The 112570-nt window shown below is 43.2% G+C and overlaps 3 protein-coding genes and 1 pseudogene across 4 annotated transcripts; 1 reads left to right on the forward strand and 3 right to left on the reverse strand.

The window, feature by feature from the left end:
* Window positions 1–2431: 2431 nt before the first annotated feature.
* On the reverse strand, window positions 2432–27300 carry LOC311102913 (homeobox-containing protein 1-like; the record flags this gene model as incomplete). The annotated part of the gene is made up of 10 exons (XM_084144398.1): window positions 27115–27300; window positions 12550–13122; window positions 10503–10588; window positions 10158–10268; window positions 5060–5216; window positions 4777–4859; window positions 4564–4659; window positions 4316–4410; window positions 3280–3363; window positions 2432–2791 (listed from the first exon to the last, which is right to left on the reverse strand). The coding sequence occupies exons 2-10, from the start codon at window positions 13119–13121 to the stop codon at window positions 2432–2434; spliced, it is 1644 nt and encodes a 547-aa protein (XP_084000524.1). The 5' UTR covers window position 13122; window positions 27115–27300.
* Window positions 27301–34359: 7059 nt separating this feature from the next.
* On the forward strand, window positions 34360–36020 carry LOC311102725 (left-right determination factor 2-like; the record flags this gene model as incomplete). Its single annotated transcript, XM_084144100.1, has 4 exons — window positions 34360–34627; window positions 34843–35086; window positions 35211–35450; window positions 35699–36020. The coding sequence occupies 4 exons, from the start codon at window positions 34360–34362 to the stop codon at window positions 36018–36020; spliced, it is 1074 nt and encodes a 357-aa protein (XP_084000226.1).
* A 13308-nt stretch (window positions 36021–49328) lies between these two features.
* Window positions 49329–68985, reverse strand: adpgk2 (ADP-dependent glucokinase 2). Its single transcript, XM_084144042.1, has 6 exons — window positions 68649–68985; window positions 54112–54271; window positions 53286–53476; window positions 53092–53188; window positions 52305–52441; window positions 49329–51835 (listed from the first exon to the last, which is right to left on the reverse strand). Exons 1-6 carry the CDS (start codon window positions 68839–68841, stop codon window positions 51129–51131), a joined length of 1485 nt encoding a protein of 494 aa, XP_084000168.1. The 5' UTR covers window positions 68842–68985; the 3' UTR covers window positions 49329–51128.
* Window positions 68986–79295: 10310 nt separating this feature from the next.
* Window positions 79296–93961, reverse strand: LOC311102339 (heterogeneous nuclear ribonucleoprotein U-like; annotated as a pseudogene). The gene is made up of 14 exons: window positions 93523–93961; window positions 93018–93132; window positions 86648–86727; window positions 86421–86560; window positions 84579–84678; window positions 81885–81997; window positions 81469–81731; window positions 81167–81286; window positions 80936–81064; window positions 80543–80711; window positions 80146–80392; window positions 79808–80036; window positions 79495–79593; window positions 79296–79346 (listed from the first exon to the last, which is right to left on the reverse strand). The product of its transcript is annotated as a heterogeneous nuclear ribonucleoprotein U-like (transcript).
* Window positions 93962–112570: the final 18609 nt, after the last annotated feature.

The following is a 112570-nucleotide window of genomic DNA, read 5'->3' on the forward strand; positions in this document are numbered from 1 at the left end:
GGCGGTTTGTTGCATTTTTTGTGGGACAGGAGAAGAAAAAACTGAACGTAAAATAACGTTATTAGCCGGTTCCCATGGTTTTAAAATAACAGTTCTGTTCCGGAACAGTATAGATCACTTTCGTTACCGGTTCGGATTCTGTTCCTTGAAAATGTTTGTTGTTTTCGTTTGTTCCCTGAACCGGTTCCAAGCCCTGCTCAGAAGTGGTCTAACGATAAGCTGGGACCATATCCCACCATGACTGTTGTGTAGATCTGGCAAGGAGACAGTTTCCAGCAGTTTGGGATTGAGGTCTGCTGATTTCATCATAATACAGTAACCTACACAACAAAACCACTTTTGAGTCTGGTCAACTTGAATTCGAAGGTGAACTACCCCTTTAAGGTTAGAAAAACAAGGTTATTCATCTACATAACTTATTTCACATTAAAAGCAGCGACCTGGGAGTTGAGGGAAAATAGCTTATAGGGAAGAGGAGGTGAGGGGGAAGGTGTTTGTGGAAACACCAAACAACCCCTAACCCTTGACCTCTTACCTTTGAACCTGTGTCAGCCAGCAGATCAGTCTCTCTTCCTCCTATTGCTTGCCTGGTCTGTCAATCACTCAGGATGACCAATAAGCTACGAGGGCAGGAAACTCAAGCCCCATGGTAGCTACACCCATAAAGTGACTGTATTTTCTCTTTTAAAAATAAATCTAAAAGCAAGTATCTTGGATTACAGCTTGTGTTTAGAAGACGTCATGGCATATAAAGCATGATATATAAAGGATAGAAAAAGAAGTGTTTGCATTACTTCCGGTACTAAGAATAGTAGGGACGACAGGCAGCCGGTGGCACCTTAATTGGAGAGGATGGGCTCAAAGTAATAGCTGGAACGGAATGAATGGTATCAAACACATGGTTTCCATGGTTTCCATGTGTTTGATACCTTTCCATTCACTCCATTCCAGACATTATTATGAGCCTTCCTCCCCTCAGCAGCCTCCTGTGATAGGGACATTTTCAATGCACCCTTGATTGGCAATCTTAAAATAGTAACTAATTTCTTCCCAACTGAAAAACATGATTATAACACCTCAGTATGTTGCCTTAAATGAAGGTTAAAAGCTACAAACAAATGATTTGGGTACAGCTTCAATATGCTTATAGTTACCCCATAACAACCACATAAGGCCCCTTTCACTAGCTAGCATGATTATCCCTCCTCTCCCCATCCAATCTACTCTCTCTCTCTCTAATTCGTAAGCAATAATATAATGAATGTCTGATTTCACTTGCTTTAAACCTATCCAGTTTAGGTAGTGCTACAACAAGGGGACATATTTATACATTTGAGGGATTATATAGGCTTCTACAGAGGCCTGTTGAAAACCCTCACCACTCCCTCCCTCTCTCCCTTATACTGCGAAGTTGGAGGTGGAGACAAGTAAAAAGGGACAGACAGATGAGAGTGAGAAGGGAGGGGTGAACAGACAGTGTAATAGATCATGCGAGAGAGTTAGGAAGGAATATGTCTGGGTGAGGTGGAAAAGAAAGATGGAGTGAGAGTGGAGTCAAGGGAGTAAGAGAATCAAATAGCGTATGGTGCACGTTGGGGAGAAGGTGCCAAAATCAGAATGCAGAGGGAGGTGTGCAGGGTTCCATAATAACCTATTCTGATTCTTTAGACTCACACAGACAAGAGTATAATATACCTCACATACACTGTATGACTGTTTCATAGACACACAACTTTAGGGCCAGGCCTCCCAACACAATACCCCTAGAACAGTCTAAAGGGGTTACTAGGGGCTAGGAAATAGGGAGGTAGAGGTAAGGGGATGCCTGTTACTTTAGCTTTGACAGTCTCTAAGCATATGCATTACTTTTGGTCATCGTTTACAGTGTAACATTCCAACAAGCTCTACTTGCTCCCAACAAATGTTTTCCTAATCTACGATAGCCACTCCCTCTTGTATTCTCGCACGCATGCTCGCGCACACACAAACACATACTGCGTTCATAACCAAGTGGGAAGGTGGTATTTACCACATACGACTGAGTGGTAGTTGCTAGTGGGAAACTCGTCTATCATTCCTGAGCTCCGACTTCTCCCACATGCTGAACTCTGACGTCACCTACTAAGGGAATGACTTTGATAACAGCATTTTCGGCAGTTAAATGCAACAACAAAACATAACTTTAAAAAGCTATCTATTAATATGTTTTTTGAACACTATAATTTGTTGACAAGCATTATAGTTGTACGTATAGTTTATGGTTGACGCAGCCTGTTTACCATTAGGCAATCAGCGTTTCTCAATGAGTTCAAAGCAAGTGAATGTATCCAAAACGTTTTTACGACTTCACAACTGGTAATTACAACCTTCCCACTTGATTATGAACGCAGAATTAGACACCTTTCCCTCTCCTTCCAACCCCCCCCCCCCCCTAGTCGTTGTCCAGCACCTCTGTTTTGATGTCACTTTCTGTCCCACCCAGGGCCAATCCTCCCCCTGCCTGTGTTGCCAGGGCGAGGATGCTGTGATTGACGGCCGCCATCTCCACGGCGAGGGCGATGGGATCCTGGTGCTCCAGGGCATTGCTGTGATTGGTGGAGTCGTCATCCTGGAGGGAGGGGGGAGACCAGGACACACCCGTCAGTCTGGAACCTTCCATCCCTGCCCCCTGAGCAAGACCCACCCCAGAGAGCAAGGAGCGGCCAATCAGAGAGCTAGCCCTCTGGGCGGCTAAGCCCCCCCTACCCGAGCCGGGCCAAGCCGCCAGCCAGCTGGGCAGCAGGGTGGGCACCTGCAACCGCAAGAGGGGGAGGAGTCAGGGGTCATGTTTACACGTAATAGTCTAAAGCTGTAGTCTTCAACTCTGAGACAACTGCAGGGCTCATTTACTAAGCAAAACCACGGGCTGCATTAAATCTGTTCACGTACCATATTTGGCCCACCCCCGAGTTTGAGACCCCTGACCTACACACTGACCTGAAAGAAATGGATAGGTAAAGCAAAGTCTACGATGTTGCTTTCCACTATCCTGTGTTTTCAGATCGAGAATCCGCTTTAGACTATTGAGATGCACCCTTGTTCGGTTACGGAAGTCAACTGGTTAGCATGGACAAATGCATGCACATTATAAGGATTTCTTTCCCCCCACTTCCTGGTTAGCTACCCATCTCACAGATTTGGTATAGAGAAAAGGTTCTGTACCAAATATGGAGTACAGTATGGATATGTAACCCATAATACAATAGAATGCAGTACGACTTCTCATAGCAGTATACATACCTGTGTGGGAGAGGACAGGTCTAGTCGGCTGAGACTGAAGGGTCTGGTAACCGCTCTCTTCTCAAACAGAGGGACTTCACAGCCCTGTAGGAAAACAAGAGGCAATGTGTCAAACCACCCCTATGAAGGCAGAATGGTCTTGACTACAAGATACAAAGAAACTGGGAGAGACTAGGGCCTAGATTCAATCAGATCAAGCATTAACCAGTGATAGCTGACACCCACATTGGGCTCCCGAGTGGCGCAGTGGTCTAAGGCACTGCATCTCAGTGCTTGAGGCGTCACTACAGACCCCCTGGTTCGATTCCAGGCTGTATCACAACCGGCCGTGATTGGGAGTCCCATAGGGCAGCGCACAATTGGCCCAGCGTCGTCCGGGTTTGGCCGGTGTAGGCCGTCATTGTAAATAAGAATTTGTTCTTAACTGACTTGCCTAGTTAACGTAAAGGTAAAATATATTTTGTTTTTAAATAGCTGATGTTTTTGCGATGTCAGAGGTGTAAGTGCTTTGGAACTGGCAAATCGGTGCGCAGCTGCTCTTGATCATTGTCATGAAGCCACTCACGTTAGAAGTTCAGAACGACAAAGTCTAGCCTATATAGAAATAATGACGCTCAAATTGAAAATCATTCAACAAAATAACGAGGATTTCTATCAGCCTAATCTCGGTGTAGATTACATCTCACATCATAGTGTTTCCAACTGGGATTTCTCTTAATGCGACTCCGTGCAGCCAATGACAATGTCCGCTTTAGGTATAATGCCAGGAGCCGCTAGTGGATATGACAGCTCTAACTCAGTTCCACCTCCGACACCACAAAAACAACCTCTGTGGATGTCGGCTAAAGGAGTTCTTATTTTTTATTTTATGTCGGCTATCTGATTAAATAGAGCCCTAAACCATATCACATTCTCAGGGATGATCTCTCTCATGTGTATCATAGAGCACCCCTATAAAAAGGTAGGATGTCTTGGCTGCCAGATACTACACAATTTGCAAAGGACTGGCCCATTCCACCTTCTTAGGGGTGGTTACCTGGTCAGGGAAGTCATTCCCGTCAATGTCATCGCTGTTGGAGTGTCCTCCAGGACTCTGGACGTCGATCCCATGGCTCTCCAGGATTGCTGCTTCTTCGAAAAAAACAAACTTCTCCATAACACATCTGAGCTCTATGCACACACACTCACATACAGACTCTTTCTCTCGCATACACTCAACTCTCTCTCGCACTCACTCTCTCATACACACTCACTCGACACCCCCAGAGGGGGCGTAAACGTTACCTATGTTGGCGCGTCTCTTGATCTCCTTGCGGCGGTTGGCGAACCAGTTGTAGACCTTCAGAGACGTGACTTTCTCCAGATCAGACAGCTTCTTCCCTGCACACACAGACACAGAGCATACTCAGTGTTAAATGTGTTCTTACTCCATAATTAATATTCAATATAAGTATGTACCTCTTTCGTTTCTCCATGTTTCCTCCTGCTGGTTCTCACCTGGTTTCTGGATGACAGCGTTGCAGGCGTTAGCGATCTCCTCTCTTTTAGCTTCATCAGGGTACTGGTTGTCATTGAAGTAACTGGAAAATAACACATAACCACAACATAATTTATTACGCAACATTCACTTTCCTCCAAGTGTAATGGCAAGTTTGCTGCTTTCCCCAATCTCTCAGCCTTTATCTAGATTACAACAATAACTCACCAAATCTGCCTCCCTCCCTCCCTCCTCCTCAACTCTCTCCCCATCACTACTCTTTCTCTCTCTCCTCCTCCTCACCTCTCCATCACAGCCAGACATTCTTTCCTCCAGGTGAAGCGACTGCCTCGGCGCAGACGGAAGCTCCCGGGGGTGGAGCTTATAGGGGGCAGAGTCTGCCGCCACTCAACCACATCCTCCAGAGACATGGGGGCGGGCCGCATCGTCAGAGTGGCACCTGTAGACACAACCGTGATGTCACCATGGAGACACAACCATGATGTAACCATGGAGACACAACCATGATGTAACCCTCATGTAACAAAGGTTGTATTGAGTGAACATCAGAGATCTACTATTTGGAGAGTGCTGTCCTTTAGTTGTTGATTGAGTGCATTTATAAAGGATTCAGCACCTTATTTTATAGAAGAATTAAGAGTGTTATATTGCGACTGTGGTGTGCGTGTATGGAAATATGGACTCATTTATACAAAGAGCGGTAGTGTTTTTGGCATAGATCCACAGCAACAGAGCACTAACCTAATGAACAATGAATGCTGATGGATGGCTGTAATCCTTATATACAGCCTATAATTGTAACACACACACAGCATTCTGATTATGAATGTAGAGATGTAGGGAGAGGTGGATTGGGACTGTGTCTATATAAAGATGTTGAAACTCATAACAGTCAATGGATGTTCCTGCTTAGCATGTTTTAAAAAGACAAACATCCTGAATGCTACTTGTGCTTCCTGGGACTAGAACCTACGTATTTTTCTGACTCTATTCTATATGACTCACATTTATACATGCCTTTGATTGTAACTAACGTAATGTTGAAATATGCTGTCTAGATCAGGGATGGGCAACTTTGATGGGGGGGCCACAAAAAAAACAGAACAATGAGCAGTTTTACAGCTAATTTCCTGCAATTCTACACATTTTGCCATAGGGTGGAGGCAAATGTTTGCAGTTTTTAATATGATAACTGATGATCAATGGGCCCCAACCCGGTCTGTAATTTGACCATGCTTACTACAAGTTTAGATAGCTGGCCGCTAGACTAATTTACCAATCTAAAAGCATTTAGCTGACATGGGCTAATTGAGTGACTGCTGATGCTCAACCACATTTTGAAATTGCACCTTGTGTATTCTATTATTCTAATTCTCAGTAAGTTGAGACCCCGACTGAGTTCCTCAAATAAATAACAAATTACATTTTTGTTGCGTGAAATTGGTCCCCGATCGAGATAGATGTATTCAACATAGATCAACTGTTTTCAAATCTGGGCCTAGAGTTCCACACCACTGCTGGTTTTCAGTCTTCCCCTTTAACCAGGGACTGATTCAGACCTTCGAGTGGACTCTTGGGACAATCAAATCAATCAATTAATTAACGACTAAAAAGAAAGAAGAACAACCTGCAGTACTGCAGAGCTGGAGGCCCGGATGTGAATAGCCATGCAGTATGTAGCTAGTACAGTGGTAGTCTATAGGTGCTGTAACATACACAGTCCACCAGGGCGCGTCACTCCACCCTCCCCTCCACACAGACAGAGGTGAGGCCGGTGTGATTTCACAAGTTTGCTTTTTATTAAAAATCCGTTTTTCACCATAGTTATACAGTCAGACACCAGTACTCTTTAAGGCCTAGGTATAGTCATCATAATAACGTATTAATGAGGTTTATACAGTGCTTAAAGCACTTTACATTTCTACTCAATTGTCTTAGCGACACCTTAGCGATACAACTACAAGTTCTACTACTACTCATTATACACCAGCCAATAATGAGTATTTTAATAATCGTGGCTGTGATAGCTTATTGGCTGCTGTGCCCAGAGGGTAGGGAGGAACACGGGAAATGGGACGTGACACATCTGGACACAGGATGGAGTCAGACAGACAATGGGGTTGTGGGGGCAGAAACAGGTTGTAGGGGGGTTCGAAATGTGACGTAACAGCTCAGGGAGTTGGGCGGGACAAGTACTGAATGGAACATTTTGGGGGAGAGGCTTCAATACTGCATGGGGCGTGTCTGCAGAGTAGCTACAGTGCCTTGAAAAAGTATTCATACCCTTTGGATTTCTTCAAATTTTTATTGTGTTACAAAGTGGGATTAAAATAGATTTAATTGCAATTTTTGTCAACAATCACACAAAATACTCTAATGTCAATTACATTTTAAAGATTGATCGAAATTAAATAACTAAAATATAGTCGTTGCATAAGTATTCAGCACCCTGAGTCAATACATGTTAGAAACACCTTTGGCAGCGATTACAGCCCTCAGTCTTCTTGGGTAATTCTCAAAGAGCTTTACACACCTGGATTGGGCCATTTTAGCCCATTATTCTTTTCATAATTCTTCAAGCTCTGTCAAGATGTTGGGGATCATGGATAGACAGCAATTTAAGTCTTGCCATACATTTTCAAGCAGATTTCGGTCAAAACTGTAACTTGGCCACTCAGGAACATTCCCTGTCTTCTTGGTAAGCAACTCCAGTGTAGATTTGACCTTGTGTTGAAGGTTATTGTCCTGCTGAAATGGGAATTACCTCTCCCTGACTGAAGCAGGTTCTCCTCTAGGATTTTGCCTGTACTTAGCTCCATCCCGTTTCTTTTTACCCTGAAAAACTCCAGTATTTGCCGATGTCAAGCTTATCCATACCATGATGCCGCCACCAACCACCATGTTTGAAAATAAGGAGGGAGTTACTCAGTAATGTGGTGTTGGATTTGCCCCAAACATAAGGCTTTGCATTTAGGCCAACAAGTGTATTCTTTTGCCATGCTTTTTTGCAGTATTACTTTAGTGCCTTGTTGCATACAAGATGCATGTTTTGGAATCTTTTTTTATTCTGTATATTTCCATTCTTCTTTTCACTCTGTCATTTAAGTCATTAATTTAGGCTTGTCCAAACAAAGGGACTGAATACTTATGCAACAACTATATTGTAGTTCTCATTTTTTATTAATGTTAAACAAAAACTTTGAGTAGATTGTTGACATAAATTGACAATTAAATAAATGTTAATCCCACTTTGTAACACAATAAAAGGCGAAGAAATCCAAGGGGTCTGATTACTTTTGCAAGGCACTGTATGCCCATTGAAAATGAGGGGGCACAAGAGGGCATGTGGGTAGTGTAGTCACATGTAGTGACTACAAACAAACACTCCGATTTGGCATGAGTGCCCCCTAGAAAAGTGCATTATATTGGGCCAAAATAACAGTTCAGGGATACATACAGTGGCTTGCGAAAGTATTCACCCCCCATGGCATTTTTTCTATTTTGTTGCCTTACAACCTGGAATTAATATGGATTTGTTGGGGGGTTTGTATCATTTGATTTACACAACATGCCTAGCACTTTGAAGATGCAAAATACAAAAATGTGAAACAAATAAGAAATAAGACCAAAAAAAAGAACTTGAGCATGCATAACTATTCACCCCCCCAAAGTCAATACTTTGTAGAGCCACCTTCTGCAGCTGCAAGTCCCTTGGGGTATGTCTCTATAAGCTTGGCACATCTAGCCACTGGGATTTTTGCCCATTCTTCAAGGCAAAACTGCTCCAGCTCCATCAAGTTGGATGGGTTCCGCTGGTGTACAGCAATCTTTAAGTCATACCACAGATTCTCAATTGGATTGAGGTCTGGGCTTTGACTAGGCCATTCCAAGACATTTCAATGTTTTCCCTTAAACCACTCGAGTGTTGCTTTAGCAGTATGCTTAGGGTCATTGTCCTGCTGGAAGGTGAACCTCCGTCCTAGTCTCAAATCTCTGGAAGACAAACAGGTTTCCCTCAAGAATTTCCCTGTATTTAGCGCCATCCATCATTCCTTCAATTCTGACCAGTTTCCCAGTCCCTGCCGATGAAAAACATCTCCACATGCTGCCACCACCATGCTTCACTGTGGGGATAGTGTTCTCGGGGTGATGAGAGATGTTGGGTTCGCGCCAGACATAGCGTTTTCCTTGATGGCCAAAAAGCTCAATTTTAGTCTCATTTGACCAGAGCACCTTCTTTCATATGTTTGGGGAGTCTCCCACATGCCTTTTGGTGAACACCAAACATGTTTGCTTATTTTTCTTCTTTAAGCAAAGGCTTTTTTTCTGGCCACTCTTCCGTAAAGCCCAGCTCTGTGGAGTGTACGGCTTAAAGTGGTCCTACGGACAGATACTCCAATCTCTGCTGTGGAGCTTTGCAGCTCCTTCAGGGTTATCTTTGGTCTCTTTGTTGCCTCTCTGATTAATGCCCTCCTTGCCTGGTCTGTGATTTTTGGTGGGCGGCCCTCTCTTGGCAGGTTTGTTGTGGTGCCATATTCTTTCAATTTTTTTATAATGGATTTAAAATGGTGCTCCGTGGGATGTTCAACATTTCAGATATTTTTTTTTATATCCCAACCCTGATCTGTACTTCTCCACAACTTTGTCCCTGACCTGTTTGGAGAGCTCCTTGGTCTTCATGGTGCCGCTTGCTTGGTGTTGCCCCTTGCTTAGTTGTGTTGCAGACTCTGGGGCCTTTCAGAACAGGTGTATATATACTGAGATCTTGTGACACTTAGATTGCACACAGGTGGACTTTATTCAACTAATTATGTGACTTTTGAAGGTAATTGGTTGCACAAGATCTTATTTAGTGGCTTCATAGCGAAGGGGGTGAATACATATGCACGCACCACTTTTCCGTTATTAATTGTTTATAATAAAGTTGTATTTTTTCATTTCACCAATTTGGACTATTGTGTGTATGTCCATTACATGAAATCCAAATAAAAATCAATTTAAATTACAGGTTGTAATGCAACAAAATAGGAAAAACGCCAAGGGGGATGAATACTTTTGCAAGGCACTGTAGGGTGGATTTGGAAGGGCCATCACAATTTTCTAGCCCTAGAATGTCAACAAATAGTTCATAGAATATCAGCTCTCATCATATAACCCCTTCTGCCCTCTCTAGTTTGGGCAGGGTCTGAGAGAGTCCTCTAATAGTGGATGGAACGAGTGGAACAACTGAAGAGGGACTGGACAGATGGGTAGAGGCTGACAGTGGGGGGGTCAGGGGGGCTCAGGAGGGGGTCTGCCAGGGGGTGGAGGAGGTGGAGGTGGGGGGCATGGTGGGACTGGGCGGGGGGCTGGGCATGGGGGTGGTGGTGGTGGGCATTACCGGGGGTGGTCTTCTCCAACTGATACCAGCGGTAGAAGGCCCTCTTCTTCTGTTCACTGAGGTCCGAGCCCTGCTGGAGCAGCCAGTGGGAGATACGACTCTGACTGATACCTGGAGAGAGAGGGAGAGCAAGGGAGTGAAAATGGAGAGAGAGGAAGTGAGATAGAAAGACAGACAGACAACGAGAGAGCGAGATTCATTACCTTGCCAGTGCATATATACAGTGGATGAAGTACTTGCGGTTTCTCATTACATCCACACGAACAATAAAGTGACCACAGTTCCACTCCAACAGTCAAGTGCCATATGTAGTGTGCTGTATTAGCCACAAGGGGGCATACTGACCTGTGACCTGAGCCACCACGGCCTGAGAGATGCGCCTGTTCCCCAGGAACACCTTGATCTCCTCCTTGATTATGGCACTGTCCCTTCTAGAGAGAGAGAGAGAGAGAGAGGTGGTGAGTGTAAGGGAGGAAAGAGAGAAAAGAAAGAGCATTGTTCCTTTTGCTAGGAAGATGGAAAGAGGGACGAGTGAGGAAGTGTGAGATGTCTGTGGAAAGAGCGAGAGAAATGGAGAGAAAGAGGATAAGCCATGGATAGAGGGAGATATGATCGGCAAGTACAATGGAGTTGGAGAGGAAGCAAAGAGCCAATCAAAAGGGAAATATGAGGGTTGAGGAAAAGCAAGGAGAATAGGGGTGTGTCTATATGTGTGTGTGTGTCTGTGTGTGTGTGTGTGTGTGTCTGTGTGTACCAGCCAGTGTGACCAAGTGCCGCTGTATGTGATTGTCAGACGGAAAGAGTGAATGTGACAAAAGCAGACAGAGAGCAAGACAAAGTGAGAGGGAGAGAGAGCTAGTGAGACGGAGAGGGAGAGAGAGCGAGACGGAGAAGGAGAGAGCTAGTGAGAGCGAGAGAGAGCGAGACGGAGAGGGCGAGAGAGCGAGACGGAGAAGGAGAGAGAGCGAGACGGAGAGGGAGAGAGAGCGAGACGGAGAGGGAGAGAGAGAGACGGAGAGAGAGAGCGAGACGGAGAGGGAGAGAGAGTGAGACGGAGAGAGAGCGAGACGGAGAGGGAGAGAGAGCGCGAGACGGAGAAGGAGAGAGCGAGACGGAGAGAGAGAGTGAGATGGAGAGGGAGAGAGCGAGATGGAGAGGGAGAGAGCGAGACGGAGAAGGAGAGAGCGAGACAGAGAGAGAGTGAGACGGAGAAGGAGAGAGCGAGACGGAGAGGGAGAGAGAGCGAGACGGAGAGGGAGAGAGAGCGGAGTGCAGTTTTTCTTCTTTCTGTCGATACACTGCCTTCTCATTTACATTTATATTGATTCCCCTTCATGGAGAACGTGAGGGAGAATCAGTCAGCACTGAGCTGCCAGAAATCCACCACTACTTTTCTCTCCTTCCATTTCATTTTCATCACTCCATCTAATCAATACTGCCTTTACCACTGCTCACTGGGCACACACACTACAAAAGAGCAGCTGCATGGTTGACAGGACGTGTGTGTGGATGAGATCCCATATTTTAATTGTATTTGTGAATGTTTATTCATATTATGTAGTGAACCAGATAACGTTACCTGCTTCTATTCCATTATTCATATTCAATGTATTGTTGATATCTTTCCAACCACTTCAACCCAAAAAGTCAATTGAATAATGTATTGTGTGTTCATGTGTTTTTGGACAGGCATTGGTTAATTGATAACTGACTGCCCTCCCACTAATTTGGCCTGCTAATTATGGGCAGGTGGTTAAAGGTGTGGGAGAGGCACATGGTTTTCAGTTTAGGCAAAGATAATGTGAGGAGTGTTTGCATCTTTTACACCTCCTCTCCATTTGACTTTTATATTTGTTTATAGCAATTTTAACTCTGCCTGTTTCAAGTCTGTGTAGTTATTATAGTTATGGAAAATAAAAGTCATATTTTTAAGTAAATCCCATTCCAGTCATATTTTCAACTTTTTTCATGTGAAAAGCATTGGCTTTGTCAGTGTGTGATATGGTGTCTGTGTTTAGACAGGGGTCACCTAACTCATTCAACTCGGCCTGGGGGTCTAGCTCAGAACAAACAAACATTTTCAAAACCGAAAACAAAAATTATTAGACACGTTCAGGTAGTGCAAAAGGTTGTTAGTTTGGTTCCCATTTTGTGCCTATTGACTACCATCTAGATCTGTTCAGATAATGCTGTGTTCACGTGCTATAGGAAACTCGGAACCTCCAAGTTAAAATGAACACAAGTTATTTGCGTAGAGCTTCCTATTGGTTGATTCTGGTACTTTCAAGAGGGAAACTCTGAGCTCAAAGAGTTTCCTAATCGGAAATGTCAGAGTTTCCTATTTCCGACTAGCACGTGAACTCGGCATAAGACTCAGGTTACTCCTCCTCACCTCATGAGTTCCTCCACTTTGTCGTCCACGTCTAGTTCCTCCTCGCTGGCCTCAAACCCGTAGCCTCTCCCCGTCACACCACCACTAACCGCACTGACAGGAAACCGTGGTGGAGACAGCTTTCCGTTCGTCATGGGAACCATCTCGCCACCAACCCCACACCCGTTCTGAGCCACAGCTGCCATAGCAACAGGGGCAGATACAACCGCCAGAGGGGGCGGTGACATATCATAGTTGTTGCTAGGTGACGGCGACAGACCACTCTCACCACTCCCATTCCCCCGGTAACCAGTCTGTGTGGCGGTCGTAGACGTCGATGAGGACGCCACAACGTTATTGGACGAGGAAGAAGACATCGTATTAGCATTGCTGTTGGACGTCGGTCCCTGATCGGCAGGCTGGGGCTGCGTCTGGGGACGGCGTCCAAACTTGTGTCCGTGCTGGCGGTCCAGTCTGTCCAGGGTGTCCAGGGCGTGGAGGATCTCTGGCTTGGTCATGCCCGTCCTCCTCAGCCGCTGGAGCAGGTCAATCTGCTCGATGGTGAAGCGAGGCTCATCTGTGAACTGAGACATCCTGGACAGAGAGAAGAGGAGAGAGGAGTTGAAATGGAGTGAGAGAGAGGGGAAAGGATAGAAGGGATGGATGGAGAGAGGAGGGAGAGGAGTTTAGATGAGACATACAGGGATGGATGGAGATGGGGGGCTGTCGCTGTATTGTATATGACCCTGTCCAGAGAACAACTGCTAGCCCCTTCCCCTTGGGCACTGGTACAGATCAAATCGAATTGCATAACATTGCTTATGTCTTTGACCTAACCCATTAGTATGAGGGAGACCATGGCAGCTCTTACAAAAGATTACGCTGAGACACGAATGCACTCAGAAACACACAAACACATCATACAGCTTACAAAGAAGTACACACAAATGGAAATTCCAGAAGAAACACACTGTGCCGCACACACACGCACTTTATCTCCTCATCAGCTGCATGCTTAGAGAAGACTGGCTCAGCAGCTGCAGCCCAGATATGAAATGGATTATTCTATCAACCTCTTAGAGGGCTTTTAGAGAGAGAGAGAGAGAGAGAGAGAGAGAGAGAGAGAGAGAGGGGGGGGGGGGGGGGAGGGGGGGGGGGAATGAGGAAAAGGACATTAGAGAGGAAGAAGAGAGAGAGAGGAAGAGAGAGAGAAGAGAGGGAGAGATGTGGAAAGGGATGGGACATATGGATAGACTTAGATAGATGGTGCGAATGGGGGGAGGGTGAGAGAGATAGAAATAGAGAGAGAGACCAGACCGCCTGTGTGCGAGAGAGAAAGAGCTGACAGAACACATGCATGAGAGAGGGAGAGAATAAAGATTGAGAGGAGAAAGGGAGGGAGGGAGGAGGGGTTAAGAGAGAGTGCGACTTGGGAAAAATGCCAAGAAAATTTTCCATCCTAAGCGGCCAACCTCCATATTTTCCCTTTGAAGAGGGCGGGGATGAGTCATAGGACAGTGTATAGGATATCACACAGACAGACATCAGCCCTCAGGCAACCTTACATACAGTACTGTACATACACACACAGCCAGGACATACACACACAGAAATGAGACACACACGCTGCATGCTTAAAGAGAGCAGTACAGTACAAACAGCAGACAGCGACAGACAGGGTCAAAAAGAGTAGAGGGCACACACAAAGCCCTATGGGCCCTGGTCAAAAGTAGTGTACTATATACCAAATAGGGTGCCATTTGGGACGCTTCCTTTGAGACAGTGGCTAAATCAGAGTCGGAGGAAGGATACATTAACAGCTCGTGATCTTCATTTCACACTACATTCTCCTCTACAATGTCCTGATGTGGTCACATGATGGCTGCTGCACACATTCCACAATATGATTCTAAATCTACCGTCCTTAAAAAAAAAACTCTGGAATATATAAGAGCCATACCTCCCCCTCTCTTCATCTCCCCCTCAAACTTTACAGTGCATTCTGAAAGTATTCAGACCCCTTGACTTTTTCCACATTGTGTTACAGCCTTATTCTAAAATGGATTAATATGTTTTGTTTCTCCACTTCAAATATACACACAATACCCAATAATGACAAAGCGAAAACAGGTTTTTAGACATTTTAGAAAAATGTATTAAAAATAAAACAATTCCAATATCACATTTACATAAGTATTCAGACACTTTACTCAGTACTTTGTTGAAGAACCCTTGGCAGCGATTACAGCCTCGAGACTTCATGGGTATGACGCTACAAGCTTGGCACACTTGTATTTGGGGAGTTTCTCCCATTCTTCTCTGCAGATCCTCTCAAGCTCTGTCAGGTTGGATGGGGAGCGTCGCTGCACAACTATTTTCAAGTCTATCCATAGATGTTCGAACAGGTTCAGGTCCGGGCTCTGGCTGGGCCACTCAAGGACATTCAGAGACTTGTCCCGAAGCCACTCCTGCATTGTCTTGGCAGTGTGCTTAGGGTCGTTGTCCTGTTGGAAGGTGAACCTTCGCCCCAGTCTGAGGTTCTGAGCGCTCTGGAGCAGGTTTTCATAAAGGATCTCTCTGTACTTTGCTCCGTTCATCTTTCCCTCTATCCTGACTAGTCTCCCAGTCCCTGCCGCTGAAAAACATCCCCACAGCATGATGCTGCCACCACCATGCTTCACCGTAGGGATGGTCCTATGTTTCCTCCAGACGTGACGCTTGGCATTCAGGCCAAAAAGTTCAATCTTGGTTTCATCAGACCAGAGAATCTTGTTTCTCATGGTCTGAAAGTCTTTAGGTGCATTTTGGCAAAATCCAAGCGGGCTGTCATGTGCCTTTTACTGAGGAGTGGCTTCCGTCTTGCCACTCTACCATAAAGGCCTGATTGGTGGAGTGCTGCAGAGATGGTTGTCCTTCTGGAAGGTTCTCCCATCTCCACAGAAGAACTCTGGAGCTCTCTCAGAGTGACCATCAGGTTCTTGGCCACCTCCATGACCAAGGCCCTTCTCCCCTGATTGCTCAGTTTGGCCGGGCGGCCAGCTCTAGGAAGAGTCTTGGTGGTTCCAAACTTCTTCCATTTAAGAATGATGGAGGTCACTGTGTTCTTGGGGACCTTCAATGCTGCAGAAATGTTTTGGTACCCTTCCCCAGATCTGTGCCTCAACACAATCCTGTCTCGGAGCGCTACAGACAATTCCTTCAACCTCAAGGCTTGGTTTTTGCACTGACACGCACTGTCAACTGTGGGACCTTATATAGACAGGTGTGTGCCTTTCCAAATCATGTCCAATCAATTGAATTTACCACAAGTGTACTCCAATGAAGTAGAAACATCAAGGATGATCAATGGAAACAGGATGCACCTGAGCTCAATTTCATAGTAAAGGGTCTGAATACTTCTGTAAATAAGGTATTTCTGTTTTTAATACATTTGCAAAATTTTCTATAAACCTGTTTTAACTTTGTCATTATGGAGTTGTGTGTGTAGATTGATGAGGACATTTTTATTTATTTAATCCATTTCAGAATAAGGCTGTAACGTAACAAAATGTGGAAAAGGGGAAGGGGTCTGAATACTTTCCGAATGCACTGTAGGCTTAGGCTAGGTCCCAAAGCTAAAGTCTAGGGAAAACTAGTCCATTTTTGCTCTAGCCCAGCGCAAACACGCCTGATTTGACTAATAATCAACTAGGCTAATCAAGGGCTTGACTAGTTGAATCAGGTGTGCCAGCTAGGTGTGGGCAGGAACAAAAAGGTACCCAGGACCTTGACTTAGAGAAGCCATGTCATATAGTCAGTCTGTAATACAAGTCAACGTGCTGCTCCTTTAGTTCAGTAAAACAAGTTTCTCCACAAATCCTCCTCCTCCTTAACCTTGTTGTCTTCCTCTGGTGCAGAGGCTCTGAGCCTGGCCCAAGCCCCAGGGAGGACAGAGGTTTAATACTGCTGACTTAAATAGCACTGGTCAATTCTCTTTATACAGTAGATCACTGCTCAGCAGAAAGGCTGGAGGGGAAAAGGGATGAAGGGAGGGAAGGACTGGGTGGATGGATGGAGGGATAGAAAGAGAGAGAGAAAGACACATCTATGCCCTGAGAGCCTCATGGCTTTTAACGTTTCTGAGTGTCAGATCTGACTCAGCAGAAAAAACATTAACTCTCACACATACACTGAGTGTGTTTGGGTCTGAGTGACTTATTAAACAAGTGGACGCAACTATTAGCATATTACAATTGTGAAACGACTGTACAATATTTGTTCTGTAAACTGCAACGCCAAGGAAATGATCGTCCTTAGGAGCAAAATAACTTAGCCTGCAGCTACACATTTTTCCATGCCTAATCAACCATTCCAAGCTTGTAACATGTGTAGTTGAATCCTTAGGGCCCCTAAAAAAGGTTAGGAGCCAGGAAGTAATATATTTACCCAGGTGCAGAAGGAAGCAGCCAGCTAGCAGCTTCACAGCAAACTTTCCCTGACTCCCTTTGCCTAGAAACCTTTTGGGTTACTAGGTGTCTGATGAAAAGTGGATACTGGTCAATTTGGGTGTCTGCGCTGCTGGTTTTGTATTGGGAAACGAGTCTTGCAACACAGAGCCTACACAGGGAAATCAAATGGGTAACCTGTATAATGATCTACAAATTAGGACAAGAGGAAACATTTGCATGCGAGCAATTCCATGATAACGGAATTACCCTTTGACTCAGATTATTCACTTTAAAATGTGTGCCAAACAAAAAACATTGATTTAAAAGTTTAACAAACCATGCAGTGGTGTAGTGGTGCCTGGAGAAGTGGGTATAATCTACGGCCCGCCCGGTGATGGCACCCTGTCTGCAGAATTCTATGAGAAACAGTGACACTCTGAACAACCTAAAATGATCAATCCCATATTGGTCTTTCACAGTCAGGCCAACCCAAGCTGTACTGTGCAAGTGGGCTAATAGTAGGCCTACTATTGAAACAGATAAATGAGGCTGTCAACTGAGTCAGAAATGTACAGGTTTCTCAAAGTCAGACTTGAATAGAAAAACAACAAAATTGGATGTTCTAAGTCGATAACAATGCTTAAACCACATCAAGAGACCACTTTTGAGGTCTGGGAAAAATCTAAGAAAATTAGATGTTTTGTGTAGTTACCCTTTAATTCAAGTGTGCAGGCACCAAGCACTGTTGTTTGGTTAGCTGTGTTTCTGTAGTGCATGAGATGGAGTTTAACAGGTAGGCATTGGCTACTTTGTAGCTAATTAACATTTAATTGAATAGGTTTTTGGGAAAGCCTTTCCATCTAACAGAAGATGGTTAGGCCTATCATTAGCGTCGCTATATTTTTTCTGTTCCTTAATTGTGTGAAACCTGGATGTTTTACTTCATATCTGAGGCATGTCTTGCCTGGCTTCACAGTAGTCTATCGCCAAAATCCCACCATAGAAACGTGGAGGCAATTATTTTATAAAGACTTCCTCATATGCATTCTCCTGTTCTATTGGTTTTCTTTCCACTTTCTATAATTGTCTAGCAGCCAACGGCATTATCCTAATCATATTAGCAACCATGATAGTTTTATCTTTAGAGCTCCGCTCTTTCTAAATTTCGAACGGATATTTCCATCTCTGTCCATGAAACCGCTCGAATGTGCTGTGCGCATTTTATAATGCTTTTTCCCGCAAATTGCATTTTTGGAACATTCGCGCGTAGGTCTTCTGCTGTGTGCACATTGCTGAATAAATAATAGTTCAACATTTTAAGCTAAACATTCTGATCTGTTCCATCAGCCCTATTCATTGATACGGCGTATACCTCCACTACACTACTTTGATACGTATCAGTGGGGATTAACAAGTGAGTATACGCAATGCCCACTGAAAAATAAGTGGGTATACGGCATATACCCTCCATTATACCACTGACTATGCACAAGGACTACTTTGAAGAATTCACACAGAAAATTTCACAAAAACACATTTACTGGAAGAACTGTGCAGATGCAAAGTTCAGTAACAGAATTACGGTAAAATGTCACGTTTTTTTTAATAGATGCAACTTCACAAAAACGATGCGCACTCTTCAATGGGGTGGAAGTTGTTGTGATTCTGGATGGCCAGATAGCTACCAACAATGACAAGAAACTGACATGTGGGGAATCGTAAGTGATTTGTTTCAGCTAGTTTCATCTTGTTCTTGATACCATGTCTCGATTTGAGGTGTTTTGACTGATTTCATGTCAACGCTTATATGGCTCAAATTCGCTAGCTAACCAACAACTGTAATGATGCATTTCAAATCAAATCTTATTGGCCACATGCGCCGAATACAACAGGTGCAGACATTACAGTGAAATGCTTACTTACAGCCCTTAACCAACAGTGCATTTATTTTAAATAAAAAAGTAAAATAAAACAAAAAAGTGTTGAGAAAGAAAAGAGCAGAAGTAAAATATAATAACAGTAGGGAGGCTATATATACAGGGGGATACCAGTGCAGAGTCGATGTGCGAGGGCACCGGCTAGTTGAGGTAGTTGAAGTAATATGTACATGTGGGTAGAGTTAAAGTGACTATGCATAAATAATTAACAGAGTAGCAGCAGCGTAAAAAGATGGGGTGGGGGTTGGGGGGGCAGTGCAAATAGTCCGGGTAGCCATGATTAGCTGTTCAGGAGTCTTATGGCTTGGGGGTAGAAGCTGTTGAGAAGTCTTTTGGACCTAGACTTGGCACTCCGGTACCGCTTGCCGTGCGGTAGCAGAGAGAACAGTCTATGACTAGGGTGGCTGGAGTCTGACAATTTTGAGGGCCTTCCTCTGACACCACCTAGTATAGAGGTCCCGGATGGCAGGAAGCTTGGCCCCAGTGTTGTACTGGGCCGTACGCACTACCCTCTGTAGTGCCTTGCGGTCGGAGGCCAAGCAGTTGCCATACCAGGCGGTGATGCAACCAGTCAGGATGCTCTCGATGGTGCAGCTGTAGAATATTTTGAGGATCTGAGGACCCATGCCAAATCTTTTCAGTCTCCTGAGGGGGAATAGGCTTTGTCGTGCCCTCTTCACGACTGTCTTGGTGTGTTTGGACCATGATAGTTCGTTGGTGATGTGGACACCAAGGAACTTGAAGCTCTCAACCTGTTCCACTACAGCCCCGTCGATGAGAATGGGGGCGTGCTCAGTCCTCTTTTTTTTTCCTGTAGTCCACAATCATCTCCTTTGTCTTGGTCACGTTGAGGGAGAGGTTGTTATCCTGTCACTACACGGCCATTTCTCTGACCTCCTCCCTATAGGCTGTCTCATCGTTGTCGGTAATCAGGCCTTGAAACATGTTGGTATTACAGACTCAGTAAGAGACATGTTGAAAATGTCAGTGAAGACACTTGCCATTTGGTCAGCACATGCTCGGAGTACACGTCCTGGTAATCCGTCTAGCCCTGCAGCCTTGTGAATGTTGACCTGCTTAAAAGTCTTACTCACATCGGCTACGGAGAGCGTGATCACATAGTCATCCAGAACAGCTGGTGCTCTCATGCATGCTTCAGTGTTGCTTGCCTCGAAGCGAGCATAGAAGTGGTTTAGCTCGTCTGGAAGTCTTGTGTCACTGGGCAGCTCGCGGCTGTGCTTCCCTTTGTAGTCTGTATTTGAGAGACAAGTGCTCATTGTGCAAATGTATTTATGTTTTCAATAAAGAGACTAAATATAGTTTACATATTGTCAACAATCTAAGCCAACCCTGTCTGTTTTGCCCCATAGTTGCGCACATGTCGGTTTTGTTGCTAAACAACCAACCAGTCTATGCGAACACGTTTTCCAAAAACTCTGTTAATGCTGCAATATGTAACTTTATGGGCGACCTGACCAAATTCACGTAGAAACTTGAGTTATAGAATTGTCACTCTCATTGACAGCAAGTCTAAGAAGCGGTAGATATGTCCTATGTGCACTATTTCTATGCTTCCGTTCTTACGTTTTTTTAAACTTTTGTACACCAGCTTCAAACAGCTGAAAATACATGTACATTTTACATTTTAGTTATTTAGCAGACGCTCTTATCCAGAGCAATACAATATTGTTGGTTATTGAAAATATATTTCACAGCGGGTTAGATTGGTACAATGATTCTCTACACTATACATAGCTTTTTTTGTCACAAACTGAAATTAGGAGAAATATTAGAATTTAAGCAACCAGGAAATGGCGGAGCGATTTTTGCATATTTCACCTTTAAATATCTCCTTCCGAATTAAGTTTAAAAGATGTCTGCAGAAAGAGTAGGGTGTCAGCTATGACATGACACCTTGAGTTTGATATATATTTTGGTTATTGAACTACAGTAGGTGAATTGGATTTACATCTGTTAACATAATTATGGTAATGTATTTACATAATGGGTCCCTGATCTGTACTATACAGAAAAGCATAATTATGGATAAGAATTTAAATTCTCTTCATGGTGATGTATCCTGAATAGGTAAACAAAAGAAATATACAATATCCATCTTTTGGATATTTGGGTATTATTTTACACATGGGCTATTATTCTAATGAGCTCCGCCCCCAAGAAAGACCACATTTGGTTGGTCCGGACCAAACCAAATCTGAACCTAATCATAGACATCTATGTTTCACAAGTTTGGACATCACAGCACAGTAGAGTACAGTATGGTAGAATGATGTACAGTACAGGGGAGAACAGTACAATACAGTACATTATACTGTACTGAGTACTCTACTCGTGTGCTCTACTTTTCTTTACTGTAATGTTCTCTAATGTACTGTGCTGTCCAAACTCAGATTTGGTCCAGCCAGGGCGGACTGACCAAATTTCAACTACTTTTCAAATGCTCATGGACGTCCGGTGTCGGTCGGTGCTCAGTGGGTGAGGATGCTTGTTACAGTAAAGAGGGTATGTAGTAGGTGTCAGTAAGAGCCGGGAGAGGTGACATTAACTGGAGAGAGAGAAGAGAGAGGGAGCGTAAGAGGGAGGGGTTGTCCAGACGGTTTTCAGTCTTGCTTTGACCACCAGATGACAGAAAGAGAAAAAAAATAGTTATGAGTTGAACATAACAGTATGCTAGTGGAAAGGAGGACAATAGCAGGTGACTCAACTGTGGTTTGTGACGACTATGATTTCCCATTGTAACCAATTCAATTGCAGTAATTCCGTTACCGATTTGGTAACAGAATTACGAGTTTTAATCACTTAATACATAAACAAACTTGATATCAGTAAAAACACTAGCTTATTGGTAGGTCTACCTTTACTTGTTACTTCTGTGAACTTTATCCTACCTCCTCATGAGGGAGAGAAATTAGAAAATATCTTAAACATATGTGGGGTTTTGGTAACGAAAGGCACATTTTTAGGATGGAAAATGGTTGAAAAATGTATATATGCCTTAATTTCTAAAAGAAATATACTCTTAGCTTTCATTTGACACCCAATTTGACATGCTCCTATGAACTTCACATTGATGCTCATGGGCCCTTTTAGATGGAAATGCCCATGCTTAACTAGGGAGTCTTAGTGAAAGTGGCTTATTAAACATTGACCAGAGTTGGTGCAGTTTACTGTCATCGAAAGCCAAGTGATTGTTTCAATCAATAGCTAGGTTTCCATACAATTGGCGACAGACGTTCATGCGAATATTCTAAAATCTGCATAAAACAATATGCAAATGTTTCCACCAGAGATGTTTCCATCAAACTGACATTGCGGACAAAAGGCTGTGCGTGATGACGTAGTGCACAAAAAAAGAACGTTTGCAGTTAAAATTCCCATGTACTGAATAAAAAATACAAGTTAAATGGGTTTCCATCGCATTTTCAACTCTACTGATGGTTTTGTCACAAAAACTGTTGCGTTATATAGCAAAATGTGCACACACTGGCCTTGGCACGTGTGCTTTAGCCAACAGCTTGCAGATAGTGCGGGTAAGCTACCTACATGATGAGATTATTATAGATAAGACAGAGCTAGATTATTTTTATTTGTCAAACGCAGTGGAGGCTGGTGGGAGGAGCTATAGGAGGACAGGCTCATTGTAATAGCTTGAATGGAATAAATGGAACGGTATCAAACATATGGAAACCACGTTTGACTCTGTTCCATTTTTTCCAGTCCAGTCATTACAATGAGCCCGTCCTCCTATAGCTCCTCCCACCAGCCTCCACTGGTCAAATGGCAGCCAAGCATCGATGATCATATCACCAGAATAAGACCCTCGATATTTATTGGAAAGGAGCATCAGGCTCATCACCGTGCACTTTCACCACCCTGTGAAGTTCATCCAGTGCAGGCTGCTGAGAGGAGGACGGCTCATAATAATGGCTGGAACAGAACGAATGGAATCAAACACATGGAAACCATGTGTTTGATACCATTCCACTCATTCCTCCCCTGGCATTTCCACGAGCTCGTTCTCCCCAATTAAAGGTGCCACCAACCTCCTGTGAGTTCATCATAATTTATTTCATCTGTAGCCTAATAAACTGCATGCTTTCCCGAGTCGTAGTGGCCTGAATGCCAAGCGTCACATCTGGAGAAGACCAGGCACCGCTCATCACCTGGCCAATACCATCCCTACAGTGGAAGCATGGTTGTGGCACTATCATGCTGTGGGGATGTTTTTCAGCAGCAGGGACGGGGAGACTAGTCAGGATCGAGGGAAAGATGAACAGAGCAAAGTACAGAGATCCTTAATGAAAATCTGCTCCAGGACCTCAGACTGGGGCAAAGGTTCACCTTCCAACAGGACAACGACACTAAGCACACAGGCAAGACAACGCAGGAGTGGCTTTGGGACAAGTCTCTGAATGTTCTTGAGTGGCCCAGCCAGAGCACGGACTTGAACTCGATCTAACATCTCTGGAGAGACCTGAAAATAGCTGTGCAGCGACGCTCCCCATCCAACCTGACAGCGCTTGAGAGGATCTGCAGAGAAGAATGGGAGAAACTCCCCAAATACAAGTGTGCCAAGATTGTAGCGTCATACACAAGAAGAGTTGAGGCTGTAATCGCTGCTAAAGGTGCTTCAACAAAGTACTGAGTAAAGGGTCGGAATACTTATGTAAATATGATATCCATTTTTTATTTGTTATACATTTGCAAAAATGTCTAAAAACCTGTTTTTGCTTTGTAATTATGGGGTATTGTGTGTAGATTGATGAATAAGGCTGTAATGTAACAACATGTGGGAAAAGTGAAGGGGTCTGAATACTTTCCAAATGCACTGTATATCCGACCCAGCTCCTATGTCACAGAGAGGGAGAGAAAGAGATTCACCATACAGTCATGGAAGCCAACAGTAAATACACAGTTGAACATAGCCAATCAGAGATCCTGATTCACAGCTAAATCACAAGGGACACATGCCAGCATGGCACTGACTGGTTGGCATTACTCACTCTGGCCCAGGAGTAGTCCATTGGCACAGTGTGGAAGGGGGCACCTCCTTACAACATACATATACACACAGCACTGATTACATTATCAATGGTGGTTAGGTGAATTCCAGGACAGATCGTATTTTGATTATTGACCAGATCAATGTGACCAACCTGATTCAAGTGTCCTCCATTACTCTGAAGCGGGACTGGTGTCTGTAACAGCTCCTGATATGGTAGGGGGATTCCTAGACGCTCCTGAACAACAAATCCACCAGGTTTTGTAAGTAGCCTGTGAATGAAATCAAATATAATCACTCAATAAACATTGCGAGAAAAATAACTCTCTCATTTGGAAGTCATTTATATGCTAATAGAGGGACTGTAACTACAGAATAGATTCAGGCCGGTGACGCTGACACCGTTACTATGCAACCAGCTGTGTACGTTGCTGAATGCTTGCTGATACGTTTTGCTATTCGCTGCCAGAGCCATAGCTATATTTGTAGTAGACTATTAACATCATTTATTTTTGCCTTAGAAAATACACGATAAACTTTTATGAGAACAGTCATGTTGTTTTGGGTTAGCAGGCGAAGCCCCCGTATGCTAGCTGGGTACCTAACTTGTAAATCCAAATTAGTTATCATATCTTTGTCCGAGTTGAAATTAGTTGGCTTTCTAGCTAACATTAGTTAGCCAGTTCGAGTTGAAAGAGAAAGCAAGCTGGCTACATCTTATTATTAGCTAGAAAGCTAGTATCTAAGTGCCTGCCCTGTATTGACCTAATGCCAATGGGCTACAGCTAGCTAACGTCAGCTATGCACATTGTCCTCTGAGATGCTACATCACATTACACGTTAGCTTGATGTATTTAGCTAGCTACAGTATCATTCCCCTTTAATCTGTGGCATCATAGCTAGCCTGGCTCGCTAGCATTATCAAATAATGTTGTATAACCAAAAGTAGCTGCTAGCTAGTACCAGCTATATACTTAGCTAAAGTACTCACCAACACCAGTGGTTTGACGGTTGACAGGCAGCAGAAGTGACCGTGTCGAATGTAATCCATTCCTGGCCATCTGGCAATATTGTTGAAATGCATTGGAAGTTTGCACCAACTTTATGGAAGCCCATTTTCACTCCTATTTGCAAGCAAAATGTGCTTGCGTTGCACCCATATGCAGACTTGACAACAAATGTCCACATGGCACCTGGGGGCAGAGCACAACGTGTTGTCTCTGGGCAATTGGGCATCTTTGGCAAAAGTGGGTGAGTAAGTGATCCACCATACCCAACCGTCCAGTAAGTCGTGAAGAACGAGACTGCCCAAAATGATCTTATTTACACTTTGTAGTCAATTTTTACACTATAATTAATAATTGACTCATATCGATGCCACATAGGCAGTTTAAAACCAGAAAAGTTGGTTCTAAGGGGCAGTTGACCTTTAATGTTGAATAGATTAATGTGAAAATGTGTATTTCATAATCTAAACATTCTCCATATGTTAGAGGACACTAAGTATAATGACACCAAGATGTTGTCCGACCATGATTGTGTTCTGACCCCAGTGCAGCTCAATGTAAACAAGGGTAACCTGTGTAGGCTTACCCTGGCATGACATTTTGATAACCATGTAAATCTCTCTCGGACAAGGTGACTTTTATCAATATATTCGGCTCTATTTACTTTCAGATTCGAAAATACTAATAAGCATCAAAGTAGACATCATGCAAAACTACAAATCCCTGCATGTCACTCTAGCTGACACCTTTGCTGACAGGTATTGTGTCAATTTAAAACTTGCACAAGACAGATCACTGAATTGTAAATTTAAAGAAATGTAGCCAATTTATTTCTTACTACACTTAGCTAACATTAAATAGTTAATCCAGATATTCTTACCTTTGCCTCGATTCGGCAGTCTCGTCCAGATCATCATGGCATTTGTAGTTCTTTATGATAGCCACATTAGCAGCTAATTAGCGTTTAATTTTTGGGGGGTAAATACAGGCGAATATATTTATAAAAGTAACTTTGTCCTAGAGAGATTTACACAGCTATTAAAACATCACGCCAGGGTAAGCCTACACGAAACACAGCCCTTATTTTAAGTGTTTCTAAAATCCCCTATGGTAAAAATGAATGGTGGAAAAACGATTGGAACCATTTCCCTGTTTGACCGCTAGGTTTATGGGTATTATGAATCATACTGTGGTACTCTAATGCTGCATTCAAAACAACAACAAAAATACGAGGTCAAATCATGAAATCAGTGATCTTCAGGTTGGAGCTCTAGAAAGAGGCCCAAGTTCCCGATTTCCCAGTTGTTTTGAACGTACTGAAGTCATAGATTTCTGAGTTCCCAGTTCTTTTGAATGCGGCATATTTGAGTTATTTTGAACGCGGCATAATTTTATGACGTGGTGACTCAAATGACGTCACCGCCGTAACAATCGCATTGGAATCAAAACAGTCGAAAGCTTATGCATCAAACGGTGCGGTCGTTCCATTTAAAATAAAATCATCTCTCACGCGCACAATCAAATAATCCAAACCCAGTCCAGACAACTACGCAAAAACTATCCGTCTGTGTGTATAACCTGTAGCTAACAGCAAGCAAACGCCTCTGGCTTCTGATTTGAGAACTGTTTGCAAAGTGTTTGGTGACAGGAGGGGTGGTGTTCAATTACCGTCCAGCTCTAGATCTTAGCCTACTTAGCTCATCCTTTGCAAATAACTCTGCATGATCTAACCAGTTGAGTATGACATTGGCTGTGTTGTTACTTTATGATAATGATCAAGTTACAGTATAGCCAGGAAATAGATACATGGCAGGGTAAAGGCACCCACAAACGTAATGTTGCTAGCTAGTGATCTAAGCAGTTGAGTATGGCAGCACTGGTTGTTCAATGACAATAGCTACAGTACAGGGTAGCTAGTTAGCGTGACAAATATATAAGCTAACGTTATAGTTATGACATGACATCTGGCTAGTTAGCTAACTATCTTTACAACCTGTATAGAGCAAGCAGACTTTTCCAACGACTTCATAAAAACTGATCTGGCATTAGCTATAAATCCTGTAAGTGACCAGCTATAGCTCAGCTAGCTAATAAAGTTAGCTTGCTGACAAGCATTGGGACCAGTGCCAAGGAGTGCGGGCGAGTCTGCAGAAATGTAAGCTATGCTAACTACTTAGCAATGTAAGTCTTACCTTGATCTTAGTATCTAGGTCCCCCGTCCTCCACAGCATTTAATAAACCGGTGTTTAGTTGGGCCTCGTGACAAGTCCTCTTCTATATACCCGACACGGAACATGCACCAGCCGCTTTTCACAATGCCATCCGTCCTCCTCTAGCTTGCTAATTTGATTTCATTTCGTGGCGAGACTGATTCGCCTTTGTCTGACTGACAGTGGCCATATTGACATTAATAGCGAGCGCACTGAGGTTCCCTGGGATTCGTAGTTTTGGAAATGTCTATTGCATGAACGTCTCAGAAACATACGATCTTGAATGCACCCTTGATAAAACTCTTTGTTTGGATTTGACCGCCACCTGGCGGATTTGTTGTCTAACGATCCAATCAAACTTTTTCAGTGATAAGAGATGTTGCTTTCCACAACGTTTGTAAAGTTACTCACTTCAGTTTTTTTCACAGACCCAAATTAGACCACAATCAACTGCTTTTGGACATTAATAATGTGTTCTCTTCTAAGGTGTGTGTGGACGTGTTTAACTATACTTGTGGGGTCCAGAAGTCCCCACAAGAATAGTAAACTAACAAAACACTGTTCAGGAGTCTTATGGCTTGGGGGTAGAAGCTGTTAAGAAGCCTTTTGGACCTAGACTTGGCGCTCTGGTACCGCTTGTCGTGCCAGACAAGGTTAGAAATAATGATTTTTCATAGAAATAATAATTGTGTCCTTCAAACTTTGCTTTCGTCAAAGAATCCTCCATTTGCAGCAATTACAGCCTTGCAGACCTTTGGCATTCTAGTTGTCAATTTGTTGAAGTAATCTGAAGAGATTTCACCCCATGCTTCCTGAAGCACCTCCCACAAGTTGGATTGGCTTGATGGGCACTTCTTATTTACCATACTGTCAAGCTGCTCCCACAACAGCTCAATAGGGTTGAGATCCGGTGACTGTGCTGGCCACTCCATTATAGACAGAAAACCAGCTGACTGCTTCTTCCCTAAATAGTTTTTGCATAGTTTGGAGCTGTGCTTTGGGTCATTGTCCTGTTGTAGAGGAAATTGGCTCCAATCAAGCACCGTCCACAGGGTATGGCATGGCAAAATGGAGTGATAGCCTTCCTTCTTCAAGATCTCTTTTACCCTGTACAAATCTCCCACTTTACCACCACCAAAGCACCCCCAGACCATCACATTGCCTCCACCGTGCTTGACAGATGGCATCAAGCACTCCTCCAGCATCAGATACATTCTTCAAATTCATTATTTTATTTCTATCTTATCACAGAACTGGCAAACCATGGTTTAGCAACTCCCTAACCAAAATGGCTGACCTTTATCCCATCATAAGGGTCCCATCACAAGAAGGTTAATGTCCATTCTAGTATTCTTATTCCTAATTATATGGCCTTACCAAGGCAACTACTGTCTCTATCTCGTAGACTTGCTAGCTACTTCAGTGGATATTGAATACATTTCTACCTGTAAATGAATTTGTTTTTAGCTGTAAATGCTAAATTATAGAGCCCCACAGTGGAGGTGTCATAATACCCATAAAACCTAGAGGTCAAACAGGGAAATGGTTCCAATCGTTTTTCTACCATTCATTTTTCCCATAGGGGATTTTAGACCACTTAAAAAAAGGGCTGTGTTTCTTGTAGGCTTACCCTGCGTGAAGTTTTGATAACCATGTAAATCTCTCTCGGACAAGGTGACTTTTATCAATATATTCGGCTCTATTTACTCTCAGATTTGAACATGCTGATTAACATCAAAGTAGACATAATGAAAGACTACAAATCCCTGCAAGCTCCTGCACGTCATCTCTAGCTGGCACCTTTACTAACAGGTACATTTTAAGAAATGTAGCCAATTTATTAATTACTACATTTAGCTAACATTAGATAGTTAATCCAGAGATTCTTACCTTTGCCTCGATTCAGCAGTCTCGTCCACATCATCATGGCATTTGTAGTTCTTTATGATAGCCCCATTAGCAGCTAATTAGTATTTCATTTGTTGTGGGTAAATACAGGTGAAGATATTGATAAAAGTCACCTTGTCCGAGAGAGATTTACACAGTTATCAAAACGTCACGCCAGGGTAAGCAAAAAAATAATAATCCCCTATGGGAAAAATGAATGGAGGAAAAACGATTGGAACCATTTCCCTGTTTGACCACTAGGTTTTATGGGTATTATGACTCATACTGTGGTACTCTATAGCCATGGTATAAAAAGGGATAATCAACTCGGGGTCTATGCATTCTCTGGAAAATAATGCAATTCCGCTAGCGCGTCGTGGAATACACCTTCCAAGTCGTTCATTATTTTCCAGAGAAGGCATAGTCCCTTGTTGATTATCCCTTACATAACATATTGGAGGGGGAGAATCCATCAGAGAGGATTTCTGTGAGAAACTGAACGGTTGGATCTCGTAGAACTGTTGGGCTAAGAATATGAGCAGTTTAGAAATAATAAAATAACATATATGAGCAGTTTAGAAATAACAAAATAACATATTTCACTAGATTTAATTAATTTAAATAAATTCACACAAGGTTTTTGGTGGAAATCAAAGGTTGTAAAAGTAGGCCAGACATTTGTAGAATAATTTACACTTGGTTTGTGGTGTCTCTGACAAGCTATGAAAAGGTTATTGCGATAAGAAGAATGACATATTTTACTATATTTAAGTAATTTTAAATTAGGCTACTTATCTAAAAACTGTAATTTAATTTGTTTAATAGGATATTGATTTATGCTTCTTTTTTTTTCTTAATCCACTTAGAACTCATTATAAGCACTGTCATATTTTGATCAGCTAAGGCTACAATACCTTTATTACAACACATGTAGGCCTACTATAACTTTGATTACAGAAAATGGGAGGGGGGGGGGGGGGGGGCATTGCCCCTGTACGTAAATTTGAGAACTTTTTGCATTTTTCAAACACCTAAAACAGCTTTTTCCTGCAATCTAGAGCCAAAATAATTACGCTTAATTCGATGTAAAAAATATGTAGATTTTTCTGCATATCTAAGTATACCTCTTGAGGTGTCTGTAAAATAAGAAACTAAATATGCTTCTCTGCATCTCTGCTGAAATTTGGGGCAAAGATTAAAAGGAATGTGAGTCTTATTCAGTACATTTAGTTATTGCTTGCTTTTCTCAAGTCTACCAACCTTGTCAGCAGGCATGCCAGCTAAGATAGTTAGACAAGCTAGCTACTCTAACTTGATTGATAGCCTGAAATGGCTTCTTGGTAGCTACAGTACCAGTCAAAAGTTTGGACACACCTACTCACTCCAGGGTTGATCTATATTTTAAATTTTTTTTACATTGTAGAATAATAGTGAAGACATCAAAACTATGAAATAACACATATGGAATCATGTAATTTTACATTTACATTTTAGTCATTTAGCAGACGCTCTTATCCAGAGCGACTTACAGTTTTAGTGAGTGCATACATTTTTCATACTGGCCCCCCGTGGGAATCGAACCCACAACCCTGGCGTTGCAAGGGCCATGCTCTACCATGTAGCTCAGGCAATAACCAAAAAAGTGTTAAACAAATCAAAATATATTTTATATTTGAGAATCTTCAAATGGCCACCCTTTGCCTTGATGACAGCTTTGCACACTCTTGGCATTCTCTCAACCAGTTTCAATTAACAGGTGTGCCATCATAAAAGTTAATTTGTGGAATTTATTTCCTTCTTAATGCGTTTGAGCCAATCAGTTGTGTTGTGACAAGGTGGGGGTGGTATATAGAAGATAGCCCTATTTGGTAAAAGACCAAGTCCATATTATGGCAAGAACAGCTCAAATAAGTTAAGAGAAACGATAGTCCATCATTACTTTAAGGCATGAAGGTCAGTCAATACGGAACATTTCAAGAACTTTGAAAGTTTCTTCAAGTGCAGTGGCAAAAACCATCAAGCGCTATGATGAGACGAAGCCTGCCCGAACAAGGAGGGGAGGCAGCCTCCGCGGAAGTCGTGACAAGCCCAAATAAATGCTTCACAGAGTTCAAGTAACAGACACATCTCAACATCAACTGTTCAGAGGAGACTGTGTGAATCAGGCATTCATGGTCAAATTGCTGCAAAGAAACCACTACTAAAGGACACCAATAAGAAGAAGAGACTTGCTTGGGCCAAGAAACACGAGCAATGGACATTAGACCGGTGGAGATTTGTCCAAATTTGAGATTTTTGGTTCCAACCGCTGCGTCTTTGTGAGACGCGGTGTGGGTAAACGGATGATCTCCACATGTGTTTTTCCCACCGTAAAGCATGGAGGAGGAGGTGTTATGGTGTGGCGGTGCTTTGCTGGTGACACTGTCTGTGATTTATTTAGAATTCAAGGCACACTTAACCAGCATTGCTACCACAGCCTTCTGTAGCGATACGCCATCCCATCTGGTTTGGGCTTAGTGAGACTATCATTTGTTTCTCAACAGGACAATGACCCAACACACCTCCAAGCTGTGTAAGGGCTATTTTACCAAGAAGGAGAGTGATGGAGCGCTGCATCAGATGACCTGGCCTCCACAATCCCCGACCTCAACCCAATTGAGATGTTTTGGGATGAGTCGGACCGCAGAGTGAAGGAAAAGCATCCAACAAGTGCTCAGCATATGTGGGAACTCCTTCAAGACGGTTGGAAAAGCATTCCAGGTGAAGCTGGTTGAGAGAATGCCAAGAGTGTGCAAAGCTGTCATCAAGGCAAAGGGTGGCTTTTTGAAGAATCTCAAATATTAAATATATTTTGATTTGTTTAACACTGTTTTGGTTACTACATGATTCCATATGTGTTATTTCATAGTTTTGATGTCTTCACTATTATTCTACAATGTAAAACATAGTCAAAATAAAGAAAAACCCTTGAATGAGTAGGTGTGTCCAACCTTTTCACTATTAGTGTAGTTATGATGTTGGGAGATTGGGAACCTATTTGTGCTAGCTAAAGCCAACGTCATAAAAGTGACTAGTGGTATTACAGAGAAAAATACAATAAAAAATAGGACAAATGTGATGGGGCACGTGCCCCTGTGCCCCTTATGGGCATGACAGCTCTGGCGTCACCCCTTACAAACGGCACTATCTAATAAAGTTAGAAATACCGCCACATTTTACATTTAGGTTAGGCATAACCAGAGCAAAAATACGGGCATTTTGTCTTGGCACAATGGGCGACAAATGTGTCTCTAACTTTGTAGGGCTACTTTTATTTGTTACAATTAAATAGGCAACCAATTCATATTTGAAGTTTTGCACAAATGTCATTTTTGCTGCTCTATTCCCAACTCTGATGTGGTGAATTAAAAAATGTTTGGCTTGACAATGACAGCAATGGAGTTGGCAAGAGCACAAACAGATCTGGGACCAGGCTACTACTCCCCCTCATCAGGAAACAACTGAAAAATAAGACATTAATTTGTCTGAATCTTTAATCTCATTTGTTGAATGTGTTGGTTTAGTGTAGTCTGTCTACTACATCTGTTAAAATGGGGACAACACCCCTGCCCACCCACCCAGCAGGCCCGCTCTGCCAAACAGACACCGCTAATAACATGATGATTAACACACACAGCACAGGGAGCACATCTGTTTAGCTGTCTGACTACTGTTGATCTGGCATCACTTTTTGTGTTTGTGTATGTGTCTGTCCTCTGCCTGACCAGCCATTCCTGTGTGTGTGTGTGTGTGTGTGTGTGTGTGTGTGTGTGTGTGTTGTCTGTGTATATGCTGTCTGCAGGCACACTGTCTGTCATCCCAAGACCACCTGCCACACCCCAGCTCCAATACACACCCCAGACTGGGACCCTATGGAGGAGCAGAGGAACCAGTTGCCTCAGCCACTATAGTGTTTGTGTGTGTATGTGACAGAAAAAGACCCAGCCAGCTCCTGCAATAGAAACACATAATCAGGTCCATGTGAAGAGCCCTTTACAATCCACATCCCAGAGCAGAGCACACACTGGATTACTCATCTGTCCCCTGTGGGAGCTCTGCTCCCAATACACACCAGTCTGTTTGACCTGACAAACACACACACACTATACACACACACACACACACACACAGGGGGACCACCATAGACTCAGGCAGAGAAGGATAGACATACCTCCACACCACACTAATAATGTTATACACATTCTTGACAAACTTAATTACACTAATACGATAATCTGGCCATGGGGTGCCCTTCTAAAGTTACAGAGGGGTTGAGGAGACAGTTGTTAATGAGTGAGAGGAAAATATCTGTCTGTCTGTCAGTGATGTCCGTCAATTTATGCCTTTAGATCAAACAAGACTAGTGCTCCAATTAGAACAATATTAGATAATGAAAACTAGATCATCATCCCAGACATAGCTTTACATTTAAGTCATTTAGCAGACGCTCTTATCCAGAGCGACTTACAGTTAGTGAATACATATTTTTTTATACTGGCCCCCCGTGGGAATCGAACCCACAACCTTGGCGTTGCAAACGCCATGCTCTATCAACTGAGCTACATCCCTGCCGGCCATTCCCTCCCCTACCCTGGACGACGCTGGGCCAATTGTGCGCCGCCCATGAGTCTCAACGGTCGCGGCCGGCTGCAACAGAGCCTGGATTCGAACCAGGATCTAGTGGCACAGTTAGCACTGCGATGCAGTGCCTTAGACCACTGCGCCACTCAGTAGCTTTATTTGATAAATAATGCAAAGTTTAGGCTCAAACTGTTTAGATTTTTAATTAAATAATTCAAGAATTGACATAGCCTACTGGAAGCCTATCAAAGACGTTTGGACTGAATGACACTGAGGGTGATACCGCTTAGATGTCCATTAGAGAGAGATTATCACGTCATGAATTACCTTTATAAGGCACCTCTATCTGCTAATCTATTGGCGTCTAATCCACCCATGTTTCAGATGAAAATGGGGACATTAAAAACGAAATGTGTGTTTTCCTTTCATGTACGAGGGTCATCTTTACTGGTCGATGTGGTGGTGATGGGTGTGATAGGTGAGTGAGTGGAGGTGGGGGTTGAGACCAGGTATCAGGCAGAGGCTATTAGTCCTTAAATGGGGCGTTACTTTGTAGCGTCTCCCGCGCATCCACTGTCTTTGATGTTGGTCACCACCCCTTTGGACACGTGAAGTGTCCGTCGGGATGTCACAGCGGGGCTACTATATATAAAGGTGGTCAGTCCTTGTCCTCCTCCATCGTAACAACGCTACAGGATTTTACTCTCATCTCTTTCAGAAATGGCATATTTCCCAATTTGGCTGCTGTGCGCCTGTGCGATACTTTCTCTGACGCATGGCTTCAATCAGGAGAACCTGAAAGAGGCTATGCTTCAGAGGCTTGGACAGAAGGAACTCCCAAGGATCCATAAAAGGGACTTGGAGAACCTGGTCGTTCCTGGCCACATCAGAAACAAGTACCTGTCCCTGCTGAAGCTGCACCACGAAAGGAGACGCCGCTCTCTGCCCAGCCTAGCAGGTATCCTCAGGAGGATATCCGGAAACGCAGGTAAACAACAATGGCAACTATGACAGTTTCTAAGACTGGGAATATGACAGTTTCAAAGACTGACTCATTTTCTATTTTATTTTCCATGATGTTTAGCAATACTATTGTTAACACCAATGCGTAATTCTCAGTTTGGTTCTGTTTGGATTCCAAATTACGCACTGATGTCCAATTGTCCACATGCTGACAGTGTCCTGTTATATTCTACATAACAGATATATCTGGGGAGATTCTTTACTCTGACGCCACCAGAGAGCGGTTGGTTTTCGACATGGAGGCCAGGGTCCCGGCCAACAGCGAGGTGACCATGGCGGAGCTCAGACTCTACCAGAACGCCCCTCATAAACTGCCCCTGGCCGCGATGAAGAGCCAAAAGCCGGACAACAACGCCCGGGTCAGCATCTACTGGGTGGAGGTTCTAGAGAACGGCGCCAACCGCTCCTCACTGGTAGACTCAAGGTCAGTACCGTTACTGCACATCATTCAACAGCTTACTTTTAATTAGCCTAATACTAATTAATTGGCATGCTAGTTAATTAAAGTACTATTGTGATTAATTTGTATGGATGTCCTTTTTCAATAGGTTGGTGCCAATCTACGAGACTGGGTGGAAGGGTTTTGATGTGACGCAGGCGGTACACTACTGGTCGAAGGGACGTCGCGAGGTGCCACTGCGCCTGGAGCTGCGGGTCGAGGGCGAGAGACCAGGAAGCTACGCAGCCGAGATGGCCAAGAGTGTGCGCTTTACCGCGCAGGACCCCTCTGACCAGACCACGGGAAAGCCTGAGCTTCTTCTCTACACCTTGAACCTGGAGGAATATGGGTAGGTGACATTTAATAGTTAGGCTAATGGCAATGTTTAGAACCTTGGTTGGACAGTGGACACATTTTAAGCATCTAGGCTACACACACACAAGGACCTGGCTGCTATGTCACAGTATGACATTTGCTTATAGATTTTTTGAGAATACTCTATAGGTGTGTCAAATGTTGTACTTTCTCCGGAATAACCTCCAAGCCATTCCTGGGCAGAGCGCGTAATAACCTGACTGACCATTTCTCTCCGTCCAGTTCCCGCGGTGACTGCCAGTCCAGCAAGCCGAACGGCATGTGCTGCAGAGAAGACCACTTCATCAACTTCCGGGAGCTAACTTGGACCCAATACTGGGTAATCGAACCTGCGGGCTACCAGGCCTTCCGATGCACAGGAGGGTGCAAGCAGCCAAAGCGTCATTATGGCTACGGAGAACGGCGGTGCGCGGCCACGGAGAACGCGCCGCTACCTATAATGTACCTGGTGAAAAAAGGAGACTACACGGAGATAGAAGTGGCCGAGTTTCCCAACATGATAGTGGAGAAGTGCAGATGTACAATGGACAATGTATCTGTTTGAGAATGAGGAATGGGTGCTCTATCCCTCAATACAGAGACACCGAGAGATGCGAGTGCGACTCGGTGACGCACAGTACTTTTTTTCTTCAAACTTCAATTATTATAGGCTAAAAAGGAGATCTCTTGTTGGTGTGAATATTTGAGACAACGGGTATATTAGCCGATCACTTGTTTTTTGAGCACTTAAATGTAAATACGTAGCCTAATTTATATTGCCCATGCATGCATTTATAGGCCTACTCCTCACATGACAAAACAAGATAAAGGCATAATATGAATTAATTGCACATTTTCAAAGTATATTAATACATGTATTTTTCTTCCACAAATCCTTTACACATTGTCACTTCATTGGTTCATCTGTTGTCTATGGGTTTGTCTATTGAGGGAGAGCGAGCCAGTGTGAATAAACAAAAACACAGTCAAGTTGAGATCATTACAGATGTGGTTGTGACACCAATTTCCTATATCATTAGAGCCTCGCCACTAGCCCAGTCCTTTGTTATGGTAACACATCCTCACCACGGGGCTTCCGATCAGTGTTTGATTTGGGAATGTATTTACTTAGATTCAGGTCTCAGAATCTACAGCACTGCATCCATTGACGGCCAGTGTGGCCAAACTAAACGTCGCCAATTACGCACGAATGGCGAGCCTTTGGAGATTCACCATGACCCGCGGACGGGAGCAAGACTCAATAGGGTTGATTCTTATGCAAATACACGGAAGGAGTTTTGAGCTGTGTCAAATTAGTTTCATTTAAACATGGCATGACTGATTTGAAAGACATCCAGTCCACTCTACCATTTATGACCACAAGTTGACAAAACCAATGTCAGATCCCTGTCCTCACCTCATCCCCCAGTAGAGCCCCAGTCAGTGTAAAGTGTGAGGTGTTTTACTCTAATCTATTCTCCGAGGTGTTCAGCGTTTGCCTGGCTACCCAAACTCCTTGCTCCGGACAAACGCTACGCCACGCCCACGGACATGAGTTTCTTCTCAGCAATGAAGATAGCGAACATAGAGCAAGGGGAAAATTCCGTTTCAGTCGTCACGCAAGTTCAGCATAACAGGGTGAAATCATACAGTAGGCTCAGGCAGGTTGGTGTTGGAGGAAGTCTTTCTGGTTCTCCCACCTCCCCATGTGTTCTGATAGTTAGAGCTCCCTGTCAGCTCCGGCACATTAGTAGAGCGCTGCAGATTTGACCACACCGGGTACAGCCAACACAGTCAATCAGTCCAGCCTGGTGTCATTGACTAGTCATAACATAGTAAATGTAAATCCTGGACACTCAAATTAGTATGATCTGTTAGGTTTGGAATGGTTACATAAGACAGAAGGTTACTTAAGGCAAAACTTAAAAGGAGAGTGGTTGGTCAGGGTGGATGTATAACGCTAATGTCTTGCAAACAAATGGGTGGTCCTCTGTAGCTCAGCTGGTAGAGCACGGCGCTTGTAACGCCAAGGTAGTGGGTTCGATCCCCGGGACCACCCATACACAAAAAATAAAATAAAAAATGTATGCACGCATGACTGTAATTCGCTTTGGATAAAAGCGTCTGCTAAATATTATATTATAAAAGGTTGAGTGTTCAAATCTCATCATGGACAATTTTAGCTAATTAGCAACTACTTACTACTTTTGATCAACTTTGCATGTTAGCTAACCCTAACTGTAACCCTTTTAGCTAACCCTAACCTTAACCCTTTAACCTAACTCCTAACCTTAACCCCTAGCCTAGCTAACATTAGCCCACAAGCTAACGTTAGCGTTAGCTACCTAGCTAACAGTTGCAACAACAAATTGGAAATAGTTGTCACAGGTGTAGAGAGGAGTAGGCAGAAGGCAGTCGCAGGTTTAGAACTACTGAATTTATTAAAGCACCATAGCTTAAAGCGGGACGAAACCCACAGTGCAAAATATAATGTACTCAGCAAATAGTAGGAGAGATTCCTCTCAGGAAAACAAGCAACATATACAAAGACAAAACGGTAGAGGGAGTATATACAGTCGTGGTCAAAAGTTTTGAGAATGACACAAGTATTGCTCTTCACAAAGTTCGCTGCTTCAGTGTTATGAGATATTTTTGTCAGATGTTACTATGGTATACTGAAGTATAATTACAAGCATTCTATAAGTGTCAAAGGCTTTTATTGACAATTACATTACATTTATTCAAAGAGTCAATATTTGCAGTGTTGACCCTTCTTTTTCAAGACCTCTGCAATCTGCCCTGGCATGCTGTCAATTCACTTCTGGGCCACATCCTGACTGATGGCAGCCCATTCTTGCATAATCAATGCTTGGAGTTTGTGGGTTTTTGTTTGTGCACCCGCCTCTTGAGGATCGACCACAAGTCTCAATGGGATTAAGGTCTGGGGAGTTTCTTGGCCATGGACCCAAAATGTTGATGTTTTGTTCCCCGAGCCACTTAGTTATCACTTTTGCCTTATGGCAAGGTGCTCCATCATGCTGGAAAAGGCATTGTTCGTAACCAAACTGTTCTTGGATGGTTGGGAGAAGTTGCTCTCTGAGGATGTGTTGTTACCATTCTTTATTCATGGCTGTGTTCTTAGGCACAATTTTGAGTGAGCCCTCTCCCTTGGCTGAGAAGCAACCCCACACATGAATGGTCTCAGGATGCTTTACTGTTGGCATGACACAGGACTGATGGTAGCGCTCACCTTTTCTTCTCCGGACAAGGTGTTTTCCGGATGCCCCAAATAATTGGAAAGGGGATTCATCAGAGAAAATGACTTTACCCCAGTCCTCAGCAGTCCAATCCCTGTACCTTTTGCAGAATATATGTCCCTGATGTTTTTCCTGGAGAGAAGTGGCTTCTTTGCTGCCCTTCTTGACACCAGGCCATCCTCCAAAAGTCTTCGCTTCACTGTGCGTGCAGATGCACTCACACCTGCCTGCTGCCATTCCTGAGCAAGCTCTGCACTGGTGGTGCCCCGATCCCGCAGCTGAATCAACTTTAGTAGACAGTCCTGGCGCTTGCTGGACTTTCTTGGGCGCCCTGATGCCTTCTTCACAACAATTGAACCTCTCTCCTTGAAGTTCTTGATGATCCGATTAATGGTTGATTTAGGTGCAATCTTACTAGCAGCAATATCCTTGCCTGTGAAGCCCTTTTTGTGCAAAGCAATGATGACGGCACGTGTTTCCTTGCAGGTAACCATGGTTAACAGAGGAAGAACAATGATTTCAAGCACCACCCTCCTTTTAAAGCTTCCAGTCTGTTATTCTAACTCAATCAGCATGACAGAGTGATCTCCAGCATTGTCCTCGTCAACACTCTCACCTGTGTTAACAAGAGAATCACTGACATGATGGCAGCTGGTCCTTTTGTGGCAGGGCTGAAATGCAGTGGAAATGTTTTTTTGGGATTAAGTTCATTTTCATGGCAAAGAGGGACTTTGCAATTAATTGCAATTCATCTGATCACTCTTCATGACATTCTGGAGTATATGTAAATTGCCATCATCAAAACTGAGGCAGCAGACTTTGTGAAAATTAGTATTTGTGTCATTCTCAAAACTTTTGACCACGACTGTATACAGTGATAGAGTGGGGATTGGAACAAGGTGTGTGTAATAATGAAGAGACAAGAGGGGGAGCCAAAGCAAAGGCTGGTGTGACAATCAAATCAAATGTTATTTGTCACATATGCCGAATACAACAGGTACAACCTTACAATGCAGTTTTAAGAAAGAATACCCCCAAAAAATCACTAAAAAATACAATATAAAATAATACAAAATAAAAGTAACAAATAATTAAAGAGCAGCAGTAAAAATAACAATAGTGAGGCTATATGCAGGGGGTACCGGTACCGAGTCAATATGCGGGGGCACCGGTTAATCAATGTAATATGGGGTAATATGTACATAGGTAGGTAGAGTTATTAAAGTGACTATGCATAGATAATAAACAGAGAGTAGCAGCAGCGTAAAAGAAGGGTGGGGGGGCAATGCAAATAGTCTGGGTAGCCATTTGATTAGATGTTCAGGAATCTTATGGCTTGGGGGTAGAAGCTGTCCCCTGTAGCTCAGTTGGTAGAGTATGGCGCTTGCAACGCCAGGGCTGTGGGTTCGTTTCCCACGGGGAGCCAGTATGAAAATGTATGCACGCACTAACTGTAAGTCGCTCTGGATAAGAGCGTCTGCTAAATGACTAAAATGTAAATGTAAAATGTAGAAGGCTCTTGGACCTAGACTTGGCGCTCCAGTAACAGAGAGAACAGTCTATGACTAGGGTGGCTGGAGTCCTTGACAATTTTTAGGGCCTTCCTCTGACACCGCCTGGTATAGAGGTCCTGGATGGCAGGAAGCTTGGCCGCAGTGATGTACTGGGCCGTACGCACTACCCTCTGTAGTGCCTTGCGGTCGGAGGCCGAGCAGTTGCCGTACCAGGCAGTGATGCAACCAGTCAGTGATGCAACCAGTCAGGATGCTCTCGATGGTGCAGCTGTATAACCTTTTGAGGATCTGAGGACCCATGCCAAATCTTTTCAGTCTCCTTAGGGTTTGTCGTGCCTTCTTCACGACAGTCCTGGTGTGCTTGGACCATGTTAGTTTGTTGGTGATGTGGACACCAAGGAACTTGAAGCTCTCAACCTGCTCCACTACAGCCCCGTCGATAAGAATGGGGTTATGCTCGGTCCTCTTCTTTTTCCTGTAGTCCACAATCATCTCCTTTGTCTTGACCACGTTGAGGGAGAGGTTGTTGTCCTGGCACCACACGGCCAGGTCTCTGACCTCCTCCCTATAGGATGTCTCGTCGTTGTCGGTGATCAGGCTTACCACTGTTGTGTCATCGGCAAACTTAATGATGATGTTGGAGTCGTGCCTGGCCATGCAGTCATGAGTGAACAGGGAGTACAGGAGGGGACTGAGCACGCACCCCTGAGGGGCACCCGTGTTGAGGATCAGCGTGGCGGATGTGTTGTTACCTACCCTTACCACCTGGGGGCGGCCCGTCAGGAAGTCCAGGATCCAGTTGCAGAGGGAGGTGTTTAGTCCCAGGGTCCTTAGCTTAGTGATGAGCTTTGAGGGCACTATGGTGTTGAACGCTGAGCGTAGTCAATGAATAGCATTCTCACATAGGTGTTCCTTTTGTCCAGGTGTGAAAGGGCAGTGTGGAGCGCAATAGAGATTGCATCATCTGTGGATCTGTTGGGGCGATATGTAAATTGGAGTGGGTCTATGGTTTCTGGGATAATGGTGTTGATGTGAGCCATGACCAGCCTTTCAAAGCACTTCATGGCTACAGACGTGAGTGCTACGGGTCGGTAGTCATTTAGGCAGGTTACCTTAGTGTTCTTGGGCACAAGGACTATGGTGGTCTGCTTGAAACATGTTGGTATTACAGCCTCAGACAGGGGGAGGTTGAAAATGTCAGTGAAGACACTTGCCAGTTGGTCAGCCCAAGCTCAGAGTACAAATCCTGGTAATCCGTCTGTCCCTGCAGCATTGTGAATGTTGACCTGTTTAAAGGTCTTACTCACATCGGCTACGGAGAGCGTGATCACACAGTCATCCGGAACAGCTGATGCTCTCATGCATGTTTCAGTGTTACTTGCCTCGAAGCGAGCATAGAAGTAATTTAGCTCCTTTGGTAGGCTTGTGTCACTGGGCAGCTCGCGGCTGTGCTTCCCTTTGTAGTCTGTAATAGTTTGCAAGCCCTGCCACATCGACGAGCATCGGAGCCGGTGTAGTATGATTCGATCTTAGTCCTGTATTGACGCTTTGCCTGTTTGATGGTTCGTTGGAGGGCATAGCGGGATTTCTTATAAGCTTCCGGGTTAGAGAACCGCTCCTTGAAAGCGGCAGCTCTACCCTATAGCTCAGTGCGGATGTTGCCTGTAATCCATGGCTTCTGGTTGGGATATGTACGTACAGTCACTGTGGGGACGACGTCATCGATGCATTTATTGATGAAGCCAGTGACTTATGTGGTGTACTCCTCAATGCCATCGGAAGAATCCCGGAACATATTCCAGTCTGTGCTAGCAAAACAGTCCTGTAGCTTAGCATCTGCTTCATCTGACCACTTTTTTATTGACTTGATTTAGATATCGTGCACCAGCTGTTGTTTACAAATATACATAGACCGCCACAACTTGTCTTAGCAGAGGCTGCTGTTCGATCCTGCCGATAGCTGCTGTTCTATCCTGCCGATACAGTGTGTAACCCACCAGCTGTATGTTATTCATGTCATCGTTCAGCCAAGACTCGGTGAAACATAAGATATTACAGTTTTTAATGTCCCGTTGGTAGGATATTCGTGCCTGTAATTCGTCCATTTTATTATCAAGCGATTGTAAATTGGCCAATAGGATCGATGGCAAAGGCAGATTAGCCACTCGTCGCCGGCTCCTTACCAAGCACCCCGATCTCCTTCCGCGATATCTCCTTTTCTTTCTACTGTGAATGACGGGGATGAGGGCCCTGTCGGGTGTCTGGAGCAAATCTCTCTCATCCGACTCATAAAATAAAAATTATTTGTCCAGTTCAAGGTGAGTAATCGCTGTTCTGATGTCTTTTCAGTCATAAGAGACGGTAGCATCAACATTATGTACAAAATAAGTTACAAACAATGTAAAAAAACACACAAAATAGCACGGTTGGTTAAGAGTCCATAAAACGGCAGCTATCCCCTCCGACGCCATCATACATCTCATACGTTTTGCAAATTTGTAACATGTTGTACGAATTGCAATTTGTAACATATCGTACGAATTGCAATTCGTAACATATCATTCGAAATGGATGATGGACATCCACAAACGAATGCATACCATACGAAATGTAACATATCATACTAAATCTCGGATTTACGCATAGAATAATATGAAATGCTGTGAGACCAGGTTTGTCAGTCAGTCAGTCATCTCTCTCTCCATCCCATACCACTGAAAGATTGCAGGAAAAAAGTAATTAAAGTATTTCCAAATAAAAAAGTGAATCTACAAAGTCAGGGGTAGGGGCTGGGGCAGGCTGGGTTGAGATGGGCAGGTTGGATAGGTTCTGCTTCTGCGGAATGTGTCTGGTCCTACCTACGGGGGTCCGTGGGCAAGGACAGAAGACTCTGGGGCACACCCGGGCCCTGCGTGTGGCACCCCCTGTGTGGAGGTTGTGGGGGGTGGAGGTGGATGGGCCCTGTGGTGGAGGGGGCTGGAGGTGGGTGGGCCCTGGGCACTAGGTCCATCTGTGGGACAATGGTTAAACCTCCAATCAAACCAGTCAATCATTTAGTTTCACAAACTTTGAGATCTTTTACATTTTAATTTCCCTTGAAAAGGGAAACTATAAATTATTTGAGTCAATATGGTCAAATTTAATACAGAGATAACATCAGACAGCGGCTCAAACAAACTCCTTGACATTTGGTAGTAGCCTGGTAGTTCTATAAATTATAAAATATTATATATCCATCATTATTATTATTATTATTATTGTTCATTCCTCAAGCCAGTAATTTCCTTCATGGCATATCAGTATAAGAGCGTTATCAGCATGATAATTGAGGCTGGCATCAGTTGGAGCCCGGGCATTCGGCTGAGCTGGTCTGAAAGACGGTGCTTCAGAGCTTGGGCATAATAAAATCTCTGCTAGCCTCCGCATTCTCTCTGCATTCTCTGCTGGAGAAAAAGTTGTGAGAGCTGCTGCATGCAAGATGTGGACAGAAACTGTGAGAAATAAATCTGAAATATTTACATTCATGCATATACAGTTGACGTCGGAAGTTTACATAAACCTTAGCCAAATATGTTTAAACTCAGTTTTTCACAATTCTTGACATTTAATCCTAGTAAAAATTCCCTGTCTTAGGTCAGTTGGGATCACCACTTTATTTTAAGAATGTGAAATGTCAGAATAATAGTAGAGAGAATAATTTATTTCAGCTTTTATTTCTTTCATCACATTCCCAGTGGGTCAGAAGTTTACATACACTCAATTAGTATTTGGTAGCATTGCCTTTAAAATTGTTTAACTTCGGTCAAACGTTTCAGGTAGCCTTCCACAAGCTTCCCACAGTACGTTGGGTGAATTTTGGCCCATTCCTACTGACAGAGCTGGTGTAACTGAGTCAGGTTTGTAGGCCTCCTTGCTCGCACACGCTTTTTCAGTTCTGCCCACACATTTTCTATAGGATTGAGGTCAGGGCTTTGTGATGGCCACAATACCTTGACTTTGTTGTCCTTAAGCCATTTTGCCACAACTTTGGAAGTATGCTTGGGGTCATTGTCCATTTGGAAGACCCATTTGCGACCAAGCTTTAACTTCCTGACTGATGTCTTGAGATGTTGCACATAATTTCCTTCCTCATGATGCCATCTATTTTGTGAAGTGCACCAGCCCCTCCTGCAGCAAAGCACCCCCACAGCATGATGCTGCTACCCCCGTGCTTCACGGTTGGGATGGTGTTCTTCGGCTTGAAAGCAACCCCCTTTTTCCTCCAAACATAACGATGGTCATTATGGCCAAACAGTTCTGTTTTTGTTTCATCAGACAATATTAAATTTCTCCAAAAAGTACAATCTTTGTCCCCATGTGCAGTTGCAAACTGTAGTCTGGCTTTTTTATGGCGGTTTTGGAGCAGTGCCTTCTTCCTTGCTGAGCAGCCTTTCAGGTTATGTCGATATAGGACTCGTTTTGATATTTGATAAAGTACAACTGGAGTTTATATATAAATGCCTGGAGCATTTCAATTGGAGAATCTCTTATAAAATGGGTTAAAATCATGTATAGTAACCCTAGGTGTAAAATAGTAAATAATGGCTATTTCTCAAAGTTTTAAACTGTCAGAGGAGTAAAACAAGGTTGTCCACTATAGGCATATCTATTTATTATGGCCATCAAAATGTTAGCTATTAAAAGCAGATCCAACAATAATATCAAGGGATTAGAAATCCAGGGCTTAAAAACAAAGGTGTCATTGTACGCTGATGATTCATGTTTTCTTTTAAATCCACAACTTGAATCCCTCCACAGCCTCATAGAGGATCTAGATACATTTTCTAACTTCTCTGGATTACAACCAAATTATGATAAATGTACTATATTATGTAGTTTACCAATAAAATAGTCTGATGGTGATGTGGATATACTCGGAATACATATCCCAAATGAAATACATTCTCACTCCAATAAATTTTAATAGAAAGTTAGCAAAAATAGATCTTCATACCATGGAAAGGTAAATACCTGTCTATTTGTGGAAAAATCACCCTGATTAACTCTTTAGTATCATCCCAGTTGACCTATTTGCTTATGGTCTTGCCTACGCCTAGCGAACAGTTTTTTAAATTATATGAGAAAAAAATATTCCTTTTTATTTGGAAGGGCAAGCCAGACAAAATTAAACGGGCCTATTTATATAATTAATATGAATTCGGAGGACAGAGATGATTAAATATTAAAGCATTAAACCTATCACTAAAAGCTTCAGTCATATAAAAACTATACTTAAATCCGAACTGGTTCTCTCGCAAATTAGTAAGATTGTCTCACCCCATGTTCAACAATGGCCATTTTCCCTTTATTCAGATTACAACCTCTCACTTTCAGTTATTTGAAAAGGAAATAATCTCCCAAATATCACTATTTCTAAAACAAGCCATAGAAAGTTGGTTGCAATTTCAATTTAATCCTCCAGAAATGACAGAACAAATAATGCAACAAATATTGTGGTTAAACTCAAATATACTAATTGCTAAAAAGCCAGTATTTTATGAAAAAAAAAAGTGTTTAAAAAGGTATAATCTTAGTAAATTATATCATAGGTAGGACTGGTGGAGTTGTCGCACATGCAGCTAACAAAAACATATGGAAATGTCTGCTCTACCCAAAATTACAACCAAATAATTGCAGGATTACCGCAAAAATGTTAGAAGAAAGTAGAAGGGGGAAAAAGTAAGGAACTTGTCTGTCGGCCCTGCATTAAAGAACATAATTGGTTAAAGAAAATTGTGATAAAATAAAAAAGTATACAAGTTTCATTTAAGGACCAAAGGATTTACAGCGGTCCCATATAGATTGCAAAATAGTTGGGAAGAGATTTTTGATGTACCGATTCCATGGCATAGTGTTTATGAACTGATACGCAAAACGATGCCGGATTCAAAACTTAGAATTTTTCAATGTAAATTATTATACAAAATTCTTGGTACCAATAGAATGTTATTTATATGGGGGATACAATCTTCCCAGCTCTGCAGATTTTGCTGCGAAGAGACAGAATCAATAGATCATTTGTTTTGGTACTGTCCATTTGTGGCTTGTTTTTGGCCACAGGTCCAGGAATGGCTGAAGGATTGCAATATTTGCATGGAGCTAACCCTGCAGATAGCACTACTGGGTGATCTGAAAAGTCATAGTCAGTCGATCAATAATATAATAATACTTTTAGCAAAAATGTTTATTTTCAATTTACAATCTGTAGAAACAATGAGAATAGAAGGGTTCAGAACTTTTGTGAAACATCACAGTACAGTTGAAAAATATATGGCAAATAGAAATCCAATATGGATGGTGTTAAGAGATAGATGGGAGGTGTTGAAGGGAGCTGAAGGATGGGACTAATAACAACTAACAACAACTAATAACAGCAAGATAACTAAATGTAGGGCATGCTGTGTCCATAATAAGTATATAGGTTATAGGTTGAGAGCTTTTGTGAAGGAGCACAGTTGGAGAGATATGGCATATAGAAGCAAACCGGATGGACATCATGAAAATGATCGGAGAGGTTGAGGGTAGAGGAAGTTCAGGAGTAAAAACAAACAAAATAGAATCATTGTAAAATTGACTGTCCATAAAATGTATATAGTATGTATAAGCTGGAAGTAGAGGCCTAAGCGTTGTTGTTCACTAGTTTACTCCAATTAGGGAAGGGGTGGTGGGGTTGCAAAGTAATAAAAGAGAAATATATATTTTTTAAGGAGTGTGTGTGTGTGTGTGTGTATATGCGAGAGAAAAAAACATATGGGGGATTGGAAGTGATGCAGACAATTACATTGATGGAAGTTACAATCTGCAATATTACATCTTTCCCATTGACCCCCATTGTGAAAGACCCAACTGGCGAAAAGCTGCTGTGTTGTTCAATGTACATGTAACCAGGTCAAAAATCCCGACCTACAGTTCGCAATGCTTCCATATAGGGAAATAGAGCCTGCGAGAAGAGCCCTGTGGCTTCACACTATAGGGTGTGGAAGAGTGGGAAATTGTGGGGACCTGGTGTCCAAGTAGGCTACACGTAGCTATGTGTGTGGAAAACATCACAGGTAAGACATTTAACTCGTTTAGTATAGTCTGTTTGTAACACTCACTTTTTGTAGCTTTATAGTCTATTTTGTTGGTCTTGGCTAGCTTAATGTTCTGGTTGGTAGCTAGCTAGAACTCACGTCGCTACTACTAGCCCTACACCATTACGGTTTTCTAAGTAGTGATGTTGAAAAGTCATCTTTAGACATTTTCTTAAATGTTGTTTTGTAATTGACTAAACAAGCAGACAAGAAAATTGCATTTGAAAAAGTTAAGGTAAGCAAGGGTTGTTTTGCCTACTAAGTTCATGAATCTATAAAAATCCCATTCAACAATGGCCCAGTATCTTTGATGAGTACACCAATTAAAAAAGGGTCTGCACCAGGGGTATTCAACTCTTACCCTACGAGGTCCGGAGCCTGCTGGTTTTCTGTTATACCCGATAATTAATTGCACCCACCTAAATCAGACCCTGATTAGAGGGCAACAATGGAGAAATGCAGAGGAACTGGTTTCGAGGTCCAGAGGAGTTTGAAGGGTCTACACTTTGGAGGCTTGGAGTGTGTCCTCATTGTGGGTCAGATTCAGACATGGGTTGAATGAGATGAAAATGACTTTCTGTAAATAAGAGACAGGATAGACACCAGAAGATGGAATGTGTGTTTCTTTATTTCTCCCAAGTCACTGAGAATAAACCAATCCACGTGGCTATGAGCCAGCCTTCCTTCCATGTACTTTGATACCCCCACCCAACCATATCCTCCAAGCCATCTGGAAGTACACTACATGGCCAAAGGTATGTGGACACAGTATATGCTCGTTGAACATCTCATTCCAAAATCATGGGCATTCATATGGAGTTTGTTCCCCTTTGCTGCTATAAACAGCCTCCACTCTTCTGGGAAGGCTTTCCACTAGATGTTGGAACATTGCTGAGGGGACTGCCTGGCTCGCAGTCTGCGTTCCAATTCATCCCAAAGGTGTTAGATGGGGTTGAGGTCAGGGCTCTGTGCAGGCCAGATGGTGAAGCGTGGTTCATCACTCCAGAGAACATGTTTGCCACTGCTCCAGAGTCCAATGGCGGTAAGCTTTACACCACTCCAGCCGACGCTTGGCATTGTGCATGGTGATCTTAGGCTTGTGTATGGCTGCTCGGCCATGGAAACCCATTTCATGAAGCTCCCGACGAACCGTTCTTGTGCTGGCGTTGCTTCCAGAGGCAGATTGGAACTCGGTAGTGAGTGTTGCAACAGAGGACAGACCATTTTTATGTGCTTCAGCACTCAGCGGTCCCGTTCTGTGAGCTTGTGTGGCCTACTACTTTGCGTTGTTGCTCCTAGACGTTTCCACTTCACAATAACAGCACTTACAGTTGACCGGGGCAGGTCTAGCAGGGCAGAAATTTGACGAACTGACTTGTTGGAAAGGTGGCATCCTATGACGGTGCCACGTTGAAAGTCACAGATCTTCAGTAAGGCCATTCTACTGCCAATGTTTGTTTATGTAGATTGCTTGGTTGTGTGTTTGATTTTATACACCTGTCAGCAACGGGTGTGGCTGAAATAGCCAAATCCACTAATTTGAAGGGGTGTCCACATACTTATGGCCATGTAGTGTATAATGTCTCCCAGAGCCTACAGAAATGTCACATCTGAACAGCCCAGCTCAGCTAGTCCCTGAGACAACAATGTCAGATGGCCAGTGCAACACACACATTCACACAAGTATGTTCTGCAAGCATGCACACTCACTCATAACATGGGTGTCTGGACAAGCAGGTGCAGACAGGCAGGAACGCACACAAGCTTGCAGATCAGTCACTCAGAGGGGTGGACTCGGGGCTTGAAGTGGCATGGTGTTAGGTCTCTAAAGGCGGCATTTATTTAGAGGGCAGTGGAGAAACCCTGTCAAGCATACAAGCTTCATCTTCATCTCAGTAGTACACAGTGGCTTCCTCTCATCTGCACTCATATGAAGATTTGAGATATGTGCAGTTGAGTGCTAATTAAATAAAGGAAACAAGGCGAGAAAGCCACAGACTGTTGGGATGCACCCAGTCTCCCTTCACAGCAGATGAGATCACGGTCCATTCTGCAGAGAAAAGTCAATCTGAATGACAAACGTGTCTGATTTATTATAATTAACAATATTATTTTGCAGTCACTTTTAGCCAAAGCGCCTTACAGTTAACACATTCAGTGTACTGTATATGTGGCCCATGCAGGAATCATTCAAACAACTTGAGCGCCTACTGTGTTTCTGTGTGATGCAATGATATGATAGGATGCAGAATGAGGAGGTTATGGGAAGAATAAATGCTCATGTAAAGGGTCAAATAGTTTCACATTACAGACATAACAGAGAAACACTCGCTGTTGTCAATTATTAAATAGGAATCAGAGCGAAGTCGACAACATTACAGCGGATTATGTGTACAGGCCAGACTGAGTTTAGCATCACGCAACAATACGCTTAAACGTTACATCCCATTTTTTACTAATTACATAGGCTGTGTTTCCACAGGAAGCCCAATTCTGATATTTGTCCAATTATTGGCCAATGAGCAGATCGTTGACCAATTAGTGAAAAAATACCCTAATTGGGCTGCCTGTATGAACGCAGACATTATATTATTATTATTATTAACGCAGACATTGACATACGAGATAAGTCTCATATGCCTCCAGCATTAAATCTGGTTCCCATGAAACAAGAAAACAGTCAATATCAAACTAAAGCTTTCCCTTGAGAAAAATATAAATCAAACATTAGAACACGGGGATAGAATGTCTGAAATAGTGGAACTGATGGAATGTTGGGTGTTTGTGTAGATATCCTGGGAGAGAATGGAATGGAGTGAGATTGAATGAATAACTATGACAACAGCTCCAACTAGACAGATACAGATCTATGCAAGAGACTACAGGGAGGATAGTGGATATGTGATCTGTGTCTGGACCTTTGCACCTGACACACACACACACACACACACACCTGTCGGAGGAAAACACACCTGGTTGAGGAAACCACACACCAGGGGTGTATTAACTAGGAACTAAACAGAACAGAACGGGGAGGGACATATTTTAATGTGTCCAATCAATTTTTTTTCTTTTTGTTTCTGGTTGAGGAAATACTGTATGTCCCAGGGGGTTTATGAGTGGTATTATTAGATGTGTTCAATCTTCTGATGGAATGAGGGAACGAGCTACCTGTCTTGACGTGGTCTGTCTGAGATGAAGTATAGAGGTCTGGAGTGTGTGTGAGTGTGTCAGGTGGGTCATACTGCTCAGAGAGGACAGGAGAGAAATGAGCTCAGGAGAGGGGGAAGAGGAGCAGGATTGGCCCTGCCACAGACACACTGGACCCCGCGTATTCATTGCACTGGCAACACAACAAACATGAAACAATGAAAAATCAACACACCTAAAACCAGAATGCTAAAAGTCTTCACATGTTATGGGAAGAGTTGTATGTCTCTCTGTCCGGCTGACTGACTGAAAACAGATGTGGAATTTATTCAAGGAGTCTGTGGCGCTCCAGACAGCTAGCCAGCTATCACGGCTCTCTGTGTTACCCTTTGCCGCGTTAGCCTAGCGGGGAATCCTAGGGGGCCAACAATCATAGTGGAGAGCTACTGGGTGTGCTGGCTTTTGCTCCGGACCTACCTATCATATGCTCATGAGGATCTTGTCTAGTTGAATTCTGTGTGTTAGTGTAGGGCTGGAGCAAAAGAGTGCACACCCACCACCTCCCCCCCCAGGAGCAGAGTTGGCCACCCCTGTTAAGCTAACGCTTCGTCAGAGTTAGCCGTTCGTCGCTAACAATGGCTCAGATCTGCAGCACCAGTCCTGCGGCGGAGATGTTGTCCCCTCCCCCGGCCGTCTGGTAAACCTCGGTGCACACCAGGACGGGCGCCACACAGATCTCATAGTCATCCTCGTCCCAGCAGCTGACGGGCCTTGTCTCCTCTAGAGGGATCCGCTGGCTCCCCTCCTGATTACTCACCGAGAATGACTCATCCATGATGAGGCGCGCCTTGCTGGGGTCGATGTCCGGCGAGCCGCACACGTGGCGGTTGGCGGTGAGCGAGGCCTTGGCCACGGCAGACATGGTGTTCTTCCACTGGGAGCCGCGCGTCACGATCATGGCCTGGAATGCCAGGGTGTGTACGTGGAGCCGAGTCAGCAGCCTGCCCTTGGCACTAGTGGCGTAAGCGCCCACGTCGCTATCCTCATTAGCATCGCGGTAGCGCTGGTTGACCAGGCGGTAGAGCGCCCTCATCTGGTCGAGGACGGTAGCGACGCGGGGGTTGGGGTCAGAGAGCACGGTGATGTTGGAGCCCCTCAGAAGGCTGAGCAGGTTGGGCAGCTCCTGCTCGTTCATCCCCAGAGAGTCGGCGTGGGGCAGGACCAGACGCAGCAGGTCCCCCATTAGACCCTCATCCACGAAGCTGGCCATCTCAAAATGGACACCCGTACGAGGGGAGGAGGAGGAGAGGAGACTGCCCAGCCGAGAGAGCAGGGCTTCCCGCTCACCTGGAGAGAGAGAGAGAGAGAGAGATGGGGTTAGAGGGGGAGAGAATTTATCCAAAGTAGTCAAACCAGTCTGACAGCACAAAGGCATGTTACTGGCCAAAGAAAACCTAGCATTGGATAGACCCCCACACACATACTCCCTCCCTATATACACTCACACTCCCTATATGTGCTTCCTATGCCGGCTGAGTTCCAGTGGCCTGTGTGACTGAAGCAACAGAGCTATTGCATAGAGGCAGGCAGGGTTAATCCACTTTAATACCAACAGTCTGCACGTCAATGGCAACCAACCCTGCCTTCCCCTCCGCTCTCCTCTCCTTCCCTCCGCTACTCTCTCCCTCACAGTAACACAGACCACTATAATAGCAACAGTCTGTCATTCAATGGGAGCCAGCTCTGCTCTGAAAACACCTCACACCTCCCAATTGGGGAACATGCTGGCAAACAGTGTGGCGGAGTATCCTCTCACCCTGTTGGAAGGGGAAGCTGTCCATCATCTGGAGCCCGCCCACCACCAGCAGGTCAGGGTGGAAGTCCTGCAGCTTCACCGCAAAGTCCTGGAGCGACGCCAGGTATGGATTATGGTCATCACTGTGGACTATGTACCTGGACACACACACAGGTTAGTGACACAGGGCAAGGGTTATAATGGACTACATCACAGGTTCACAGGTACACAGAGTGTAGGTCCTGATATGCTACCACATCACGGGGTCACAGGCCTTTGTAGACTAAGGCAATAATAATAATGAATGGGGGTCTCCCGAGTGGCGCAGCGGTCTAAGGCACTGCATCAAAGTGCTTGAGGCGTCACTACAGACCCTGGTTCGATCCAACGCTGTGTCACAGCCGGCCGTGACCGGGAGACCCATGAGGCGGCGCACAATTGGCCCAGTGTCGTCTGGGTTAGGGGATGGTTTGGCCGGCCGGGATTTCCTTGTCCCATCGCGCTCTAGCGACTCCTTGTGGCAGGCCGGGCGCCTGCAAGCTGACTTCGGTCGCCAGCTGGACTGTGTTTTCTCCGACACATTGGTGCGGCTGACTTCCAGGTTAAGCGAGCAGTGTGTCAAGAAGCAGTGCGGCTTGGCAGGGTCGTTTTCGGAAGACGCATGGCTCTCGACCTTCGCATCTCCCGACTCCGTAGGGGAGTTGCAGCGATGGGACAACACTAATTACCAATTGGATATCATGAAAAAGATAATAATGAATAATCTAACTCTGTTCATCTCACATCCTCTAGTATTAACAACACACACCTGTTGGCCCTGCGGGCGGTGTACTGGCCCCAGGTGGCTCCTGATGGGTACTCCAGGATCAGATGAATATCTGGCTCCTCCACAACATTACCTGCAACTGGAGAGACAGAGAGGAGGTGGGGGACGGCATCAAGGAGGGAGGTGTTCGGTGTGTGTGTGTGTGTGTGTGTGTGTGTGTGTGTGTGTGTGTGTACCTGTGATGTGCTGGGACAGTACGTCAGCGAAGTCGGGGCTGAAGCTCCCCCCTAGCAACACATCGCAGCCCTCGGTTGCCATGCGACCAGCCATCACCGGGGCGTTGCCACCTATGACCCAGCGGTTGCCGGGCAACTCACGAGATGCCTCGACCAGCTGACTGAATAGGGTGTCGTTCATCACAAACCGCCTGAGAGGAGAGGGGGAGGATGAAAGGGGTACCAGAAAAAGGAGGGAGGGTTAGAAGGTAGAAGCTTCACAGCTTATAAAGTGTTAAACAACCAAGCCCAGGAAAACTTTTGACGGGTGTGTGTGTTAGTGCTGAGCGATTAGTGCTTTTTAAGGTCGGTTCGGTTTTTAAAAAATGTATCACGGTTTTCGAGTTTGGTTTCCAAACATTTTTTTTTTTTCATTAAATGCATTTCGAAATATGACCTTTAAATTATTTTATAACTTTTTAATTGAAATTCCAAACCCAAATATTGAGAACATTCAATTGCCAAAACATTGAGAACATTCCATTGTCTCCAACACCATAAAACCATCAATAAGAGTCCCATGTTGGTAGTGACTACCCATTACTGCTTATCACTTATTAACCATCATTTATTTACTAAAATATTTCTGTTGTGTATATTGATCTGGTCTCTAAGGAACTCAAGTGTGTGTGTGAAACCGAATGCCTTTGTAAAGGATCGCTAACTTTGTCCTGTTTAACACCATGCACTAGTTTAACACCATGCACTAGAAAATGTCAAAACACACACACACACACACACACACACACACACACACACACACACACACAGGGGCTTGGCCACTTACTCTGAGGCGGCTCCCGGGGCAAAGAAGTAAGCGAAGCTCTGTGCCAGCTGATCAGCGTTCTCTATGTAGTCATGGTGGAGAGGCTGGCCTGTGGGCGGCAGGCCGATCTTATTCAGCAACGTCACCCCATCCACGATGACGTCAACACAACCCCCTAAACCTGGAGAAAGAGAGAAAAAGTGAGAACAGTATTTAACACAACACCTGAATCAGAGAGAGAGCGAGAAGTAGTTGGGAGGGAACATAATTTTGATGCCCCCAGCACAACAGCCACCAATCCCTGCAGTGAGCTCAATATGTCAACACCCCCCCCCCCCCCCCCCCCATTACTTCCACTGCCCTGCCTGCCCCAACAGTCATACAGAGGGAGGGAGGCAACACTCCCAGTACTCTGACAGATGTACTAGGTGGCAGAGGGGACTGCGCTTCAAAAGAAGATACTACAGTACTCTGTGCTTCGTAAATATGCCACCATAAATCAAAGTGCATGCAAAATCCATTTAGAAATGTGTCAAAACACAATCAGATGACAGCAAAGTCACTCATAAGGACATGACTAACTAGTGACTTCACTGACACACGCACATTATAAATGTCACCATCTTCAGCTCTCCTGACCTCATCACTGACGACAACCTTTTATACGCTAGGCCTATCTGGGGGGGGGGGGGGGGTGACCAACCCTCCTCCTGGAGAGCTACTGGGTATGTTAAAGCAGGGCTGGAACAAAAGCCTCCTAACCCAAGTAGCTCTCCAGTAGGGGAATTGGGGTTAGCCACACCTGCCCTGCTCGATCTTGATTGAACTATGGACAGCACGTTATCAGTATTGGTTCCAGAGGTTTTATGCTTGAGCTAAGTAGCCCTAGCCTGGTCCCAGATCCGTTTGTTCTTTTGCCTACTCCATTGTCACTGTTGAGCCAAACTGTTTTGCCTGACAATTCCATAAGGAGTTGGGAAGAGAGCAGAAACAGACAAACAGGCCGACACCCAGGCTAAAGTAGCCCACTATCTAGAACAGAGAAATGCTGCTTTGTTAGCAGTAAAGAGGAACATTATGTTGACACAACAGTGGAAGAGATTAGGAAAGATATTAGGGCTGACCCCATTTAGTTGACTGGTCGATTGTTTGGTCGATAGGCTGTTGGTCGACCGAAATGTCTTTAGTCGAGCAGTAGCACCCAAAAAAATATATTGCACCTGTCTGAGTGGACTGATCCATTGTGGAGGCTGTGGGGATGGCACAGTCCATCAGTCTAAGACATGTGCTACTGAAATTGTACAGTGGGGGGAAAAAGTATTTAGTCAGCCACCAATTGTGCAAGTTCTCCCACTTAAAAATATGAGAGGCCTGTAATTTTCATCATAGGTACACGTCAACTATGACAGACAAATTGAGAATTTTTTTCTCCAGAAAATCACATTGTAGGATTTTTTATGAATTTATTTGCAAATTATGGTGGAAAATAAGTATTTGGTCACCTACAAACAAGCAAGATTTCTGGCTCTCACAGACCTGTAACTTCTTCTTTAAGAGGCTCCTCTGTCCTCCACTCATTACCTGTATTAATGGCACCTGTTTGAACTTGTTATCAGTATAAAAGACACCTGTCCACAATCTCAAACAGTCACACTCCAAACTCCACTATGGCCAAGACCAAAGAGCTGTCAAAGGACACCAGAAACAAAATTGTAGACCTGCACCAGGCTGGGAAGACTGAATCTGCAATAGGTAAGCAGCTTGGTTTGAAGAAATCAACTGTGGGAGCAATTATTAGAAAAAGACCACTGATAATCTCCCTCGATCTGGGGCTCCACGCAAGATCTCACCCCGTGGGGTCAAAATGATCACAAGAACGGTGAGCAAAAATCCCAGAACCACACGGGGGGACCTAGTGAATGACCTGCAGAGAGCTGGGACCAAAGTAACAAAGCCTACCATCAGTAACACACTACGCCGCCAGGGACTCAAATCCTGCAGTGCCAGACGTGTCCCCCTGCTTAAGCCAGTACATGTCCAGGCCTGTCTGAAGTTTGCTAGAGTGCATTTGGATGATCCAGAAGAGAATGTCATATGGTCAGATGAAACCAAAATAGAACTTTTTGGTAAAAACTCAACTTGTCGTGTTTGGAGGACAAAGAATGCTGAGTTGCATCCAAAGAACACCATACCTACTGTGAAGCATGGGGGTGGAAACATCATGCTTTGGGGCTGTTTTTCTGCAAAGGGACCAGGACGACTGATCCGTGTAAAGGAAAGAATGAATGGGGCCATGTATCGTGAGATTTTGAGTGAAAACCTCCTTCCATCAGCAAGGGCATTGAAGATGAAACGTGGCTGGGTCTTTCAGCATGACAATGATCCCAAACACACTGCCTGGGCAACGAAGGAGTGGCTTCGTAAGAAGCATTTCAAGGTCCTGGAGTGGCCTAGCCAGTCTCCAGATCTCAACCCCATAGAAAATCTTTGGAGGAAGTTGAAAGTCCGTGTTGCCCAGCGACAGCCCCAAAACATCACTGCTCTAGAGGAGATCTGCATGGAGGAATGGGCCAAAATACCAGCAACAGTGTGTGAAAACCTTGTGAAGACTTACAGAAAACGTTTGACCTGTGTCATTGCCAACAAAGGGTATACAACAAAGTATTGAGAAACTTTTGTTATTGACCAAATACTTATTTTCCACCATAATTTGCAAATAAATGCATAAAAAAATCCTACAATGTGATTTTCTGGATTTTTTTCTTCTCATTTTGTCTGTCATAGTTGACGTGTACCTATGATGAAAATTGCAGGCCTCTCATCTTTTTACGTGGGAGAACTTGCACAATTGGTGGCTGACTAACTACTTTTTTCCCCCACTGTATATGGTTATATTACACAAGAACAATGGTGCAACACTAATAAAAATAATATTATTTTATAACAAATGCGCTTTCTCCTGCGTTGGATAGTGGGCGCTGTCCACGGTTCAGAAACACATCAGTGCACTGTTGAATTGGCACCTTTTCCTAGACCATGTTGCTATGTGCATAATAGCAAAGTTAACCAGCATATTGGTGTTGAGAACAATGCGGCAGAGGCAGCAGCAGAATGAGGAGACGAGAAAACAGCCCTTGCCTTACTGCCTAAGAAAAGTGAGGAGAGCGGTAACGCCAACTTAATAAGTATATAATCAATAGCCTAACTGTTAAATGTGCCTGGCTTTAGAAATCATCAATATCTACAGAAATAAGACAGATCCTGCTTCTGTTGCCCGTTTGAGTGTTTGTTTTTAATAGCCTACAGATTCCATGAGCACCAAGCCTCATGCAACCACATCAAGTAAACAATGTCACAAATGTGACTGTTTTTAATATCTTTGCTTTGCTGTAATAAAGGCATTACACTTTTTTGTGTTAGAACAGCCTCTGGTATTATTTATAATTTATTTAGTGTTGTTTACACTGTTCCAAATTGTCCTAAAAATTATATTTATAATAATAACGGTCCTTTTTCTTCATCTCCTTATTATTATTATTATTATTATTATTATTCATAAGTAATGTCATTATCATTAGTAGGCTTAGTATAGCAGCCTTGTATAACCAACATTGAGCTGTAGGCCTAAGAGGGCATCCTGTTTAGTCTTAATATTGTAATTTATTTAGGCCTATATTTCAATACTTATATAGGCTACTGTATCAATCATTCATGTCATCACACAGCATATGAGTCATTCCTGATTTTAAATGCAATCAAGCATTTTAATTTTAAAATAAAATAAAGCGAGCCTTGAATAATTAGTTTAAACAATAAATAAACTGTCCCATTTCTGAAAATGCATTCACGAATGAATGCGACTGAATCCAGAGTCTGTTTCAACAGACTCTGGTACGCTTAACATTTATTTAGTGTTGTTTCATTGTTCCAAACGGTCAGAAAATTATATTGTAATCTGTAATTTTAGTCCTGTCTGAATCTGCCACGTCAGTATTTTTTTACATGGCAGGGGAGTAACAATTCCAGCCAGAATAACCTACAGTTTTTTGGCGAACTCCAATGTCCTCTGATAATACTACTAGTCCAGTGCGAATCGACATCCCTGTGTTTTGAGAGACATTTCTAAGTTTCACAGGTGTTGCTCGCGGTTTGCGCAAAAAAACAATAACTGATTCGATAAATTGAACTAAGTGCTGCGCATAAGATATATATGAATGGCCTACATGTAGCCTATCAACTGTCATAGTGAATGCTTTTGTTCATATGTTTTTGCGTCTTAATTGAATTTAGCCAAATGCATCAGTAAAAACTATTTAGCCTATTTAATGCTACCCTTGCTGTTGATAGATCGCAAAACAGTATACAGCTGACCTAAAAGTTTGGAAATTATAAGTTAACTTTCTCATCTATAGTCTTAAAACACATCAAGTACAATTGCACTGTTTAGCTCACATCTGAAGGCTAGGAGGCATTTAGGACATACTGCGGATCGCTAAAATATCCTAATGATTATGATCACACTTCCTCAATTCAAATGTTATGGCAACGCTATACAAAAGATGGTTTAGAAACTTGGGAACCAAACTCGAGTTATCAGTGTGGCCCTATCACCTGGACATGTTGAAATACTATCTTCACGCCTAGAATAAAAATCTCCAGGCTTGTCATAACTGTCAATTTATATATAAAAAAACAAAACGCATTACATGGGGCAGTTTTGAAAAAACTAATCCCGTCTGAATCGTCTTCTGGAATAACGGATATTCTGGAGTAATAATTACATAACCAACGTTCTCTAGTAATACTAGTCCGGTGCGAATAGGTCTTTGGTCATGTGCACGCGATGCATACATGTGTCACGTAAAGAGAGCAAAGGGTTGAGGGAATATGGAAAGTTTTTCCTAAACAAATGAGGGATTTCGGTAACAGAACTTTTCAGTCAGAAATTGTTGTAATTATGTTTCAGCTTCAACAACACCGACAGCGCGATAAACTTTGATGATCTGTGGCGGTCGCTGCAGCAGGGAGGAGAAGGAGACAACGGGTGCTAGTCACACAGTTACTGTCTTTATTATTTATTTTTGTACACAGCGCAGCAAGTCTGAGCCCGGCACAATCAAATAAATTGCTGGTCGGACTCCCTCTAGTTATTTGTGTCTTAATTATTTAATAAACAGTGTGCTTAAAGCATCAGACAAGCTCAGTGAATATAGTTGATTTGATTAAAACACATACAGTGGGTACAGAAAGTCACCACCCGTTTCAAAATGTTCACCTTTTGTTGCCTTACAGCCTGAAATGAACACATAAAATCAGACTTTTCCCGGCTTTATTTACACACAGTAACCCACAATATCCAAGTGACAAATACAAATCTAAAAAAACCTGACAATTAATTATACAAGACTCTTGTCCAAATCTCCAAAACCTTTACCCATTCCGGCAATGTGTCTGCAGAGTAGACTGGGTGGGTCGGTATGTTGGTAGATAAGGTATGTTGGTAGATAACTGTGGCTTTAGGGGGTAGAATGTACCAGAAAAACTGGTAAAACTAATGTGACAGTTACAAAGACTGAATGCCTTTAATGGTCTCCAAATACCTCAGGGTTCTGTGTGTGTGTGTGTGCGTGTGAATAAATAAAATGTTGCCTAAAGCAGATTTTAGGCCTAAATTAGATTTCACATGCTTGTTGTCCACAAATAAAGAGTCCATGCAGATAGCTGCTCACCACTGGTTAATGGAAAACTAGCTAGGCCTAATAGACTAGTGGCAAATCCCCCAAAATGTTTAGATACCCCTACCCAAGGTATATATTTTTTTCAAAAGTCCATATCTCGAAGGTCTCCCATACATAATATGGATGATTCTGTAAAAATATTTGAACGCAAAGTGGTTAAATGTATAGATATTGTGACAAACACCCTTAACTCAAACATTGCAGAATAATGCCTTGCGACCTGACTGGAGGGGGGGGGGGGGGGGTGGGCCACATAAGCTCATTTAACCAAATACTGCAAGCTCTGATATTGCAACATTTTTTAATACGAGTAGTCAATTGTATGCCCTACATACACAAACAAACAGCATTAGGATATCTTAAAGCATTTTGGTAATATAGACCTGTAAACACACAGATACAATAGGCGGAAATATAAACTATGAATATTTATGATGAATGCAAATGTACTGTTATGAATATAACTACTGTTCCCTGAAGTAGGGAACGAGGTATAACATACTATGGGAAGTCAACGACCAATCCAATTCACCTGAAGCAAACGGAAATCACGGCCAACGGGCCAATAGATGCCGAGCCCGCCCTAGGAAGCCCCGCCTTCCTGGCTATAATACCAGGGCTCGCATCCATTTCCTCAATTCAGTACTGCTCTTCAGTGAGCCCAAATCCCCTGACGGCCCTCATTCCTTCCTTCAGGGAACATTGGTTATATTCATAACTGTATGTTCCCTTTCAGTCGGTCACTTGCTATAACATACTATGGGGACATACAATCATGCCCCAAGCCGGCTCAGAGGGCTCCGAAAAGAGGTTACATCCCCCTCCTTCCTAATTGGCATAAATCACTCCTCGCCTCTCCACCTGATAGCTGATATGTGGTGAATGTTCTGGCACAAAAATGGTTGTCATGCATCACCCAGGAGGGTGCTACACATTGGTGGTGGATGAGGTGAGTTTCCCCATACTACAGTGCATTTGGAAAGTATTCAGACCCCTTCCCTTTTTCCACATTTTGTTACGTTAAAATCTACACACAATACGTCATAATGACAATGCAAAAACAGGTTTAGACATTTTTGCAAATGTATTAAAAATAAAAACTGAAATACCTCATTTACATAAGTATTCAGACCGTTTGCTATGAGACTAGAAATTGAGCTCAGGTGTATCCTGTTTTCATTGATCATCCTTGAGATGTTTCTACAACTTGATTGGAGTCCACCTGTGGTAAATTCAATTGATTGGACATGATTTGGAAAGGCACACGTTTGTCTATATAAAGGTCCCACAGTTGACAGTACATGTCAGAGCAAAAACCAAGCCTTGAGGTCGAAGGAATTGTCCGTAGAGCTCCGAGACAGGATTGTGTCGAGACACAGATCTGGGGAAGGGTACCAAAAAATATATAGCATTGAAGGTACCCAAGAACACCTTGGCCTCCATCATTCTTAAATGGAAGAAGTTTGGAACCACCAAGATTCCTTTCCCTCAACGTGACCAAGACAAAGGAGATGATTGTGGACTACAGGAAAAAAAAAGAGGACTGAGCACGCCCCCATTCTCATCGACGGGGCTGTAGTGGAACAGGTTGAGAGCTTCAAGTTCCTTGGTGTCCACATCACCAACGAACTATCATGGTCCAAACACACCAAGACAGTCGTGAAGAGGGCACGACAAAGCCTATTCCCCCTCAGTAGACTAAAAAGATTTGGCATGGGTCCTCAGATCCTCAAAAAATTCTACAGCTGCACCATCGAGAGCATCCTGACTGGTTGCATCACCGCCTGGTATGGCAACTGCTTGGCCTCTGACCGCAAGGCACTACAGAGGGTAGTGCGTACGGCCCAGTACATCACTGGGGCAAAGCTCCCTGCCATCCAGGACCTCTATACCAGGCGGTGTCAGAGGAAGGCCCTCAAAATTGTCAAAGACTCCAGCCACCCTAGTCATAGACTGTTCTCTCTGCTACCGCACGGCAAGCGGTACCGGAGTGCCAAGTCTAGGTCCAAAAGACTTCTCAACAGCTTCTACCCCCAAGCCATAAGACTCCTGAACAGCTAATCATGGCTACCCGGACTATTTGCACTGCCCCCCCACCCCATCCTTTTTACGCTGCTGCTACTCTGTTAAGTATTTATGCATAGTCACTTTAACTCTACCCACATGTACATATTACCTCAACTACCTCAACTAGCCGGTGCCCCCGCACATTGACTCTGCAACGGTACCCCCCTGTATATATAGCCTCCCTACTGTCACTTTATTTTACTGTATATATAGCCTCCCTACTGTCACTTTATTTTACTTCTGCTCTTTTTTTCTCAACACTTTTTTTGTTGTTGTTTTATTCTTACTTTTTTTGTTTAAAATAAATGCACTGTTGGTTAAGGGCTGTAAGTAAGCATTTCACTGCAATGTCTGCACCTGTTGTATTCGGCGCATGTGACCAATAAAATTTGATTTGATTTGATTTGATTCTTCCTAGAGCTGGCTGCCGGCCAAACTGTGCAATCGGGGGAGAAGGGCCTTGGTCAGGGAGGTGACCAAGAACCCGATGGTCACTCTGACAGAGCTCCAGAGTTCAATCAGGCCTTTATGGTAGAGTGGCCAGATGGAAGCCACTCCTCAGGAAAAGGCACATGACAGCCCGCTTGGAGTTTGCCAAAAGGCACCAAAAGTACTCTCAGACCATGAGAAATAAGATTCTCTGGTCTGATGAAATCAAGATTGAACTCTTTGGCCTGAATGCCAAGCGTCACGCCTGGTGGTCGGTGAAGCATGGTGGTGGCAGCATCATGCTGTGGGGATGTTTTTCAGCGGCAGGGACTGGGAGACTGGTCAAGATCGAGGGAAAGATGAACAGAGCAAAGTACAGAGAGATCCTGATGAAAACCTGCTCCAGAGCGCTCAGGACCTCCGACTGGGGCAAAAGGTTCACCTTCCAACAGGACAACAACCCTAAGCACACAGCCAAGACAACGCAGGAGTGGCTTCGAGACAAGTCTCTGAATGTCCTTGGGTGGCCCAGCCAGAGGCCAGACTTGAACCTGATCAAACATCTCTGGAGAGACCTGAAAATAGCTGTGCAGCGATGCTCCCCATCCAACCTGACAGAGCTTGAGAGAATCTGCAGAGGAGAACGGGAGAAACTCCCCAAATACAGGTGTGCCAAGCTTGTAGCGTCATCCCCTAGAAGACTTGAGGCTGTCATCGCTGTCAAAGGTGCTTCAACAAAGTACTGAGTAAAGGGTCTGAATACTTATGTAAATGTGATATAAAAAATTTTGTACAAAAATTATTTGCCTAAAATTTGTAAAAGCCTGTTTTTGCTTTGTCATTATGGGGTATTGTGTGTAGATTAATGAGGAAAGAAAACACTTTAATCCATTTTAGAATAAGGCTGTAACGTAAACAAAATGTGGAAAAAAGTCAATGGTCTGAATACTTTCTGAATGCACTGTATGTAAAGCACTTTGAGTAGCTCAGTTGGTAGAAAAGCACTATTTCAATCATATCAATTATTATTATTATTATTATTATTATTATTATTATTATTATTATTATTATTATTATGACCAGTCGATGAATCACGGCAGCGCAAGGCTCAAACCCACAAGGAACTGTGGTAGCTCTGATAACTGCACATTCTGCGCACTTCCGCACATCAAGGCAGTCCAAGGCTCAAACCGACAGGGAAACTGTGGTAAACCGGACAAAACGATGCCTAACGTCGACCATGGCGGCCCAATTCCATAGACCCTACCATTTCCAAAAAGGGTCACACAGTGACCTGAGGAGTCTGAAATGCCAGAACCCATACAAGGAACCGCAAGTCCAAAACAACAAGGCACCTGCCGTGACTTGATAATGCGCATTCGCGCCGCCTCATCGACGAACCACAGCAGCCCAAGGCTCAAACCCACAGGGAAACTGTGGAAACCCAGATAAATGTGCCATCTGCGCGCTGCCTAACACCCACTCCCGGACCCAGCCATAAGAACACTATGAGCCACACTGGGAGGGGTCACATTCAAACCTCAAAAGGTATGTGGGGAACCCCAACTCGCTTCAGCACAGATATCACCAATCGTCATGCCCCTGAACAATGCCCAAGAAGTCACCACACCCCTAGTAGAGTAAGCATGCACACCGCTAGTCAACCCTTGTCCTATACTGTCAAACGCCAGGGAGATAGCCTCCACAATCCAATGAGAAAGACGCCGCTTAGAAAGCACCCTACCCAGAGCTGGATTAGCAAAACAGACAAAAAGCTGGTCACAAACGCAGATATCCTTCTTCCTATCCATATTTGTGCGTAAAGCGCGCACCGGACACAGGCCATGCAACCGCCGTTGTTCACTGGAAGCAAACGGAGGAGGTGAGAAAGGAAAAGCTCGAAAGCCAGAGACCTGTAAGACATAGGCATAACCTTAGGGGCAAACTGTATTAGGACGTAACCTTACTTCGGTGTTGCCAGGCATGAACTCCAAACATGAACCGCACTACCAGAGGATGAGACCCTGGGGTAGAGCCGTCAATCCCTACATGACACGCCAGAAATGGCTGCCATATAAAAACATTCCATGTGGAAAAAGAAAGGCCCTGCTCAAAAAGCTCCTTCAAGAAAATCAAAATGTCCACCAAAGAGCTCGGAAAAGGAGAAACTCCTTCAACCTGACAGCAACCCTCAAACGCACACCACATATATACAGTGGGGAAAAAAAGTATTTAGTCAGCCACCAATTGTGCAAGTTCTCCCACTTAAAAAGATGAGAGAGGCCTGTAATTTTCATCATAGGTACACATCAACTATGACAGACAAAATGAGATTTTTTTTCCAGAAAATCACATTGTAGGATTTTTAATGAATTTATTTGCAAATTATGGTGGAAAATAAGTATTTGGTCAATAACAAAAGTTTCTCAATACTTTGTTATATACCCTTTGTTGGCAATGACACAGGTCAAACGTTTTCTGTAAGTCTTCACAAGGTTTTCACACACGGTTGCTGGTATTTTGGCCCATTCCTCCGTGCAGATCTCCTCTAGAGCAGTGATGTTTTGGGGCTGTCGCTGGGCAACACGGACTTTCAACTCCCTCCAAAGATTTTCTATGGGGTTGAGATCTGGAGACTGGCTAGGCCACTCCAGGACCTTGAAATGCTTCTTATGAAGCCACTCCTTCGTTGCCCGGGCGGTGTGTTTGGGATCATTGTCATGCTGAAAGACCCACCCACGTTTCATCTTCAATGCCCTTGCTGATGGAAGGAGGTTTTCACTCAAAATCTCACGATACATGGCCCCATTCATTCTTTCCTTTACACGGATCAGTCGTCCTGGTCCCTTTGCAGAAAAACAGCCCCAAAGCATGATGTTTCCACCCCCATGCTTCACAGTAGGTATGGTGTTCTTTGGATGCAACTCAGCATTCTTTGTCCTCCAAACACGACGAGTTGAGTTTTGGTTTCATCTGACCATATGACATTCTCCCAATCCTCTTCTGGATCATCCAAATGCACTCTAGCAAACTTCAGACGGGCCTGGACATGTACTGGCTTAAGCAGGGGGACACGTCTGGCACTGCAGGATTTGAGTCCCTGGCGGCGTAGTGTGTTACTGATGGTAGGCTTTGTTACTTTGGTCCCAGCTCTCTGCAGGTCATTCACTAGGTCCCCCCGTGTGGTTCTGGGATTTTGGCTCACCGTTCTTGTGATAATTTTGACCCCACAGGGTGAGATCTTGCTTGGAGACCCAGATCGAGGGAGATTATCAGTGGTCTTGTATGTCTTCCATTTCCTAATAATTGCTCCCACAGTTGATTTCTTCAAACCAAGCTGCTTACCTATTGCAGATTCAGTCTTCCCAGCCTGGTTCAGGTCTACAATTTTGTTTCTTGTGTCCTTTGACAGCTGTTTGGTCTTGGCCATAGTGGAGTTTGGAGTGTGACTGTTTGAGGTTGTGGACAGGTGTCTTTTATACTGATAACAAGTTCAAAGAGGTGCCATTAATACAGGTAACGAGTGAAGGACAGAGGAGCCTCTTAAAGAAAAAGTTACAGGTCTGTGAGAGCCAGAAATCTTGCTTGTTTGTAGGTGACCAAATACTTATTTTCCACCATAATTTGCAAATAAATTCATTAAAAATCCTACAATGTGATTTTCTGGATTTTATTTCCTCATTTTGTCTGTCATAGTTGACGTGTACCTATGATGAAAATTACAGGCCTCTCATCTTTTTAAGTGGGAGAACTTGCACAATTGGTGGCTGACTAAATATTTTTTTCCCCCACTGTATATGGTTCGGTACCAAGGAAAGTTTAGTTTTATATTGCATATTCGTTATTTCATCAATAGCTATTGAACCAAGCATTGCATGACAATGAAAATTTGTATATCCAGAATCAGGGGATGATGGGAAAACAATCCACACAATTTTTTGAATTGTAGATTCAAGATTGAAATCCTCCCAAAACAAAAATATAATGCACACAAAAAAAGGTGTGGATTGTTCTCCAACCTCCCCTGATTCAGAATATACCATTTTAATTGTCTTGGCATGCTTGGTTCAATAGCTATTGATGAAATAACCGAATATCCAATATAAAACTAACTTCACCCCTGTGCAAAACCAAACCATGCATCTAATGACTCTCTAAAAAGTTGAGTAAACAATACTTTCCTGTAGGTATTTTGTCATTTTTTTTAATGCAATTTAATTCAACATTCTGGCTTGTAAGGAACATTTACACGATTTTGCAGGCATTAGTTTCAGGCTGTATATACCAATTAATTGTGCATTACAGCATAAATAACCAGACTAAGTCATTTGCATTGATTTATTGGCTCATTAGCTAGCTAGCTAGCTAGCAAGATACATCAACCACAATTGTAAATATGGTTAAATGGTTTCATAAAAAGCTGGTGGTGCTTGCTTGGCCGGATGGTTTACATGCCAATCCAGAACCCCATAAAAAGGCAAAAACCACCTGGGTCATTCCTAGTATGCGGTGCCTTTTCTGTCCCCAGGAAATATCACTTCTTATTTAGTGTAAAATTTTGTAAAATGTGGTTTCCAAAAGGCTTTCAATATAAGGGCAGGTGTCCTTTACCTTAAAAAGACAAAAATATATCGATCTTGAAAGGGAATTTTACGCATTTTGAATTGGGATGTGACAAAAAAAAAAAAAAATTATCATACAAGTCTAAACTGCCATTTTGTTATAATTTAAACGTTTTAATTTAATTTTATCATAAAATGAGGTGATTCACAATTCAGATATGGTCCTGCATATGACCACTAGGAGGCAATGCAGTTCAATCTTCCGCAGTCCTGACAACCTACCAGATGGCGCTCACCTTACTGCTGTCCCCCACCCACTCAGTAACAATGGTATTAATGCAGTTTTAGGTTCTCTGTTGTGTCTCTCCTCCATGGTCTCAGTTGTCAGTACATGGGACTTCATGTCCCACTTCTCATCAATGTGATGGCTCGTTGCAGTGATGTATGACAGCGTGTTCATAGACATCCAACAATCTGTTAATGCCACATATGGTGTTTGAGAGCTTGCACTTTGTACTTGCAGAGCAATCATTGTACACTTTCTTCATCAGGGCCTTCACGGTTTTTCGACAAAGCATCTTTTAGTCTGGTTCTAGATATGCCATTAGGGCATTGAAGCCGACATCCTCTACCATTGGCTGCATATCAACTGCAATCATTTCTGTAATCAGCGCTATAATTGTATCACCCTGTCCCTTAACACACTGCAGCCAGAAACGGGTTGGGTCTCCCTTTGACCATTGCACCTGTACTGCAGCTCAATTCCACCTTGCAAAGTTTGCATTTCGTCAGCATCTCATTTAACTTCTCAAAGTATTTCCATAGAGGACTACGCTGCTGTCGCTTCCCTGTCTCACTTTCTGCCATTTTTTCCAACTGTTAATGACCATGACGTGTGGAACACTTTATATCTGTGGCAAATAAAATAAAGGTTATCGGTTGGGGATTTTTTCTCAAAATTAACCATCCCAAACTCGTTAAAACATCACACCCCTAATTTGTAACACTTTTTTTCAGTAGATGTAGGCGTTTTTGCCATGTCCCCTGGTGTTATTCTTCAACTTCCACGAGAAATATAAGCTATAAAATATTTACAATTCATTATTTTATAGTCCTAGTTAAATTCTCTCTGTAATACGTTTTTTAAAATGATTACTGTATGTATTTTAAGATTTTCTGTGTCACTGATATCACTTTCAATTCTGTTACCTTGTTGTAGTTCTCCTTTTAAAAAACAACCCCTTTCACAATGACACCACATTCAGTGTCGTAATTTCTTTGTTGGGAAAACGGATCAAAGTTCAATAAATATAAACAATCAATGTTTCATGTTGTTAGTCTATTTCTCACTCATACATTTCCATCCTGTTAGGCTAAATTATAGAGAAAATTTACAAAATTTATAAATATATTTGATAGAAGTTAAAATCCTGTTCAAGTGTTCACCAATATGCTAGCTCAATCTTGCTTACTCACAGAGCTATGGCTAATTTACACCTGTTAGGTTCCTCCACCCTGTTAGGATTAAGCACCTAAATTTGGAAAATGTACCAACAAATGTTAAGTGCCTGAGTTTGACTAATATGTTTTTCTGAAAGTCAAACGTCCTTTCGCTGATAGAAGACAAAAAAAAATAAAAAATGATACTATCCAAAAGGCACCGGTTTGTAGGAATGACACTCCTCTCTGCGCATCAAAGTAAGGTTAGCTAACGTTAGCTAGCTAACTGATGCTAGGCTAACTCGTCATATAGTATTCTCACCTATCGCCACCCTGGGTCTGGCGTTGTTCATCCCCACTTTGCTTTCAGCCCGCAGCAGGGAGGACAGCACCGTGTCCAGCCTGTCATCCAGTCCTGACTCCCCTGGAGATCGGAACCAGTACGCCAGCAGAACCATTGCGAGGGACGCTGCCGTCCCATACTTCATCAATGAAAACCCGCTTCTTTGCTCCATGGCCAGTGGCTGTGGACAGCACTCCTCCAGGCAGCAGCTACGACGAGTCTAGAGCGTTAATTTGTCTAGCAAACAAACTGGATTGACAAAACAAGTGTCGGTAGGGAGGCGGTTGGTTTCAAGCGTGAATGCAGGGTCAGCCCCACGAAACTGCGGAGGGGGCGCGACAAGAAAGCGGAAGTAGCTGGCTAGTGCCACATATTTTGGTTAGTGCAATCTGAGATCATTGGGACGGCTCTACACTAAACCCTAACCAAAGATTTTTATAACTAAACCTCTCATTGTTCTATCTGTGCCCTAACGTTAACCATTTAAAGGGACGTCCCAAGGATTCCTGACAGCGAGGATCCACAGATTTTCCATTATACTGGGTTTCCACTAGTTACCACTGACAAAGTCAAAATTGGCCATATCGTAACAAATAAAAAAATGCTTGTTTTTCTTAATTTAAGGTTAACAGTGTTGTTAAGGTTAGGTTTAAATCAGATTTTAAGAAGATACATTTAAGAAATGGGCGGGGTTTATGACTTTGTGGCTGTGGTAACTACTGACGACCATTATTTTGATCTGATGCTCTAGTGCCCTCAAACTCAACTCTGGACCTCGAAGCCAGTTCCACTGCTTGTTTTCATTGGTCCCCTCTAATCAGGGACTGATTTAGACCTGGCACACTAGGTGGGTGCAATTAATTATCAGGTAGAACAGAAAACCAGCAGCCTCCGGACCTCGTAGAGTTGAATAACCCTGCTCTAGCGGCTTCCCAGCCGAAACAGTTCGGAAGAGTTCCTGCATATATTATGACGACATTTTGTGACGTTTTTGTTCGTTTTCGGTAAGGTTTTTTTCGGCTGTTCCGGCACAAGCCGAAGTCTACGCCCCTTCGTCGGTGATTGGTCAATAGGAGAGCCGCTTCAATAGTCTTTGTCATTCATTGAGAAATGCTGCACCACACATCTTAGTTATGTGTAAAAAACTACACATTTTTTTTGCAGATTTCTTGAGTTACTTTAGATTGATTCAGATTTTTTTTTGTAAACGTATACTGGCTATGGCGTGTCAAAATGAACAAACAGTACTATTGGCCTCTATTTTTAGAAAGGGTTTTACTCAATTATTTCGATCAATGGTGAGCTCACCCGTGATGTGATGAATTGTACATCTTAATTACTATTAGCTAATTCATATTATGGTTTCTGTCAGCCGACAGTTAGTTAAATATGACCGCTTGTGTTACATCAATCTTTCCTCAGTTAGCGCTAAGACTAATGTAGCCTTTGGATGATTGTGTTATTAATTTTATTTATTTATTTAATTTCACCTTTATTTAAGCAGGTAAGCCAGTTGAGAACAAGTTCTCATTTACAACTGCGACCTGGCCAAGATAAAGCAAAGCAGTGCGATAAAAACAACAACAACACAGAGTTACATATGGGATAAACAAAACGTACAGTCAAAAACACAATAGAAAATCTATATACAGTGTGTGCAAATGTAGTAAGTTATGGAGTTAAGGCAATAAATAGGCCACAGTGCAAAATAATTACAATTTAGTATTAACACTGGAGTAATAGATGTGCAGAAGATGATGTGCAAATAGAGATACTGGGGTGCAAATGAGCAAAATAAATAACAATATGGGGATGAGGTAGTTGGGTGGGCTAATTACAGATGGGCTGTGTACAGGTGCAGTGATCGGTAAGCTGATCTGACAACTGATGCTTAAAGTTAGTGAGGGAGATAAGAGTCTCCAGCTTCAGAGATTTTTGCAGTTGGTTCCAGTCATTGGCAGCAGAGAACTGGAAGGAATGGCGGCCAAAGGATGTGTTGGCTTTGGGGATGACCAGTGAGATATACCTGCTGGAGCGCATACTACGGGTGGGTGTTGCTATGGTGACCAATGAGCTAAGATAAGGCAGGGATTTGCCTAGCAGTGATTTATAGATGACCTGGAGCCAGTGGGTTTGGCGACGAATATGTAGTGAGGACCAGCCAACGAGAGCGTATAGGTCACAATGGTGGGTAGTATATAGGGCTTTGGTGACAAAACGGATGGCACTGTGATAGACTACATCCAATTTGCTGAGTAGAATGTTGGAGGCTATTTTGTAAATGACATCGCCGAAGTCAAGGACTATTTTTTCAACCACTCCACAACTTTATTTTTAACAAACTATAGTTTTGGCAAGTCGGTTAGGACATCTACTTTGTGCATGACACATGTAATTTTTCCAACAATTGTTTACAGACAGATTATTTCAATTTTAATTCACTATATCACAATTCCAGTGGGTCAGAAGTTTACATACACTAAGTTGACTGTGCCTTTAAACAGCTTGGAAAATTCCAGAAAATGATGTCATGGCTTTAGAAGCTTCTGATAGGCTAATTTACATCATTTGAGTCAATTGGAGGTGTACCTGTGGATGTATTTCTAGGCCTACCTTCAAACTCAGTGCCTCTTTGCTTGACATCATGGGAAAATCAAAAGAAATCAGTCAAGACGTCAGAAAAATAATTATAGACCTCCACAAGTCTGGTTCATCCTTGGGAGCAATTTCCAAACGCCTGAAGGTACCACGTTCATCTGTACAAACAATAGTACGCAAGTATAAACACCATGGGACCATGCAACCGTCATACTTTGGTGCGAAAAGTGCAAATCAATCCCAGAACAACAGCAAAGGACCTTGTGAAGATGCTGGAGGAAACAGGTACAAAAGTATCTATATCCACAGTAAAACGAGTCCTATATCGACATAACCTGAAAGGCCGATCAGCAAGGAAGAAGCCACTGCTCCAAAACTGCTATAAAAAAGCCAGACTACGGATTGCAACTGCACATGGGGACAAAGATCGTACTTTTTGGAGAAATGTTCTCTGGTCTGATGAAACAAAAATAGAACTGTTTGGCCATAATGACCATTGTTATATTTGGAGGAAAAAGGGGGTTGCTAGCAAGAGCAGCTGAAGAACACCATCGGGGTGGCAGCATCATGCTGTGGTGGTGCTTTGCTGCAGGAGGGACTGGTGCACTTCAAAAAATAGATGGCATCATGAGGAAGGAAACTGATGTGGATATATTGAAGCAACATCTCAAGACATCAGTCAGGAAGTTAAAGCTTGGTTGCAAATGGGTCTTCCAAATGGACAATGACCCCAAGCATACTTCCAAAGTTGTGGCAAAAATGGCTTAAGGACAACAAAGTCAAGGTATTGGAGTGGCCATCACAAAGCCCTGACCTCAACCCTATAGAAAATGTGTGGGCAGAACTGAAAAAGCGTGTGCGAGCAAGGAGGCCTACAAACCTGACTCAGTTATACCAGCTCTGTCAGGAGGAATGGGCCAAAATTCACCCAACTTATTGTGGGAAGCTTGTGGAAGGCTACCCGAAACATTTGACCTAAGTTAAACAATTTAAAGGCAATGCTACCAAATACTAATTGAACCACTGGGAATGTGATGAAAGAAATAACATCTGAAATAAATCATTCTCTCTACTATTATTCTGACATTTCACATTCTTAAAATAAAGTGGTGATCCTAACCGACCTAAGACAGGGATTTTTTACTAGGATTAAATGTCAGGAATTGTGAAAAACTGAGTTTAAGTGTATTTGGCTAAGGTGTGTGTAAACTTCCGACTTCAACTGTACTTCTAAATTAAATAAGGCTTGCCTAAACAAAGGGGGTGAATACTTATGCAACTATATTTTAGTTATTGAATTGTTATTAATTTGTAAAAATGTGTAGAATTTTCTTTTCACTTTGACATTAAGGAGTATTTTGAATAGATCAATATTTTTTTTTTACAATTACATTTATTTAAATCCCACTTTGGAACACAAGAAAATGTGGAAATAAAAAAGTTCAAGGGGGTGTAGACTTTCAATAGGCACTGTAGACCACATGTACAATTAAATAAATCCAATTTTTAATATTTCTAAAGACTTGCAAAAGTGCCAAAAATTCAGCATTTTGTCATGTCCCTTTGTGCACCCTCTGTGACTTCTTGGAAGGTTTAAACCCACTTAACCCCAACATTTCTCCATGTTTTCACCATCATTGTAAACCCCTACTTATGCCCTAGTTATTTTGTTGCTTTGACAAAGCAATTTCTGAAGACTGTTACCTATTTCATGTGATTAGTGATTCATTTACATATGTCCCTCATTTTAAGATCACCCGTTACGTGAACTGAACTCTCATTTTAATATGGTGAAACTATTCCTTTAAATTATTATTATTTTTTTCAAAAGAAACATTGAACATCTAGTAGTCAAATCATAGTGTAAAAGCAGATGAACTAGTTCTACTCTTTTTGGCCATTTTCTGGTGTTTTGGAAAACGGAGCGGGTTGAGCATAACACGTCAACCCTGTTACCCAGAGATAGACAGGCTAGAAATCTTTTAACAATAAAAACGTTTTGGTGAAACTTCCATTTCCCCGTCACAATGGGATTTATGGCTGATTTAAGATGAAATCGTTGACCCTGTTACTTTATTTGATACTTAGGCACTTACTATAGTCTTTTTTTTCTCTCCATTTAACCCCTTGAGATGGGAAAACATGTTTTCTATTAAGTTGAACATGTGCTCTTTATGACAGAATGTAAAAATGTGGTGAAATAAAATGTTTCGTTTTACTAAGTTACAATACACGAAAGGTACTCAATTGGTGGAACAACCCATATATTAATGATATGTACCCATTGATTCTTGAAGTATATAACTTATAAATGCCTCATGCCCAAAATATAAGCTTGTAAACAAAGTAAATGTGAACAAAAACTGTGTAGCCTAAAAACATGGATAAAACTAGAATATTATATCATGGATGGTCATAGATCTGTCTATTAATTTGGGAGTAGTCCCATTTCTTTAGCCCCATCCCTCAGATTTTTTTCTGAAAAAGTGGCGGGGATTGCACTTAGTTATTATTTCAACTTCAGATTGCCCCTTTAAACACTCAGATTTGAAGAGCTACAGTGCATTCGGAAAGTATTCAGACCCCTTCTGTTTTTCAAAATTTTGTTACGTTACAGCCTTATTCTAAAATTGATAAAAAATTTAAACATCCTCATCGATCTACACACAATACCCCATAATGACAAAGCAAAAACAGGTTTTTAGAAATTGTGTCGAGGCACAGATCTGGGCAAGGGTACCAAAAAAATTTATGCAGCATTGAAGGTCCCCAAGAACACAGTGGCCATCATTCTTAAATGGAAGAGGTTTGGAACCACCAAGACTCTTCCTAGAGCTGGCCGCCCGGCCAAACTGAGCAATCGGGGGAGAAGGGCCTTGATCAGGGAGGTGACCAAGAACCCGATGGTCACTCTGACAGAGCTCCATAGTTCCTCTGTGGAGATTGGAGAACCTTCCAGAAGGATAACCATCTCTGCAGCACTCCACCAATCAGGCCTTTATGGTAGAGTGGCCAGACGGAAGCCACTCCTCAGTAAAAGGCATATGACAGTCCGCTTAGAGTTTGCCAAAAGGCACCTAAAGGACTCTCAGACCATGACAAACAAGATTCTCTGGTCTGATGAAACCAAGATTGAACTCTTTGGCCTGAATGCCAAGCGCCACGTCTGGAGGAAACCTGGCACCATCCCTACGGTGAACCATGGTGGTGGCAGCATCATGCTGTGGGGATGTTTTTCAGCGACAGGGACTGGGAGACTAGTCAGGATCAAGGGAAAGATGAACAGAGCAAAGTACAGAGAGATCCTTGATGAAAACCTGCTCCAGAGCACTCAGGACCTCAGTTCTGGGGCGAAGGTTCACCTTCCAACAGGACAACTGCCCTAAGCACACAGCCAAGACAACGCAGGAGTGGCTTCGGGACAAGTCTCTGAATGTCCTTGAGTGGCCCAGCCAGAGCCTGGACTTGAACCCGATTCAACATCTCTGGAGAGACCTGAAAATAGCTGTGCAGTGATGCTCCCCATCCAACCTGACAGAGCTTGAGAGGATCTGCAGAGAAGAATGGGAGAAACTCCCCAAATACATGTGTGCCACGCTTGTAGCTTCATACCCCAAGAAGACTCGAGACTGTAATCACTGCCAAAAGTGCTTCAACAAAGTACTGAGTAAAGGCTCTGAATACTTATGTACATGTTTTATTTCAGTTTTGTATTTTTAATAAATTGGCAAACATTTCTAATAACCCGTTTTTGCTTTGTCATTATGGGGTATTGTGGGTAAATTGATGAGGGGAAAAAACAATTTAATAATTTTTAGAATAAGGCTGTAACATAACAAAATGTGGAAAAAGTCAAGGGGTCTGAATACTTTCCGAATTCACTGTATATGTCTATCGATTAACCAAAATGAAAATGTTTTACTGCAGTGCACACATGAGGAAATGGTTCCAGTTCTGAATAACTAAATTCCAGTGAATATTTGGACAGTATTCACGTAACAAATCCCTACAAACTCGACCAACTACCAAACTGACTTTGAAGTGTTTTTGAGGAATTTTGGCTTGTAGTGCAGCTACGCTAATATCTGGGAAATGTTATTGAAATTCACGGGATGATGCTAAATCATGCTAGCTACTGCCTGTAGCAAAGATAAACAACAGATTATTGTGGATGTTGTCACTACTGACCTACATAGACAAGGTGAGACTAATTTCACCAAACGTAGATTGGATGAACTAACCCTTTAAGTTGTTGCCTTTCTGCATGTAGGGAGAGCAACCTGGAAGGAGGCCTGAGGCCCAAATGCTCCAACTGTTTGTGTGGTGTTTAGGCCAGGGAATGACCTGGCCCATTGACTATTTTAGTTGAACCAAGAAGAAGCCCTTTGTGGGCTAATGTGCCGGGATGTTGGGTAGCAGCCTGGCTCTGTAGTTTGTTTACATTTTTGAGTAAAGCCTATGTTTTTTTAGTTGTGCCCAGGGGGAGTTTGAACCTTCCCTTTTGTGTTAACCACAGGCACATGCAGAGATAGGGCTCTACATCTGCAGAGCACATGCCCTTTTAGTCTCAAGTGCCCTTTTAGGTGGTGGTATAATTTCCCCAAAAAATATTTTGTAAAATGTTTTGGTCATTGTTGTTTGGAACCACTGCCCGCAAGTCGTCGTCATGTTCGCCCCCAACCCCCATGGGCCTACCTTTTATTAAATAAACTGGCAAAAAGCACATGTCTACCCCTTGTTAGCTTAAGATTTTGAAGAAAATATAACAGATCCGATTATATAAAGTGATTTATAACAGCACTTTAGTCCGCGATGCTTTATGCTAGAAACAAGCTGTAAAATACAGTGGGGAAAAAAAGTTTTTAGTCAGCCACCAATTGTGCAAGTTCCCCCACTTAAAAAGATGAGAGAGGCCTGTAATTTTCATAATAGGTACACGTCAACTATGACAGACAAATTGAGAATTTGTTTTCCAGAAAATCACATTGTAGGATTTTTAATGAATTTATTTGCAAATTATGGTGGAAAATAAGTATTTGGTCACCTACAAACAAGCAAGAGTTCTGGCTCACACAGACCAGTAACTTCTTCTTTAAGAGGCTCCTCTGTCCTCCACTCCTTACCTGTATTAATGGCACCTGTTTGAACTTGTTATCAGTATAAAAGACACTTGTCCACAACCTCAAATAGTCACACTCCAAACTCCACTATGGCCAAGACCAAAGAGCTGTCAAAGGACACCAGAAACAAAATTGTAGACCTGCACCAGGCTGGGAAGACTGAATCTGCAATAGGTAAGCAGCTTGGTTTGAAGAAATCAACCGTGGGAGCAATTATTAGGAAATGGAAGACATACAAGACCACTGATAATCTCCCTCGATCTGGGGCTCCACGCAAGATCTCACCCCGTGGGGTCAAAATGATCACAAGAACGGTGAGCAAAAATCCCAGAACCACACGGGGGGACCTAGTGAATGACCTGCAGAGAGCTGGGACCAAAGTAACAAAGCCTACCATCAGTAACACACTACGCCGCCAGGGACTCAAATCCTGCAGTGCCAGACGTGTCCCCCTGCTTAAGCCAGTACATGTCCAGGCCCGTCTGAAGTTTGCTAGAGTGCATTTGGATGATCCAGAAGAGGATTGGGAGAATGTCATATGGTCAGATGAAACCAAAATATAACATTTTGGTAAAAACTCAACTCGTCGTGTTTGGAGGACAAAGAATGCTGAGTTGCATCCAAAGAACACCATACCTACTGTGAAGCATGGGGGTGGAAACATCATGCTTTGGGGCTGTTTTTCTGCAAAGGGACCAGGACGACTGATCCGTGTAAAGGAAAGAATGAATGGGGCCATGTATCGTGAGATTTTGAGTGAAAACCTCCTTCCATCAGCAAGGGCATTGAAGATGAAACGTGGCTGGGTCTTTCAGCATGACAATGATCCCAAACACACCGCCCGGGCAACGAAGGAGTGGCTTCGTATGAAGCATTTCAAGGTCCTGGAGTGGCCTAGCCAGTCTCCAGATCTCAACCCCATAGAAAATCTTTGGAGGGAGTTGAAAGTCTGTGTTGCCCAGCGACAGCCCCAAAACATCACTGCTCTAGAGATCTGCATGGAGGAAAGGCCCAAAATACCAGCAACAGTGTGTGAAAACCTTGTGAAGACTTACAGAAAACGTTTGACCTGTGTCATTGCCTACTGCCTACTGTTTCAAAATCCACTTAAGTGTTTTGTTCACAGAATATAACACATTGTTTTCATCAGAAGAGAAGTGTGCAATTGTGTTCACTGTTTCCGGCAATCAGTAAATACTACTGCACAAAATTCTAAATCCCCCCCATCAGTGTCATACCATGTACAATACTGTATATGGAACGTTCTAGGCAATGGGGACTGTCTAATTGTTAAGATTTTTTTTTACAATATTGCAGACAACCAGAGATACTGTACACACAGGGTGCTCCCCAACTGAAACATTTCACTCTTGGACTAACATGATCAACCTGGTCCTTAGCAGGTTTGTCTGAGTGAACCCAGCTTAAATATTCCAGTGTAACTCACAACAAGGTATTGCCTTTACAAAAAGCACTGATGCAAGGCAACATGATTTCCAAATGTCAATTAATAATATATACTTTGACAGTTAAAAATAAATACATTCTAACAAAGCAACATAAAATAACCTCCCATCCACCCACAACCTGCATCCACCGAAAAGGACTACCTTTTTATAACAGTTCTACAATCAAAATAATTTAAAGTATTTACAATAAACAAGTATCATTACTTAGATTACATTACTATGGAAACTTAAGCACTTTAAATCATCAAACTGTAAGATAAAAGCGTGTCTATTTGCTGGACTATTATATATGTCTCTGTCAATATGGGCCTTCTAGGACTCTTTAGATTTGAGTTCTACTGCTAACAGTAGGCCATCAGAGGTGTTGAGGAGAGCAGGTTCGTGTTCAGGAGGGTGCAATGTACTGAACGTTGCAGATAGAAATGTCAGTAACAGAGCTGACATGATTCCTTACACTACGTGTCAGAGAGGCACATCTGTTCTAAACAATGTTAGTCTATCTGAAAGTTAGACAAAGTTGTGCTCAACTGAACGCGCCCCAGGCATCATGGAGTGGCCCATTTGGTCCGGTACAGAGTACTGAGTCAGTGACCACTCAGACAGATAAATAAGTGCCTTACAGAAGGACGGCCTTGGTCTTTAGTTTGGATTAATAAGATACTGAAACAAGATATAGCTAAGCCATATACATTGTATTGATTTAAACAGACTGCTACTCTATCTGAGAGCGTGCGTCTCATATCAAAGGCTCTTCTTTGACATACAGAAATATGGATTTTAATACCAAGTAAGCAGCACCATTGAAAGCAATTCCTATGTTTACTGTAGACGTGGGCTTTCCGTGACTTAAATTAGACTCTTATCATAAAAAATGTGAAGGTTGTTCTTTTTTATTCCAGCTTAAACTTCACTTAATCTACGAGAAATTGTCTTTGCAGCAGGACTAGAATTACGACATCTCACGACTGCCAAATACGTCTGAAGGAGTGCTAGCCTCTCCTTATTCTGAAAAAACCCAGAATATTAAGCAAAATATCAGACAGAAATATCTATCATGATCGTTGTAGTAAAAAGTACATATTTACAGATAAAACACAGAACCCTGAAAAGTTTAAGAGCCATCCCACGCTGGATGAAAGCCAAGGTTTCTGATTGGCGAACGCTTACGAGCTCCGGACCTGAAATGGAAAAGCCATACAAATATACAAAATCAAAAATGCAGAACGTAAAGGAGCCCAGAAAGCATTCGTTGTCTTTGTCTCAGAACCCACAGTCATCTAAGATGTGGAACGCTTTTTCTTCTTAAAACAAAGGAAGGGGAAAAAGGAGGAGAGAAGGTAAAATGGAGAGTAACGGGAGTTGACGCGAATGCGCCAGGGTGGACGGGGTTTGTAGTGGGGGGTGTGTGTGCTGTCAGTCAGTCTCTCTACCGCATATGCTCAGTAGTATCCTGGGTGGTACTGTTGGCTCCATGGCTTCTGGTTCCAGAACTAAAGTTGGAAGACACAGGTAAAAGGTTAGAGTTTTGAACCATTCTATTGGTCCTAAGGTGCAAACCATCTAGATTATATTTCTACGGTGCAAACATTGCCTGCGCTGCACTGCTCTATGTCCAGCTACATCAGGAGCAGTACATACCCCCTGCTGCCAGCTCTGGTTGAAGGCCTGGGCTTTGTTCTTGCCAAAGTTGCCATTCTTGTTGAAGCTGTGGTTGTTGCCTCCTCTGCCTCTGAACTTCTGCAGAAAACAACAGCCATCAGACACCTGGGACTGCCAGCTGACCTCCAGCAGAATTGGTGAGTTGTACAAATATATGTTGTTATATACAGAAACCTATATAGAAATGCAATAATCCAACAACCCACTCTAGCTGATACAGTCAGACTCGGGACAGTTGTAGTCAAGAATACTTAGTCAACAATACTATCAGGTACAGTAATCAGTGACCCACCTGTGTGAAATTGCCCCTGTTGTCCCCTCGTCTTCCTCCTCCTCCGCGGGTCATGCTGCCTCCCCTGTTACCTCCCATGTTACCCCTGCCAGGACCCCCCCTGGGTGTGCCCCCCCTGCTTGGCATGCCCCCACCCCCCTGTTGAAGTTGCCCCGGTTGGAGAACCCCCCTCGGAAGGCCGGAGGAGGGAGGAAACCTTGAGGAGGAGGACTGAATCCACCACGAGGTCCTGGTTAGAGAAACACACAGATCAATATACAGTATATAGTACATACCAAACCAAGTATTTACATACACATACTGACATACTCGTCAGGTATTAGAGGGACACTCCTTACACCCCCTGAAGTTTCCTCTGATCTGGAAGCCTCCTCGGCCCCCCCCTCTGTCTCTGACCTCCTCCCCTCTGCCCTCTGCCCCCACGGCCGCGGTTGCTTCCCCCTCTCTTGGCCTTCTTCTCTGGGGGCAGGGCAGAGCGGCTCTCGTCCTTATACTGGTCTAGCAGCTTGGAGGCCTCATCCTTCTGCAGCTCCACGTAGCTCACCTCGCTGAAGCAGTCCCCTGGCTCCGGCAGGGTGTAGATACCTACAGAAGGAAGGGAGGGAAATAGAATCAGTTATATCAACCCCTAACAAGTCAGTCAGTCAGCCTGGATAGAAGCGTCTGCCAAAGGACTAAAATGTAACATAAGCTCTCATGTGTTATTGATACAGGTAACAGGTTGTGGTAGCTCACCTTTCATCTTGAGTACGGCGTGCTCGGGAACGTCTTTCCTGTCTGTCTCGGCTTTCTTCTGCGTCCTCTGCTTGTAGTCGTCGTCAGTAGGACACACCACCACGGCCTTCCTCTGGAAGCCTGCAAACAGACACATCTTCCTCCTCTGGGCTGGGGCGGACACATTGGTCTGTGATAGAGAGAAGGCGGAGAGACAGGTACCAGGGTTAAAGTCATATCCACCCATTCAACTACAGAAATCATTCCATTCACACACACAGAACAGAGTTGTATTTCTTGCTCATGAGGATGATGACGATGATGAATTAGCCAAATCTTTTGTGATTTTATTTTCCATAAGTTATCCAGACGACAATTGAACAAATACACAAAATCAAAAGCTTCAGTGGTTACCCGGTCGAGGATGTAGTTGCGTTTTTTGCGAGCAGCGATCTCTATGAACTTCCCCAGGAAGAGAGGTGCACGCTGGGAGATGGCGGTAAGTTTGGTGACATCCTTCATTTGGCGTTTCAGACTGTCGATCTGGCAGAGGAGAGCAGAGAATTTTGAGGAATGGAATCATCTGACTTTGGGGTGAACTGTCCCTTTAAGGTGAGCTGTCCTGTCCCTTTAAACACCACTCACCATCATCTTCTCCAGGAAGGTGTTGGTTCCCAGGATATTGTATTTCCCAGGGTGCTCCTGGGTGTGCTTGGTGACCCACTCCGTTTTCCCAGCACCTGGCAGCCCTACCATCACGATCACCTGGGTGATTGACAAGAGTGAGTAAGGGCCATTTTAATAATGGCCGCAACGTGCGCAACGTGAATGACTAATGCATTTTCAATGGGCCGTGTGGTCAAATGTGGGATACAGTGAGTGTGGGGAGTCCAGAATTGAAAACATTGAATGGGATTCAATAAAAGGAAAACCGAACACACACTCACCTCACAGACGTCCTTGGTGTCGGGCCCTTTGGGGCCTCGAACCCTCCTACTGACGGGGACCTGCAGTAGGAAGCTGTAGTCGTCTGGCGGGGCGAACAGTGGCGCCTCCCTCTGGCCAAAGTTGAACTCTACAGCACAGTTGTGACAGAGGACGTGAGGGAAGAGGGGCCGTCCTCCAGAGAGGCCTTGTCCACCTTGAAGGCCAGGCCCAGGTCCTGGCTGTTCTTACTGAAGGACACCTCTACCTCCGAGCCCTCAAAGTTCTGGAGGAGGGAGGACAAACAAAACATCATCAGCAGCAGTTTCACCTGCACTAGTAAAGCTGTAAAATAAAATTGACATCTTATTTTGAGACAAAAAGTGGCTATTTAGCTCTTTGAGCGAAATGTGACAAAGTGATCATTGAAATATCTTACGATCAGGCATCCAACGACATCGTTTTCGTCAAAGGACTCTCCGAAGTCCTCTGTGACACAGTTGGTGGTTTTATTCCCTTTGGCAGAGAAGGCATACGAGTGTTCCTCCTCTCCTGAGGACATCAAAGCAGACAGTCACACAGTCAGACAGGGAGTTATGATACATATGGACAACACACCAGGGGTTTCCCTTAGCATATATCAGGAGTCCACTGAATTCTATTGGTTGGTCTAATGCAGGGATTTATTTTTAAAAAATTGGAACTCATTCGGGGTCTCAACTTACTGTTGAGAGTTAGAATAGTAGAATACACAAGGTGCAATTTCGAAATTTCAAATGGTTGTGTATCAGCGTTTCCATCCACAGTTTTTATGCGAGCGAAGTCATATTGTATAAAAAAATAAAATCACAACAGCTGTGAAGGAAATAGGAAGTTTGTGTAATTTTATAAATGCCAACAGATAATTTGTTCGTTCGACATGGTGGGATCTTTTTGTGTCGGTAAAATGAATTATGCGGGAAATGGCGCGGGAAACCACTTTATGCGCATATATTGATATAATAACCATCAGATCGAGGTAAATTTGGAGTCACGCGATGATATGGTGGGTGGTCCTCCCACTACGAATCTGGAAACCATGCAGTTTATTACGCTACAGATGAAATAAGATGATGAACTTCACAGGGTGGTGAAAGTGGAAGGTGATGAGCTTGATGCTGCTTTCCAATAAATATTTAGGGTCTTATTCTGGTGACATGATGATCGATGCTTGACTGCCGTTTGAAAAATAAAAATATTCTCGCTCTTATCCATAATAATCTCATCATGTAGACTAGCCAACCCGCACAGCCTACCCACACTGTATCTGCCAGCGGTTGGAAATGCGATGGAAAAACATTGAACTTTTGATTCGGTACATTAAAACTTTAGCGACAAAGTGCATTTTGTTTGCACTACAGTGCATTCGGAAAGTATTCAGACCCCTTGACTTTTTCCACATTTTCTTACAGCCTTATTGTAAAATTGATTAAATTGTTTTTTCCCTCATCAATCTACAAACAATACCCCATAATGACAAAGCAAAAACAGGGTTTTAGAAATTTCTGCTAATGTAGATGGGGAGTGTCGCTGCACAGCTATCTTCAGGTCTCTCCAGAGATGTTCGATCGGGTTCAAGTCCAGGCTCTGGCTGGGCCACTCAAGGACATTCAGAGACTTGTCCCGAAGCCACTCCTGCGTTGTCTTGGCTGTGTGCTTGGGGTTGTTGTCCTGTTGGAAGGTGAACCTTCGCCCCAGTCGGAGGTCCTGAGCACTCTGGAGCAGGTTTTCATCAAGGATCTCTGTACTTTGCTCCGTTCATCTTTCCCTCGATCCTAACTAGTCTTCCAGTTCCTGCCGCTGAAAAACATCCCCACAGCATGATGCTGCCACCACCATGCTTCACTGTAGGGATGGTGCCAGGTTTCCTCCAGACGTGACGCTTGGCATTCAGGCCAAAGAGTTCAATCTTGGTTTCATCAGACCAGAGAATCTTGTTTCTCATGGTCTGAGAGTCCTTTGGCAAACTCCAAGCGGGCTGTCATGTGCCTTTTACTGAGGAGTGGCTTCCGTCTGGCCACTCTACCATAAAGACCTGATTGGTGGAGTGCTGCAGAGATGGTTGTTCTTCTGGAAGGTTCTCCCATTTCCACAGAGGAAATCTGGAGCTCTGTCAGAGTGGCCATCGTGTTCTTGGTCACCTCCCTGACCAAGGTCCTTCTCCCCCGATTGCTCAGTTTGGCCGGGCGGCCAGCTCAAGGAAGAGTCTTGGTGGATCCAAACTTCTTCCATTTAAGAATGATGGAGGCCACTGTGTTCTTGGGGACCTTCAATGCTGCAGACATGTTTTGGTACCCTTCCCCAGATCTGTGCCTCGATACAAGCCTGTCTTGGAGCTCTACGGACAATTCCTTCGACCTCATGGCTTGGTTTTTGCTCTGACATGCACTGCCAACTGTGGGACCTTATATAGACAGGTGTGTGCCTTGCCAAATAAAGTCCAATCAATTGAATTTACCACATGTGGACTCCAAGTTGTAGAAACAGCTCAAGGATGATCAATGGAAACAGGATGCACCTGAGCTCAATTTCGAGTCTCATAGCAAAGGGTCTGAATACTTATGTAAATAAGGTATGTTTATTTTTTATATATTTGCACACAAAAAAAAAAAAAACTGTTTTCGCTTTGTCATTATGGGGTATTGTCTGTAGATTGATGATTATTATTATTTTTTTAATCAATTTTAGAATAAGGCTGTAAAGTAACAAAATGTGGAAAAAGTGAAGGGGTCTGAAATTTTCCGAATTCACGTCATCACGCATTGATTTTTAACCGCAACAAGTCAATTTGGTGGAAACATACCACTGGTGGGAAAATTTGCATATTTTCTTTGTGCAGATTGTAGAATATTCCTATGAAAATCGGTCGCCAATTTGATGGAACCTTGCTACTGACAGTCACTCAATTATCCCATGTCAGCAATTTTTTGGTGGATTTCCCCCAAAAGGCTAGGGCTGGTTCGGATTGCATGTGTGGGTATGGATGTGGGTAGGCAGACCCTCAAGCCACTGTGGCCCCTCATGATGAGTTCCGATTTCTTGTGGTCCCCACCCCTATCAAAGTTGCCCATTCCTGGTCTAATAGCTCACTCACCCAGTAACAGTGTTCCATTGGCTAATGACCAGCCCACCAGAACCTCGTGGATGTCTATGCCTTTACTGGAGATATGTTTTACTGGGATCTTCTCGATGATCTGGGGAGAACACACTGAGGGTGAGAGGTGTGTGTGTGTGTTTGTCATGATGTTCTGTCTCTTTACCATCTCAAAACAGACCATCATCATCATCATAATCATCAGTGGTTTTAGGCTGGGTTTCTGTAAAGCACTTTGTGACAATTGCTGATGTAAAAAGGGCTTTATAAAATAAATGTGATTATTTTTAATCCAGGATTGTGTGTGTGTGAGGGTTTCCTTTAGCCGGTAATTGCCGGCTTTTGGACGATTTTCTTTTATTAAAGCCGATAAATGCCGGCCAAATTGATCGGGAGAATAAAAACAATCCCACTGCAAAATAATAATTTTTTTCATTGATGGGAATACTAGTGATGTGCAGTTCGAATGATTCGTTCTTTTTGAACGACTCTTTTTACTGACTCGAGAGTCATGATTCGTTTTTTGGAGTGACTCGTTCATTTTAGTCGTTCATCCGACCTGTTAGTGCTGGCTGCAATGAATCATTTACCAGGATAATACACCCTCCTCTGGCTCAGCAGCTCCAGAGACGTGTTCCGACATCTGTCTGTCATATGCGCGCATGAAAATAGATACTGAGCATAGAGAAGACAAAAATGTTTAGAACTGATAATATCTTGCTTGGTGCAAGAATGAATGCAATAAACTGATTATTGAATGTTATGATTGACACAGCTTTGTAAAACCAAAACATACACAGCCTCTGCTCAACAAACAAATAGTTTGGGGGGGGGGGGGGGCTGCAGTTCACGAACGACATTGTGCTCATCACTCTCACGGCAGTCAAGCAACACATTCCGCCAAGAGTCGTTCACAATCGAGTCCGGTGGCAGCCACAACAAGACCTTGTTTCAAATGTATCAAGAAATAATCGTATTTGCATGCCTAGCAATCAACAAATGTACATTGTTTAAAGCACACGTTTACAAGTCTCAGTCACAATTAACAGCTCCAATAAGCCCTCTATGGTGAACAACGTGAACGAGAGGCTTGTAGAACGATGACTCTATCGAGTTTTCAGTTCATCGTTTGCCGGTAGGGGGTCCTGGGTGCTCTGGGAATTACTAACCCAAATGAACGACAGAGTCTTTGTTCTTTTGACTGAAGGAGTAGAAAAGATCAGAGTCAGTAAAAAGAGACGAACTTCCCATCACTAGTAAATACATTTCACTGGCATGCTTATCAGTCTATCGGTTAATTTGCATAATTTAGTGGAATTTAATTGGCCTGTGTATTTTCGTTAGTCATCATGCATCTTCTTTATCAAACGTGCACAACATACAGACAGAGCCTATTTTGAGCGGAATATCACCTCAGACAGTGCTAGAGCTGCAGGTCCTTGCTGCTGGAGTGAAACGTGCTTTTATAAGCCCAGTCATTACGCAACAAACAACTAAATGCAATCACGTGTTAAAAACAGTTTTGATGGCCACGATTAAAAAGAGGTACTATTTTTATTTCTCAACTGGTAATTGAAGCGCACCTCCAAATGCATATAGGCAATGGTAGACAGGCTATCAACGCGTCACCCACCACTTTGCAATGTGAACTGGAGTTTTGAAAACATATACTTAGTTATTGTAAACCTGAACGTTTTACTTCATATTATGAGGCATGTCTTACCTTGCTTACCGGTCATTCTGAGCACCGTGGGTGGACGCCCTAATGGGTCCGGTAAATTTACAAATGGCTGTTAAATGTAAATCTGGTGTGTGTGTGTTGTTGACGATGACTCTCCTCACCTTCATCTCAAAGCAGGCCTTTCCCTGAGCAACTCCGTAGGAAGCTCTGCCTCCAGCCCACAGGTAGGCAAAGCTCTCCATTGTGAGGGATGACGCGCTGTAACGGTCCCGGGACACCTTGAAGTGCAGGTCGCTGTTATCTGTGGTCACACACACAGTGAATATGAACACCATTGGTCACTATCACACATTGATCACAGCTCAATCTTCTAATAAATTCTACTCACAGGTGTCCAGGCAGACGGTGGTGTCGTCAAGCTCCTCATCTTCTTCCTCCGAGGGGGGGGGGGGCTGGGGGGACTTGGCCCTGGGAGAGAGCGAGAGGAGGGGTGAGGCAGGAGGGGTCAGGCAGGGGAGGACACCGGAGGGGCACGTCTTTCTCACTCAACAAAAACGATCTAAAAGAGTTTTGCTTTTATTGGTTTCAACTGACTACTTTGGTGTATGAATGAGTAAATGTTGCTTTGGGGGCCTTTGCCTCCCAACTTACTCTAGGGGAAAGACTTCATGCACCAGTTCTGACAAGATTGATCAACAATGGAATTAAAGTTGTAAAGGTCAAATGCCTGCCACAATCTTCACTATGAAACTGCAGGGCGTGATAAACAAATCTGTGAGAAATGTCACCTAATGTTCACTAATGTTAGTATACCATTGGATATTCATTTCTTCTGGTGAAAATAAATCAGACTAGCAACCTCTCTCTTGGTGTATGTGATATGATGTATGATCTTCCAACAACATTCTAAGAAAAACCGAACGTACACACCATTCATGCACTTTAGATGAGGATGGACACATAACAGAAAACTATAATGGTGAAGTTATTCAGCTCTGTTTGCCATTAGGAGAGACGTGTGATGGGAGTTATTTTCCATAGATCCTGAATCATATGTACAACCAGTTTAAAATGAAGTTTTGTTGATCTACAGAATATCTATCTGTTCACCAGTGAAGGGGTTTATAACACGTGTATCGAAGACGTTGGCCTGTAAGGAGAAAATACAATCAATATTAGAGGAAAATAATCTCTCACACACACTTTTATTGCAGCCTACTAGGCGAAAAAAAAAGAAAATTGCCCAAGTTTAATACTACTGGACAGACAGAAAACCGACAGAGACACAGTTGCTTTCCTTCGTCCCACTGCTCCACTCTGTTGTCCAACAGTGCGTGGGTCAGGGCAACCTCCCGTTAGGGCTGATCCCAATTAGTCGACTGGCCCATTGATTGGTCGTTAGAATGTTGGTCGACCGAGATTGTTTTAGACGAGACATAACCCACATACATACATAAACATACAGTTTAAGTCGGAAGTTTACACACACTTAGGTTGGAGTCATTAAAACTAGTTTTTCAACCACTCCACAAATTTCTTGTTAACAAACTATAGTTTTGGCAAGTCGGTTAGGACATCTATTTTGTGCATGACACATGTAATTTTTCCAACAATTGTTTACAGACAGATTATTTCAATTTTAATTCACTGTATCACAATTCCAGTGGGTCAGAAGTTTACATACACTAAGTTGACTGTGCCTTTAAACAGCTTGGAAAATTCCAGAAAATGAAGTCATGGCTTTAGAAGCTTCTGATAGGCTAATTGACAACATTTGAGTCAATTGGAGGTGTACCTGTTGCTGTATTTCAAGGCCTACCTTCAAACTCAGTGCCTCTTTGCTTGACATCATGGGAAAATCAAAAGAAATCAGCCAAGACCTCAGAAAAAAATGTGAAGACCTCCACAAGTCTGGTTCATCCTTGGGAGCAATTTCCAAACGCCAGAAGGTACCACGTTCATCTGTACAAACAATAGTACGTATAAACACCATGGGACCACGCAGCCGTCATACCACTCAGGAAGGAGAAGCGTTCTGTCTCCTAGAGATGAACGTACTTTGGTGCGAAAAGTGCAAATCAATCCCAGAACAACAGCAAATGACCTTGTGAAGATGCTGGAGGAAACAGGTACAAAAGTATCTATATCCACAGTAAAACAAGTCCTATATCGACATAACCTGAAAGGCCACTCAGCAAGGAAGAAGCCACTTCTCCAAAACCGCCATAAAAAATCCAGACCACGGTTTACAACTGCACATGGGGACAAAGATCGTACTTTTTGGAGAAATGTCCTCTGGTCTGATAGAACTGTTTGGCCATAATGACCATCGTTATGTTTGGAGGAAAAAGGGGTACTTGCAAGCCGAAGAACACCATCACAACCGTGAAGCACGGGGGTGGCAGCAACATGCTGTGGGGTTGCTTTGCTGCAGGAGGGACTGGTGCACTTCACAAAATAGATGGCATCATGAGGAAGGAAAATTATGTGGATATATTGAAGCAACATCTCAAGACATCAGTCAGGAAGTTAAAGCTTGGTCGCAAATGGGTCTTCCAAATGGACAATGACCCCAAGCATACTTCCAAAGTTGTGGTAAAATGGCTTAAGGACAACAAAGTCAAGGTATTGGAGTGGCCATCATAAAGCCCTGACCTCAATCCTATAGAACATTTGTGGGCAGAACTGAAAAAGCGTGTGCGAGCAAGGAGGCCTACAAACCTGACTCAGTTACACGAGCTCTGTCAGGAGGAATGGGTCAAAATTCACCCAACGTATTGTGGGAAGCCTGTGGAAGGCTACCCAAAACGTTTGACCCAAGTTAAACAATTTAAAGGCAATGCTACCAAATATTAATTGAGTGTATGTAAACTTCTGACCCACTGGGAATGTGATGAAAGAAATTAAATCTGAAATAAATCATTCTCTCTACTACTATTCTGACATTTCACATTCTTAAAATAAAGTGGTGATCCTAACTGACCTAAAACAGGGAATTTTTACTAGGATTAAATGTCAGGAATTGTGAACAACTGAGTTTAAATGTATTTGGCTAAGGTGTATGTAAACTTCCGACTTCAACTGTAACTGAAAGTGAGAGGTTGTAATCTGAATAAAGGGAAAAAGGCCATTCTTGAGACAATCTTACTAATTTGCTAGAGAACCAGTTCGGATTTAAGTATAACTTTTTTATGACTGAAGCTTTTAGTGATACAGTGAGGGAAAAAAGTATTTGATCCCCTGCTGATTTTGTACATTTGCCCACTGACAAAGAAATGATCAGTCTATAATTTTAATGGTAGGTTTACTTGAACAGTGAGAGACAGAATAACAACAAAAAAATCCGGAAAAACGCATGTCATAAATGTTATAAATTGATTTGCATTTTAATGGGGGAAATAAGTATTTGACCCCCTCTCAATCAGAAAGATTTCTGGCTCCCAGGTGTCTTTTATACAGGTAACGAGCTGAGATTAGGAGCACACTCTTAAAGGGAGTGCTCCTAATCTCAGTTTGTTACCTGTATAAAAGACACCTGTCCACAGACGAAATCAATCAATCAGATTCCAAACTCTCCACCATGGCCAAGACCAAAGAGCTCTCCAAGGATGTCAGGGACAAGATTGTAGACCTACACAAGGCTGGAATGGGCTACAAGACCATCGCCAAGCAGCTTGGTGAGAAGGTGACAACAGTTGGTGCGATTATTCGCAAATGGAAGAAACACAAAAGACCTGTCAATCTCCCTCGGCCTGGGGCTCCATGCAAGATCTCACCTCGTGGAGTTGCAACGATCATGAGAACAGTGAGGAATCAGCCCAGATCTACACAGGAGGATCTTGTCAATGATCTCAAGGCAGCTGGGACCATAGTCACCAAGAAAACAATTGGTAACACACTATGCCGTGAAGGACTGAAATCCTGCAGCGCCCGCAAGGTCCCCCTGCTCAAGAAAGCACATATACAGGCCCGTCTGAAGTTTGCCAATGAACATCGGAATGATTCAGAGGAGAACTGGGTGAAAGTGTTGTGGTCAGATGAGACCAAAATCGAGCTCTTTGGCATCAACTCAACTCAACGTGTTTGGAGGAGGAGGAATGCTGCCTATGACCCCAAGAACACCATCCCCACCATCAAACATGGAGGTGGAAACATTATGCTTTGGGGGTGTTTTTCTGCTAAGGGGACAGGACAACTTCACCGCATCAAAGGGACGATGGACGGGGACATGTACCGTCAAATCTTGGGTGAGAACCTCCTTCCCTCAGCCAGGGCATTGAAAATGGGTCGTGGATGGGTATTCCAGCATGACAATGACCCAAAACACACGGCTAAGGCAACAAAGGAGTGGCTCAAGAAGAAGTACATTAAGGTCCTGGAGTGGCCTAGCCAGTCTCCAGACCTTAATCCCATAGAAAATCTGTGGAGGGAGCTGAAGGTTCGAGTTGCCAAACGTCAGCCTCGAAACCTTAATGACTTGGAGAAGATCTGCAAAGAGGAGTGGGACAAAATCCCTCCTGAGATATGTGCAAACCTGGTGGCCAACTACAAGAAACGTCTGACCTCTGTGATTGCCAACAAGAGTTTTGCCACCATGTTCTAAGTTATGTTTTGCAGAGGAGTCAAATACTTATTTCCCTCATTAAAATGCAAATCAATTAATAACATTTTTGACATGCGTTTTTCTGGATTTTTTTGTTGTTATTCTGTCTCTCACTGTTCAAATAAACCTACCATTAAAATTATAGACTGATCATGTCTTTGTCTGTGGGCAAACGTACTAAATCAGCAGGGGATCAAATACTTTTTTCCCTCACTGTAGCTGGACCATGATATTTGCATTGCTACTAAGTAACCCTCCAATTGTTCTCCACTATTCCCCCCACTAAAGCCCCTGCCCATCCCAAGTTGGGTTGTCATCCAAGTGATCGGCAGACCACCCCCGTCCCCCCGGATCCCTAGGGCCCCCGAAAGGCCAGGAACCATACTTTGAAAACAGCACACAGTGCCACCCACAAAACAGAAGCAGGTCAACCGCCAAAAGCATTTCCAATGCTCTCACCTCAATTTGCTTTATATATAGCTATTAAAAATATTGATCTATTCAAATATCTTGCATATCTTAATTTCCATCACTATCAATGAATATGCGTAATAATGTCAGCAGTTCATGCAAAGGATTGTTACCTATAACCCGGATTGCCATTGCATTATATTTTTGTCACGCAATTATTATTTTAGCAAACAATTAGTGGTTCATCCTATATTCTCCCTAACATCCTTACCCCCTTGCAATAGATTTGGGATAAACACACACACGCACATACTCTAACACACTCAACCCCTTGGTTGTTACATCCCAGAGCCCAACTCAAGAAAGGACCTGATTTATGAATGCATATACAGTTACAGCTGTTTGAGAAAGCATGCAAGATTGAGCAAAAATTGACCAAATAATTGAGATTTGATTAACCTATGTCAAGTCCTAGGTGATGGAGATCAGATCCACCCCCTTCCCCTGAAACACACACACTCTGGTCCCCCGTTGTAACCATTTTCCCAAGCACCTTTGATTATTTTGTGCCACCAGGGCCACAATAATATGCCCCCTCTCTGATTGTCAGAGTGACCCCCTCCCCATGGGTTACTGCAGCCAGTGTTGCCAGCACTGCCACTACCTGGGTGGGGGTACCCCACCGGCTAGGTACAAGGTCGTTAAGGTTCTCATTAGCAGCTTTGAGAATGTCCTTGTATATTATGCTCTCCCATCAGGGGGCTCTGGCTTTGTAGGACCAACCCTGCCAGGCAGGCTCAGAATCTTGAGGGGGCGGTGCTGCTCTAGTAGGTCTCTGACCGCATTTATCTTTCTGTTTTGGCTGCATATAGGCAACTTACAGCAGGGCCATAAAACAGATGGGGACTTCTCTTTGGTGTATGGGTCGCTCAGGTGGATGTTTAGGGTATAGGTTTGGGGACCGTTCCATCATGATAGGACACAAAAAATGTTTGGGGATGTATACTTTATTTTTTTTTAAAGTCATCTGAACAAAATTGAAAGCTCTCTCTCACAACCCCTGCTCACAAACACACATTGGTTCTGGGATATGCAACCATTTCCTTTCTCACTCACTTAACGCCACACTTTTCCAAACACAAAAACGCACACCACACCTTCCATCACAATACATCCACATACTGTGCCTTCTATGTCTTCTGTTTGCTATGTTTTTATCTCCACCATGTTGATTGAGTACTTTTGTGTTCTAATTATTTATATTTGAAGATTTATTACTTTGCTAGTTATCCTTTCTTCTAATGCTGTCTTATCCCTTCATAAAATACTATAAATGTGTTTTATTACATGGCTAGTATTGGGTGTTCCATTATTCGACTCCTCTATTAGAACTTTCAGAATAGCCATGGAGTAGTCTTTGTGTCGCGGAACATTTGGTTGTCAATAAAATCCAGAGCGATTTACAATTAGTGAGTGCATACATTTTTCGCCATAACCCTCCCTATCACTAACTGCCAAGCACCATTAGGCTACCTACAGAAATGGCTTTGCAGTGGCAACACTGTATTCAGTAGTAACAGGTTATAGTAAGGTTATGCCCTCTTCACAAGGAACATGTAAACAAAAAAAATATCAGCAGCCGGGTCAGGGTTAACATTTAGGACTGTGTTGGTTGTTAAAGTCAACACAACAGACCGAAGCGACTCTGAGCTAACCGAGGGCCCATCTACTGCACCATCCTTATCGGCTGTACTTGCTTTCTTCAATAAACTCAAAGTAGCCCCTTCCATGTTCCTCCCGGCGTCTCTTAACACCCTTCTTATTTTTCTGCTCTCCGCTCGTGTCTTTGTCAGCATCCCCTTCGGAAATAAAACAATAACAAAGCAGGTATTGAGGTGCGTCGCCACTAGCCAGTTTTGCACAGCTAGCTAGCTAACCACACCAATCATCTGCACACAGGCAAGTGTATCTTTGTCTGCCGCTTGAAGAAACGCAAACCCGGCACACAAAACCAGTGCGTGTAAACATACACCTGTCATGTGCAACCATACAAAACATTACAGTCCACAAATAGCTATCTAGCTACACTGGATCCTTGCATAAATTCCGATATAGCTACTGTACAATAGCTGGTTAACTTAGCAGGCTAACTGGTTGACATATCTTTGATGAACTGTTATTCAAGACGTGAACGCTAGCCGCTGCTCAACAACCTTGGCAGGGTCGATTAACTGGCTTGTATCGCTTACCCTCTCCAGGGAGAGACCTTAGTGCAGCATCATCATCATCGAATTTATCAATCTCCTCATCATCTTCTTTTAGTAGTTCATCTTCATCCGATGTATCCATATCTACTCCCGCATCCTCCTCCCCCATATCATCATCGATATTGGCGAATTCATTCTCTGCTTCGCCCCCTTCTACCCTGTCTCCATCTTCCAATCCGTCCGCCTCCATGCTCTCCCTAATCAGGTCTTCATCCAGGTCCTCCTCGCCCATGTCATTCAGTCCGACTGCCCGGTCGCCTTGGCTGCAGTACTCCCCCGCCTCAGCTCCTCCGGCTTCATTCAGCACCGCCTGCAGGCTGTCCATAAATTCGGCATTCAGCCCCTTGTCGGACAGTTGCCTCTTCTTCAGCTCGTCTTTCAACTCGTTTAACTTTAATTTATTCACGTTGATAGAGGTCATTGCGCGATCTATTAAATTATTTAATAAATATCGACACAATTATATGAAAATCCCTATGGTCGTGTGGTTTTAATTCGAAATACGACGACTAAGCCCGGTGCACTGAGGGCCGATTTGGTGATAGCAGCCGCCTAGAATTATGACTTCCCCAAGCCCGCACCTTCTCTTCACAGGTCCCACTACAACTGCGCTACTTAAGGCGTGCTAGTGGCAGCGATATAGCCCTACCGTAATGACGCGAATAAACCACTCAGCTTTTATTCAGTAGCTCTTCTCACGTAACAGCCGTGCATTCGGTGAGTTTTACCTGTCACTGTGGCCAACAACTACTGTCATCATTGTTAAAATGTAGGTAAGATTTTTCACAATTCGTTAATCAATCAAAAAGTTTGTCTTTGCCCAGTGCAATAGAAATATACTTGAAATGAGACATTAGAGCACATAAACTGACATTCACTGGCGGTGTGCATGGCCAGAGCCTTATATTTGACAATTTATTTACCTATTTCATTTGGTGCTTTTGTTGTAAAATACTGCATCTAACTGCTGGAATAAAATCAACCAGTTTAGAGTGGTCCTCCCATAGACATATAATATAGATTAGATTTATATGGGTCCTCCCATCAGGACCAACGAAAGATAACATTTTTACATTTTACATTTTAGTCATTTAGCAGACGCTCTTAACCAGAGCGACTTACAGGAGCAATTAGGGTTAAGTGCCTTGCTCAAGGGCACATTAACGTCATTTAGCAGACGCTCTTAGCCAGAGCGACTCACAAATTGGTGCGTTCACCCTATAGCCAGTGGGATAACCACTTTACAATTTGGGGGGGGGGGGGGGGGGGGGGGGGGGGGGGTTAGAAGGAATACTTTATCCTATCCCAGGTATAACCTTCTGCCAATCAGAAGCTAGTTATTATATTGCTCTAACCCTTAAAGATAAATTATAAAGGTGGCACCAGTTTCAGCTAACCAGTTTTGATTTGTCTTTTTTATTTGCTGTTGTAGAGGCCGTAGTATCTGAGGTCCACAAGAAGATCAGCGATGCTTTTGACATTTACATTTAGCAGACGCGCTTATCCAGAGCGACTTACAGTTAGTGCATACAATTTTTTTCATACTGGCCCCCCGTGGGAAACGAACCCACAACCCTGGCATTGCAAGCGCCATGCTCTACCAACTGAGCTACAGGGGACTACATGTTTAACAACGAGTTCAACAAGACAGTGGATGTCAGGTGAGCAGAGCAGAAGTGCACCTTCTGGCAGTAACAATATTTACGCCAGAGATGCGCCTCTGGTAGACACGTACACTACATGACCAAAAGTATGTGGACACCTGCTCGTCAAAAATCTCATTCCAAAATAATGGGAATTACAGTTTTCCTCGATTGCTAAGACACATTTCTTGAAAGCTGCTCTCCTTTTCTCTTAACTGTGAACACAAAACCCAATTTTCAAGCTACATTCACAAAACCTCAGACTCTTCTTGCAAAACCAAACTTTCACCTCAAAACAGTTCAATCTGTGCTCAAAACTGAACTATGTTGTCAAATCGTGCCCCGAGTCAATCAAAATAAAAAACACTACTGAACAGTCACTAAACACTACGTAGAAAAATAGAAAACACAATGCTCAGGACATGAAGCTGGAGAAATAAATGTTTATTGTTCACTGTAGGCTAAATGCATGTTGCAAAACAAAAAAAACCTGTGCATTTAGCACTTGTACAAAAAGACAAAACAGAAATCTTGTGCATTTACATGTAGCACTTGTAAAAACAAACAGAAATCTTATGCGTTTGCCACTTGTGTACAGTAAACCCATGTAAAAATAAAGTACAAAAATATACAAATAAGTGCATTACTCAGCCACAGCATCATGTCTCCGTACTGGGTCAGGCCACAGGACTTCATCCACATCACAGGCCACATTTTGTCTGGCCAGGCAACGGGGGACAAAACCCCTGGCATGCCGTATCCAGGCTTGGCATGCCTCCACACCTATGTCACCACAGGCAAGTCCCATGGCTTGCAGGAGATTTACCCTGGTGTAAGGTTGGCGTTCATATACCTTCCACCGCCATGAGGAGAATAATTCCTCAATGGGGTTTAGGAAAGGGGAGTACGGTGAAGGCAAAGATTGATAAAACCTTGGTTCATATTGTACCACTCTCTAACCTGGAGGGCTCTGTGAAAACTCACATTGTCCCAAACAACAAACATAGATGGGATGCTCATCCTGCTGCCCTAACAAAGCATCTCGCATGTGATTGAGGAAAATGAGGAGCTGGTGAGTGTTGTAGGGCCCCAGGTTGGCATGATGGTGGACAACCCCTGATTGCTGATGGCAGCACATAATGTGACATTGCCACCACGCTGCCCAGGAACACCAACAATGGCCCGATGGCCAATCACATTATGGCCTCTCCTTCTCCTTTTGGTGAGATTAAACCCAGCTTCATCCATGTAGATGTATTGATGGGGTCTTTCCATTGCATCCAGTTGAAAAACCCTCTTTAGAAATAGATATAGTTTTGTAAGTGATACGGAAAAAGTGATTTAGGCCACTACAGTAAATCACTACTTAGAGTAATCAACATTGAATGTGTCTGGATATATGCCAACCTGTACATACTGGAATCTTTGCTCTTTGACTCTGTCTGAGTTGCGATCAAAGGGCACTCTGTATAGCTGTTTCATGTGCAGCCTGTTGCGCTTGAGGACACAATCAACAGTAGAGAGGCTGACACTGTTGATACCCTCAAAATTGTAATGGTCCTCAATGATCTTCTGCTGAATTTCGCTCAGTTGAATGGCATTGTTCTCACGGACCATATCAACAATTAGGGTCTCTTGGTGTGGAGAGAACATATCTGTCCTCCCACCCCCATGTGGCAGTCTTTCAATTCTACAAAAAGAGAACATGTAGTTACAAAAAATATACATGGAATACTAGGCCTACAAACAGTTAGACCAACCCTCCATTACAATACTACAGTACATTGGTACAGTGATGTACTGAAACATATATTTACTTACAGTATACTGTGGTACAGTATATAGTATGTCATACAGTAATTGCTGTCAACATTTACATACTGTACTATAATGTCAAAAAAAGGTAATTACCTGTTCTCTTCTCTAAATCTTCGGATTATGGTGGACACAGTTAATCTACTGATGTTTGGTTGTACCCTTTGTCCAGCCTCCCTCATGCTCATACCATGGACAAGAACATGGTCAATCACAGTAGCTCTGATTTCATCAGATATTACTGTTCTTTGTCTTCGCTGACCACCTCGACCTCCTCTCACACAAACTCTTCCTCTCAGATTTCTATCCATTGTAGGGCCTCACAAACCAGTGCTCTCTGAACTGGCTTACTGTATATGTAACATCATTAGCCACAAGTGTGATCAATTTTGAGTTGTTGTGTTCAAGTGGTGACACCTGTGCTCTAATTGTGTTTGACTTTTGTCACCTGTGCTCACCATTATGCAGCACGGGTGCATCACAATGAAAATGTGTTGGCAAGTTATGTCTAAACAGGTGAAAAGTGCTTATGGTTTTGCCAAAAGAGTGATTGATTCAATCAGTGGGTTCAGGCAACTGAGCATTTGGTTCAGACAATAGGGTTTAGTGTTTTAGCAATTGAGAAAAACTGTAATATGGAGTTGGTCCCCCCTTTGCTGCTATAACAGCCTCCACTCTTCTGGGAAGGCTTTCCACTAGATGTTGGAACATTGCTGTGGGGACTTGCTTCCATTCAGCCACAAGAGCATTAGTATAATTCCTGTATTAGCAGAGAAAGATACTGCCTCTGTTCTTACAGGTAGCAAAACTGACCTTAGATCAGTGTCTTACTCCAAATACAGACAGAGTAGGTGTGTCCAGAATGAGGAGGGATTAACTATAAAGATAATAAATGAAGTTGTAGCTCGCTGATGAAACAGGCATAACCTTTTTCTGCCCGGTCTCAGTTTTAGATAAATACTCTGTTAGCTGTCTGCCAGTCACTGGTGTGGCACTTTGTGACACCTTATACAAACATGATGTGATTGATATATTTCACTTACTTGCAGGGATGTTCTGTATGAGATTGTGTGTGTTCTGTAACTTCTGTTCTGTGTATGAGTGTGTGTGTGTGTGTGTTCGTGTGTGTGTGTGTGTGTGTGTGTGTGTGTGTGTGTGTGTGTGTGTGTGTGTGTGTGTGTGGTCCAGACTTTCTATAAGCACCAGAGGGGTAACAGACAGTATCTGAGAGACACTCCAACATCACTTAACTACTTCCTGTGTCCACTGAGCCTAAGGCTGGAGAGAGAGAGAGAGAGAGAGAGAGAGAGAGAGAGAGAGAGAGAGAGAGAGAGAGAGAGAGAGAGAGAGAGAGAAAATAAATATGGAGAGAAGGGGGGAGAGAGAGAGAGCGAGAGAGTGAGAGAGAGAGGAAGATAAATAAATATGGAGAGAAGGGGAGAGAGAAGAGAGAAGAAAGTGGATGGGCAGGGAGGAGAAAAAGCATAAGGGGTATGACAAAACAGAGAGAGGAGGGGAGGAGACAGGATAAACAGAGCAGGGCCAAAGTAAACAATAATGAAAAACAGACAGAGACACAGGACTCATTGAGATGGAGGGGAGATACGGACAACAGATAGGTGGGGCTTGAGAGAGAGACAGAAAGTGTGTGTGGGGGTCTTCAGCTCTCAGACAAGCTTACTCATCACACTAGCAAGGTTCATTGTGTCCATTGTGTTGTGACTGTGTGTTTGTGGCATCCTGTGTACATCCTAACCACTGTCATGGAATACAATACATCTGAGAGAGAGAATGAAACCATATGACCTTCGTACTCCTCCTCAGCCTGTTTCCATATGCTGCTTCCTGAAAGAAGGTATTCATCCTACACAACACTACCAACCATGCTAGATTTATTCTACACTATAGGCTGCAGTTTGGAAAAGAAACTCCAGCACACTGGCCATTTTGTATGTGTGTGTGTGTGTGTGCAGGTATGCAGGTTCTGGCCCATCCCTGAGGACCTGCTGCTCCAGGCCTTTGAGGATCTGCATGTAGACTGTATAGGTTATCTTGGGTTAATTCCCTTTGCAGACTTTATATGTTCTGAATGCATGTAGACTGTATATGTTATATTGAGTTAATTCCCTCTATTGCTTACTGTATAGGTTCTGAATGTAGACTGTATTGGTTATCTTGGGTTAATTCCCTCTATTGCAGACTGTATAGGTTCTGAATGTAGACTGAATTGGTTATCTTGGGTTAATTCCCTCTATTGCAGACTGTATAGGTTCTGAATGTAGACTGTATTGGTTATCTTGGGTTAATTCCCTCTATTGCAGACTGTATAGGTTCTGAATATAGACTGTATTGGTTATCTTGGGTTAATTCCCTCTATTGCAGACTGTATAGGTTCTGTAAATAGACTGTATAGGTTCTGTATGTAGACTGTATAGGTTATCTTCGGTTCCCTCTATTGCAGACTGTGTAGATTCTGTATGTAGACTGTATATGTTCTTATCTTGTGGTTATGTGTTGTAGACTGTATAAGTTCTGTTTCTGTATGTAAACTGTAGGCTCTTACGTTGGATTCCTTCTATTGTAGACTGTATAGGATCATACCTTGGGTTCACTTTACAGGTTCTAGATCAGCAGAAAAAGGGACATTTGGAACCGGAGGAGCTCGCGAGTCACGAAGTACATGACACAGGCAGGTAATGTGGAAGCAACATAGAGCTCCTTACAGAAAACCACAGAATCATTGGCCTGAAGTCACAAATCTATCATACCTTGTCACTGTATATTAACATTAATGTGTACTTTGTGTACAGCAAGGTGATATGACAGTACTCACGCCCTCCAGTGGTCAAAGGTTTTGACAGATAACAATCCACTCTACAAACATTATATGATGATATCTCCCAGAACAGCAATAAAGTCTCTGGTTGATTACAGTATTAATTCTTAGCATATTTCAATAAAATGTCATTTCCAGTTTGCTGGTTCCCTTCGACCAAGCAGACGTACTTATTAGTATCTAATTGATGCTCAGCTGGAGTGACATTCAGCAAATAGTGGGTCCCCAGAATCTACCTTGAGAAACCCTGCTAAGGGGTGGCGGTAGCCTCAAGGTTAGAAAGGCAGGCTGGCAAATGCCATCAATATCTCAGGAGCCACCTACTGCCGTTGTGCCTTTGATCTTAAACTGCAGGGGCCGGCTGTTCTGTGGTGGACACTGTGCTGTTCCCAGTGTGTTGTGTGTGTATGGTGTGTTTGGTACTGTGTTAGCGAAAGTTGTGATTGTCTCTGTATAATGGATGAATAAAGATCTATTGTTCGTATGTGTTCCTCTGTGCAGGAGAGCCCGTCACCCAGCAGGAGATGGAGGAGATGCTGTCAGCTGCTCTGGAACCTGACAAGAATGTCATTGTCTACAAAGACTTTGTTAGCATGATGACCGTGGACGACCCCAGACACACACACACACACACACACACTCGTCCATGTACGCACGCACGCACGCACAGACACACACACACACACACACACACACTCACAATCCTTCTGGGAATAATGACAGATGTAACCATCATCTTGCCTAATTATTATATTGTTTTAGATTCATTGTTTTATTATCTCCATATTTTGTGCTAGGCCATGCAGTGACACCAGATGGCGCTGTGCATCCACAAACAACATCAAAACCCCACGCTGCATGGCCTGGCACAAAATTCCATAAATCACAGCAGCAATATGCTTTCATTCACATGACACCACCACCCCTTATGTGCATTATCCTCAAAATGCGAAACACAAATGAACTGAATGAGGCTATTCATGAACAGGACGATAAACTGGAGCTTTTTTGGGGTTTAAATTGAATGATTGTGTTCTGTGTAAAACCTCTCCAATTAGTGATTTAATACTACCTCATTGCATAGAAAGACCTTGTTTCTGTGGTAGTGGTGGTGGTGGTGACGATGATGATGATGATGAGTATTTATGAATGATATTCCTGATTAGGCCTAAACCTCTTAGATACAATTAAACATAGCCCACCCCTGATATAGGTACTTTTTTTTAATGCACATTACAATCTTGCAACCTTAGTCTATAATAGGCGACGCAGCTGTACTACCTCCCTCCCTAGTCAGCATTTACCCCCTCCAAAAGTTGACATAGGAAAAATTAGCTGCCACCTGTCAGTCATCCAAGCATTAATACGCTATTGGTCCGCCAGTGAGAAGGGGGCAGAGAGGACCCTCCCCCAGCCAGATGTGAGCGCCTCTCTCCCAGTCTGCACCTCTGGCTTCAAATGAGCACGGAGCCTCCTGCAGTCTGCAGGCGTACAGACAGCCAGAGGAATAACACCGCTGTGCCTCTGCTCTGCTTCGGACTCTGGTGGGCTATAGCGCTGCAGACGCGGCGTCCCCACTGTCTCAACGCTAAGCCTGTGCGGCAGCGGCAGAATTCACTCTTCTACCGCCCTGCCTCCTGCACTTCGCCGCTCCCAGAGAGAAAAACCCGACTGTACCCCACTTTCAAGACCTTAAAGGAGACCGTAAATTGGAACTAATTATTGCGCCTATTGGATCAATTTGAGTGGAATTACTGTTAGGTTATTGTTTTTCATGGTTGAATACAGTAGGCTATATGGATACCCAATCTGCGTGATTGAGAAGCACGCGGAGGGGCGTGGAATTAATTGAAATCGATTTGGTCTTCTTGGATGTAAACCAAACGAGATTTCTTTCTCCCCACTCCTCCCTTCCCCTCTCCTCACCTTCAGCATGACTTCTCTGTCTGGGACCAAAGAGAGGTCTGTGACCAGCAGGATCAGAAAATACGGGGTAAGTATTTCTCAGTAATACTAGTTTAAGTGGATTGGATGATTATATCAATAACAATTGTGGCAACAACAATGGTGAGTCGTGCAGTACTGCTGAGCGCTCATTCATTCCAACAGAGCAGTAACGGTATGCTTGCTACAGGTTTGAATGTAGGTAGGCAATTAATTACTGCGGCGAAGCGGGTAGGCTATAGCTAGGGAACGCAAATATCATACTCACCTTTAGTTTGTTTTGTAATGCTTTTTGCAATATGTGTACAAACTTTAGTTTTTTCGTCTGTGGTGCTATTTATTAACATTGCGAAGACTGCGTCTAGTGAGTTATCAACCGTCTCCCCAATTTAAATGGTCCATTAAAGGTAGGATTGTCTTTACGGTGCTCCCAACAGATGACCGACACCTCCCCGACAAAATCAGCCTCCTTCTCCCCGGAGACATGGTACAGAAAGGCCTACGAGGAGTCCCGGACCGGCAGCCGACCCGCTCCAGAGGGAGCCGGCTCTATGCCCAGCTCCACAGGCACCCCCTCCCCAGGATCTGGCACCTATTCCCCGGGCTCCTTCTCTGGTTCCCCCGGGACCATATCTCCAGGGATCGGGACCGGTTCCCCTGGGTCTCTGGGTGACTCGCCAGGTTTCGGTACAGGTTCGCCGGGCTCTGGCAGCGGGAGCTCCCCTGGTTCTGAGAGAGAGAGGAGGATATGGTGTGAGAACTGCAATGCCCGGCTGGCGGAACTGAAGAGACAGGCGTTGAAGCTACTGATTCCCGGCCCCTACTCCAGCAAGGTAAGCCCGGCTATATGCACTGCTGCCCGGCTATAGCATCCTCTGAATCTGGCGAACTCTCCAAAGACCATCAGACATCCCTATGGTGTACCATATTGGGAATTTAGACATCTCCATACATGGCACAGGGCATGACTGTTCTCTGTGTCCATGTAAAGGACGCATGATATGAGGAGTGAGTTGGGAAATGGTAACTCTGACTACTGCCCTGTTTGGTCGAGGCTGTGTTGTGCTTGGGCTGTAGAGCCAGATAACCAATGGGAAAAGCTCAGTTCAAAGGCAAACAGCCTATAGCTGTTTCTAGTCCATCAGCTTTATCCAAAATGTAAATCAATTAGTTCCATTTGCTTCATTACGCATCTTTTTGTATAGCGATTAATATAATGGATTATTGCAATTAGGCCTATATTACGGGTTCATTGTTGGATAGAACCATTTGGCTACCCATTTATTTGTATTTTCCACTATCTCCCATCGGAACCCATAAATGAATACCAGGGCTTTTTATATAGATTGTAGGAGGCACAGACTCGTTTCACTGTGCAGGTGTTTGTGTGTATATATTTGTGTGTGTGTGTGTGTGTGTGCACGCAATGCGTGCCTGTGCTCGCGCGTGATTGTGTGCGCGCCTGCGTGTGTGTGCGTAAAGAGGTTCTCTCGCTATAGAGCACAATACGCCTATATGCTTGATTGTGCGCTTTTTTGAGCATGTTGCGGATGTTAGGTGGCCTTGCCAAGTTCTCTGCATTGCCAGGAGTCTAGGCCCTACAGAGTGACGAATGCAGCACGCGGGGGCGGTGTTAATTGGTTACAAATAACAGCGTTCTGTGCGGCACAGCGCGAATACTGTAAACCCAGAGAGAACAGAGGAATCGCGTCATGATCCTGGCTGCTGTAAAAAGACCGCAGGGGGGAGGGGTGGTACTGGTGGGATCCCAATTAAAACCGATAAAAATTAGATCGGTTTTGACTCCCAATGTGCCTTAATTGGCCCATTTATAAACTGGTTTATTCTGAGTGCTTATAAACTCAACCTTATATTTAACTCAATCTTTCTCTGAACCATCTCACCATTCTAGCCCAGCCAAACCATGGTCCTTAAAAGTTAAATAACATTTACCCTGATACTTTATTTGGGAACAAGTGTGGTTGAAGTACACTACCGGTCAAAAGTTTTAGAACACCTACTCATTCAAGTGTTTTTCTTAATTTTTTTACTATTTTCGGCATTGTAGAATAATAGTGAAGACATCAAAACTATGAAATAACACCTATGGAATCATGTAGTAACCAAAAAAGTGTTAAACCAATCAAAATATATTTTATATTTGAGATTCTTCGAATAGCCACCCTTTGCCTTGATTTGTTTAACACGTTTTTGGTTACTACATGATTCCATATGTGTTATTTCATAGTTTTGATGTCTTCACTATTATTCTACAATGTAGAAAATAGTAAAAATAAAGAAAAACCCTTGAATGAGTAGGTGTTCTAAAACTTTTGAACGGTAGTGTAGGCCTAGGGTTCTCTCCATACTCTGCCATTCCAGTGTGGTTTTATCTACAGTAGGCCCTACTTGTTTGTTGGCAATAGAGAAGGTTGCTCTGAGACATGGTTGGTGACCGTGGTCACTGTGGTCAGTGCACAGGTGATGGGTGAGTGGTAGGCCTATAAGTGAGGGAGCACCTGGGCCGAGTTCAGTAGGCGGACGTTGCAGATAGAATTGTCATCAATAGAGCTGATACGATCCCTTATTCTAAATGTCAGAGAGGGGTGTTTGTTCTACATGCTGTATTTCTATCTGAAATCAATGTTGCACAACATTGTATCCCGCTGAACGCGCCCCAGGAGCCTATGGAGCGGAGGAGCTCACCTATCAGAACAGACAACCGGGGTGAATTCGGGGGTGTTGGACATTCATACAGTGAGACAACACACAGTGGAAATTGAACAGATTTCTATTAAAATCATAGTGGGAACTGGGAGAAACAAAAAATGTTGGGACAATTTCACCACCTCGTGACCTTGGGACTATAAGGTTCTATCTGCGTAAAGCATAGTTCTGAGATATTCAACATCAAAGTTTTCACATCCCAGATCTCAGAACTGTTTTGTAGTAAATTCTTCTTTCTTAAAGACAACTGTAGCTATTTGAATATATAAATGATAGAATAACACTATTTTACCAAGATAGAGTCAGAACACATCATCAAATACATTAAGAAATGTATTATGCTCATCAGACATATTAATAACTGTCATCACTGAACAACGATGTGGCAACATTTAATTTAAGGATTTTGACAGTTCAAAAGGATTTATGCAAGCATTTCGCTTCACCTGCGATAACATCTGCAAATCTGTGTACGCAACCAATAAACTTTCACTTACAATTTACTTCAATTTTTTTTTACATCACAGACATATGAAGGACCATCTAAAGATGAATTATATGTGACTAACTCATTTTTGACAAAAATGTCAGATAGAACCTTTAAGGTCTCGACCTGCAAAATCCCAATCTAACATCTGGATCTGGACTTGAACAATTAATTGTCTTATTGATTAAGTCAATAGAAATGGTACATTATGTTTTTATGAGCACCTGCTGGAAGCTGCAGGTTTAGTGAAGGGGTCATATGGAGCATGGTATTGTAAAGGGTGGAAGAATCTCAGTGTTTAGTCGTGTGTGTGTGTGCGTGCGCGTGCGTGCGTGCTTTTGTGTGTGTGTGTGTGTGTGTTCACATTTATGTGTGTGTGTGTGTGTGTGTGTGTGTGTGTGTGTGGGGGTTCAGATAAAGTTGACCTTTTGCCCAGCCTCCATTACATAGTGGTAATTGACTGGAAAGTGTGAGTATGTAGTATTATCGTGGATTACAGGGTGAACATTTGACACTCTCCCAGTGAATTCCACTCAGCAGGTAAATGCACAGGCTTTCACATAGAATGATAATTAATAGAACAGACAAAACAGACTTTTCCATTCAGAGCAATATTGGAGGCAGCCATATTGGGTGGGCCATTTGGAATGGTCGAAACTTATCATCAGCGTCATCATCATCATCATCAGCGTCGCCATCATTGTCATCATTGTCATCAGCATCAGTATCAGCATCAGTATCATTATTATTGGAGGCCAGTCATATAAAAAAATATATATATATATATATTTATTTATTACTTTTTTAATTTTTTGTCATTTAAATTGTTTTTATTAACCCATCCATATTTGTCCTCTTCAGAGGACAAGTATGTAAAACATTTTTTTAACAGCTTTTCTGCTACATATACATACATTTTACATATACAGTGGCAAAAAAAAGTTTTTAGTCAGCCACCAATTGTGCAAGTTCTCCCACTTAAAAAGATGAGAGAGGCCTGTAATTTTCATCATAGGTACACGTCAACTATGACAGACAAATTGTGATTTTTTTTCTCCAGAAAATCACATTGTATGATTTTTAATGAATTTATTTGCAAATTATGGTGGAAAATAAGTATTTGGTCACCTACAAACAAGCAAGATTTCTGGCTCTCACAGACCTGTAACTTCTTCTTTAAGAGGCTCCTCTGTCCTCCACTCGTTACCTGTATTAATGGCACCTGTTTGAACTTGTTATCAGTATAAAAGACACCTGTCCACAACCTCAAACAGTCACACTCCAAACTCCACTATGGCCAAGACCAAAGAGCTGTCAAAGGACACCAGAAACAAAATTGTAGACCTGCCCCAGGCTGGGAAGACTGAATCTGCAATAGGTAAGCAGCTTGGTTTGAAGAAATCAACTGTGAGAGCAATTATTAGGAAATGGAAGACATACAAGACCACTGATAATCTCCCTCGATCTGGGGCTCCACGCAAGATCTCACCCCGTGGGGTCAAAATGATCACAAGAACGGTGAGCAAAAATCCCAGAACCACACGGGGGGACCTAGTGAATGACCTGCAGAGAGCTGGGACCAAAGTAACAAAGCCTACCATCAGTAACACACTACGCCGCCAGGGACTCAAATCCTGCAGTGCCAGACGTGTCCCCCTGCTTAAGCCAGTACATGTCCAGGCCCGTCTGAAGTTTGCTAGAGTGCATTTGGATGATCCAGAAGAGGATTGGGAGAATGTCATATGGTCAGATGAAACCAAAATATAACTTTTTGGTAAAAACTCAACTCGTCGTGTTTGGAAGACAAAGAATGCTGAGTTGCATCCAAAGAACACCATACCTACTGTGAAGCATGGGGGTGGAAACATCATGCTTTGGGGCTGTTTTTCTGCAAAGGGACCAGGACGACTGATCTGTGTAAAGGAAAGAATGAATGGGGCCATGTATCGTGAGATTTTGAGTGAAAACCTCCTTCCATCAGCAAGGGCATTGAAGATGAAACGTGGCTGGGTCTTTCAGCATGACAATGATCCCAAACACACCGCATGGGCAACGAAGGAGTGGCTTCGTAAGAAGCATTTCAAGGTCCTGGAGTGGCCTAGCCAATCTCCAGATCTCAACCCCATAGAAAATCTTTGGAGGGAGTTGAAAGTCTGTGTTGCCCAGCGACAGCCCCAAAACATCACTGCTCTAGAGGAGATCTGCATGGAGGAATGGGCCAAAATACCAGCAACAGTGTGTGAAAACCTTGTGAAGACTTACAGAAAACGTTTGACCTGTGTCATTGCCAACAAAGGGTATATAGCAAAGTATTGAGAAACTTTTGTTATTGACCAAATACTTATTTTCCACCATAATTTGCAAATAAATTCATAAAAAATCCTACAATGTGATTTTCTGGATTTTTTTTCCTCATTTTGTTTGTCATAGTTGACGTGTACCGATGATGAAAATTACAGGCCTCTCTCATCTTTTTAAGTGGGAGAACTTGCACAATTGGTGGCTGACTAAATACTTTTTTTCCCCACTGTAAAGTTTGGGGTCACTTAGAAATGTCCATGTTTTCTAAAGAAAAGCAATTTTTTTGTCCATTAAAATAACATCAAATTGATCAGAAATACAGTGTAGACATTGTTAATGTTTGAAATGGCTATTGTAGCTGGAAATGGCTGATTTTTAATGAAATATCTACATAGGCGTACAGAGGCCCATTATCAGCAACCATCAGTCCTGTGTTCCAATGGCACGTTGTGTTTGCTAATCCAAGTTTATCATTTTAAAAGGCTAATTGATCATTAGAAAACCCTTTTGCAATTATGTTAGCACAGCTGAAAACTGTTGTGCTGATTAAAGAAGCAATTAAACTGGCCTTCTTGAGAATAGTTGAGTATCTTGAGCATCAGCAATTGTGGGTACGATTACAGAATCAAAATGTCCAGAAACAAATAACTTTCTTCTGAAATTCGTCAGTCTATTCTTGTTCTGAGAAATGAACGCTATTCCATGCGAGAAATTGCCAAGAAACTGAAGATCTGGTACAATGCTGTGTACTACTCCCTTAACAGAACAGCGCAAACTGGCTCTAACCAGACTAGAAAGAGGAGTGGGAGGCCCCGGTGCACAACTGAGCAAGAGGACAAATACATTAGAGTGTCTAGTTTGAGAAACAGGTCCTCAACTGGCAGCTTCATTAAATAGTACCCGCAAAACACCAGTCTCAACGTCAACAGTGAAGAGGCGACTCCGGGATGCTGACCTTCTAGGCAGAGTTGCAAAGAAAAAGCCATATCTCAGACTGGCCCATCTTAATCTTTTCTTTTTATTGGCCAGTCTGAGATATGGCTTTTTCTTTGCAACTCTGCCTAGAAGGTCAGCATCCCGGAGTCGCCTCTTCACTGTTGACGTTGAGACTGGTGTTATATTCTCTTTTTCACGACTTCCTCCGAGGCTGCCTCCTCTCCTTGTATCGGGCAGGCTTCGGCGTTTGTCGTCACCGGCCTTCTAGCCACTGCCGCTCCTCATCTCATCATTCCATTTCTTTTGTCTTGTTTATTACACACACCTGTTTCCTATCCCCTCATCATTATCTGTATAAGTGTTTCCTCTGCCCCCTTGTCTTTGTGTGTGATTGTTTATTGTGGAGGTTCGATCAGCTCAGTAGAGCTCTTTGTTATTTGGAATCGCCAGGTTATTTTCACCCGTGTGCTTCGTTGTTTCCAGTGCGCCTGTTTTTCCTCACTGAAGTGTTTGATGCATTGCTGCGTACTACTGTGTTCAGAATAAACCTTTTATTCTGTGATTTTCCCTCCTTCGCCTGACTCCTTCAAATCACCCATCACACTCTTTTAGCCAGGTAAAAATGTATCTTCTTTTTTTATGATCTGCTAAGCCATTACAATTGTAACTGGCTATACTTATTTCCCCACTTAACATAATGATAACCAAGTTTCAACTACACTTACCACAACCAATGTTTGTAAATTTACCATTAAAAAGCACCATGATGATTAAGTGTCCATATAGCTGTACCATAATATTTGCACTGTTACGCATACTGTAGCTGCAACTTTGTAAACCTCCAATTGTCCTAATATTCCACCCACTAAAACTTCCCCCCATATCTAGGTCTATTGTCACTAAGACCGTCAGACCATCTCCCTGACTCATGACGCACCTTTGTGTCCTAAGGCAAACCCTTGGCTGCAATTGGCATAGGCCAGAGGGAAATATGGGCAGTCCCATGATAACATAATTCAATACTGCCACCCTTCACTAACACATTCAAAGCCCTGTAGGTCTATTGCATATCTATGAGGGTGCTTTTTAAGAGAAATAACCAAATAACATGGAAAACGGTCAGAAAAAAACAACAATAATAGATCATATTAATAGAAATAATAACAGCACAATCTTATAAATGCATGCTCATATTTAGAAAGTCCTAGCAAGGCTATAAGCATGTCAGCCCAGCCTGCTCAGTTCATTTGATCCAATTGTTGAAAATTCTTTGAAAAGATGAAGAGAAAACAACCTGGGGAGAACAAGTATTTGATACACTGCCGATTTTGCAGGTTTTCCTACTTACAAAGCATGTAGAGGTCTGTAATTTTTATCATAGGTACACTTCAACTGTGAGAGACGGAATCTAAAACAAAAATCCAGAAAATCACTTTGTATGATTTTTAAGTAATTAATTTGCATTTTATTGCATGACATAAGTATTTGATACATCAGAAAAGCAGAACTTAATATTTGGTACAGAAACCTTTGTTTGCAATTACAGAGATCATACGTTTCCTGTAGGTCTTGACCAGGTTTGCATACACTGCAGCAGGGATTTTGGCCCACTCCTCCATACAGACCTTCTCCAGATCCTTCAGGTTTCGGGGCTGTCGCTGGGCAATACGGACTTTCAGCTCCCTCCAAAGACTTTCTATTGGGTTCAGGTCTGGAGACTCCAAACTCCACTATGGCCAAGACCAAAGAGCTGTCAAAGGACACCAGAAACAAAATTGTAGACCTGTACCAGGCTGGGAAGACTGAATCTGCAATAGGTAAGCAGCTTGGTTTGAAGAAATCAACTGTGGGAGCAATTATTAGGAAATGGAAGACATACAAGACCACTGATAATCTCCCTCGATCTGGGGCTCCACGCAAGATCTCACCCCGTGGGGTCAAAATGATCACAAGAACGGTGAGCAAAAATCCCAGAACCACACGGTCAGACGTGTCCCCCTGCTTAAGCCAGTACATGTCCAGGCCCGTCTGAAGTTTGCTAGAGTGCATTTGGATGATCCAGAAGAGGATTGGGAGAATGTCATATGGTCAGATGAAACCAAAATAGAACTTTTTGGTAAAAACTCAACTCGTCGTGTTTGGAGGACAAAGAATGCTGAGTTGCATCCAAAGAACACCATACCTACTGTGAAGCATGGGGATGGAAACATCATGCTTTGGGGCTGTTTTTATGCAAAGGGACCAGGACGACTGATCCGTGTAAAGGAAAGAATGAATGGGGCCATGTATCGTGAGATTTTGAGTAAAAACCTCCTTCCATCAGCAAGGGCATTGAAGATGAAACGTGGCTGGGTCTTTCAATATGACAATGATCCCAAACACACCGCCCGGGCAACGAAGGAGTGGCTTCGTAAGAAGCATTTCAAGGTCCTGGAGTGGCCTAGCCAGTCTCCAGATCTCAACCCCATAGAAAATCTTTGGAGGGAGTTGAAAGTCTGTGTTGCCCAGCGACAGCCCCAAAACATCACTGCTCTAGAGAAGATCTGCATGGAGGAATGGGCCAAAATACCAGCAACAGTGTGTGAAAAACATGTGAAGACTTACAGAAAATGTTTGACCTGTGTCATTGCCAACAAAGGGTATATAACAAAGTATTGAGAAACTTTTGTTATTGACCAAATACTTATTTTCCACCATAATTTGCTAATAAATTCATTAAAAATCCTACAATGTGATTTTCTGGATTTTTTTTCTTCTCATTTAGTCTGTCATAGTTGACGTGTACCTATGATGAAAATTACAGGCCTCTTTCATCTTTTTAAGTGGGAGAACTTGCACAATTGGTGGCTGACTAAATACTTTTTTTCCCCACTGTACCTCTCGCTTAAATAAGTGCTTCCATAAGCCAGTTATGGTGTTGGTTCTACCGTTAACTTGAATCAGTTTATCCCAGTGTTAACTAGCCCACCACACATTAATACAGACAACAACCCTGTTGACAATACCTAATCCATTTGCTGCTGTGTATCGGAACAATAATATGTCCTTTACATTTTTAACATTGAGATTTATTTGTTAAATATAAAAGGATAATGACACCAAATATTTTAGGATCGTATAGGCCTACTCCAATAGAGAACCTAGGGAGGTTTTTCATTCTATAATCCTTTATCCTTACATTAGATCTATTCATATTTATTACGTTTTATCTTAAAGGCTAATCGTTCTGATTCACATCTGCGAACAAGGGCCGCACTATATAAGAGCTTTTAAGTTATAATATACCCGACCTCTACAATTAGGCCATGTCATATTAAAAAATAAATACATAAATGAATACAAATGAATAAAAAACTTGGTATTTCTAATGTACAATCTTCAAATTAACTAAATAAACAATACAAAATAAAAAAGGTCAGTCTTACCCATCTTCGCCTTCCCTTAAATGAAAACCTGATTTTAAGGGCAGACAGATTGATGATTGGTGTAAAGGGACGTTAGTTGACTTTAGTCGCTGTTTGAGATCTCTGGCTGGGCAACTTTCTTATCAGGAGAGAGATACACAACTGGAATGGTTTGATATGATTAGTTTGTATTCTCATCGTTGGCAAAAAGAGTACTGTTATTATGGAAGGGGCCCTGCAATAGACTAGGGTCCTCCTTTCCAGGGCTGTTCTGGCTCGTACAAAGCTATTAGTGATGGGAAGAGAGAGAGGTTGACCTGAGGGGTTGTTGTTTGGGCAGATCTCTGTTGTTCTGACAAGAACATGGCTGGTAGCTAGTAGGTCTCTCGGAGAAGACAGGGGCATGGGTTCTGTCCCAAATGCCACTCTTTTTCCTATATAGTGCACTACTTTTGACTGGAGCCCTTTGGAACCTGGTCAAAAGTAGTGCACTATAAAAGGAATCGGGTACCATTTGTGACGCAGCCATGATGTGTCCATCACTTCTCCTGCTTCCTGTTCCCCCCTCTGACAGAACCAACAGACATGAGTATTCTTATGCTAATCATGACCTTCACAGAGCCACTGTAGAGAGACCTGGTTCTCAGTCTCTTCTGAGCATACACACACAACCACACGGGGAACAGAAACAGACACCACACCACACAGTTGAAGAGCGCAACCTGTCACTGCCATGTGTGTCTGCAAGGCTCAGGGTTGGAGGGCGATGGAGAGATGGAATAAGGGGAAAAAAAGGGAAAGAGAGGGAATAAGTGTAGCCTAATTTACCTAATTTGCATGACTAGGTATAGCACAGCAGAGAGGGGCTTTTGCCTCTCCCATTCCTCCTTTCCATCATCTGTCTATTTCTAATGGAGGGATCTGACATCACGGTGTG

This window comes from Coregonus lavaretus (assembly GCF_964263955.1).
Source record: "Coregonus lavaretus genome assembly, chromosome: 27".
NCBI lineage: Eukaryota > Metazoa > Chordata > Actinopteri > Salmoniformes > Salmonidae > Coregonus > Coregonus lavaretus.

Coding starts and splice junctions, on each gene's coding strand:
- adpgk2 (XM_084144042.1), bottom strand. CDS start 68,841: ATGGAGCAAAGAAGCGGGTTTTCATTGATGAAGTATGGGACGGCAGCG. Junction 53,189..53,285: donor ACTGTCCCAGCACATCACAG/GTACACACACAC, acceptor CTGTCTCTCCAG/TTGCAGGTAATGTTGTGGAG. Junction 51,836..52,304: donor CAGCTTCCCCTTCCAACAGG/GTGAGAGGATAC, acceptor CTCTCTCTCCAG/GTGAGCGGGAAGCCCTGCTC.